This window comes from Phacochoerus africanus, chromosome 5 (assembly GCF_016906955.1).
Source record: "Phacochoerus africanus isolate WHEZ1 chromosome 5, ROS_Pafr_v1, whole genome shotgun sequence".
NCBI lineage: Eukaryota > Metazoa > Chordata > Mammalia > Artiodactyla > Suidae > Phacochoerus > Phacochoerus africanus.
In genome coordinates this window covers 101003242-101127301 of record NC_062548.1, presented here as the reverse complement: position 1 = coordinate 101127301, position 124060 = coordinate 101003242, and the positions used below count along the sequence as shown (strand labels likewise).

General features: G+C 38.3%; 1 protein-coding gene across 1 annotated transcript; it reads right to left on the bottom strand.

The window, feature by feature from the left end:
• Nucleotides 1-8108: 8108 nt before the first annotated feature.
• On the bottom strand, nucleotides 8109-121851 carry LRPPRC (leucine rich pentatricopeptide repeat containing). Its single transcript, XM_047782166.1, has 38 exons — nucleotides 121662-121851; nucleotides 108219-108418; nucleotides 106330-106452; nucleotides 100511-100632; nucleotides 100349-100407; nucleotides 99613-99699; nucleotides 98653-98779; nucleotides 98150-98294; nucleotides 97691-97836; nucleotides 97329-97434; nucleotides 97142-97249; nucleotides 88997-89115; nucleotides 87118-87211; nucleotides 82586-82652; nucleotides 70255-70282; nucleotides 67899-67956; nucleotides 66710-66816; nucleotides 66410-66487; nucleotides 66024-66068; nucleotides 65555-65668; nucleotides 64415-64545; nucleotides 63607-63692; nucleotides 61984-62191; nucleotides 53391-53515; nucleotides 52763-52869; nucleotides 42584-42652; nucleotides 41561-41651; nucleotides 34704-34846; nucleotides 34467-34572; nucleotides 31423-31549; nucleotides 26094-26182; nucleotides 21874-22078; nucleotides 19673-19812; nucleotides 19423-19538; nucleotides 16905-16979; nucleotides 14794-14878; nucleotides 12175-12317; nucleotides 8109-10353 (listed from the first exon to the last, which is right to left on the bottom strand). The coding sequence occupies exons 1-38, from the start codon at nucleotides 121808-121810 to the stop codon at nucleotides 10297-10299; spliced, it is 4185 nt and encodes a 1394-aa protein (XP_047638122.1). The 5' UTR covers nucleotides 121811-121851; the 3' UTR covers nucleotides 8109-10296.
• Nucleotides 121852-124060: the final 2209 nt, after the last annotated feature.

The following is a 124060-nucleotide window of genomic DNA, read 5'->3' as shown; positions in this document are numbered from 1 at the left end:
CCAGGCCTCTTACAGTTGCAACTCACTGGCCCTGCCTGGATCTAAGGACCAGCCCAGAACCTTTCACAGCGGCCACTTATGGGACAGAGCAGGCCTAGGTCACACACTGCATGCTTGAGCCTTGAGGACCAGCTGACCCAAAACGGATGCACAGAAAGCAGGGAGGGAATTATCCCCAAAGGAAAACCTCTGGAACCAAAAGAGGAGGGAAGGTAGAAGTTTAGGCAGCAAACAGTGACCGATCAGCATGAGTTTCCTAGTCCCCTGCTGCCTCCAGTGTGGTCCCTGAGCTGGCAGCAGGGGCCTCCCCTGGGAGCTGCTTAGACTGGCCGAACTCAAGGCCACAGCCAGACCCACTGAATCAGAATCTGTATTTTAAAAAGACCCTCAGATGATGTGTCTGCACAGTCAGGCTCGAAGAGCAGTGCTTAGTGCACTGCCTTTGTACAACACAACCATCAAACTCGGGATATTCTCGTCATTACAGTGTAACACTGCACATGCCCCTGTCTCATCACCACCATCCAAAGGGCAGACTCCACTCAAGACTCCCTTACTGTTCTGACAATGTCCTTCCTGGCAAAATGATGCAGATCAGGATCAAATGTTGCATCTAGCGGTCAATTCTTTTTGGTCACTTCAGTTTAGAACAATCCTCAGCTTTTCCCTGACTCCCATGACCCTGACACAGGAAGATTTTGCAGAATATCTCTAGATTTGGTTTGTCTGACAGAGTCTCATGATTGAATTCAGGTTGTGAGCCTTTGGCAGAAATATCACAGAGGAGATGGGTCTCTCTCTTTTTTTTTTTTTTTTTTTTGTCTTTTTAGGGCTATGCCCATGGCATATGGAAGTTCCCAGGCTAAGGGTTGAATTGGAGCTACAGCTGCTGGCCTACACCACAGCCACAGCAACGTGGGATCCGAGCAGCGTCTATGACCTACACAGCAGCTCACGGTACGAGGCCAGGATCAAACCCCTTGTCCTCATGCATCGGGTTCATTACCACTGAGCCACAACAGGAACTCCCGGGATGGGCCCTTCTTGATGCATCCCATCAGTGGCTCATGATTTCAATTTGTCCCCAACTGAGATTGACTTTGATCCCTTGATCAAAGGGGTGCCTACCAGGCTTCTTCTCCACAGTCAAGTCAATGATTTTCCCTCCTTTTGCAATTAATAAAGCATTTGTAGTCAGGTGTTTTGAAGCTGTGTAAATGGCCTCTTTCTCATCAGACTTTCCATGTGTTCACTTTAAAATCTATATATCAGGAGTTCCCATCGTGGCGCAGTGGTTAACGAATCCGACTAGGAACCATGAGGTTGTGGGTTCGGTCCCTGCCCTTGCTCGGTGGGTTAACGATCCGGCGTTGCCGTGAGCTGTGGTGTAGGTTGCAGATGCGGCTCGGATCCCGCGTTGCTGTGGCTCTGACCTAGGCCAGTGGCTACATGTCCGATTCGACCCCTAGCCTGGGAACCTCCATATGCCGTGGGAGTGGCCCAAAGAAAGCAAAAAGACAAAAAAATAGTAATAATAATAAAATAAAATAAAATCTATATATCAGTATAGACTTGTGGTTTCCTATGTTGTCCCACGGGTTATAATCTTTTACTATCGTTATTCATTTTGATGTGCAAATTGTCCCTGACTTGGCCATGGGAGCTCATTCAAGCTGGCTTCTGTCTCCTTTTGACATATCCCCATCATTCTCTGAATACTTTTACGACAAAGTGTTTCAGGCTCATCTTGTGCTCTCCTACCCCCTAGTCATGGAAGCAGACACGTCTCTAAAGAACCTTTGTTCCTTTCAGTGGAAATGGTATTTAGAAGCCAAGATCTGAGTGGTAAGTATGCTCATTGCTATTGAGGCATTCCTGCTCCCAGGCCCTCTCGGAGGACAAAGCTAGGGAGTATATATGTGTGTATATATGTTCATATGTGTATATATGCATGTACACATATGCACACACAGACACGTCTGTCCAATTAAATATATATTAAATATATATTAAATATATGTATTTCCCCACACTGATACACCCAATTCCCATCTACCACCACAGAGCTGACTCTAATTTTCTCCCTTTTCATAATTATAACTCCCTCCTCCAATGGTAAGAAACCTGGCTTCCATTAACCCTGATATTTTCACTCATGTGGTTAATCCCCTGTAGATAACCAATCTCCCATCTACACTGCATGCCTTCTCCTATGCGGACACCCCGCTAGAGCTCTAACTCCCCAATCAAGCCATCCCCAAGTTTGTGGAGATGCCCTCCTCACTCTACTCTGCCCACCACGGCTCCCTAACCCCTACTCAGGCCCTTATCCCACCCTCAGAGTGGACACCTAATGGCTTCAGGCCTGAAGGGAGAAGGAAGAAGACTGGGTTTTTTCTTTAGCTCCCCAGGGAGTCCAGTGTACAGAGAGGGCTGATGGCCACTGAGGTACCTCATGTGACCTCATGAGTGTTAGGACCATTCAGTCTACAAAGGGCTCTACTAACTCAGCGGGCTGTGCTGTGCAGGGCTGTGGGGCCGCGGAACAAAGGGCAAAGTGCCAAGGCGGAAGAGATGCAGAAACTCCAGCAGCACCATTTCTCTTTTTTTTTTTTCCTAGAGCAGTGGTTCTCCACCCCGGAGCTTTAACAAATGCCAATGCGGACCTGCCCCCAGAGATTGATTCTACTTGTCTGTTTTTAAAAAAGCTCATAAGGGGAGTTCCTGTCGTGGCTCAGTGGTTAACGCACCTGACGAGTATCCATGAGGATGTGGATTCGATCCCTGGCCTTGCTCAGCGGGTTAAGGATCTGCTGTTGCCCTGAGCTGGGGTGCAGGTCACAGACGTGGCTCAGATCCTGCATTGCTGTGGCTGTAGCGTAGGCTGGCGGCTTCAACTCCGATTGGGCCCTTGGCCTGGGAAAAATGTGCTCCTCAGGGCCTGTGAGGCCAGGGAGGAGAACCAGAGTCTGAGAGGCCTGGCGCACACAGTTCAAGGAGCTCCCTCTGTATTAAGAGGTAGAGGTCTGCCTCTGTGTCATTACCAGGAGCAGGGGCTGCAAAGAGAATACAGACATAACATACTTGTACATAAATCACAGCAATATTTTCTCAGTTTAGTCTCCCGAGGCCAAAAGAAATAAACCCAAAAATAAATAGGACCTAATCAAACTTAAAAGCTTTTGCACAAAAAAGGAAAGACAACTTAAGGAATGTGAGAAAATATTTGTGAATAATACAACTGACAAGGGATTAATCTCCAAAACATACAAACAACTCATACAACTTCATATCCAAAAAACAAACAGTACAGTCCAAAAATGGGCAGAAGATCTGAACAGAACTTCTCCAAAGAAGACGACAGATGGCCAACAAGCGCATAAAAATATGCTCAGGATTGCTAATTATTAGAGAAACGCAAATCAAAAATACGAGGTGCCACCTCACATTGGTCACAGTCGCCTCTTCAAAAAGTCTGCAGAACTTCCCTAGTGGCTTAGCAGGTTAAGAATTTGGTGTGGTCACTGCAGTGATTCAGGTCGCAGTTGTGGCATGGGTTTAATCCCTGGCTCTGGGAATTTCTGTATGCTGCAAGTGAGGCCAAAAACAAACAAACAAACAACCCAATAAAAATGAACAAATAGAAAGTCTACAAATAACCAGTGCTCCAGAGGGTGTGGAGAAATGAGAATTCCCTACATTGTTGGTGGGAAGGTAAACTGGTGCAGCCACTATGGAAAACAGTATGGAGTTTCCTTCAGAAGCTAAAAATAGAGGAGTTCCCATCATGGCGCAGCAGAAACAAATTCGACTAGGAATCATGAGGTTGCGGGTTCGATCCCTGGCCTCGCTCAGTGGGTTAAGGACCCAGCGTTGCCGTGAGCTGTGGTGTAGGTCGCAGACGAGGCTCGGATCTGGCGTTGCTGTGGCTGTGGCGTAGGTTGGCAGCTATAGCTCCGATTAGACCCCGAGCCAGGGAACCTCCATATGATGCAGGCGCAGCCCTAAAAGGACAAAAAAGACAAAAAAAAAAAGGCTAAAAATAGAGTTGCCATATGAACCAGCAATCCCACTTCTGGGCATATTTTGGGAAAGGTAAGAACTCTTAATTCGAAAAGAGAAAAAATTCTTAGTTCGAAAAGATACATGCACGCCAGTGCTCATGGGAGCACAATTTATAATAGCCAAGACATGTAAACAATCCAAGTACCCATCAGCAGATGATTGATTTATGAAGACATGGTGCCCATATATAAATGGAATATTACCCAGCCATAAAAAGAATGCAATATGGCCATTTGCAGCAACATAGATAGACCTAGAGAATATCACAGTAAGTCAAATAAGTCAGACAGAGAAGTATTATATGATATCACTTACATGAGGAATCTAAAAAAATGATACAAATGAACTTATTTACAAAATAGAAACAGACTCACAAACAGAAAAGAAACTACAGTTACCAAAGGGGAAAGGGAGGGGGTGAGGTATAAATTAGGGGTATGAGGTTAACAGATACAAACTATTATACATTAAATAGATAAGCAACAAAGATTTACTGTATAGCTTATGGAATTATATGCAATATTTTGTAATACCCTGTAATGGAAAATGGCCTGAAAAAAATACATATGTAATTGAATCACTTTTGCTGTACATCTGAAAATAAAACAATATTTTAAATCAATTATATTTCAGAGTTCCCATTGTGGCTCAGTGGTAACAAACCTGAAGAACCTGACTAGTATCCGTGAGGATGCAGGTTCAATCCCTGGCCTCGCTCAGTAGGTTAGGGATCTGGTATTGCCATGAGCTGTGGTGTAGGTCAAAGATGGGGCTGTGTCTACAGCTCTGATTTGATCCCTAGCCTGGGAACATTCCATTTGCCACGGTTGCAGCCCTTAAAAACAAAAGTAAATAAATAAACAAACTATACTTCAATTGAAAAGAAAAAAGAAAAAGCAGGGATTGTGAACATTTCCTATTAAAGATCAGAGAGTAAATATTTTAGTCTTTGCAGGCTGTATAGTCTCTGTTGCAACTACTCAAGTCGGCTGTTACAGTGCAAAAATGCCACAGACAACTCTAAAGTATGGATGGTATGGCGGTGTTTCAATGAAACATTATTTACAAAAACAGGAGGCGTGCTGGATTTGGCCAGAGGCTGTAGTTTGCAGACTCCTGATCAAAAGGTAAAAGTTTTGAAATTTGCATTTTTAAGCCATCCAATTTCCAGTTATGCTATTGAGGGGATAATTTTAATTAAGCAGAAAATAATTACCTATATTGACTCGAATATTTCCTGATGTGATTTTAAAACTGCTTTCGTTCCTATGAAGATTATTTAAGACACAGTCATGCCCTCAGTCAAGCTGATCTCCCTGGTCAGGCTCACAGTAGATCTTGCCTTTGCTTTTTTCTTTTCTTCCACTTTCTTCTTATTTTGATCCCAGATTAAACAGCTAGCAGCAGTGATATTTAAATCTACACCAAATCCAAGTGTTAACTGCGGACCTGGGGCTAGGAAGTTCTACCGAGACGCAAATTAGTCAGTGGGCAGAGTTCAGCACAGCTGCCCTCAGCCACCCTTCAGGCCCAGTCAGGGGTCTGGGGGCACCAAGCAGGCTCCAAAGAAGGGGCAAGGGACCGGGATGCTAGGATGTGGGAATGAAGAAGCATCTTGCTGGCTGATCTGTGTTTATTTGGAGAATACATCCAATGCTCAGACCTGAAAGAAAGACAGCTTACTTGCAAATAGGTCTAAACCAGGGAATTTAAATCTCAAGTTGTCCATCATTTGTTTTTGATAAAATGATTGGTTCTTCTAAAAGTGGCCAGGGGACAGAGCAATAGCCTGTCGCGATCACATGGTCCACCTCAGCAGCTTGGGCAGGCCGGGAGGCAGGCAGATGGAGCACAGCGTGTCTTCTGGTGGCAGCCCAGGAACAGCCTGTCACGTGGCGTTAGCTGCTAATAATTAAAGCAATATTTTAAGCAGAGGGGGATTTTTAAACACACACCGACTCAAAAGCTGGTTAACACTTCTCAGCTTTCCACGTAAAAGTGCTCAGAGTTATCATTTGTGTGAGGGTCTGGGTCTTTTTGTAAAACTGGAGGTGTTCCTTGTTTCCCCAGACTATCAAAAACCTCTCAGCCCCATGTTAAAAATGAAGCTCTTTTTTATTTTAGGTTTTTTTTTTTTTTTTTGGCTGCACTCACAACATGTGGAAGTCCCTGGGCTAGGGGTCAAACTGACTATGCTGGATCCTTTACCTGCTGTGCCACAAGGCAACTCCTGAAGCTCTCTGCTGTTGACTCCACTCTCGCACTATGCTTGTGCGCAGCTTCAGGACACCTGATTCCTCACACATTGGACAGCCCTCCTCCTGCCGGCAGCAAATTGGGAAATGCTTCCATGTGGGCAACCCCCAATATCCTAGCTCTGAGCTAGAAGCGGCGTCTGTTTCCTATGATGATGACAATGTGTGCATGAGAGGGGAAGAAGCCCCCTGATGCACACGACCCATACAATCTCATGAACATGCCTTAGAAAGGGAGACGGTGATGTGCCCACTGACTCAATGATGTTACTGGGCATTCAGCAGTGCCAGGCCATTCTACCTGGTGGGTGTGCAGAGCACCGGGAGAGCTCAAGTTCTTGGGGGAGGAAATGACAAAAACAAGTAAATAATCGAATCTCAGCAAGTGCGCACCAGAGGGCAGGGCTGGTAAGATCTACTCTCAAATGAACTCTCTAAGCATGGACTTCGAGAGCCAACCGCTGTCCAAGCAAATGTGAAGTTGGTTAAATGTTTTTGCTCTACCTGGACCCGAGGATGTGTTTCTTCACGAAAAAGAAAGAAAAGTGCCTATTTTGAATTTGCTAATGCAGCCGTTTTATTTGCACCAAGGCTGCATAATGCGGGCTTTGTAGTCTGTGGGCCTGAAAGCAGGATACATTTCTAATGGAAACACTCACATGCATGATTGTACAACAGCAAAGCGATAAATTACCATGATTTCGTACCCCCTGCAGCTATTAGTTCGACTATACTTTGGGAATGTTGCTTTCACTTATAGAAGCTCTACAAATATTGGTTTGTCAGAAAGACAAATATTAAACGAAAATTGTGCTCAAAGACACGAGAAGTGTGCAGCGCTTACTCACTGCAGACTGGAGAAATAAATTGTACTGGGAAGAACGATTTGCAATATAAAGCTAGCTTAATAATGTATTGGAACTAGACAACTCTGTGATTATGCCAAGCACTGGGTATTTCATTAAATGGAAGAAAATAACTTTACAGTGAAAGCTGTCCAGAGCCTGAGAGCACCTGTATTAAGATAAAAGTTTTTTGTGTTTAATATTCTTACAGTTTAGAGATTCCAATTTGACTATTAACTGGATTTTTAACTGAGTTTAAACTGGATTGCATCTGTTTTTTGGTATTCTCATAAAAGTACATGACGGTCAGACTTCTGGCCATGTGATACACTGCTGTGATTCTGGGCAGATTAACTTCTCTAAGTGTACACTTTCTCCCCATGAGTACCCAGCAAAAGGGGTGCCTGACCATGGGAGAACCCACAGAACCGACCACCGACCACTTGGGAGTGTGCTAGGCTGGGGACAGAGAACAGACTCTCAGGAAGCTCACCGCCTGTGGGACACATGCTGGCCTTCAAGTGGCTGTGGAAGGCCTGAGAGCGAAGAGTTAGTAGACCACCTGCGAGAGGAGAGGGGGGACCGGCCCCAGTGAGCACTCACCATCAAGCAGCAGGAGCGGGAAGGCAGGAGGGGGGCTGAGTGCTGAAGACAGGCCTGGTGGGGTGGATCCCCAGTCATCTCTGCTGCTGCAAAATGCTGCACCTGACACTTAAGCCAGATCAAAGCAAGTGTTGCTTATCATACATTCAACTCGAATTCTTGCCAACACTGTACCTCAGAGATCCCAAATTCAATTACCGGCTTGTCCTTAAGAGAGATAAGCAGTGACTTTGTTAGTTCTCCACACACAAACTGTACACCACTTACCAAGGATATTCTGGCCACAAGAGAGGCCCCCAATTCTTAAGTCAAAGACTTTAAAAACAGAGAAGCCCACATCTTTCTGGAAAAGGATTTATTCAAAGCATTTCACATTAAAATTACATTAGGTTCAAATACACAAACATACAATTACATATAAAACACTATACTTTCCCAAAGTTTATAATGACAGTTACTTTTTAGAATCAGCTATTTGCTTATAATTTGAGCCTAGAAGGTATCACTGAGTGCTATTATCGTGTTAACTCTATATTTCTATTTATATCAACTTCGCTATTATTTAGAAAATGTTCATTAGGCCACCTAGAACATACAATGACTATTTTAAATATCTGTGTTCAAATGGGGAAGCCAAGAGTGCTACAGATATGACTTGATAGTTATTTAATGCAGGTCATATATTCAATGGTCCAGCCTGCTATTCAGAATGCTAGAATTATCTTATAGAGCACTAAGCATTAGAGAAAGCTCATCAAAGGATCTGTATCTGTTTCTTCTATATGAGACTCACATTTTACTAGAGTCCAAAAACAAGGCTGGCTTGTAATCACGTCATGCAATTGAGATTGTACTTTTTTTTTTTTTTTTTTGAGAGTTAAATTTTATTTGGGGTGAAATTAGGACTTAAGCCCAGGAGACAGCATCTCAGGTAACCCCAAGAAACAGCTTTCGAGATTGTACTTTTCTTAAAGATGACCAGGAAGTTCAAATTATACCCCAAGGCTGCACCTCATCTTAGAGACCTGTTGCAACGATGGTCAATAAAATTTAGCTCAACTACCATATGGTTGATATAACTACAAAATACAAGGCCTGCTTCAGCGGAATCATCAGTGGAGTGAGGCTCATGGCAAACATGTGGTATCAAAACTACAGCCTGTGCAGGTCTGCGACTGAGAAGTGGGCAAACCTGTATGAGGTCCTCTAGGCTGGTCCTCTAGGCATTGGCCAAACCTGATGCCTTAGGTCTAACGTTACAAAACAGCGATGAAGAAAAGCATGGCTAATGCCACGATGACATCTATTTCTTGGTTTCCCTCCATGAGTCCTCCCACTCATGCCATCTGCAGGCTCAAGATGCAGGATGGCAGGTCCCATAAGACACAGGTTAGCAGCATAAACATGGTGAGGATGGCTAACTCCCTGCCAAGGCAAGGTCTCCCTTCATGTAAATGGCGGGGACCAAAACAGTAGCTCATCACCAATTTCAAATGAACAAGGACACACACCAAAATGTGGCAAACGCTCAAATAAAGCATTTTCAACTTATAAAGTAATTAATAATATAACCCCCAAATAGGTCAACATTACATATTAAGGTGGTAAACTGTCTTGACTACCCATCTTCAATTCTTTTAGTAACTACTTACAGTGTAGATATTAAGAGGCATATAGGCCAATTTAGAATAACTTTGATAAAACTGAATGAACACCAAGATTTCACACCTTCATGTGCTTATTCACATACTGACTGGATGTGAGAATGAGGTAACAAGCCCAGTGGAGGATGTGGAGGATGCAGCTTGTGCTGATGAAGACCTGAAACCAGGATGAAGGAAATGCATTGCTTCGCTTCACGATCAAATTCATGACTCAGATGCAGCTCTGGAGACTTCCGTGAACAGAGGTTCGTGGGAGCCGACGTGGTGGAAAAAGGTCCAGAGGGAGGGCCCTGATCAAGGACAAGTCTCTTTGCATCTCAGCTTCTCACTGGGAAATGACGGTCTGGACTGATGATGACTCGTGGGATGCCTTCTGGCACCAACATTTTCACAAAATTAGGAAAGTACAAAGGGCTTTAAACAAGTAAAGGATTGTAATTTCATCTATTTTAAGCATCAGATAGCTCACTGGGCATCATTTTGTCTGGCTCTAAAAATTTTTAGATGAACTACGTGGACAAGCAAGCCTTAACTAAAGGAACAACCTTTTTATGAAAATAATACATGAAATAGAGCAAGGGATCTAAAAAGTCACTGGGAAAAGAATCCTGAAAACTATGGCTTCGTCCACCAGAAGCCTCCAAGAATGCCATAGTTTTACACCGTAGATAAAACTCCAAAGAGTCTGGTCTACTTAGTAATTGTCAATAAGATGTTGAACATACCATATATTATGAATAAATAAAAGTACATAAACAAAGTAACTTTTCATTTGTTTATTATGTCCTCTCAAATACGTTTAAAAAATAACATTTTAGACACAGAATCACAAATACACACAAAACAAAGCAGTGCTGGCTTGTTTCACAAAGGGTTTTCCTTTGACTCCTTTAGCTGCTTTGCATAAAATTCAAAGCTTTCCTGTAGAAGAGAAAAAAAAGGAAGGGAAGTCACAGATAAAAGTTACCAGCAACAGGTGCTGGCACAAACCCCAACAATCATAAAGTGCTGCAAGCTAGCAGCACAGACTGCGGGCCCAGCTTTAGCACTCCCCTCTGTTTCAAGATATCACCAGTTCAAGAACCCCCAGTTCAGACCTAAAGGACCAGCAGCCTCTGCTGTGTGTGCATGGGCGTGTGCATGGAGGTATTTATACCTGGGTAAGGAAGGCTGAAGGGTTTGAAATAAAACCTGTTTTAGTGACTCAGTTCAATGAAACAATAAAAAGTTATTTCACACACATGACTTCTCTTATTAAACCAAGAAAAGTGAATCGAAATTTCCTATGCAACCTACTGAATGGGAAAAAATATCTGCAAATCATATAGCTGATAAAAGGTTAAGAGTCCTAACACAAGCAACAGAGAAACCCAACAGACATGTTTCCAAAGACCTGTCCGTTGACCAACAGGTACGTGAAAAGGTGCTGCCCATCACTAATAAGTAGGGCAATGCAAATCAAAAACGCCATGAGCCATGACCTCACACTTGTCAGAATGGCTATTTTCAAAAAGACCGGAAGTAACAAATGTTGGCGAAGCTATGGAGAAAAGGGAGCCCTGGTGCACTGTTGGTGGGAATGCAAATGGTGCAGCCACTATGGAAAACAGGATGGAAGTTCCTCAAAAATTAAAACTACCATATGATCAAGCAATTCCACTTTGGGCATTTATCTACAGAAAAAGAAAACATGAATTCAAAAAGGCACGTGCTCTCCCTTACAATAGCTAAGACAGGCAAACAACCTAAATGTCCATCAATGGAAGAATGGGTAAAGAAAATGTCACAGATGCACACATATACACAGAGGAATATTATTCAGCCATGAAGATAACGAAATCTTGCCATTTGCAATATGGATGGACCTGGAAGTATTATGCTAAGTGAAGTAAGTCAGGGAGAAAAAGATAAACACTGTCTGGTCTCACTTATTTCTGAAATCTGAAAAATACAAAGAAAGAGAACTGAGCGCATGGATATAGAGAAGAGATTAGTGGCTGCCTAAGGCCGGTGATGGGGAGAGCAGTGAGCGGGGAGGGAGATGGTAAAGCGGTTCAAAAGGCACAAATTTCCAGGGAAAACGGGTAAGTACTGAGGATACAAAGTATACAGCACGGTGACTACAGTTAATAATACTGTGCTGCATATTTGAAAGCAGCTAGGATAGCAGATCTTGAAAGTGGTCATCACAAGAAAAAAAAAAAAATCTTGTGACTATGGTGACAGATGTTAACTGAACTCACTATGGTGATCATTCAGCAATATACACAAACATCGAATTACTGTTATATACCTGAAACCAATACAAAGTTATGTCAATTATACTTCAATTAAAAAAAATCCTAGATGAAGAAATAAAACCCAACTTACTTAAAATGGAAACGAACAAGTAATTAACAGTGACATAATATGCTTGGCTCTTGAAGTACAGGCCATTAAATCCTATTTCAAGTTGAAATGGAGAGAGAACTGCCCCAAGGACATTTGATAAACTCACACCTATAGTTGAAGGTCGGAGACTGACCTTGTATTTTAAACCTCAGCCCCAGAAGGCTACGTTCTCCCTCAGCCAAACCCATGGCATGACTGTTCGGTTCCTAAAGCCTCCCCAGAGGATCCTTCACAGAGATTTAATCCTCATGTAATTAAGATTTCAACTTACTTTTTTTTTTACACATCATTATGAAGCATACACAAATCTGTAGAGGTATTTTTTTCCCCTCTTAATTAAGAAATACTCACAGGGGGTTCAGTGAAAGGGACAGACTCTCCAGCATTCTTCAGCAAAACTGCATAACGCTTTAGAAACAGATCATTCAATTTTGTATCCTTTGCAGTCAAATTTTCATACAGCTCTTTAGCAGACGTGATATCTTTGTCTAAGACTGGAGAAAAAGATATTAATCATGGATAAGCCAACCTATCTGCTTTTTTCCCAAAACACTTAGAAGTCACTGGATCCCTTTATCCCAAAGCAATCAAATACTTAACTACCTTCAGCAAAAAGCCACATTCAGAATCTACTACAAGCTCCTGCCTTCCTTCCCCATACCTCTCATTCAGCATGATCCACCATGAGAGAGAAAGAAAATGACAAAAACAGCTATTTAAAAAAACCCATGCTGGGAGTTCCCGTCAGGGCTCAGCAGTAAAAAACACCACCAGCGTCCATGAGGACATGGGTTTGAACCCTGGCCTTGCTCAGGCATTGCCATGAGCTGTGGGGTAGGTCGCAGATGTGGCCTGGGTCTGGTGTGGCTGTGGTGCAGGCTGGCCGCTGCAGCTCTGAATCGACCCCTAGCCGGGGAACGTCCATATGCCGTCAGTGCGGCCCTGGGAAAAAAAAAAAAGGCCCGTGCTAGTTAAAGTGAGCACAAACTGAAGTCTTCTTCAATACAGAGTAAGCACTTGACCTTTTACTTAAAACCACTCTTTGAAAACAAACTAATTCAGGGACTGCTGTGGTGATGAGCATGTAAAATAAATTACATGAAGTCTGTATCTATCTCAATATCAAGGTCAGCAGCTAAATAACACCAAAAGACTTTCAATACATTCTCCTATCCTAAAACAAGCACACGAGGAATATAGTTAGCTATTAAGACCAACAATTTTTATATACATTATCAATATACATTAAAAAAATCTATATACATCCATATAACATCAAGTGACACCAATACGTCACTTCATTGGATGCTGAAGTAACCCAGAAGCTAAGTTTAGCTGGCTCTCTACTTGCGGTTGTTCTGTAAAAATTTTAAGTTCACTGATGAGTTAATAAAAAAGTTCTGTTAAGAATTACTGCTGGTGATTCAACTCTTTAATTTTGTATTCGATTATTAACATCTAAGCACCTAACAGGAGTTCCCGTCATGGCTCAGTGGTTAATGAATCCATGAGGATGCAGGTTCAATCCCTGGCCTTGCTCAGTGGGTTAAGGATCTGGCATTGCCGTGAGCTGTGGTGTAGACCGGCAGCTACAGCTCCGATTTGACCCCTAGCCTGGGAACCTCATATGCTGCAGGTACGGCCCTAAAAACAACAACAACAAAGTACCTAACATTACCTCTACCCTCCCAGCACCAAAGTGAGCCTCCAGGATGATGTGGGAAGTTCAGGGATCAAGCCAAGAATCAATCTCTCAAAGGGGAACAAGGGTGGATGACTCAATACCTCTCACTGGAGTTGAACAGATCTTCACAGTTTGGGTGAAGTCAATTTCCTCTGTGTAAATCCTTCATTCCCATCCCATCCTTCTCCTACTACTGTGAGCTCAAGCTCTGCCATCTTCTGGGAAGCTGCTCTGAAAATTCTTCTATCTTCCCTTTCACTACTTCCTGCTCTTCTCCCTCCCAATTCTCAAGGGGAATAACACAAGCTCGTTTTACGCTGTTGCACACGACTTCATCTTATTTAGTTATTACTTAGTATCTGCCAACTCCCCACATGAAACTTTGAGAAAGTTTATGATTACAGCACTATTCTGAAACACATGACGTTTTGCTCATAAGGGTGAAGAAAATGGAGACCCAATTTGCTGATTCGGATTGCTGAATCTGATGTTCTGCCAACAATAAAAACAATGAAGCAACTTTTCATGTACCCCTTGCCTCAGATGAGCAAATCAGATTGCGAGGTGACCCATCTGATTTTGAATGCTAATGTTTACCTTGAATACTGAGGAAACATTAGACTGGTTCGCTTTCATTCGTGATTGCCTGACAATTGGAGCAAACTGCTTAAAAGACTAGAATTTCAGCTGTGACTTAAGATTAAAAACTTGGATTAGAAAGTGTCTAATTTCTTTCTTTCTTTCTTTCTTTTTTGTGTGTATGTTTTTAGGGCCGCACCTGCAACATACGGAGGTTCCCAGACTAGGGGTTGAATCAGAGCTGTGGCTACCGGCCTACACCACAGCCACAGCAATGTGGGATCCAAGCTACGTCTGTGACCTACATCACAGCTCATGGCAACGGTGGATCCTTAACCCACTGAGCAAGGCCAGGGATTGAACCCACAACCTCATGGTTCCCAGTCAGATTCGTTTCTGCTGCACCACGACGGGAACTCCAGAGAGTATCTAATTTCAAAAGGAGCAGGCAGGCAGGCAGGCAGGCAGGCAGGCAAAGAGGGCACTGAAGGAGCAAGAAGGCGAATCAAGTGGTAGTCTCAAACGTGTACCCCTTCACACTGGACTTCAGGTGGCAGGCCCTTGGAGAGAAGGGATTGGTTCCCAATAACACACCCCAAATGGACTTTCAAGTCTTCGGAATCATACTCAACTAATCTGGGCCCCTATGAAGATGCTCAGTGACACATCATAACTGAATAATTGCAATTATCTATTAAACTTATTACCATAGCTTTTCATGATGGAAGTATAAGCTTCTTCCTTGTCAATTAATTCAGGAATCAGTTCCAACAAAGACTTCATAGTTGACGCCTAGGATATTAAATATAGCTAACATTATCGCAATGCAAAAGAACAGTGAAATAAAACATGATATATGGACATTTAATCAAAAAACCTTGACAATAACGATAACGGAACTGCCTATTCAATTTAATGGACTATTTTCCCTTCCGTATCCAAGAGGTTCTGAATCCATGGATTCAACCAACCATGGGTTGAAAATATTCAGGGGAGAAAAAAAATGCCAGAAAGTGAATTTTCTGCACACCAGTAAGAAATATTTACACAGCATTTACTTTGTATTAGGTGTTATAAGTAATCTGGTGATGATTTACAGTGTACGGGAGATGTGTGGCAGGTTACATGCAAATACTACAGCGTTTCATATCAGAGACTTGAGCATATGCAGATTCTGGTGTCACTGGAGGTTCTGGAACCAATCCCCTATGGATACCGAGGGGTGACTATACTTGATGTTAATTCAATAATTTACAGCCAAAACAAACCAGCATTTCTCAAAAGTTAATGAGATTCTATTTATAGTTTTATGAATATTTTTCTAAAGTATTATAAAGATTGCTTCTTTTGTCAAGTGGTAACCATCCTAAGATATGTGCTCTCAAAGGGTAGAAGACACAGTTGTATCTTTGGACGACAAGATTTTTAGACGAAATGTGAAAAATTCAATCATTCTGAAGTCTTCCCTCCCTGGTATATAATCAGAGCATTTCTAGAATATCTCTTAAATTTACTTCCTTGCTTTCAGGGGTATCCAGACGGTTCTAATCTGACATCCTGTATTGCATACAGAACCACTACTTCCTAATGAATAACCACTGAATACTTCCAAACAGACTTCAATGCTGCTGGGTAAATCAAAGATTTACACACATTATAAAATCAAGGATTTTCCATACATTTATGCCCTATTTGCATCTCACAAAGAGAAGCAAAATCTAGCTCGATTATTCTGTCAAATAGCAAGACAATGGAACTGGAATTTTCAAAAATCCTAACTCATCTTTTAGCATGTTTATTCTCAGTCCACCCATACCTGAATAAATACTTCCAGCCATTTAAAGTGTCCTGGGAGGACTGTTCTACGCTCTTATAATACTGTACCTTTCCTGTTTCAACCTCTGAGCAAGGCAGTGGGTACACAGCAAAGCCCCATAGGTGATTTAAGATTTCTTACACTTTTAAATCACAAATTTTAAAAATTATCTCTTTGAAAGGAAAAGGAGCAACTAATATTTAAATACATGAGTCAGAGATTAAAAAGTGCAATTAGGTAAATTTTTTGTCAGAGTATGTGTATGTGTGTGGGAAGCATGTGAGAATTAAGGAAAACCAGACTTCCCAGAGTTGGAAATAACCTAAATGTTTCACATGAAACAAACATTACAACTGGCGCTCAGTTTAAAACTTCATAATCTGCCCAAATAAACTAAGAACACGGTTTCTGGTGCCCACTCACAAGGTAAAGTCAAATCTAAAAATAATTTCTTTGAAATACGCTTTTATCATTTCTTTTTAAACCTCAAAAATAGGACTTGATTCTGTTTCACACATGCACATGTACCTGTTAGTGTAAATAAGGTAACTGTACAAACTGAGAATGCGAATCTGTGGTACAGGCCAGTTTTAAAGCTAACCGTCTACCTGATGGTTTCTGCTGAGCGACCTGACAGGCGATGCTCAGCAGTGGGTGTCTCCCTCAGCGGGGCTCCCACGCTGGCGGACAGACCCCAGCAACGGGATTCTTATCTGAACGTTTCTAAGGGCCCTTTCTTTCTTGGGGCTCACTGCACAACTACGGGAATGGAAAAGTCACTGCATAACTTGTTTTGCACCTCCAGTACAACCAAGGAGCCAGGACTGACTCGGCGTCAACATCTAAAAACATAAATGAGCATAGACCAGCAAGTGTTCACTCTGTAGTATTTTTAGAAAAGGTCCTGAACCAATAAGCTCTTGGATGATTGCTCAAAACCTTTATACAAGACTAGCTTATGCATTATTGACTTGCTAGCCGGTAAAGGGTAAAGTACTGTACCTTTCCCGATCTCTGAGAATTCCTAATACAGAACACCAAGAAAATTGGGATTTGTTCAGCAATTGCTCCACATCTCTAAAAATTGAAACATTATTCGGTAAGCGAAGTTTTTTGATAAACAAGCAGACCAAGGTGAATATTTCCAATTAAGAAAGTTCACAATAAGACAGTAATGTATCATTACCCACAGGAAGGTCTAAAGTCAACCAATTTTTTTAAGGCAAGAAAAAAGAAAACAAGTGCCAGCTATGCCAAGCTTTTGTGAATGCTGTCCTTGGCACTCCAAGTATAAAGTTTATTTAAAATGAAAAGGGAAAAATTAAACTAATGCTTCAACAACCACAGAATAAGGTTTAGGACTGCAAAGAAAGAGGGAAAAAAGAAACACTATTCCTCTCCAATTATACTGCCAAGCATTCACAAGTGAGCTAGGGATCATAAGGTTAATTATACATTTAATAAGGTGTCAGGGAGATAACTGCTCGTTTCTTTATAAAAATTAAAATGTACAAAGCAAGTTCTCTTTAAAGTATAATTACCTACACTTATGCATACAAAAGGACTGATTTCAATCTCTCTATTTTATAAAAGGCTTTCATTGCAATAGACAGCCAGTGCTTGAGAAAGAGACAAAAGTTAAACTTAAAAAAAAAGTTTCTATGACAGACCAGATAAATCAAGTGTCTATCCCATCTTAGATGCTATAGTAAAATCAAATATGGCAAGACAATATTTTAGTTTACACTCATCACAGATGTCATTCTCTTAAGTTGCTAAAAGCACATTGCTCTTTCAAAGCTTTAAAACATTGTCAATACTAAAATGGCTGGTATAAAAAGAACTTTTGGGGACACACAGAACATTTACACTATAAACTGATGCTTTCGACATCTGTGAATAAAATGTATTCTTCACTACAGCAAGAATAATCTTTTACTGTTTGACAAGCAGGTAAAGAATGGGTAAAGGGTTTATCATCGGAAACCTCAGTCTATTGCAGGGATGAACACAAAAAGACAGTGCTGCTGCAGCAACACTTGGCTGTCATCAAGCGCCCTAGACAGGCTGCCGTGAGTAAACGTGGCTCTGAAGGCGGCCGTGATGTCCCCACCCTTGACTGCTGTCAGTCCTGCTTTCTAAGAGCCTAAGAGCCGGTCACAGCTCCGAACAAGGTGGTAGAAGAAATACCATGTGTGACTTTCCAAAGAACTATCACAATAATGTGTTAAATATGAATGAATGCTATCACACGTATACTTATATACGTGTCTACCTGAGTAGGTACGCTCAGGTATGTGCACACACAGATAAAGCACTAGGATTTATTCAAGACAGAATTTTTAACACTAAAGGCAACAAGATAAAAACAAACAAAAAAACAAAAACATGCCTGAAATTTCTATCATAAATTGCCTTTTCTGGTTTAAAAAAATTTTAAATAGGAGAAAAAAGGCAACTAAACTAAACTAAACCAGAAAATAGTCAATTAACTGGAATTTCTCTTTCCCTGAGAACAAAAGCAAAAAAGCCTTCGAGGCAGTGCCAATTCACTCTTTACAAAACCGTTAACACGGAGAAATTTCTCGAGTTCCTTTTAAAAAGGGTTTGGACCCTATTGCCCAACAAGATGAACTTGACGGATCAAAGGTAGAGCTCCAGCAACTGGGTACGGTCTCACCTTCCCTATCTGCTACTTAAGACGTGTCACAGCTCGTAAAAACGGAAGTGAATATAATACTATTTACTATCAGAAATTGGTCCCAGGCCTCAATTTGACACAGGGAGTCTACACAAACACAGCCGTTGGCGGGATCACGGTGACTGTTTGACTGCCACCTGCTGGGAAGGGGCTCCCCGGCGGTGCCTGTTTGTGTACATTACCAGTGGCAGCTCCGATCACCCACCGTTCCGGCGGCACTTGGCGCGGCTTTATATTTAGCGCTGTTAAAATGGCATGAATGCAGTTGTCTCCTTCCCTGAAGATTGCTAATTTAACTGAGAGTGCGGGCCACAGAGACCTGCATTTGTCATTTAATGTGTCTGTGACACACAAGTGAATAGAGAGCATATTCAACTCTTAATAAACCTTGAATAAGGCACTGAGAATGTTTGAGTATTCAAGTGAGAAGCTGTACTTGAAAAGCAAACATTTCCTACTTTTTGTTTGCAAACTCTGTTGCCATGGTGATGCACAGTATTTAGAGAAATTAAAGTAGGAAATCAAAGGAGTTGTTTCGCATTACCTATCTGCACTGAAACATTTGTCTTTAAATCATTTGGCAAAACATGTCTTCCCCCACCCCCACTTAAATCTAAAGACATTTCTAGTCTGATCTGGCATCTTTAAAACTGGCACCCTTAACTTTATAATCCAGTCCTTGTCATGTAACCTTGACTCAGAATGAATTTAAATACGCTGGCAGCACCACACTTGTACTACACACCTGAGCCCAGAAATTTCTCAACTGACTTCTCATAAGCCACAAGTCCCACTGCTCCGTGCGTGATGGGCCATTACCTGCAGGAGAGCTCTGGCGTCATCCACCTTGCCTGAATCCACAAGTTGAAGGAAAAGATCGGTGACAGGTTTGTAAACTGCAAACTGATTGGCCAATCTCTCTGCCATGATGCTTACTGAAAAATGAGAGGTCAGAAAAATCTTTTATTTAAACAGCAGCATAACTAGCTTAACCACCAAAGAAAGTCAGTTCAGACTCACTAGAGAGAAAAAGTACTTCTGTATTCTTTGCCTAGAACAGCTCACTTACTCTTTTCGAGTGCTGGTTCCAACTGCTCCTCTATGACTTTTCGAAATAAGTATGCCAAGCCAAAGTACTGCGGTTCCATGGTTGGATTCTCTGAAGTAAGCATATTTTCAATGTTTTCTACTGCAACATCTATGTCATTGCTGTAGAGGAAAGTAAAATAAATTATAAGGAAATATTTGCTTTTGTGTTAATTCTGCAGGTAGTTTCAGCATGAGTACCCTGGGATTCAGGTGTGCATGCACTTTAGAGAAAAAGGAAATATATTTACAACTAACTGGATAAAAAACACTATGCAAGTTGAATCAATCATATTCAGGTGGCAAAAGCAATCACTAGGGGTTTTATGTTATAATAACTAAAGTAGCTGCTTATTTTAAAACACTGCTCTAGAGACAAGATCAAACAATTATATATAGAAGAATTAAAGGTAATAACAAAAATATTATATATCAAAGATTTGATTTTGAAGCTGTTCGGATATAAAACGAAAACTTCTTCAAATGCTATAACCCTGGCATTATAATCTACTAGTCACTACTGTATGAAGTAATGATAACATCTTAGGATTTTTAAAAATGCTGATGATGTCTTCTAAAGGTCTATTTTCATGTCTCTCAACCCAGTCATAACTATTTTTGTCAGGTAATATACAACATTTAGAAAATATTCAGTTTATACTAAAATTCTCAGAAACTAAGTATCTTCACACGTCATATTAAAAAATTAATTACATGGTCTTATTTAAGTTATAAAAAATTATGTTCACAATTACCTTTTTGGTTAACGTACTCTTTAACTGATACTTTACGGTAATGAAATGGCTCTCCAAATCTGAATAATCAATTTTATGTTGGAATTATTACCAAACCCAAGAATTCTCTAAAAATGAACACTCCATTAAAATAAACTTTTTATGGGTTTTAGAGAATTATTTAATAGTGAATAAAAACATACTCTCTACATCATATAAAACTGTTTATATGGGAACATTTAAAAATTCATCCAGGGAGTTCCTGTTGTGACTCAGCAGTAAGGAACCCGACTAGTATCTGTGAGGATGTGGGTTCAGTCCCTGGCTCCGCTCAGTACGTTAAGGATCTGGCACTGCTGTGAGCTGTGATGTAGGTCACGGACGCAGCTCAGATCTGGCATTGCTGTGGCTTTGGTGTAGGCCAGCAGCTACAGCTCCAATTTGACCCCTAGCCTGAGAACTTCCATGTGCCACGGGTGCAGCTCTAAAAAGAAAAGAAGAAAAAAAAAAAAATCCAGATTTTTCTTGGATGATTTTTTTGGATCTTCTAACTTAAAATCACACTTTCTTTTTAAAGGGAAAACAAAGTTCTATTTGGGAAAATAGTTTTACAAGGGGCAAAACCAAAATTCTTCTCTGCCCAAAGGGACAAAAAACTCTGAAGAAAACCAATATGATATTTTAATATAACGACCTCTCAGAGGTATGTAAGATGAACTACTAAAGAACATTTTCCCCCCTAAAAGCACAGAGAATGTCAATTCCATAATTACCTCCATGAATCTTTAACTGTGCTAGTGAGGTTAATAAAAACCATGTTCTGATTTACTTCTACAGAGTGATTCTCAACAAGTAATCCAGAAATGGTGCGAAGGGAATCATCTCTAAGTACTTCCCTTTGTCCTCATGGGTGCCACAGGGCTGGAAGGGTAGGAGGGTGGGGAGGATGGAAATGTTTTTTTGTTTGTTTGTTTTTTGTCTTTTTGCCTTTTCTAGGGCCGCTCCCGTGGCATATGGAGGTTCCCAGGCCAGGGGTCTAATCAGAGCTGTAGCCACCGGCCTACACCAGAGCTACAGCAACGCCAGATCCAAGCCACGTCTGCAACCTACACCACAGCTCACGGCAACGCCGGATCCTTAACCCACTGAGCGAGGCCAGGGATTGAACCCACAACCTCATGGTTCCTAGTCAGATTCGTTAACCACTGAGCCACGATGGGGACTCCTGGAAATGCTTATTTTTAACAAGCTTGGTTCACAATGTTCTGGTAGAGTGTCACCTTCAACCATTGCTGACATTAAAATGGAACTCATTTCTCACTTTTGTGACCAAGTGTTATGACAAGAAAAGGTACCAACCGTGGAGCAAGTCTTATAATGTTCCTCATTATTTAGCCAATGGTTTCCCCAGTGTTTAGCCAATGGAGGAAAAGAAAGTCCCAATACTCACTTCTTTATTTGGGCCAAAGCAATGTTATTGATGAAAACCATACGGGAGAGTCCAATTGAATCTTCGAGTCCATTTACCAACTTCTGAATGGCTCGAATGCTTTCTGTATCACCCTTCATGGCATAAGCCTGAATAAGGCGAGTCACTGCTATCCTAGAAGGTATCTGCTCCAGATCCAAGGCTGTTTTTAGCGTTGTCAGAGCATCTACAATAGAAGAACAGGCGATAGAGTTTTTGTTATATGAACCATACTGACTTTAATGCATTATGAAAACTAGCTTTTAAATATGAGCACCAAATGGCTCTATACAAAAAGCTATGAATAATGTATTCTCTATTACAGCAAATATTAATACTTTATGAGAAACCTAAAAAATATAATGATTTATTTGACTCTTAAGATATCAGAGACCAGAGACATTCTTCAAGTCACAGGGCAAATGCAAATGGTACTGACAGGATGTGGGTTCCATTCAGGGATAACAGTGACTAATTTCATAGATATTGACAAGCTCAGAGAAACATAAGAAAGAATTTTATAAATTAAAGACTTTCAAAAAAATGCGTAACTTTTATTCATATTCAGACTATTCCAAATTTTCTTACATTCAAAAGATTCATGATTATCAAAATCTTCTAAAATCCCAAAGATTCTTTCTTGAAAACAAATGTCTCTTCCTAATTAAAAAAGGACTGATCATATATAAGAGCAGCCAAATGGGAATATTCAACTTACACACCAACACATTTATTTTACATGATTAAATACCTAGTAGATATTTTCTTGCATCTATTTTTCAGAGAAAATAAAGCTCATCAGATTCCCATGAAGAATCTCCACAGGAGTTTTGTTTTTAAGTATCATACTTACAAGTACTTGATTATGGATAAATATGGAATACCCTTCTGATTTACTGCCTTAGGTGCCAGTGTAGCAAAAGTATATTAAATAAAGTGATGGATTAGAGGAAAAATGTAATACTTAGCATAACAATCACTGCTACTGCTACCGCTACCAAAGAAAACTTCATGGCTTTATAGCAATTAAAGCCATGTAATCTACATAAAACGAAGACTCTGAGAGCAGCTTTCCAAAAAAGAACAGTCTGTCTTTTTTTTTTTTTTTTAAGGGCCGCATGTGTAGCATATAGAAGTTCCCAGGCTAGGGCCAGATCTGAGCCATGTCTGCGACCTATACCACAGCTCTCAGCAATGCCAGGTCCTTTAACCCACTGAGTGAGGCCAGGGATTGAACCCGCATCCTGATGGGTACTAGCCGGGGTTTTAATCTGCTGAGCCACAGTGGAAACTCCCAAGAACTTCTATCTTTAACAGAAGAATGGGAAAAGGGTAATAATTAAATACTCCATTAAAAGTAATACAGTAAAAGACATAATGAATTTCACATTTATTACTGAATAAACAATTTATAATTACTCCAGGTCTACATTCTAAACCAGTGATTCTTAAAAGGGGGAAAAGGAAAACAGGTAGTTTAAAAGGCAGATTTGATAAAATTTTTAAAAATACACATGAACGTACAGGACACAAAAATGTTATTTATACTACTTTAATAACTTCAATTAACAATAGAAAGTAAGCTTGATAAAATCTTCACTGGTGGACATACATTTCAGAATATTCTTACCAGCTAGGAAGGATCTTCCCACCAGTGGCTCAAATAATAACAAAATAAGATAATGACGGTGAGGACAGTAACTAGCATTTATTGAGCTTTTGCTACATTTGTTGGGAACTTACTAAAGGCCAGTATTAAGTAGCTACACTCACAACTTACCCTTCTGAGAAGCACCTATTTCACAGGTGAGAAACTGGGGCACAGATAGTTTAAATAATTTCCCCAAGGTTGTACTGTTAGACAAGAATCTAACCACCCTGGAGCCTGCATCTACAGGTGCATGTGTGCATGCAAGACTGGAGGATCTAGGAGAAGAGGTCATTTTATGTCTATCCAAAGGGACCTGGAACCAAGACCATATTCCCATATAGGACTTGCCTTCTGGACGTTTGATGATTCTGGGACGCAGACCCTTCCCCCTGCGTCCTTTTCACAATGTCACCTAATTTACTAATAATGTTGATTATGTCCCAAAGGTGTAATGTATCAGCTATTAATACTCCAGAACAGCATTAGCTTATAAAATTAGACTAAGGTTGGAGTTCCTGTCATGACGCAGTGGAAACGAATCCAACTAGGAACCATGAGGTTGCAGGTTTGATCCCTGGCCTCGCTGAGTGGGTTGAGGATCCAGCGTTGCCATGAGCTGTGGAGTAGGTTGCAGACACGGCTCGGATCCTGTGTGGCTGTGGCTGTGGTATAGGCCAGTGGCTACAGCTCCGATTAGACCCCTAGCCTGAGAACCTCTATATGCTGCGGGTGAGGCCCTAGAAAAGACAAAAAAAAAAAATTAGACTAAGGTTGAATTGACTTAAAAAATATATATATATTGGACCGGTTTTATTTTTCTTCCTGCTTTAGATGGGCTCAAAAAATGGAAACCTGAAAAAGAGAAGGGAATCTTAAAAACTGGGAGCTCTAATCAGCCATGGAGCAAAATAAGGAAATGGGGACAGTATCACCACCACTCCCATCCTCACCAGGGACCACTTTAACAGCAGGTTCATCTGTGGTGAGGCATGGGAGCTGGCATGCGGGAAGTGGTTGTGGGGGATAGTGGGTTCATGGCTTCTGCTCTCAGCCAACCTCCAGCTGAACTGAATAGATGAGAATAGAGTGAAATGAAATTGTAAAGTTTCTTGCTGTTTTTTGCAGGGTACCTAACATACAAATAAAAGGCAGTGGTCAGGTTAAACATTGTTCAGATTCAGCTCAAAAATTAACCCCTTGAAATGATAAAGGTGTTTTACTCTGAACTCCCTGTCTACAGAAACATAAGCTATTTACAAAAATGAGCTCATTTATATGGGAAGCAAGTTTAATTTTTCAGTGTTTTAAAACTGTTTATCATGTCGACATTAAATATCAACTAGTCAAAAAGCTTCTTTTATCAAAAAATAAAATGAAAGTTTTTAAAGTTTTAACAACCAGCTCTCCACACTCAATTATGACTTAAGGCTGTCTAGACACGCTGGCCCTGCCTGTGGAATACTGAAGAGGAAACTTTGCAAAGGAAGAAACCATCACTTAAGCAGATTCAGTCCTAACCAGTTAGGAACATCTAAAGACCAATACCTCTAGGCATTACAGGCAACATTACGGCTGCACAATTAGACAGACAGCAACTTTCAGGGATGTGAAATTATTTTATAAACATGCAAGTGAGGAATAACACCAGTACTGGCAGACGGGAAGAAACTAGGCAACATATTTAACAGCTGTTTTCGATTTTCCTTAAAAAGGCGCTAAGTGGGTTCTGTTGTATCGGCAAAACCGTGGTGCCATAATGCAAATGTAAAATTACACGTGAAAAGATGTTTACCTAAATTTAAGGGATTCATCATTTTCCCCCTTGGGAGTTCATTCATAAGACCTCCTGATCCAAATCCACCCCTCTGGAAACCCACAAGCGGCCTCTACCAAACAAACGGATCCCACCCTAAGCCTCTCGAAAGTCATCTCCACATCTTTCTGGTATTATAGAAATTAAAAAAAAAACCCTCAAAACGCCAAACTCCAAACAAACGCTGTGTCTTACTGCTGTTGGTATTATGAACTATTAAAAAAGTATTAGATTAAGTTTTAAAAATCAATATTATAATCATTTGGTGCACAATCCCACACATTTAACACTCAATTTAACTCATTTGGTATCTCACACACAACCAACACAATATGCAAGAAACAACTGCTGGGAATTGTTTCAGATGCTCTAAAGTATGTTAATTTCCAAAGCGAAATGACTTGTGCTGTGAATTTTAACGCACTTGAAAGCCTGTACTTTCTCTCGTTCTGGAACACAAATTTTGCATGTCTGAAGAGCTGTGATTCATCTTAAGAAAACCCATCTTGTGTTAAATGGAATGGAAACTGGACTAAGTGGTCAAATGACAAGTACATTCATATTCAAGCTGTATTATAAATGCATGTACAGTAATTTACGTCTCTCAGCTACCACAAAAGGCTCTTGATAAGCAGGTAATTTGCTAAATGGACTCCTTTATCCAAGTATTCGAAGGGCGTTACAAGAAAAATCTGCAGAGGCATTAATGTGACGTAAAGGTCAAGCATTGTGACATACCTTTCAAATAATCCCGCCTAACTTGCGTTATGATGAGGAGGCTGTTGGCAGCATCGTTCAGTGTGAAGCCCTTGATGTGGGTCTCAGCGCTAAAAGAAGCAGACATTTAGAAAGGAATTACTGACATGCTTCTGATACGATAATAAATGGTTGAGCACCAAGGTGAAATTATAAAAACTACTGTTCGTATGTTAAAAATATTGCTGCAAAATATCGACCTGGAGACAGCTTTTGTGTTATCCTGTCAATGGTTATAGAAGGATAATTTTTTTTTGCATTCTGACAGATGACAAAGTTGGAAATGAGCAACAAAAGAAACAAAGTACAAGATTTTTTTTAAACAATCGGTTCAGATTCTTGAATGCTGACATATTAGATGACTAAAATAACTGCATGCCCTGCATTGTTCTGCTGTATCCTAAGCTGGATACTTTTTCCTCTTTTTTTCTACATCCACCATAATTATAAAATGTAAAACTATTCTTTCAGCAACAAAAATGAACATTTATTTTCAGCACTTTCTATTTTAAATATAAACTAAAGCATATTACTAACACCATATCATTTGGTTGATTAATTTTCACATTTCTGTCATCTAGATACATACAGGTTTTAAAGGTGAACATACTGCAGAACTAAAACCATTGTTAATTAAAATTTAAATTTCACATGATCTTGTCCCAGCCTTAAATGTGAAATCCCCTAACTTTTTAAAACTCAAGAGCAATAACTCTCTTTATTTATGACTATAAGCCTACATGATCGATTTTTAAAGAAAGAAAAAGAAAGAAAAAAAAAAGAGAAACCCTAGCTGGAGATGATTTCTGTTTGCTATACTGTTTACATCTCCTGTGATGAAATTTCAGCATCCTTAATGCCCCTAGGGTTCATCTCCCGATTAGGAAATCTCGCAGGTCAAAAGAGGCAAAAGCAATTGCTGCCATTTGCCTTATCAAGCTCAGTCATGACCTTGCTGCCAACAACCTTGGCCCGCCGACATGAACATCTAAGCTGAACAGATTGCGAGAAAAGCAGGGTCATTGCTAAATTATTCTCGTCAATCCCAAGAAAATCCTCCAAAGACACCGGGATGTGCCCATCCTCTCAGTCACTTTCAGCCTCTGAGGTTCCCCCCTGCAGTCCCCAGGCGCAGGATTTTTCTTATCCCCCGAACGATCCTCTTAATCCACCAAAGCACCCACTGCTCAGTTTGACTTTTTTCCTTTGTCCCATCTGTCAAAGCTCTTAAGTCAACAACTTGTGCGTGAGACTATAAACTGCAGAAAATAAAGGATTTACTTTCTCAATCTTTAGCACGATTAAATAAACAGGAGACACTATTATAATTAAAGCTCATTTCTATGCCAATATTATTACATGTATTACACTATATTTAATTGAAAATACTACCTGAAATTCATTAAAACCATGAGGTAACAAAACTTCTGACATCACACACCTCATGCCAAACATTTTGAAAACTCTCAAAACACAGAACATTTTTCTTTCAATAATCTCTACCTATCTCAAGAAGGGGCCTATCCAACACAACTTGGAAAATGGACAAAAAGGAAAAATTAACAATTCTCCCCAGCTCTATCGTATACTGAACACATATATGCTTTACATGTGCAGAAACTGACTAATTATAATTAAAATATATTCCAAACTGGTAAAGGGAGAAAACCTACAAAAAGTACTGGTGATTTTGCACCAGATTCACTCCTAAAATAGTACAGCCAGAGAAGTTGACTTCTGACTCATAATTTTGATTTTTCGTTTTGGAAAAAAAATCTAGTCCAGAAATGTCAAATCAAACTTCCTGGGATGATGAGAATATTCTTTACTCACGCTGTACAATAGCATAGCCACAAGCTGCATGTGGCTGTCTGGCTACGGTGATGGAGGAGTGGAAACCTTAAATTTTAATAACTTAAATTTAAGCAGGCACTTAATGGTCAGTGGCCACTGGATTGAACAATACAGAATTCTAGACATTTTCTTTTCATTTTTAGAGCTGCCAAAATAAAAGGAAAAATTACAGAGAGAAAGGACTATCAATCTTTTATCTTACGACCAACTGCAAAAATTAATCTGTCTTAACCAAAGAAGATAGTATTACAGGAAAAGTTTCATATTAGAGATTTCAGAGCAACAATGATTGGTCTGTGGATTGTACTTACATAACACACACACAGGACATTAGTCGGTGATTCTAACTTATCTCAACAAAAACTGGCCAATCCAGTAAAAACCATCAGTGATTGATTTCACATTATTTTTAGACAGAGTGAAATAAGAAGCTAGCAGGAACAAGAGAAAATGAAGTGCCATAATCAAAAGATAAAGCAGAGCTATTGCCACATGAGTCTCAAATTTCCTAAGAATACAGTTCAGTGTTATCAGTCAAGTGAATCTGCAACATATTAGACACAGCAAAGGCACAGCCAAAACAAAGACTGCATTGGTTCATAGGAAAACCACTGCTTTTCAGGCTGAACAAGTGGCATCATGTAGGTAAGCGTAACAGACTACTATTTATGGACTGAGAGTGATAGTGCCAGAATAACACCGGGGGTAGTGCAGGGGTCATTTGAGCACATCATATTACCATAAAGATGCCTCTTTTAGAAAAGCAACAATTTTTTTTCACTCTGATTACTGATGCAGAGCCAGAAGGGGAAGAGATGGCCTATTGTAATGTTGGCAACGAACCAGGAAACAAATCCAAAGAAGTTTCGTGACATTTCTCCAGCAACACAGTTAATTAGTTGGAGGAGAACTGGAACTCTAACGTCCACTTCTGAATTCCCAGTCCAGAGCTCTCCTCAAAAGTAACCCAAGATGTGATTCTTTATAGTTAGATATAACATTTTATTGGCTCAAGGAAAAAGATTTGCACAGATCCCCAAATTAGGTGCCTCCAGGCACTCTAAAGCTTTGATTTCAGGATTCTCTTTGGATTCAAACTATATGGGAAAGGCAGCTACAAAACCCTACAGGAAGGATAACACAGAAAAGCTAAAAGTGCCCTCAAGAGTATAGGAAATCTTCATGAAGATCTAACTGGGGAGGGAAGGAAAGAAGACAAGCCTACATTTTACAGGTTGTGGACATAAATGCAAAGAGAAGGACCGTGCTTATAACCATTTTCTAGGCCAGCAGCTTTCACATTTGTTTGATCAAGATTCTCAGTCAGATAGAGTAAGAAATGACATTTTATGCTATATACCAGTACACGGATATACACCTGCATAAATAACTGAAAGAAAACGTTCACAAAATATCTTTAGTACATGGATTGCTTTGATGCTATTCTACTTCATTTAAAAAGATGTTGATTCTGCCCCACTAAGTGGAGTCCGTGATCCACTAAACTGGTTACAACTGCAGTTTGAAAAACTACTCTAGATCAGGAGAGTTCCATAAGGGGTATGGATACTGTGAGAGTGCTCTAGGGTGAGGCAAGATGTTTAAGCTTCTATTTTTAAACTTTATCTGCTGAAAAATTTTTATTTTTGGAGTATGTTTTGTAATACTCATTTTTGTGCTACATTAGTATGATGTATGTGATCGAAATCTTTAAGATGTGATTCTTGAATCACGTGGGATATTTAGTAAAATGCAGATTCCTGGGCCCCACTGGCGATCAGGGGACTCAGAACCTTTGAGGAGAGCGGCGGGGGAAACTGTTATGCTACCCAAAGACTGGCTCATCATTCTAGAAGCAGCCCAATTAAAATGAAAGAATTATTACCTGTACCTTGGGGAAGTATTCCAGAAGTCTCTGTGACCAACCTCAGGATTAAAAGCCTTCTGAAAAAGTTTTCCTTCTTTGCTTCAATCTCCTCACTTAATCATCCCCAATTCTTAATACAAAATGTTCCCCTCCTTTTTTTTTTGCCTCCCCTTCCTCCCAAATCACTGTTGTTTCAAAAAAATCTTTGATTATTGTGAACAGTGTTTAGATAAAAATTTTTTGAGAACACTAACTTTAGGAAAAAACCTGTCTTCTGGAGACAGACAATATAATTAGCAACTGAGTAAATACACAAATGAGACACAATACATTAAAAACCTGAACTTAAAAAGTCTTAGTGTGACTCTCCTATATCAAGACATATAAATGATTCAAGTCCACAGATGTATATGGTATATGTATCCATATATATGTAGCATTATATATATATATAAATCAATATATATACACTGTACATATATAGATATATTTCCATAGACAAGTATAGTCATACACAACATTTTTCAAAATGTACTGAAATATAAACAGTAAGCACGGCCCTACGGTGCATAACTTTAACACTAGTAGTACCACCAGGTTTTCCATTCCAAGAATGGCAAACATCCACTTTCTATTTGGGATTCTAATATTCCAAAAGTGCTGTGACTTAAATTCTGAAGGCCAAAAATTATCCAAGGATTTTATTTCAAAACTTACAGTATACTAGGAAAAGGTTGATCTTTGCCACTGAAAATAAAGCTGCTGGCTCATCAAGAGGACGAGTCTACATTCCAAAGCAGGTAGCCCTGATCTACTCCTTTCTAAGCCTTTTCTGATTAATTACTTAACTTTGGATGGTAACTCATTGGGGATAAGACAACAGTTAGCTGACAAAACACCAGGAATGAAAATTTTATTCTTGTTCTGATTAACAAAGTATTTTACTCGAGGGAGCTGGCCAGAGAGACAAAACCACTATCAACTCTAATACCATCACCACTAAACAGATTACAAAACAAGAAGGGGAAAGAGAAAAGGTATTTATATGTTGAGAACCATATATCTTCTCTACTTTACTCTTTCTTCTTCAATACCTAGAAGAAATCATTAATGTAAGATTTATTGTCACCTATTCATCATACAGAAGAAAAAGTGAGGCTCAGAGATAGGAGGGAATTTTCCCAAGATCTTTCAAGTAAGGTTCAAACTCTTGCCTAAGTTCAAAGCCCTCGATGCCTTCATATATCAGGCTGCTCCCATCATAAAAGGTGCACAGATCTAGCTGCTGAACAAGAAACAGAATATGATAAAAACAAAAACACTTGTCGGTATATGAATAGCATACATGAGTTACAAGGCTATTACAAAATGTAAGTAAAATATACTATACTATGCAGCTCCAGTAAAGCTTGTATTTTTGTAGGTTAAAAACCTCCATAAAATCAGAAAACCATTTTGCATAATTTTTGTGAGTAGCTGAAGATAATTAAGCAACTGCTACTACAATGTATCATTAGAAAGTGCGAGGTTTTTATTTTTATAGTTGATTTTTTGAAAAGTGTGAGGTTAAAAAAATAGACTAATACTTACAAATCTTTCACTTGCATTGCTTCTACAGAATTATCCTTACTCAACAGAAAGTGTATCAGAGTGTTGTAAGTTTCGTCGTCAAATACAATGTTTTGCTTTTTTGCTTTCAGGAAAATATTAAATGCGTCTATGAAGGAAAAAAACAACAACAACAAAAAATGAGACTCCATTATTCTGAAATGGCAAGAGGGAGAGGAAAACAAGCCCTAAAACAAAGCCCCAAACATTTCTGCTCCTTTTCATCCTCATCCACTGTGCTCTCCAGAGACACACACCCTGACCAAGCAGATGTTATCACTCTTCTGATCTTTAAAAAATGAAGTGACAGTTTTGGAAACTACTACTTAATCCAAATGGATGGTACCTGAAAGGGCTTCCTTTTAAAATTATTTCTTATACTAGCTCTCTAAGTCAATAAGTTATTTTCGTGCCAATAAAAACGAAAAACAGCTCTTCTGAATTTGTTTGTCAAAAGATGGTCCCAGTTTCAAAACAGATTGCGAAATGTGTGTTAAAGTCCAAATAAAGCAGGGGTATAATTTAGATTGAGGGGAGCAAAAGATTCATTTTGAAGCAATCTTTAATCTATAAGTGGGTGGTTACTATGGTTAACATTTCAACACAATAGCATTAAAGTGAATATAGCCTATAATTCTAAAATTAGGAGATCAAATTATTTGGCTACGACAGGACTTATACAAAAACATACAATTTTCAAATATACAGATATCTAACAAGTAAACTAAGCAACATTTGTTTGACTGATTAACAGTTTTATTTCACTTGTTCACAATAACTGTCAGGGAATGAAAAGATGTTACCAAAAGAGAAGGAACTACACTTTTCAGTCACTTACTTTTCTGAAATAAAATTGCCTGGCTATAAACATCCAACTGAAACTGCAATCCACACTCTGGTGTGTATAAACAAATCACAATAAAGATAGGGCATAACTGAACCATCACGTAAGAACTTCTATGGCTATAAAGCTCCAAGTAAGGAAATACAGAACACATAGCTAGCAGTGAACATGATATTAATGCTCCGAAGAACATTCTGAGCTACTTTAGAGGTTTCCGAACAAGAAGAAATCCTGCCTGTGTTTAGAAGTTAAGGGAGTTTGAATTAGCCCCTCCTTTAAACTGAAGTGACAAATATAAAAAACTGAGTTATCTTTTCAAGCTTAATTCACAGAAAACAAAGAGAAAAAAGGTATGACATTAATATTTGCTTCTTAACTAAGAACAGACAGAATCTATCATTCAGTACAAAATGTACATATTTTTCTTTTAAGGGAGCTTAGAGAAAATGTTAATACAAGCGTTCAATTTTCAAAGTATTTGTATGTTGCCAAGCATTCAAATCCTGAGATTTATATAAAAGTAGCTAAACTCCCTGAAGAATTAGCAGAATGAAACCAACTAGACAAAGGTAAATTGTATATTAAAACTGAAACAGGGGTATATCTTTACATTTATAATACATACTGCATTATATTTAGTTAGTATTTACTTAACTAAATGTTTTTACTTAAAAACAACAATTAAAAAAAGGCAATATGTGACGTTTTGGAATCCTTAAACATAAACTATATACTAACCTTGTATTCATTTCAGTGACATCAAAATTCCATTAGAGTATTTAAACAGTATTGGTAATAGTGAACTTTGTATTTAGGTTTAACAGATACATAATAAAAGACTCACGGATGAATATGAAACAAAGGAAAATGACTCAGAAAGAATAAAAAGTTAACTCTGCAGGATTGAGAAAGGTAAGAGCTTAGCTTAATTCTTACTTCTGACACTTAAAGTCAGTGTCACAAAATTTTTAGTTAAGTCAAGAAATTAAATTGATGGCTTTTTACGGAAGAGAGCTCAAACTGTCAATATTAAAATGGAAAAAAAATGTGCTGCATAATAGTTAAATTATAAGGCATACTTGAAAATCCACATAAAAATTGGAGGAATTTAAGATAACAGTAGCATTCTATGGAGAAAAACTAACAAGAGTAAGGAAATAAAAGTAATACTTGTTTAGGAGAGTACGACAAGGTCTAAACAAAAAGATCTAGAATGCATTAGGCCAGCTTGTATCAAAGGGTTCAAGACAGTCATAGATATTTAAAAGTGGTCATAATAGAGGTAGAGAAAGGTGAAAGTTTACCACTAGAAAAAAGGAAGAAGAACAAGAAACAGGGTTACGTCCTGCCTTCGACCTGAGATACTGCTTGACCACTTTAACACACACTAGTATGATGGTGCCCTTACCACTTTTCGCTTTCAAATAAAAATCAAATGCAACAAATTATTTGCTAAAATCATTCATGATTATGCTATTTTCACAGTATGATTTCTGACAACATGCATGTTATTTTAGTTTTTATTATGATAAATTTCAAATGTACAGAAATATATTTTAAAAATAGTACAATGAATCTCTCCATATACCCATCACCTACATTTCATCATTAACATTCTGCTAGATTCCTTTTGTCTCTGCTCTTTATGGCTTAGTAAGTATTTTATTTTTATGTTTATTGTCTTTTTTGGCATATAGAAGTTCCTGGGCCAGGGACTGAATCTGAGCCGCAGTTGGGACCTATGCCACAGCTGCAGCAGTGCTGGATCCGTAACCCACTGCACCAGACCAGGGATCGAACCCACATTGCCACAGAGACAACACTGGATCCTTAACCCACTGTGCCACAGTGGGAACTCCCTTAATAAATATTTTAAAATAAACTACAGAAATCTTAATTTTTTTTTTTCATTCTCAAAACTTCATTGCAGATCTCAAAATTTAAGGGCATTTTTCTGAATATCATAATACTGTTATCATAGCTAACAAAAATGAGAGTAATTCCTGAATTACCTACTCAGTGGATCTGTAATTTTCCTAATTGCCCCAAAATGTCTTTGTTAACTGAAAGAATGAAAAGAAATAATATATACAATTTAAGTTCCATCTTTATCCTAAATCGCTTGCAATTTGTTAAGACCCAGTGTTACTACTAGAAAGAATCCCCCAATGTACATGTTTACCTCTGTTTTTCCTCTTGCGGCAGGCCTTCAATAGCTCTTTCTGGAGGCTACCTTGTTCAGGCGAGGCAGATGAAATCTGGGAATGCTGTTCATCCTCGTACCACAACTTAAAAACAAAATTCAATTAAACAACAACTGGTAAATACAGTGTCTTTTCAGTGTAAAGCTGGGCTAACCTATAAGTGAAAATAATACTGACGACAAATTCAGTAATGCTTACATTTAAAAACTAATTACCTCAGGTACATCAAATGGAACCTCTTGATTATTGTTTCTGAGGATTTCTGCCAATAACCTTAATGTCTTCCCACGAGGAATAATATTTTCTTCTTGCATTTTATTCCACACAGCATCAGCTCTTTGCCAGTCACCATTTACTTCTGTAAAAATAAGCAGAAATTCATGAATATACTAAACAGAATTCATGAAAATATTTAGAACTTCTATTTGATGCTGAAGGAAGTATTCTAAATATTGCCTCCAGGGAAAGGAACAGGGTGATTGTGGACCAAAGGTAAGAAGATTTCTTTCTGAATATCTTTTTGTACCTTTTGAATTTTAAACCACAGAAATTCCTTACCTATTAAAAAACAACAGCAAAGCAAAAAAACCCTACACTTAATTAAAAACTTTGAAAATCATGTAGATCAAAGGTTTGTCTTTTTAAAGTAATTGAGAAATTACCCACTGCTAAAATCAAAATCAGAAACAGTTACCAATTCAACCATGCCCATTAGGCTTTGGAAAAATTATGGGATATATGTATACACAGTACAGTACACAGCTGAGGGTCTAAAATGATTCCAAGTGTGCAAAAGTACGATATTCACCAACAGTGACACATCAGGAGTTCCTTTTGTGGAACAGCAGGTTAAGAACCCAACACAGGAGTCCTGCGTGGCTCTGCAGAAATGAATCTGACTAGCATCATGAGGATGGAGGTTCGATCCCCGGCCTTGCTCAGTGGGTTAAGGATCTGGCATTGCCATGAACTGTGGTTTAGGTCGCAGGCACGGCTCAGATCCCACGTCACATTGCTGTGGCTGTGGTGTAGGCTGGTGGCTACAGCTCTGATTTGACCCTAGCCTGGGAAATTCCACATGCCATGGATGCGGCCCTAAAAAGAACAAGAAATAAATAAATAAATAAATAAAAATCCCCAAAACAAAAACAAACCAAAAAATACTAAAACAAATGGAATTTTTCTAGATTTCCCTTTCACCCTAAAATTGAAAAGCTAAACTTTCGGTAACTAATGACTCCTGGGAGTAAAACTCAAAGAACAAAAAAACACATTCACACTCCATTGGACACCTACAATAAAGAAAAAAAGTAGAAAAATTCCCAAACTTGCCAAACTTTCATATAGGATACTACAAGGTATCCCAAACAGTAGGGATTAACCTAAAGTTGAGAGTAATTTTATACACACTTTGATAATACAATCAGACAACACAAAAGTCTCACTAAATTTACAATTTTTTTTTTCTTTCTTTCCCTTTTTTTTTTTTTTTTTTTTTTGCCATTTCTAGGGCCGCTCCCGCAGCATATGGAGGTTCCCAGGCCAGGGGTCTAATCCGAGCTGTAGCTGCTGGCCTACACCAGAGCCATAGTAACGCGGGATCTGAACCGCGTCTGCGACCTACACCACAGCTCACGGCAACGCCGGATCCTTAACCCACTGAACAAGGCCAGGATCGAATCTGCAACTTCATGGTTCTTAGTTGGATTCGTTAACCACTGCACCACGACAGGAACTCCTACAATCAATTTTTAAAACAAGATGCTCATAAGCTAATTATTTTCTCCCTTCGTTAAAATATTCTATATAATGTCAAATTCAAGAGTAATTTTTCAAGTATGTTAATGTATAAAACTTTATACATAAAGTTTATCAATACACTTTATTTGATTAAGTAAATTAAAAACAAAAACTCAAGCCCCAGTATCTGTAATTCTATAGAAGGGGAAAGGTGAACCACGTCCGCTCCCTGCCAAAGGGTACTAAGCACTGACTTCGGAAGACACAGGGGAGTTTTCTAAGAGCTGGGAATAGCACTGCCAGGGCACTTTTTAAAGAGATTAATTTTAAGGTGACATAACTATTCCCAACAGTGACGAGATAGATGAGGTACAACTCTGCCTTCAACTCTGGGAAGGTAATTAAAAAAAAACAAAAAAAAACACTAACTGTATGAAAAGCTTCTACTTTGGGAGGACAAGCTACTACAGAAATGTACCTATTCAAACAGACTAGTAGCTTATAATAAACAGGAAAATATTTGAAAATACAGATGAGAAGTAGACAGTGTCTATAGCATGAAACAACTGAAATATATACACACTTCTGTTTTTGAGGAAAAAAAAATTTGGAAATGTACCTGGATCACAGAACACATAACAAAAACTTAAAGCAATCAAACCAGTCAGTGCCAAAATCTGCAGCTGTGTGCAAAATCTCACAAAGGCACAGAAAGACCATGCCTTTCTTTCATAATATCCCTCTGGGGCCTAAAATTCCTTCAACCAAGACAACAACAATCATACCTATTATCTGGAAGAATCAAACAGCCATAAACATGTGCTGTGACCATGGAACAGGCACTGTCTCAATAATTCCCTCACTTTCCTGGAACTCATGGTTCCCTCTTTAAAGAACAAGAGCTCTGACTACTAAATGATCTCTGAGAACTCTTAAGCTATGAAACCAAACATTTTCGACACTTTTAGTGAATTTTATATGAACAGACTTAGTTGTGCGGCTACATTTATGGCTATCTGACCAGCGTCTAACAACAGCTGCACTTCACACAGAGTCTCTATGTATTAAACGAAGAGATGAAGATTTCTCGAGCTCAGGGTTTCAATTATAAAGCTAGTAAGTTTTTACATATTATAGATCACACAGCACAATTTCCACCTTCTCCAGGTGTCAATCACCTGATTATGGTCTCTAAATATCATTCCCCTCTGAAATAAGGGCTCCAGGTTTGGCATAGGAATTAGGCCACATAAGCCTGTTTTGCCGAAGATAAGGATCTATCAGACTAACAGCAGTATCAACTGACATAGGAGCTGATGCGAAAGGGTTCCCAGTGGCCAAAGACAGGATAACTTCAGCATCAAAAAGAATAATGACTGCAACAAACTGAAATGCAAATACACACAAAAAAATCATCAACCCATAAACTTAAAAAAGTCAATGATCAACTTAGGAGGTTCCAGGGATACCAGCACTTAAAATTGGTTACTGAAAGGGGGAAAACCCAAGGTTTTATTTTTTCCTGTGATTTCTTTCATCTTAACTAAATACATATAAATATATATATATAAAAATATACGGACACAAATGTAGAGGGAGCACACTGAAAGGAAGGCCAGCTTGAAGTGTGAACATGACATTCCCACATATTGCTCTGTATACTACTGTATTGCTTCAATCTTCAGTAATTTAGAATATATTCATGTTTTATTTGTGTAATAATAGAGGAGGGAAAAGACTACTATGTGGAAAGAAATATCAATGGCTGTAAGTACTTGAAGAAAATGGCACATAAATAACTTCTATGGATAAATGCTCAGGTTATTAAATGTTGGGGTTTTAAAAATAGATTCAAGGAATTTTTACTGCAAAATTATAAATTAAAGCAGGAGTTCCCGTCATGGCTCAGTGTTTGATGAAACTGACTAGTATCCATGAGGAAGCGGGTTTGATCCCTGGCCTTGCTCAGGGAGTTAAGGATCTGGCATTGCCATGAGCTGTGGTGTAGGCTGCAGATGTGCTGGGATCCTGAGCTGTGACTGTGGTGCAGGCCAGCAGCTACAGCGCCCATTCGACCCTTAGCCTGGGAACCCCCATATGCCAAGGGTGTGGCCCTAAAAAAAGCAAAAAAAAAAAATTAAAGCAGACTTTATTATTTCTACATAGAGTAATTTATGTATACAAATAATAAACTATATTTTGTATATGTAAAGAAACTGAAGTGTTTCAAATGTAAGAAAATGTCTGGTAAGAAGGTGAAACTTTTGTCATTTAGAAATAATACACATATTCCTTGTGCAGGTGAGGGAGTTGTTCCATTCATGTAATGTTTATTGTAGGTCTTAATGAGACTATCACAAAGAAAGGTCAACATGTATTAACCAAAGTTTACATTATGGCCAGTTCTTGTAACAGATCACCTATGAACATCACATTATATAGAATAAGTAGAAAATGAAAGCAGGTTTAGTATAGCTAGTATTTGAAGGTGTGTATACACAGACACAGACACACAGACACACAGACACACACACACACACATATACAATTTGTCTTTTTAGGGCCGTACCCACAGGATAGAGAGGTTCCCAGGCTAGAGGTCAAAATGGAGCTGCACCTGCGACCTACACCACAGCTCCTGGCAACGCCAGATCCTTAACACACTGAGCAAGGCCAGGGATCGAACCTCTGTCCCCATGGATGCTAGTCAGATTTGCTTTCGCTGAGCCACAACGGCAACTCCCTGAAGGTGTATATTTTCTATTCCTTAATCTAGATTATAGTTACATGGATGCTGGCTGTCACAAAATATCAAGCAATGTGTCTTTGTCTTGAGCATGTCTCTGTAGTATGTTGAGAGGTACTGTTTTCAAATATACAAACTTTTTCCTTCAACAAATACTCTAAAACAATCAAACAGACCCCTTCCAAGGGCTAAAATTATACCATGAAAAAGAGCTCCTAAAAACTCCAGTAGGTCTAACAAATTGCTTTTTCAGAAATCCACAATTCAAAAACATGGATTTTTCAAAGTGGTGTAGGACCACATCTCATGTATCATTCCATAACATATATTCCTTTTCAAATAAATTGAGTCCACAGTGCTTTAAAAAGTAACATATTTAGGTATTGGTCCAAGTCAGAGGGCAAAATGGAGAGGGGGCTACAGAAGAATAGAGTTTGCTTTTTCTTCAGAAAGGGAAGGATGAGAGTTATCACAATGGCATTATCAATCTGCAGTACTACGGAGGGTGGGAAGTACACCAGTTGGGTGAAAAAGTATACTTCCCTGTAATGATTGCTCTGCCTTCCATTCCAATGGGAGGCGCTGCCCTCAGGTGACTTCAGCCTCAGAGGTTCCTCAGACCTCTGGCTCAAATACAGAGCAAGCAATTCAAGGGAGGTGTCCACAGAACAGGGAGAGGGGGTTAAAGAAAAGAGTAAGTTTATTTATAAGAGTTCCTGCTTATTCCTAAAGGAAATTTTAAGATGATCTTTAAAAATGGGTTTTTTCTTTTCTTTCCTCAAAAAATACAACAGTGGAAGGTCATGGGCAGAGGAAAAAGAAATTTCTAAGGCTGGCTGCCTCTCACCCTTCCCTGGACTGTTTATTACTGTACCTCATGCTTCCTTACAGGTGTTTTTTCACCGCAAGGTATTGTTACCCTTGGTTACAGGTCTAACTCTTTCCAAAGGGTACGATCTTTCTATCTGCAGAACTTACTCAATGGCTAGCACTGCAAGGCTTCAAAGATATTTCTGAATGAAAGTTTATATAGTCTTTTATAGGAGTGATGTTAAATGCCGAGACCAGTTTACATACATAAGCTCAGTATTTTTTATCAGTTTGTATAAAATTCGAATTTAAGCATGAAACAGTTCTTTGAAAGTAAGAAAAAAACAGGGGAAGGGGGAGAATTAGCAATCAAACACAGACTAAAATCCCCTAATGAAGGACTAAATGCCTAAAACCTAAGCTTTACGATTCTATACATTCGATAACAACCTCATTACTGTGTGCCAGAATTTGATCATCATGCAAGCGAAAGTTTTAAGAATTACATTGTGAAGTGTGTGTCAGTGCAACCAACAAGTGAAATATAAATTTTACAGCAAATCTTACTTACATATACCATCAAGATATAAGATAAAACTTCCAATGAAAATAAATACGAGTTCAAAAAAGACAAATGGGAGTTCCCATCATGGCACAGTGGAAATGCATCCAACTACAAACCATGAGGTTGCGGGTTCAATCCCTGGCCTTGTTCAGTGGGTTAAGGATCCAGCGTTGCCGTGGAGCTGTGGTGTAGGTTGCAGACTGGCTCGAATCTGGTGTTGCTGTGGCTCTGGCGTAGGCCGGTGGCTACAGCTCCAATTTGACCCCTAGCCTGGGAACCTCCATATGCCGCAGGTGCAGCCCTTAAAAAAAAAAAAAAAAAAAAAAAGATGAATGAATTTATTCATTGCTATCTATGTTTGAAGAAAAATTTTCCATTGAGAAAAAGAGAACAATAAATCTCGATCAAATACCTATGAAGCAAAAAAAAAAAAAAAGAAAGAAAGCTTACTGCCTATTCTAAGTGTTGTTCCTCTCTACCCTAATACCCTAAAAAGAGACTGCACAGTTCCAAGGGGGGAAAACTGGCATAAGCATACTACAGCACTGTGATAACAGAGACCAAAAGTTTCAGAAATGTCAATCCAAAATCCTTTTTAACCCTTAATACAAATACAAATTCATCCTAGGGAAACAATTCGGGGTGTGAAGATGAAGGTACAAAGATGACTAACGCAGAATTATTTCAAAATATGGAAAACTGAAACCTATACACCTCTAGCAGGAGGAAACTGAGTGAACTCCGGCACATCTGTTCAACACTGGTATTTGTGGGTGATAAAAGCATTGATATTTGTGGGTGATAAAATGAAGAAAAACATTTAGGACATTTTCCTGCAATAGGATTCAACACATCGATGACTATTTATAGATGGACTGATATATCTACTAAAGAATTTAAATTAAAAGAAGAGAAAGAATGGTTTCTCCTCAAAAAGTCCTATGTAGTTCTGCGGTTCTGAGGAAGATTTTTCTCACCTTCTCATTATTATAGTAAGAATGTCAGAAATTAGGAAGACTGCAGGGTGTCTACTGATACAATGTAACATTTTGTGATAAAATTCAATCTGGTTTCTACATAAGCCTCTGTTGAAAACTCCACATTTCACAGCCCCTGGAACTTCCTCAAAAGCCCATATTCCTTTCCAGCCACTGCCTTCCACTGAAGAAATGCCTCAAAATGAAGACAGGAAGAATGGTCAGATTACTTACTATATAGTTTTAGTAGATTGTAGTACAGCTGGTCTCTATCACATTCAAACAGCTTCTGTGTCAGCTCCACTAATTTTTCTAGAGTTTCAACCTTAAAAATAAGATTAACAGATGGAGCTAAATTGTGCAAAGAGTACATTTTATAGTTGACAAATCACAGCTGAATAATTAACTTTACCCAAAGGGCAGATTAACTTCACTTTAAAAGTCAAAGGACTGATTTTCAGGACTCTTTGGAGTCAAGAACACACAAAGAATAACTATTAAATTGAGGGACTCTCCACAAAGGAGAATTTTGGAGAATTCAATTAGGATGGCGGTCTTAGAGAGAATATCTACATTTGTTAATATGAATATTCCTCTGGAAGTTCCCATCATGGCTCAGCAGGAACGAACCCAACTAGTATCCATGAGGATAGGGGTTTGATACTTGGCCTCAATCAGTAGGTTGGGGATCTAGCCTTACCATGAGCTGCAGTGTGGGTTGCAGACGTGGCTCGGATCCTAAGTTGCTGTGGTATATAGGCCAGCAGCTGCAGCTATGATTTGACCCCTAGCCTGGAAACTTCCAATGCTACAGGTGCACTAAAAAGCAAAAAAAAAAAAAAAAAAAAAAAAATTCCTCCATCTAAGTATACTCTTCTCTTCTTCCCCTATGGGTTCTTCTTGGCAGAACGTAAACACATCTGCATTGAAGGAGAGGCAAAGCAGAAATTCCACTGGGTTCCCATCAAGCAACTCACCTGGTCACTGAGGACTGAAGCAGATTTAAATTGCTAAGGCAACATTAGCCTACTCAAACCAACAAGCAGAATGAAGCAAGCTAAAATCTTCAGGGCCCAAGTTAAAATTTTCAGGGATTCCACTGGACCTCAGGATCCAGAATTAATCTATTGCTTGTTTAGAAAACAACCAAGATAACCAATGTTGTGTCTCCTGAAATCCCCTGGTGCTCATGTGACATGTAGGACACTTGCTTTCTACTCACAGTTAGGTGTTTGAGATCAGAAATTAAGCACAAACCTGGTTGCTTGCAATACATCTATCACAAAACCACTGAAGTCTTGTAGGTCGAGCCCTAATGCCTGGAGTCTGTAAAATAAAATAATCACAGAGCACACAAGGTAAGGCTCTAGTCAAATGCTAATTTTCCCTCAAAGACAAATAGTTTTCCTTCTAATGAATCTGCTGCCTCCTTTCCAAATATATATATAACAAATATAACTTAATTTCACAGTTATCAAAGACCTTTAGGATTAGAACAATTTATACTTGACCTATATCTAAAAGATTTGGGTTATTTCAAAATGCTACACAGTAGGTCAATTTTCATTCCACAAATCTTTAATTATTAAAAATGGCTAAGCTTTCTGTAGTTCCAAAAGAAACCCTGAGGAATTCCCGTGGTGGCTCAGTGGGTTATGACCCCGACTCGTATCCATGATGATGTGGGTTCAATCCCTGCATCGCTCAGCGGGTTACAGATCCAGCACTGCCGCAAACTGTGGTGTAGGCCCTTGGCTGTAACTCTGATTCAACCCTTAGCCCAGGAACTTCCGTATGCCACAGGTACGACCCAAAAAGACAAAAAAAAAAGGAAAAGAAAAAGGAAAAAAACAAAAAAAACAAAAAAAAGGGAGTTCCAGTTGTGGCTCAGCAGGTTACGAACCCGACTGGTATACATGAGGATATGAGTTCCATCCCTGGCCTTGCTCATGGGATCTGGCGTTCCCATGAGCTGTGGTATAGGATTCAACTCGGATCACACGTTGTAATGGCTGCAGCGTAGGCCAGCAGCTGCAGCACCAATTCAACCTCTAGCCTGGGAACATCTACACGCCATGAATGCAGCCCTAAAAAGCAAAAAGCAAAAAGAAAAAGAAATCTTGAAATGAAAAACTTTTAATGTTACAAAGACTTATTAACAATTGTAACTGTCACAACAATAAACTAATGCCTTTTTAAAGAAACACGCTTTGTAAAATTTAGTGAAAAAAGTATTTCAATTACCATACATGCTTGTCCAGTATCTAAAACTAAATGTTTAAAGAGCTAAGTACTAAAAACAAGCTAAGAACTTAAGTCTTTTTGTGATTTCAGTGATTGAGCTGTGTGTTATATCCTCAATTCAGAATTACTAAGGTTTAGTCAATACCTCTGGTTTCAAAACAATTATTTTACAATTTTGGATACTGGAATAAAAGACAAACCATTTCACACATAATTTCACACATAAAGTGACATAAGGATCTGTCACTCTACCAATAGTATTTTCATCATCTGTAAGAGGGCTTCCCTATTAAACACTACATTTCAATCACAGCATTATGATAAGAAAATGACATACTGGCTGCTCCGGTAAATCCAGAGGATTTACCTTTACTGCTTCATGGACTATATCAGGCACCCCTCAAACCTGATCTCTTATTTACAAGTCTTCATTACTTTTATTTCTGAAAAATAATACTGTACAATGCAAAATTAAAAACTGATGCAGGAATTAAAATCGCAGAGCTTCGGTAGAATGACAGAAAAACTGGTGCAGAAGAAGTTGGATAAGCCTTCTCATTCTTAATGTGCAATAGCCACATTTTGGGATACAGGAAATAAATGCTGAATTAAATGAACTGTTGACATATATTAATATTGACATTTGCACCCCATTTCTACTCAAGGATTTTCTCACATTATCTGTTTTGTTTCACACGCATTATGCTAAAAATGAATCCAACATCAAATGTATACAAAAAGCCCTTGAAAAAATACTAGATAATCCTCTTTAGAACATGGCAAAATGCAAGGGCTACATTCACTTACAACTTTCAATATTATTGCTGATCCAAATGTCAATGATCTAAATAGCACAACTTTTATGGCAAATTCTTCCTTTTTGTGGCTGATTAATCTGCCTGTCACTAGCATGACAACTGACTTATATGGCAGATATTCTTATATTTCATTTTGAAATTGAGAACTATTTTCACCTATAAATCTCAATCATCAAAAGAACATCTAGGTCAGATTAACTAAATCTCCTAGGCTTCCGTAATAGTCTACATTTCTGGCTTATCTCTTAACATCTTATTGAATTTTAAACAATGCAAGTTGAAAGCAAAAATAGAAAATGTAATAAAAACAGGGAGAAGAGAATTCTAATTGCGATGCTAAATATAACTTATCCAAAACCAGTTAAATGCTTAATTAAAACAATGAACTCAACTCTAATTTTCCTGTTTTTGCTACATCTAATCTATTTAATGGACACTGAGAATAAAGTAATTATTGTAATTTTAAAAACTGGCATGTTTGTTTCCACCTGGGTTGCTATGCTTCAAAACACACCTTGTGCAGTTCCAGTTCAGTACTATGTTCATTTGTATAAGACAAAAGTACTCTGAGATTCAAAGAATAACTTTCATTACTTTGACTTCATTATATTACTCTGATGTAAATTTGCTGTTATGATAACAGGCTTCTATGTATACCAGCAAAAAGAGATATCAAGTGATGATTACCTTTACACGAAAAGAGATGAGGATTCTTCTACTTCAAACTCTATCTCAAGGCAAATTCCTTTAAATTCAATTCAAAGAGTGATTTTTACCTGATCTAAGTTTTCTTACCATTATTGCTAGAAATGGAAAACAAACAAACAACTCTTCTGGCTTCATGTCCTCTAGATGAAGTAGTAGAAGGCAACTCAAGTACACGAGAAGGACAGGACGAACGAAAACAAGAACCCAGCTATTTACTCCCACGGCCAGGACAGCAAGGAGGAAAGGGGGTATCAAGGAAACTATTAAATCTGGATTTGCCCTTTTATCTGAAATCTTCAGAGACAGACTAAAAGACTGTCTAGTAAGGAGGAAAATATGGCTGAGCCAGTCAAATTAATAGCTGTAAACTAAACATGATCCAGGTGTTACAGAAAATACTAAGTGAACTGATTTGTGCGGGAGGGGTTACGGATTGGCCTGAGCATTGACATCTCTTGAAATGTGGAGAATAAGGGGGGTGGGTGGAGAAGCTAATGTAAAATCCCTTTAGAAGATCCATCCTGGCTTATTAAGGAGGGCAAGTTGGGATTAAACTCTGGATTTGATCTAGTGAAGAAAAGAAGTTGGGAGATGGCTATAATCCAAACTTTTGGTCCTACAGGCAAAGTCAAAAAGAGAAGGTTGGTTTGTTTCGTTTTGTTTTTTCTTTTTTCTCAGGGCCGCACCTGCGGCATATGGAGGTTCCCAGACTAAGGGGTCTAATTGACTCTGCAGCCGCTAGCCTACACCTCGGCCATCCGAGCCGCCTCTGCAACCTACACCACAGCTCACGGCAACGCCAGATCCTTAACCCACTGAGTGAGGTGAGGGATCAAACCCGCAACGTCATGGTTCCTAGTGGGATTCATTTCCGCTGTGCCACAATGGGAACTCCTGTTTTTTCTTTTTTGGCTGCCCTGGACATATGGAATTCCCAAGCCAGGGATCAGATCGGAGCTGCAGTTGCTACCTATGCCATAGCAACAATGCTGGATCCTTTAACCCGCTATGCCAGGCCAGGGATTGAACCTGAATCCAGGTGCTGCAGAGACGCTGCCAATCCTGTTGTGTCACAGCGGGAACTCTGAGAAAGGTTTTATCCCCTAAAAAGACAGCAAATGTATTCAGTATGATGGATGGGTAACAGCTGAAAGGAATTTTGGAGAAAGGGAAATTTGTTTGGGGAGTTCAGATAATAAGCTTCAAGCGATCATGGAGTAGTATTGAAATATATGTGTATTAAGTCAACACATCCTACACCTTCAACTTATCTCAATTTTTTAAAAAAGATAGATGACATAGGTTAAAATGGTTAAGGGAACCAACACAAAATGTGAAATCAGGACCTGATTTCAAATTCCATGAGTAATACTAAATAAGCTTCACACTCACACCCTGAAGTGTCACTGCCCTAATTACTTCTCAGAGTTGTTAAGTGAGACTCACATAAAGATGTACATGAAAGTCATCTGAGAAGTATAAAAATGTTACCAAGATTGGTTATACTGCTCAGCTTGTAATCTAGGTTTGTTTGAACCTCAAGGACAAAGTCACAAAAAGAATTGCTAATTTAAATTTAAAGCAGACTCTTACTCATCTTTGTGTTTGTATCCTGAGAACTAGGCAGTGCCTAGCACATGACAAGCAATCAGTAAGTGATTACTGAACTGCTCAAAGGGTTAAGAATAAAATTAAATAATATAACTTCTTTATAAAAATCTTTAATATGCTTATTTAACACTTTGTCATTATTTAACTTTTCATACTTGTTTGTATCCTCTCTCCCTGCACTTAATGTCCAATCTTAAAAAATGAATTGCCTAAACAGTGTTAATTAATTTTTGCCACAGCATACAGCTGCTTGAGTGGGAATCTCAGTTCCCAGACCAAGGACTGAACCCAGGCCTGCAGTGGTGAAAGTGCCGAGTCCTAACCACTAGACCACCAAGGAACTCCTCTTGTTAATTTGACCTGCGACACATCCTTCCAGGGAGGTGAATGAAGTACCTTAAAAGATATGGGACTAAAAGAATGAAGTCTTTAAAAAAAAACAAAAACGAAAACAAAGAAACACCACTCTATTTTATCAATTTCTAGCAAAAGAAGTACAAGACTAGAACTCATGAGGCCTGGCTTTTAATCCAAATCTTTGCCACCAGGGACCATAAAGGAGGTATCAGCTATAAACACAAAATAATTTGTCTTTAGGTATCACAAGTCTTAAAAATGGTGATAATATTTGATCTACCTCTGAGAAATGATCCTAAGTAAATAATCTCTGAAAATCAAACATGCCTGGTGGTGAAGATGTGAATTATGATGGTTACTTACAAAAGTGAAAATTTATCTCAAAGGAGGAACACACGCGCTTTAACTCACTCATACGATGGAATGATGTATTCATTAAAAATGCTTTGGAGTTCCCGTCGTGGCTCAGTGGTTAATGAATCCAACTAGGAACGATGAGGTTTCGGGTTCGATCCCTGGTCTCGCTCAGTGGGTTGAGGATCCGGCACTGCCATGGTCTATGGTGTAGGTCACAGACGCAGCTCGGATCCCGCATTGCTGTGGCTCTGGCGTAGGCCGGTGGCTGCAACTCCGATTCAACCCCTAGCCTGGGAACCTCCATATGCCGTGGGTAAGGCCCTAGAAAAGATAAAAAAAACAGACAGAAAAATATAAATAAATAAAAATAAAAATGCTTAGAAGAGGTCTTATTGATATGCACGGAAATGCAGAGACAGTGATGTTGGGGGTAAAGAAAGTAGTAAATAAGCGCTAAGACTCAATTTATTTCAAATACATAAAAGAAACATGCATTGAATAAAGGACAGAAAAACCACAAAGATGACTAGATGAGTAATGGGATTAATAGTGAGTCTTTATACTTGATGTATTTTAAACAATAACATGTGTTTGAGTCTATGCACAGGGGAAAAAATTCAGACTGATCTTCATCACTGGTAAGAATACAGTAGACAAAATATATTCGACCTGGTGTTATTCTGTAAGTCCGTAAAAGTAATTTCTCAACATTTCATTCCAGAATGTGCCATAAGAACACTGAAAGGAACTAGGGATAGTTAGCCTGCAGAAGATGAGACTGCAGAAGAGACAAAAGGATTTGACTTCAACACTGGGAAGAATGTCATATAGAAAGCAGAGATTACAACCAACATTAACTGTTTAGAATAGTGGTCCACACACTCTAGATTGGGCCGTAGTACTGTCATATGAGTCCTAGGAGAAAGAACAATGATAAAGAATGGAAGTACTTTCCTGCCCTGGGCTCCTGCACAGGCAGTTCCCTATGTGAAATGCCTCTACTTCTACATTTTATGTGGCTGCTCCCAATTTAACCTTTAGTTCTCATCCCAAACATCACTTCCTCAGAAAGATCTAGTCTGAAATAGATCCTTTCAGTAACACTTTCTGTTACAGCAATTATTGCATTTTACAGACTCATCTTTTTAAGGTCCACCCGCAGGACTAGACTATATAAGATGTGACCCACAATAATTTATAGAAAAGGGAGGGAGGGAAGGAGGGAGGAAGGGAGAACATTGGTCACACTGAGAAGACACTCAAATGTTATCAACCACCTTAGTTAAAGGGCTTCATTCAGGAAGTTTCAGGTGAAAAAACCTGCCAGTGCCAGCATATGAGGGTTCATGATGGGAGATGCTGTATCAGACCTAAAGCAGAGCTTAGTTCATCTCAAATCAGAGCTGATGATTTCATGCCTCTGTTAACTCACCCTACACTTCGCTAATCAAGGTCACTATTCTTCAATGGTTAGGTATCATCTGAGATGAGGGAGTAAAGTGTCTTAAAAATCCCCACAACCACTATCCTATTTCAGATCCTATTAATCTCATGGTCCCAAACCCCCTTTCATCTATTGTACTTGATCTTGAACTCCCAGCCCCCAAACTGTGAGAAATAAAATTCCATGTTCACTCCACTCCATTAAAAAAAAAAAAGGCTGTACAATTTAAACTTACACAATGTAAATGTTGCCTATATCTCAATGAAGCTAGAGGAAAAAAGAGAATTGTTTATAGAGATTTCCCTTTTCTACTTCTTTGCTCCACCTCTAATACTTCTAATACACCATCAAACTGCCAAACGTAAAGAGTACTACCATACCTAACAATCCATAGTCCAAACCCCATTTTCTCAATAAAGTCTTGCCTAATTTCCCACACTGGGTATAATTTCCTCTTAGAACTACATATACATATATTTTTCGGGCCTCACCCTTGGCATGTGAAGGTTCCCAGGCAAGGGGTAGAATTGATGCTGTTATGTAGCCGCCAGCCTATGCTCATCTGCAACCTATATACATACCACAGCTCAGGGCAATGCCAGATCCTTAACCCACTAATTGAGGCCAGGGATCAAACCTGCATCCTCATGGATACTAGTCAGATTTGTTTCTGCTGAGCCACAATTGGAACTCCTTTCTCAGAAGTATTTATATTTTTCTTATAGCAGTTAGCATTTCTCAGTCTTAAATATAGATGTTATCTTCCCATATTAATCTCACATTCAAGGAGCTTCTTCACATTAGCTTCTTGAAGGTTGATCTCAGTCTGATTCACTTTTTTGCTCTTACTCTTCTTTTAGAAGAAAATAACACTTTTTCTGAGTATGTATAGAATAAGAATATACAAATTGAGTTCCCACTGTGGCTCGACGGTAACGAACCCAACTAGGATCCATGAGCCCTGGAGTTCGATCGCCGGCCTTGATCCGGCTTTGCCACAAGCTGTGGTGTAGGTCACAGATGAGGCTTGGATCCTGCGTTGCTGTGACTGTCGTGTAGGCCACCGGCTATACATCTGATTCGACCCCTAGCCTGGGAACATCCATATGCTGCCAGGTACAGCCTTAAAAAACAAAAAGAATACATATGCTCATTACTGAAGAATACAGAGAAGCGTACAGCAGAGTATCAGCTATAATTCTACCCTCTTGCAATAACCCATATGTAGAAATAAAACATAACTATGTTAAAAGTCAGAGTTCCCGTCGTGGCTCAGTGGAAACGAATCTGACTAGCATCCATTAGGACTCAGGTTTGATCCCTGGCATTGCTCAGTGGGTTAAGGATCCAGTGTTACTATGAGCTGTGGTGTAGGTTGCAGATGCAGCTCGGATCCCATGTTGCTGAGGCTGTGGCATAAGCCAGCAGCTGCAGCTGATTTGACTCATAGCCTGGGAACCTCCATATGCCACTGGATCGGCCCTAAAAAGACAAAAAAACTCAAAAAAACAAACTATGTTAAAAGTGAGTTGGTAAACATATATCATGTGTTATATGTAATACCTCCATATGCAAGAAAAACAAAAAACAAAAAACACTGCACTTTGGGGAATAATAAAAATGTTGCTCAGTATTTACAATAATCCTTCTTATGCTGATACAGTCCTAGCTTATTTTCACTACGTTTAATATTTTCAATAATTCTTAGAAAACCACAAGAGAGAACTCCAGGTCTTGAATTTTGACAAAAAAAAAAAAAAATCAAGTTCCCACTTTAATTCAACTCCAACTAACCATTAAGAAAAACCCCCAAAACAAACAAAAAAAACCTGAAAATGTGCTTCCATATATTGCACACTTCGCTATCCTACCCTAAGGTGCTGTAGGAATTCTGTAATCCTTTAAGCAATTCTGTATACATCCACTATAAAAATTCTGTCCTCAGTAGACAGCCATTCCTAAATGATGACTCTCGCTGATGCTGTGCACGAGCACAGCTTTAAAGTAATTAGGAAGCGGTCTTGGCTTGCCTATCCACGTGACAAGCAATGTGCCGCCCCCTAAGCATCACATTCTGAATTATGTGAGGTAAAGGAGACAATGCAATCTACCTTTAAGGGGCAAAGAGAATTAATATTATTGATTACTACCCTAATCCAGGAAATACTCAAGCTGCTTTACATACATTATGTGATTGAATCTTGAAGAACAATACAATATTCCCTTTTACAGATGAGGAAGCTTAGAAAGGTTTAGTAACTTGTCCATTATCACACTAGCAAGTAAATGACAAAAGGAGAACGAACTCACACTTAGGCCTTTGGCTCTTCCTATTACGTCTTGCTTATTACACAGAGAGGCACATGATTTCCTGCTGTAGAACCTCTAATCACTATTATCCAAATACCCGAGCTTCATTTCTGCTCTGATTAGTGCCTTACTAACACTGATAATATGCACACAGAGCAGAGGAACTCAACAGGCAGGCAGCTACCCTCATTTTCATTTTGTGCGTGTGTGTGTTTTTAGGGCCACACCCGCGGCATGTGGAGGTTCCCAAGCTGGGGGTTGAATTGGAGCTTTAGCTGCTGGCCTATACCACAGCCACAGTGATGCCAGATCTGAGCCACATCTGTGACCTACAGCACAGCTCATGGCAACACGGGATCCTTAACCCACTGAGTGAAGCCAGGAATTGAACTTGCATCCTCAGATACTAGTCAGGTTAGTTAACCCCTGAGCCATGACGGGAACTCCTCTCCTCATTTTCAGATACATACACCATGCACTTTCAATGAGAGAACACATACCATTTCTAGAAAACAAATGAACCACTTTAGCTACAGAAGTACCTGTTCAAGATAGCAATACCCCACTTCCCTCTGACAGGACAATGTAAAGACAGAAGAATGTTCTGAATTAATTTTATAGTCCTTTTCAGACTTTTCTTTGAAAAACATCAAGAGAAATCAATAATTGGGCGGGGGTGCCTACATTTTCAAATCCATAATAAACAGTTATCACCATACAAACACAAAAACCAGGAGGCCAAACATCACCTTTATGTCTTGTCCACCACAGGCACTTTTGGAAAAAGACATGGAGGAATAGTAAAGCATATCTGAGAGAAACATGATGTATTTACAAATTTATTTTACTCCCATTAAACAGTATTTCTTAAGGCAATGGGGTCTATCTTATGTGAAATGATTTTCTTTAGAGGACAGAGAATTGTTTAAAAGTGAAATTAATCACAATTTGGACAGACTTTATAGTTGCCCTTTGACTTATCAATTTCAGTAACCAAAATTTCAATCAAGCCTAGATAAAATATACTAATCCTAAATAGCCCAGGTTTGTCACCTACCATTTCCCATAAGCTGCTTACCATAGTGAAAAAAAAAAAAAAGAAGAAGAAGAAGAAGAAATTTTAAATTAAATGCCAAACAGTTGCAGACAGCACTTGTTTGGCTGATTAACTTGTAGACAAGCATTACAAATAAATCTGAGCATGGTCTGCAGCAAATTAAATTCCACTGCTTTTAAGAACAAAGAATTCCTTGGCAAAGAGGATTAGCAACTTTACACCCAGGAATGCCAGTTTAATTTAATTGTTCCACAATCCAAGATTTAATATGCAAATATCATTTTGATATATAACAGTGAATTTAACAAAGTGAAGAAACAAATTCAATATACAACTAGGCTGCCTTTTCCGAACTGTAATTATATACAATAAAGAAACTGGCCAAATACCCCCCCTTGCCCCCCATTATTGGGACTGAATTATATTAACATGAATCAGAACAAGTGTAATTAAAGGTTAAAATTTTTAAACATATTCTAATTAAGAGTCTACACAGCTGTACCAATAGAATACTGGAGTTAAAATCATACCTCGATGATCTTCTTGGCCTCTTTGTAATTTCCTGTTTGTAGGAAGGCAAAGAAGAGATCATAGAGCATCGTCATTTCACCTTGTTCTTGGCTCACAAAGTCCATTGCTAGAGAGGAAAGAGGAAAACGTGTTAGAAGAAAAAATATAGAGAAGCACAGTGTCCCCTGAAGAGTCCTGGACAAACTTTAAAAACAAATATTTAGAATAAATTCAAGGTTATGGCCCTATCAACCAATTTTCTGTCACGTTCCATATCTAACTAACAGTACACATTTAAGACATAAAGTAGCTGCAAACTGGCCTGAGGGAGAACTGGGGAGGGTAAGGGTGAAAATCCTCACAAAGGCAGACCACTAAGAAGGGGGGCAAAAAATAACAGTGAGGCAGCTTTTCAAAATGAACAGCTGTTAAGATCAGGGACAATTACAATATTAAAAATCTACCTGATATTTTTCTTCTCAACAAACTATAACACAATTTCTCTGGATGTGCTTGCCGTCCTATTAAATTTTCTCTTCACCAAAAAATAAAAATCATTTAAAAAAACCACCACAACCACAAAAAATGTTCTCTTCACGGTAACTCATTTGAAGACCACCAACACTAAGATATTAGAAGGTGACTAACCTTTCTGAATTAGTTCAGTCTCGCCTTTCTCTATCAGTCTACATAACACATCATGAATCCGTGGCAGTACTTTATACTTTTCATAGCAGTCAATGGTGACTTCAAGAGCAGTAGGTAAGTCATCCCTTGGAAACATCAAAATATTGACAAATGAGTAAGATAAATCTAATGTACTTTAAAGAGATATACAATAACCAGTCAAAATGTATACAACTGAGCTTTGTTTAAGGTAGAAAACCACGACATGGGGGGGGGGGAACACAAAAAAAACACAAGAGATAATCCTTATATAAAAACCAATGCTCAGAGTGTACAGACGTCATTAGTGGTTTCCTGTTTTCCCGGCTTCATCTTTCATTATTTTGCTTGCTAAATGGCACATTCTAAAAAGTCCACAAGACAAAGGCATTCTCTCCATTAATAGTTGCTCTAAGAATGTGTTATTTCTAAACACAAAGACTACCGTCAAATATTTTTTTCAGCCACTTATGTGTTTATGGTCTTCTATAATTCCAGTTTTGGGCAACTTTATTAAATGTCCATCAATAATCATCAAGGAATTTTCAAGCACTTTCACCTTTCTCCTCATATTTTTCATACCACTGCCTCTCCAGATAAGGAGTAAATAACTTCAGGATTCATATATACAGAAACTGATTATTGCTAAACCTAGGATATTCTCAGGGTCAGTGAATTCTAGAACTCTTTAGAAGTTTTTCATTAGAGGGTAAGCTTTTAAAAATCATTTCCAATTATAAAGTCAAAACTTCTCTTATGTGGTTAATGAAAAAGATCTTTATATTAAGTCAGTCTGTTAAATAAATGTGGAAATAAATATATTCTTGTGGGTCCCCAAAAGCTCCTTTTTCCTTTGGAAAAGGACAGTGTGAGAAAATATACTGTAGAAAAGTTGTAGAGATTACATAATCCAATTCTACTTGCCACCTTTCTTGATTTTGAAATACAAGAGGAAATTAAGGCCTCTAGAGACTGACTGATAAGCCTAACGCTACGAGGTAAACAGAGGAATGCACTGTCATCGGGTCCCTGGACTCCCCCTTTCAGCTGAATACATCTAATTATACATTATGCCCTATTAAAAGTACTGTTGTTTGTTTAACCTAATATGGTGGTGCAATTTGGAATAAGAAATTAAAGATATTTGAAAAGAAAGTATAAGATGTATTTTAAAAAGAAGCATGGTTATAGAGGCAGGGACCAAAGTATAACTAGTGACAACAGTGACAATCTTTGTAAAGAAAACACATTTCTCTCACATGTGCAACAGTTTTCAAAAGGAAGAAAACCTTCTAAAATTTTCCACCTAAGCCCTAACATTTTGGTTCATTATACAAATGTTATGTTGCCCTAGATTGAATTACTATTTTATCTAGATTAAGATTTTAAACTGTACTAAAAAGTAAAATACCATGAAGAAGCGTTAATTTTACTGCAATAATACTGACACGGTGAAAATGAGCTTATCCTGATGGAACACTACCTTATCCCCTTACTAAGCCCTGTTTACAGTGCATCTTCTGGCACCCCACAGAGTCATTTGAATTTTTGTCATTTGGGGTGAAGACTAAATTACAGGTTAATTTCAAAACTGAAAGTAGATGTTGCAGGCTAGATTACTGTCATACTAGAGAAATGCTGCAGTAGCTACCACATATGATATAAAGCTTTATATAATCAGTATTTTCCCTTGCTTCAGATACAAGTTCGGTGATTACCTTTCCACAAATTCCATTTAATGGAAAACTACCGAAATATTTTTAAGAGAAAAACTAATACATGCTGATTTTTAAAAAACAGTATGATTTGCTTTTTTGAGATCAATTCCCAAACTAGAACGGTACTATCTCAATTGTATTTCCCCTACATTAGGTCAAAGCTATCAATAAATGAATGAATAATTGTTCTGTCAATCAAAGAGACATGTTAATAGTCTTTGGTCTCCAAATATATGCTTCCGAAGACTATACATGCTCAGAACAACAACAGAAAAGACAAGAATAGCAAAATGGAAATAATTCATATATTTGTTAGTAATTTTAAGTAACAATGTTACTGCTACCAGGTTGCCAGCAAAATGAATGAGAAATCTATAATGAAACATTTTATACAAAGTGTACTGATGATAGAAATGAATGAAAGACTAGTCATTTCTTTTCAATCCCTATCATCTACATTCTTTTAGTTGGTCGGATCATGTCACTTTAAAAAGACATAAAATGTACATGCCTAATATAGTTTGATGTCATCATTAACCTTTCCTATTAAAGCTTGAAAATTTTGGAGTTTCCGTTGCGGTGCAGTGGAAACAAATCGACTAGGAACCATGAGGTTTCAGGTTCAATCCCTGGGCTCACTCAGTGGGTTAAGGATCTGGTGTTGCTGTGAGCTGTGGTGTAGGTTGCAGACGAAGCTCAAATCCCACGTTGCTGTGGCTGTGGTATAGGCCAGCAGCTGTAGCTCAGATTCGACCCCTAGCCTGGGAACCTCCATATGCTCCAGGTGCAGCCCTAAAAAAAAAGCAAAAAAAAACCCACCACCAGCACCACCACCAGCAAAAAAGCTTGAAATTTTGGGGTGATGGAAATGAAAAATATGAGGAAGTATCTAAAATTCACATTGCTATGAACAGAGTTGTATACTTGGAGGGCTTTTTAATTTCAATCCCAATGGACAAGTACTGAATGTAGCTCAGTTTACAGCAACGTAACACACTTCTACAAGTGCTGATGAGATGCAGATTATCACAATAATTGAACTCAAGGCCCTTTGGGTTCCCTCTAACGTGAGGTTCTATGAACTTGGTTCACCAACTCAAAACTAGGTTCATCAACTCAAATGTTCACACCAGCAGAGAAAACCATCAGATGAAAACACCACTTTTATTAGGCAGGATGAAATCAGTATGTGTAGCAACATATCATATGGAAAAAGGTGGAAACTGCTTTATACCCAAAATGTGGGAGAAGACTATCAGTGAGATTCTAGTTTCTATGACCTAAAATGATTCTGTGATACGTGCATAATTTCCAAAGCTCTATATACAAACAGGTAATAAACTTTTAAAGTCCATTTAGTCACTGCTTTCACAAACCTCAAATAATGTTAAATAAAAATCAACTCTGTAACATACTACTACTTCCACGAAAAATATCTACTGTGGTATTTTCAATGACTAGACACCAAAAATATTTCAATGATAGAATTTTTGTAAATAAAACTATACCTACTAATTAAAAGTAAGCAATCATTTAAAAATATTTTTGATTGATGTGAATTAACTCAAGCATATGCATTCCCAAAATTCTGTGCGCCTATGAAATAAAAGCAGAAAAGAGAAAGGGAAAATTCCATAATTCTAAATTTTAAGAACACACACATATATAAAAGGCTGAGTCCTATAAGTAATTTGAACACTTAAAACAGTTTGAATCAACTTGAATGGATTCACCTGGCCTACATTAAAATCCATTCTGGAATTTCTCTTTTACTGTTTAAGGGAACTTGACCACATGTAAAACTACTATAATCTGTAATTTTGCATCATCATATGGGAGAACACCCAAAAGGCAAGCTTGAAACTCACATGGCAAATGTGATGTTAACTCTTGTTTTAATCCTTATTATGAAAGGGAAAGTGTGCTTTATAATGTCACTGACAGAAAAACAAACCCTGGACATAACATTTACATGAGGCTGATCATAAAAATAACTACTTAAAGGTACCAGGAAACAAAGCTCTCCTAACTCAAATTCCTTCATACATAACTGTAAAAATCACAAGAGTTTCATACGACTGGCTGTTAGGACAAGAACAACCAGTTACAGGTATTTACCTATCAGTAGCTTTAAACATAGTCTCCTTAACTTATAGTAAATAACTTCCAATTAGGTATACTTAGTTTAATCAATACTTTATTTTATTTTATTTATTTTTGTCTTTCTGCCTTTTCTAGAGTCGTACCCGTGGCTAGGGGTCTAATTGGAGCTGTAGCCGCCGGCCTACACCACAGCCACAGCAAAGCAGGATCCAAGCCACATCTGCAACCTACACCACAGCTCATGGCAATGCCTGATCCTTAACCCACTGAGCGAGGCCAGGGATAGAACCACAACCTCATGGTTCCTAGTCGGATTCATTAACCACTGAACCACAACGGGAGCTCCAGAGTTTAATCAAAATTTTAAATGACAAATATTGATTTTCAATTGGAAAAGGTGCTTCAACATTATGCATAAAGTGTTAGTGAAGTGGCAATTTACCTAAAGAGCTTACTGACTAAAAAGCTCCCAAAATCTGAAATCATGAGAGAAAGAAAACCGAGGCCTTAGGGGAGAAAAAAGTTTAAAACAAGGGTGGGCGGAATGCAAAACACCTCAACACTCTAAAAACTAACTGTTCTATAAACCGTAAGCAGATGTGGAAAGAAATCAATTTAGGAGAAACCACAGATTTCACAAAAATTATTCTGAGAGAACCAGCCCTTGAATTTTTTTTTTTTTCTGTTCATCATCTATAAATGAGGAATCTTCAAGGAGACTGGTGTTGCAATTACAACTAATCCTCCCCAAAAAATTAACTGTGTTGAAGGCTTTGTAATTTCCCTAGGTACAATTTAGCTGTCACTTACTTTAAAATTTACTCAAACATGCGTTCGGAACAGCACTAACTTCACATGTCAAGTGCTTTCCAGCCAATTGAGTCTAAACTGGAAGTCGGTGTTAAACAACTGAATGATTAGACAAGATAGCTCATTTCCCTGCTCTTTTGTTCAGAATAAAATGCCACATTTACATTATCAGGCTCAACAGGATTTTCTGACAGAGGGAGAAAAAAACCCTACTGCACACTGTCCGTACTAAGCACATGAAGCCTGTCATTTACCAATCATCCTTCAAAAAGCAATAGCCATGAATGTAACTTAATTACGACCCAATGATCCTTGACGAAAAATCATCTTATCACTGTCCTGTCCCCCTAGGGCAAATGAACCACTTTTGTCCTTTGGCACTGATGATGCTAAATTCTTAATTGCAATAATGGAGTAAAAGAGCCAAACCTCCTTAATTTCCTTTCAGCACATAAAGAGTTTTACCCTAGAAGGAAAGCATTCCCATAAATAATAAAAGTATCCAGTACAAATGAAGATGCCAAAATTGAAGGGGAGTGTATATAACAGGATATAACAGAGGAACCAGCATTGTAAAAAGTGTACTGCCCACTGCTGTAATACACTGAAGTGTTACAGTGAGTTTTAAAACATATTGGTATAGGTTCACCTTAACAGAAACTGTGACCTTTATGAAAAACTCAAGATTAACTTAGCAAGAGTTCTAGGAGGATTATATATACAAAGTCCATGATTCACTTAAATGAAATGCATGTGGGCATATACAGATTATAGCACAAATCAGCACAGAAAAACCCTTAATGGAAAGCAGAAATTAAAGCTTCTTTGATCATTTGCACCAAATAATCCAGTTAAACAGCTTCAGATACTTTTCATATGCAATGAAACCAAAATGGATCAGCTATAAAACAAGTGAATCTGAAACTGCATCATACAATTTTTTATGCTTTTAAAACTAATGACCCAGATTTCATTAGTTTTTTCCTTTACCACAGCAAAAAGACTACTCATAAGTTCTTTTAACCTATTTTGAAGAATTTCTTTTTTTTCTTAATATGGAGGATCCAGGTCATCTTTCAGAATCAGGCATGATTTCAATTAAAAAAATTATTTTTAAGTGGGCAAAAATGTTTAACATTTGTTTGAATGACATGTAGACATGTGGCTTATCGAACAATCCCAATGTAAATGAAACACATAAAATTTTTGCATATTTCTTTTGCAATTCTACACACCTCTCTTCTGCTCAGTGGAAGTATTTTGGTAACACAAATCAAATTAGTTTAACGACTTGTCAAAATGTTGCAAACCTGTTGTTCCTGTTATTCTGGATTTCCTTTAGCAAATGAATAGAAAGAAAATGTATATATTTTTCTTCACCGTAAAACTTTTAATACAATATCCACAAACCATTAAGATTATTCAATTTCCCCTGTGTTTTATTCAATGCTAAAAAAAGTCAGTCCAAAATTAAGATCCATTGAATCTTAAAGATCATCTCTCAAGGAATACAACCACATATACATTTGCCCCAGAATTACAATATGTACGTGACAGCCTCTTCAGTCTTTGCAATGACTTTCCAAAAGGATGTCTGTCTTTGAAAAAATGAAGATTTTATACAATGTTCTGAAATGGTTTCTCCTAATTTTAGCTTAAGTTTGAATAAAAGGCTCACTCCCAGATGAGCTCATACCTTCTGAGGCCAATTACAAGATATTACTGAAGATTAAACATATTTAATCAAATCAAATACATTCAGACTTTTTGGCAGGCCAGTGTAGTTAACCCTAGTACTGCACCTGTCATGATGCTGAGTAAATCAGCTAGCTTCCATCAGGTTGGGGAAAGCACAATCAAAAGGAAGTTTCAAAGTTTCCCTCCAACTTAGCCCCGACTACTACTGTTTTCTCCAAACATGAAATTCCCTTTATCTCCTTTTTATTATTCTCCTGACTCTAAAAGAGTCAACAAAACCTTTTTATTACAATAGAGGAAACTGAAAAATCTTGTCATGGAAACCGCCTATGCAAGGCAAAGACGGCAAAAAACAAAAACAAACCCAGGCAAATAAAAAGAGGTAATAATTTCTCTTTGTACCTGAAAGCAGTTTAAAAAAAAAAAAAACCATTAAAGATACTAATTTAGATTTCTCTAGCCCAAAAAACAGGGACAGTCAAATTTTAGAGAGACACACAAATCTCTGTACTGCCCCACAGAAGGAAAGCACAGAAACACTCCAGGTTAACATCTGCATCCCATGCTCTTTCCATTTCCCTTGGGGGGAAGCTCTGCTTGGTTCATGAGCCCCACCTGCAGACCTCTTTCAGAAAACTTTTCTATCTCCTCTGTCTTCAAAGTATTTCTAAGATACTTTTCTACCAAAGCCCTCGTTTTCATTGTTAATTATTTCATTTTTGCCCAGTGGTGGAGGAGGGCCTAATTCTTCTGGGCACTGGGCCCATTTCTTTCAAATCCCTACGCAGAGCTCCACATGCAATTTGCAGAGATGGGTCTTTTAAACAATCAAAAAAATTCTAGGAGGAAGCATATTAATTATAGGATTTCTATATAAAGTTGGCTGTGAACATGAGAATTCAATAACACAGTAATTGTTTGAATCACTATTTCTTTAAAAAGATGTAATGCTGAGATTGTGGAGGTTAAGATTTAGCCAATCATCTCGCCTGGTAAACTGTTTTTTTGATTGGATGGTAAAGAATTATTTCATAAAACGTGTGTGTATTTATGTGTGCGTATGTATGTATATATTCACATATTTCCCAACATAGTTAAGAGAGATGGTTTTTATTCTATATTTTAAATTTAATACTAAATCACTCACTATATTCAATTAATTACACCCTCTAATAAAGAAAGAAAAACTACTAGAAATTTGGGAAGAATGAGAACTGTTATGATCTACCTTTAATTTCTCTCCTGGCATTAAGAGGGCAACATCCAAATTAAAATCAGAAAATCCAGATCACAAAATAAGGAGATTAAAAACTGCATTAAGCCATTGAAAAGATGACAAAGAGGTAAAATCTAAGAAATTTTTAAAAATAGAAAAGAAAAACAGGAGGTCCCTGGTGGCTCAGTGGGTCAACAATCCAGTGCTGTCACTGCCATGGCATGGGTTCAACCCCTGGCCCAGGAACTTCCACATGCTGCAGGCATAGCCAAAAAATAAATAAATAAAATAGAAGAGAAAAATAAATGCTAAAGAAAAAGATAAGAAAGAGTATTTCATCATGAAACTAAAATGTTTCACTTACTACAAGAGAATAGGCTGACTTTAAATTTGGCATCAAGAGAATAATAAATTTAAATTAACAATAAATAATAAATTTGGCACCAAGAGAACAGGTTGACCTTAAATTTGGTACCAAGACGAGGGCTCCAAATGTTAAAATTTTTAAACTCAGTAAATCTTACCCTGTCAACAAAATTCATCTTCTTCCCATAAGAGACATCTTCTACAATATTTAACAGAAGCCAGAATAACTACTATATGGGTATATTCAATGAAGGTACTACATGGTGAACAGGAGCACTGAAGAAACGCTGCCACATTATTACCTGAATAACCTTCAGGAAGCATAATCAAAAGCCCCAGAGAATCCTTTTTTCTTATATTTATTAATAATTAACACTTATAAGGCTTAAAACTGGGAAAAACTAGATTTGACTTCATATAACATCATCACTTGCCCTACCAAAAAAAAAAAAATCACCATTCCATTAAGAAGTAATCCACTGGACCACAGGGCTGCTGGTAATTTTAAAGGCCACCTACTCTGTAGATGTCCTCTTATTCTGTGGCAAGTAACAACCTCCAACGCTTACACAGCACCACAGAGCATTTACAAAGTATAATCCCCAAGATATTATATTCATTGTTTTAATGTCAATATTTAAAATGTAAAATTCAATTAACTTACTTTTCCAGATACAGGGTGACCAATGGGGAACTTAAGCTGGAGGATGGTTTCGCTAACCCCAGAGTCACGATGGCTTCGTGCAACTGTTTTACTGTTTCAGTTTCACCTCTTAAAGCAGCGCCATTTAGGATGTGGAAAAAGGACAAGACTGTTGCATCTTTGATAAGAACATCCTTCTCTTTCATCTCCTTTAGAATGTTAATAGCATCTACAATGAAGTAGCACAAAAGACCCTTAGGTAATTTCATGTAGGGAAAACAAACTGCTATTAAAAGAGCATTTCAAGCCCAGCAGGAATGTAAATTCTAGTGTATAATGCCGATTTCAAGTTAATTACTACTTGCATTTCTAAACGAGACTACAATTATAAATCCACAATAGCATGGTTTTATCATTTCCCTGCAACTTTGACTACAAATTATAGATAGGGACTGTGTGCCCACTCTGCACCACATAACCCTGTACGGTCTGCCCTATAGCTGTAAGATCCTCCTAAATGGATGCTTTTATCGTTCAGAGCTAACATCTGCTAAATCACACCATTGTTTCTTCAGCAGATGGCTTGTCAGGAGGCCAGATAATAAAGATGTGTTTACACTGTATATACAGCCAGACTAATGGTCTGATACCGATAGGGCCTGTTTGCTATGTCGATACTAATTAGCCAAGCAGAGCCAATGAAAGCTTTCCAAAAGACCGCATGTTAATACATTAGATTCATTAATCTTCATTAGGAAGGCAGAAACAAACATTTTAGGATATGAAATAAGTGCATTTTTATAATGTTGTTCTTAATTATGGCACAGACAAAATGTTTTGACCGCTTCACAGAAAGTGATTTTTTAAAAGCAGGCTAATCTTTATAAAGAATTTTCTGTGTTAGGTTTCCTAGGAAAAAAATTTAATGTTCACATCAAATATTTTCTCCATACATTTTTCACTACAAAGCTTAAAAAAAAACTTCTCTATGAATAAAAAGAAGAGAGGGAGGCTTAAAAAAAAGTTTCAAAATAAAGCCCAAGGAGAAAGTTAAGAAACAAGTGAATGGAAAGAATATATTATCAAGTGTAATTCATTATATTAGGCTTAGCATAATCTCAACAATGAGAAAATGAGAGCAGACAACATTGATGATATCATCAGTTAGGGCTTTCCCTACAAACTTCTAAGTAAAACCTTATTAAAGTATACATTTTATTAATGTTATTATAAGTTAAGACAAAGATTCCTGCAAAATTCATATTCTTAATAAAGGTTGTTTATAGGTTTTATGTTCAGCCTTCCAATATACTTAAACAAAAACAAAGCCATTAGTGCAGGCGTATAAGCAAATTGTGCCACAAGTCATGATCTTCAAACTCAATCCAAACAGCAATGCTAATAAAAACTAGCTGCAGAAATGCAAAAAGCACTGAGCTGTGCAAATGTAAATGACAAGCCTGCCAATCCATTAAAACTAATGGCCTACACTGTCCATGCAGCTCTGGCTGGATTCACATGCAAATTTGTATGCAAAGTGTTCAAGCACTTTGCAGGATATGATATACCATTAATATCAACTCACATGTTATTCCAGTGGCAAGATACTAGCACCAGATATTTCCTTTATGTGCTGCCACTTACCTTGGAGCTTGCCATGTTTCCCCAATACTTTTACAAGTCCTAAATACTTGCCGGTGTCAAGGACAGCAGATGAATCTAAACGGTCACTAAAAATTAAAGCCACATTTATATTATGTTAGAAACTGGTTAATTGTAAAAAGGACTGCAATATCCATTTGATCACTTTAAAAAACTCATCAGACAGTCTGAATTGTTATTAATATCAGCCTCCACATTTTAGTTAAGGTTGATTTTTGAAACCATATTCAAATTCACATGTAATTATATATTCAAAGTGACAAAAGAAGTAAAAATCTAATACTACATATCCACTTCATCTTTCCATCTGCAAGTGATGCTAAAAAAGGAACTTCTTGGCTTCGTGCACTTAAGGTGATTCTAACTCTGTTATAAATACTGAAATATCCAAAAAGATACATTTTTATTTGGTAAATCTATCAGCATGGGAACCAAAGATACCTGAGAAATGGAGAGAATTTTGTTTACACTACAGTACAGAAAAGAGAATGTTTAACAAGCCTTATAAAACAGTTACCAGCACCACTGTTGTGATATGCAGTTGTAGAATCAATGGGAAAAAAAAAGTGGCTTTAAAAAAAACAGGATGTCTTATACTTAAAACAAAGGCTTCTTGCAGAAAACAAGCCATAATTAATCAGAGTCATATAGTATGAAATTTCAACAATGCTGACAAAAAAGAATTTTTTAAATTTACATTACATGAGAGTAGTATTCAATCTACATGATCCATCAAAGACTGTATATCAGCATAAATGCTGATGATTTGTTTCAGTGCCAGGGTACTCACAATTCTCGTTTCAGGTTCAGTGCATCTTCTGCATTATCATGTCGACAGCACAAATTTATTAAAGCTGCATAGCCACCGACAACCATATCTGATTCATATTTTGCTTTCAATTCAAGAGCCTTTTCCATGTTCTAAAATTAAGGATGGAAGTGGAAAAAAAAAAACCCAAGAAATTAATAAAAAAGTAAAATTTCTACCTTTCATATTCAGAGTGCAAAAAAAAAAGGTTAATGGTACTTTTAAAATAAATGGACTCATGTTAGTAACTTCACTTTGCTCTCTGGTATTTTTATTTGCCTTTTAAAAAGCAGGAAAAGACATATATGTAGGGTTTAAAAGACTTGTTATCTGCAATGCAAAACAGGCCATTATGCCAAATTTGATGTTTTAGATTTAGATTGTATTTTAAAAAGGATTTCCAGATTAAGTATGTACCAAGTCAGCCCTTACTCACAGTCCAATTTCCATGCACAGAAATATATATCCTTGCAAAGTTTCTCACAGTTTAATATCCAAGTAATGTGAAGAAAAATTTCAGAATTTAACAGTACCACGTTATAACCTTAAAGTCAGCTGTATTTTTTTTTTCCCTAAAAACACAGGCATACACCCAAATGACAGAGAACTAGAAACTGAAAAAGTCTAGTGATACACCACAAATTGCAGGCACACACTGAACACAAAGTACAGCTGGACGCCTGCTGAAAAAAGGCAAGAGACCCTTTATCTCAGAAAGAGCTTTTTTCCAGCAGGAAAATGGAATTTCAATCCCTGCATTAACAACCTGGTAATATTTGACTTGCAAATGACTACTGAATGTATCAGTTGCTTGACAATCTAGATATAAGAGACCGGAGCCATGGCTTGAAAGGACATTTGGCATGTATGATAAACCTATCACGGCTGTTACTATCATTCACTTTGCAGATTATCGTAAACAAACTAGAGCAACCCGAAAACATGCCATTCAAGGTGTAGCTGAAATTAGTTAACCTTTCATTTAATTGCTTTCTTCAAAGACATGATGTATAATAATCAATTATAAAAATCATAAATATTATATTTCGCTTTGCCTACTTTTATCTATAAAGAATTTTTTTTACCTTAACAGCATATTTGAATTATTTAAACAAATGTTACCTCTTCGGAACAAAGGATTAATATGAGGTGCTTTAGGACATCTCCTATGGGTTGATTTTCAGATTTTAGTTTTTCAAGTTTAGACTCCAAATCAGATGATGTAAGTTGCGCAGTCTACAGAAATGGGGAAAAAAAAAAAAAGGAAAGAAATTTACCACAAAGAAAATGTATGCTTTGTCACTCTTCCCTTTAAAACTGGCCTTTCCTAAATATCATGATGCTATCAAGGATATTAACCTGGAGATCTGTGGATGGACTCCAGGAGTTTATAAATCTCCTGAGATTATATGCAAATTTCTTATATATGTTGATTTTTGTGACATGGGAATTAGCTTTTACCAACTTCTTAGAGATATAGTGATGATGACAAAACTGTTAGGAACTATTAGTTTTATAAGGACACAGTCTAGAATACTCATTAAATGCAGTTATTACAGCATACAGAATAGACTCAAAAAAACCTACTTACTTTTCGAGGATCTGTCTTCTCTCTTTCAACCAACTTATTAACATCCTAAAATTGGGATTTAAATTAGAATTAGAAAACATGTGGACAATATATTAGCAAATGTCAAAAGCAAATTCTGGAAGTCTCATCTTATTTTACTGCAATTTTTCCATCCTCCCAAAATTTTCCAGAAATTGTGTTCATACTTTATAACCATTATAATAAATACTTTAAACATATTCTTCAATATATAAACAGCATTTACCAACCATCAAGGAAAAGCCTTGTTTTAAAGGTTGTCATTTTAATAAACTTTTGGCCAAAAGCAACATACTTAAATAAAATTTTAACATACTTTTATATATAAATTTAGCATTTTAAAATGTTGATTCCTATTTCACACACACCTTAATCAATTCAGGAACATGGTAGCTATCCAGCAGATTACGAATCCCTTTGTAGATATTTTCAGGAATTTTTACATTCTGTGCAAAGGGAAGGGAGGAGAAAAACAAAAACAAAAACCCAGAGTTTTAGACAACCAAACTGAAATTTGTCTAACAGAAATTATCTCAGACATAATTTAAGTCTCCAACTCATGTATGTCATTGAGAAGTGGTCTGGTTGTACTTAAAAGCAGCAATTTCAAATCTAATAGATACATGTCAGGCAGGACAGGCATTATATAGCAAAAAATGAAATGGTACCATCTCCTTCAGCTGATGGAAGTATTGTCTCAAACGCTCCTCCTTGGCCTGTACCTCTGAGTCACTCATGCTGTCAATCAAGTTATAAAGAAAATAGCCAACAGCTTCTGCGGAAAAAAACAAGAGAAAGCATTCCACTAAAATTACTGAGACTGTCATGTTATCAAGATTAATTTATAAGAAATCATTTTGGTGTGAGATGTCACCCTGATGAGAGGCTCTGAAATGGCAACAATGATCACTGAGGCATAGAGATTATGTGGTTTGGGAGCACATATCTAACTGGTGAGTGAAAGGAATATTAATTATTTTCAGACCGAGTGACAGCTTTTCAGTACTGAATCTTACTTCAATCTATTTTTTTCCACCACTCAGTGACAGAAGTGGTCCTGCCCAAGGCCTTACCCCTTTCCTGTCCAAATCACAAATAGAGAGAATAAATAAATGCCTTGTACACACACACTTCTATACTAATTTTTTTTGGTGGGTAACATTTAGGCAAACACATAAAATCGGTGAGGATTGTTAAATGTTGAGTATAGGAAGTTAAATAATTTTAATAAGCAGATACAGTAATCCTGTGGAGAGCTGCCTATTAGCCAATGAAAAGCCAAGATTAACAAAGATGTTTTGTAACAACAGTAATTTTCCTATGCATTCAAGCATAAAATGTATAGGGCCCTGTGTTAATACCTAGGATAGAAAAATCTGAACTTTCAAGAAGGGTATCTTCTTACAGAAAACCACATATTCTAGGCTTTATTATATGAAAACAGAAAATCATTAAATGTCAAAAATAACATATTTTGGGTAATAAATTAGATTTAAGTGGAAAAATCCATAAGGCCTCTTTAGGACTTTACATGTTTAAATTACAGCTGCAGAACATTAAAATCACACAAACACTAAAGAGTACTGATTTTTAAGCCTATTTGGTAAGTGCTACAAGAAGTATTTCCTCAATATCTGAAAAGAAAAACCCTCCCAACCCCATCTTTAAAAAATTAAGATAAAACCAAACACCTCCTAGATCTCAAAAATGTTGTTATCAATATAAAGATTTATAACCAAACGTCTTCAAATTTCACTTTCAAAAAGAAACTGTTTACTGCTGTAATCCTTCTAGCCCATCATTACACAGAAGAATGGATTTGTGGATAAGTTACAATCATCGAAATTGAAACGCTACCCGTTGGTCCTGGAGGCTCCTGGCAATAACGTCCATCCTTGTACAACAGTTCTGTTATCTGGTAAGACAGAAAATGCGTACATTGCAGCAAGAGAAGCAAACAAGAACAAATACAATCTGAAATTGAATTCTTGAAATAATAAAGCCTCTCCCCAGTAAGGTATTATTCTATATCACAGTAATTCAACACCACCCCCACCTGCCAAGGCGATTGTTTTGTTTTTAAATAATAGGTTTGTCTTTTAATAGCAAAAACAAAACAAACCCATGTTGAAGGAAAACTGCAATGTTTCATGAAATGTCACCAAGAAAGCCTCTAAAGTGATTTGTTTATATATTGTTTTATTTTTTGGGTTTACATATTGTCTGAAATAAATTGTTATAATAGGAAATCGCTTATTGGGATTTTCAACCAATGTCACTTGTCCATGTATTTTGTTTTCAGCTTTATTGTAATTAGACCAGTTTCCTCCTTTTAAAGGAGGTATCACAGAAATAATAAAATATCCTGGACCACTAAATAACTTTTATAAATGTTTTTCAACATTTTTTCCAATTATTTTAATGGCATTAAAACAAAAGGGAGTCAAAAGTTCTAAGGGTGTGTTCTCATTGATTCTTATCAATTAAATATACAAACACTAAAAAAGGCTTACCCTGCGACATCACAAAATTTCAATTAAAAAATCAAAATACATATTATATGGTGCAAATGATTACAAAACCTACAGTACTGACATGCAACTTTTTTTTTTTTTTTTTAGGGCCACACTCACAGCTAGGGGTTCCTAAGCTAAGGGTTGCATCAGAGCTACATATGCTGGCCTACACCACAGCCATTCAGGATCTGAACCACGTCTGTGACCTACACCACAGCTCACAACAACGCCGGAACCTTAACCCACTGAATGAGGCCGGGGACTGAACCTGCATCCTCAAGGGTACTAGTCAGATTTGTTTCCACTGTGCCACAACGGGAACTCCTAACATGTAACTTTTAAACACACTATTTGACTATATATCCACATGCTGAAAAGAATAAGAAAGGAAATGCCAGTTTTTCTGAAGTGAGTTAGGAATTCCAAATTACTTTACGTGTATACTACAAGTTAATTTATTTGTTCTTTAAATAGTGCCTGGTACATATTAAAAGTATTACAACTCAAACTATAGTTACTCCTTCAACTATTCATTTTCTAATATGGACAATCAAGCAAAACTGACCACACCCCACTTTACTCCACTGTGAAATCATGCTGCAGTTAGTAGCAAATCAAAGAATAGTTAAGGTAGAAACTGCTTAAAAGCAAAGCAAAACAACCCTCACCTACAACATTGTTTTTTAATCAACATAGATGGGTAGAAAAAAAACAATAAATCCTACTAGAAGTTGTGGCCACACCTTAGATAAAGGACAGTCATATTCAATACTAAGTTTTGAACAAAGACATTTAGTAAATTGAAGAAAAATCCTTCTAGTCAAAAATTTACTTCTAACTATAAATCTCAACCGTTTAATATAACTAACTATATAGTCTGCATGGAAGTATTATACTAAAAAACAGAACTGAATGAAAATAAGATGTATTAAATATTTAAATTGTGAATTCCAATAAATAATTTGCACTCTGATTTTACTAAACTACAAGTATTCTTGTAATTCAGCATAAGGATCGTGGTATTTCCTGCATAAAAACAGTTAACTTTAAAAAAGATAGTTTAAAAATTGATCTGTATATTATTTAGATATAGAAGATACATTTATAGATATACTTACACAAACATATATATATATATATATATATACACACACACACACACACATGTATTTTAAAATAATTATTAAATCTGTATGGTCAAATGTCACTGCAATAACGTTAACAGTTGTTTTTTGGAAAAGTTGAAAACCTTATGAGGAATTTAGAATTTAGTCAGGGCTCACTTTAATAATAAATTTCACACTCCAGGAAGGCAGTCCTATTTTATTTTTATTTTTTGTCTTTTTAGGGCTGTACCTGTGGCATATGGAGGTTCCCAGGCTAGGGATCTAATCGGAGCTGTAGCTGCTGGCCTACGCCACAGCAACGCCAGATCTGAGCAGTGTCTGTGACCTACACTACAGCTCATGGCAATGCCAGATCCTTAACCCACTGAGCGAGGCCAGGGATTGAACCTGCACCCTCACGGATTCCTTTCTGCTGAGCCACGACGGGAACTCCGGAAAGCAGTTTTAAAACTATCAACCTCAGGTTCAAAATTCATTATCTCATAATGATACATTATAAATGTATGAAGCTATTATAACTTTTGCTTTTTATACATCAACCTCATGATATGCAGTATTAGGAATACTTACCTTGCTCCAAAGATTTATATCCATAGACCTGCAGGGGGCAGCAAAGGATTAAAAATAAACCCAGGGATTTAAAAAATATTTTTAAGTTAAAACACACCAGCAATTATTATACGCAATGCATACAGGTCAAAGCCTTAAAAAAATGTTTTCAAATCAAGGGGAATTTTTAGGGCAAGGTAATCTTAAAAAATCGACTCTCACTTTGAACCCTCAAAATAAAGATTAGTTTGGGTAAGAATCATTAAGAACCATCCTTAAATCTTGGGGTCCCAGTATGATAGAGCAGGATATGTGTATGGTCTCAAAGGGTCTGGCCAAGACTGCTTTTTACTTGTAATGGTGAATACAGTAGCCATATAACAAGAGAAATCGAACACCTCCACTGAGTGATCATAATTAATATCATTAATGAGATGCTGATGTATAGTTTATGATCTAATTCCCTGAGGAGAGACACCATTCCTGCGGTATTCCAGCCAGGGATGTAACAAGAAGCTAATCAAGGAGAACCATCATAAGGAACATTCTCTACCCTGCCTGTATTCTCTAAGACTATTAATGTCATACATAACAAAGGCTGAGAAACTGTGTCAGATTAGAGAAAATTAGAAAAGACAAATAACATCCATCCCTGAACTGGATTCTGAACAAGAAGGAGGAAAATACCAAAAGAAAAAAAGAGAGAGAACATAATTGATAAAACTGGTATATAATCTGTATTAGACAAATATATTCCAACAATGTTAATTTTTTTTTAATTTGTCAACTGTGCTATGGTTATGTAAGGGAATATCCTTGTTCTATAATTATATACTGACATATTTAAGGGTAAAAGGTCATGACATATGCAACTTAAGCCCAAATAGTTCCAAAAAATTAAACGTTTTTATACATATGCATGTATAACTAGGTGGAGAATGCATAATGATAACATGGCAAAATGCTGAAAGTTATAAGCAGAGTATAAAAGAGTTCTCTGTACTACTCTTGGTAATTTTCTATAAATTTGAAATTACTTCTTTTTTTTTTTTTTTTTTTGCCTTTTCTAGGGCCGCACCCATGGCATATGGAGGTTCCCAGGATAGGGGTTGAATCGGAGCTACAGCCGCCGGCCTACACCACAGTCATAGCAATGTGGGATCTGAGCCACGTCTGCAACCTACACCACAGCTCACGGCAACGCCAGATCCTTAACCCACTGAGCAAGGCCAGGGATCAAACCTGCAACCTCATCGTTCCTAGTCAGATTCGTTAACCATTGAGCCACGACGGGAACTCCAATTTGAAATTATTTCTAAGAAAGCAAAAAGAATGGCTCACCCAAATTTTGCCTGTATAAATGAAAAATCACAAAACTGGGTCACCAATGAAATAGTCTTACACTATTTCTTTGTAAACTTAATGTCCATAAGCTTTGTATACTTATTCAAACACAGAATCTACTTTAAGAAGACTAGTTACATGTTCTCATGATAATTTTACAATACAAATATAATTTATAAAATATTTATAATTATGTATAATATATTACATCTACATTGTAAAATAAAAAATGAACAGACCTTTTTAAACCAGTACTCACAAAAATTCACAGCCCTCTTTATTTTATTTATTTATCTTTTTTGGTCTTTTTGCCATTTCTTGGACCGCTCCTACGGCATATGGAGGTTCCCAGGCTAGGGGTCGAATCGGAGCTGTAGCCACCAGCCTACGCCAGAGCCACAGCAACGCGGGATCCGAGCCGCGTCTGCAACCTACACCACAGCTCGCGGCAACGCCAGATCCTTAACCCACTGAGCAAGGGCAGGGATCTAACCTGCAACCTCATGATTCCTAATCGGATTCGTTAACCACTGCGCCACGACGGGAACTCCCTCACAGGCCTCTTTAAATTTGGGGTTGGACAATTTGGGGTGGACTGTTTTGGTATAATGAGTTAATTAATAAGGCACCTTTTTTTCTGATAACAAACTATTTACAAAGAGCAAATAAATGAATGCTTACAAGGATATCCACAAAACCTTTCTGGATTATTTCCTGTGCTTATACGTCATCTTCACAACTGTTGAAACAAAGGTATGATGCATGCTATCTTTCTTAAAGAGAGAAGAGTCCTATCCAAGAATGTCCAATGGTCAGTGGTAAAGGGCTTCAGCCTCTTCTGGATACTGAGGATTCAGATTAAAATGTCTACTTAAGTATTATTTAAGCTCATTCCTATTGTCAATGATCCAGTCAGTCAATCTTTGATTTTGGGTTTCTTTATGTACAAGCCCAAGTGAGCAGCAATGATATTAAGCCCAGACATCAAAGATACATGTCTGGGAGTTCCCGTCGTGGCGCAGTGGTTAACGAATGCGACTAGGAACCATGAGGTTGCGGGTTCGGTCCCTGCCCTTGCTCAGTGGGTTAACGATCCGGCGTTGCCGTGAGCTGTGGTGTAGGTTGCAGACGCGGCTCGGATCCCGCGTTGCTGTGGCTCTGGCGTAGGCTGGCGGCTACAGCTCCGATTCGACCCCTAGCCTGGGAACCTCCATATGCTGCAGAAGCAGCCCAAAGAAATAGCAAAAAGACAAAATAAATAAATAAATATCTATTTGCAATCAGCAAGGAGCCAGGTATGCTTCTTGCTATAAGGATGTGGTTTCACTGGCTCAGAATTTTCACTCCATCAAAAAAAAAAAAAAAAAGATACATGTCAGTTTCTCTAACTGGTGCTAGGACACTCTGGTTGATAGGGAGGTTCTATTTTATGTATCTGCCAACTCTCCTTAATCATCTCTCTTTTCCCCTTCCTCCCCACTTTTTAAAAATTTAAGTATCTGGGGTAGCTGCTGTGGTGTAGTGGGTTAAGAATCTGAGTGCAGTGGTTCTGGTTGTTGTAGAGGCATGGGTTTGATACCCCGTCCAGCACAGTGGGTTAAAAGGCATGGCATAGGTCACAGCCACAGCCTGGATTCAATCCCTAGCCTGGGAACTCTAAATGCCATGAGTGCGGCCATAAAAAAAAAATTACAGTTGGTTTACAATGTTTTGTTAATTTCTACCATACAGCAAAGCAGTTCAGTTACACACATATGCATATCCATTCCCATATCTTCATGTCACTTATTTTTACTTAAAAACATTCAAAAGGAACTACTGACACATACAACAACTTGGATGGATTTCAGGGGCAGCACGTGGAGTAAAAAAAAAAAAAAAAAGGCCAATCTCAAAATATGATACCTCTATGAACCCATTTACATAAAACTATAAAAGTTGAGAACAAGTTAGTGGTTATCATGGGTTAGGGATGGTGGATGGGAGAGGGAAAGAAGATAAGAGATAGTAGGGGGCGGGGCTGTGGTGAAGGCACAGTTCTGCCTTCACTGCGGTGATAGGTACACAAATCTATACATGTGAACTAAATGTCAGAATTATACACACACACTGTACATATGTAAAATTCCTTTTTTAAAATTTTTATTTATTTTTTTAGGGCCGCACCTGAGGCATATGGAAGTTCGCAGGCTAGAGGTCCAATCGGAGCCGTAGTCACCGGCCTAAGGTGTCTTTGACCTACACCACGGCTCATAGCAATGCTGGATCCTTAATCCTCTGAGTGAGGCCAGGGGTTGAACCCATGTCCTCATGGATATTAGTTGGGTTCATTACCACTGAACCACAGTGGGAACACCAAAATTCCTGTTTTTGATAATGTACTATAGTTACATAAGATCTTACCACTGGGGGAAAATGGGTACTGAATATATAGGCCCTATGTGTCCTACCTTTATAACTTCCTGTGACTCCATAATTATTTTAAAACAAAAAATAAAAACTTGACCCATGCCCCTCTAGAATCTTTAACTTAGGTTAAAAGCATCCCTCCTACTAATGCACAGTAAGGAAAGCTTTAAAAAAGGATGAAATCTTATCTATAAGTGGGGGAAAAAATGTTTATGAAGCCTTGTGCTTAGTATTGTCTTTCTTTTGAGTTGAGAAAAATTCTTTGAGCAATCAGTTAGCAGAAGACATGATAAGCTGACCTAAAAAGTATATCTCTTGGCTGTAACAGAAAACAATCTCTCAATTAGTACAAGGAAGTTTTCACCTCATCCATCCACCATCTACAACAAGGTTCCCCAGACTTCTTGACATTTCCGTATGTAAAAAAAAATTTTTTTGCCCAATAGTAAGTGAAAGAAGACTAAGCATTCAAAATATGAGGATAAAATGCTGTGCAGTGAAGGTAAGATATGGTAAAATTCTATATTGATTTTTAAAAATCAGGCATCCTTTTTGGTTAGGCTAGAATCAGCCTTAATTCCAAGGAACTTGAGCCCATAGACAGATGCCTACCACACCTAAGGAACTGGAGCCTGGAAGGTGGAAGTGGGGGTGGGGGAACGATAGAGAAATGAATGTTGGAGGAAGTGAGAAGCCCATGCCTAAAAGCGCACAATATTGAGAGGCAAGATTTGTAGTGGTTTGTCAGCTTTTCTGTACCATGGACCCCTTTGGGAATTTGGTGAATTCTTCTCAATTACTGTTAATTTTGTCAGGTGTGATGATAATATTACAGTGGTTATGCTGTTTTATTTAAAACAAGTTCTGAGGTGTACACTGAAGTATTTATAGATAGAATGACAAGAGGTCTATGATTTTAAACAGTCCAGGAAAAAAAGGGGGAGTGGGGTGGGGAAAGAAGAGATGAAACGAAACTGCTAAAGCTGGTGGGGGGTTACTTGAGAGTTCTACTTTCATAAAAGACTGAAAACTCCCTAATGAATAAACACATACCATCCCCTGGTCTAAATTTTACATCTCTATTCCAACACTCGACATTAATAAACTGGGCTTTCTTTTTTAGAAAAGCTACTTTAATCATTTCTTTCATCAAACATCAACTTAATATAGAATAAAAAATATTCTTAAAATAGTAAATTGTGATCAAACCTGGCATGAAGTACCTAGGGAAGGCATAGAGGCAAATTTTAAAATTGCACATATACCTAAAACAACTGAACATGACAAAAAGCCCTACCTTGAATGTGAAGCTTCAGACAGATGGCACAGATCTAGGAAAAAACAACTAAGCAAACACACAAACTCTACACAGAATTTTTTAAAACTAAGCTCATGTGAACACTGAAAGTATTCTTGCTATTACCACTAATCCCAATTCAAAATTCAACTAACACTTTTTGGTCCCCTTTGACTAAGTTTTGAGAGTTGTTTTGTTGATCATTCCCTTCCAGTTTTCCAGTCATCTACTCAATCTCTCAGAAATTCTCCTTCCTTAACCGGTCCTTAAAGGCAAACCTCTGTACTACGTTCCAAGTGCATTATAGTCTTTTATTTTTAAAACAATCCTGCATGTAGGTATTTAAATTCCTCATTTCACGGAAGAAGAAACAGACTCAAGTGAAGTACAGAAGTTTCTTCACCAGAAGTTCCACAGGCACCTCAAAGGATCTCACAAATCGCTGATCACCTCTTCCTGCTGTCCTATTTCCCCACTTACCCACACCCACAACCTTTTCTCCCCATTTCGAATATCCACTATCAGTTTGTATTCATTGCGTCAATCTTTCATTGGCTCAAAGCCATCATTCAAGGTCTAAACCTCCTAACTTAGAAAAACATCATTCATGAAGAGCCCCACGCTACCATACTGGCTTTATCTCTTGCCATTATTTTGTGTTCATGCCACTCTTTGATCAGGTCCCCAAATGCACTGTCCTCTCAGCCTCAATGCTCTCACCTAGAATGCCCTTCCTTCCCCTGGGGAAATTCTTACTCATCCTTTAATGCTCAGCTTTACACATCTTGTTCTGACCCATCCCTCTTGGCAGAAAGAGATGGTATCTTTTTATAATTAAAGTATAGTTGATTTACAATGTTGTATTAGTTTCACCTGTTACAGCAAAGTGATTGAGATATATTTTTTTCATATTCTTTTCATTATGATTTATTACACAATACTTAATACAGTTCTCTGTGCTATATAGTAGGAACTCACTGTTTATCTATTTTATATATAGTAGTTTGCATTTACTAATTGCAAACTCCTAATTTACCCCTCCCCCACCCCCTTTCTCCTTTGGTAACCATAAGTTTGTTTTCCACACCTGTGAGTCTGTTTATATTTTATAAATAAGTTCACTCGTGTCATATTTTAGATACCACACATAAGTGATATATAGTATCTCTCTTTCTGACTTACTTCACTTAGTATGATAATCTCTAGTGTATCCATATTGCTGCAAATGGCATTATTTCATTCTGTTTTTTCTTTTTTGTGTTTTAGGCCCCACCCACAGCATATGGAAATTCCCTGGATAGGGGTTGAATTGGAGCTGCAGCTGCCAGCCTACACCACAGCCACAGCAACACCAGATCCAAGTTGCTTCAATGGTACAGACTCCTACTTTTTTTAAGTTCAAACTGTCGCCACTGAGTCAGAAAATCCCTCCTTATATCACAGACCTCTTTAACTGTGGACTACAAAGACTTAACGCTTCCAAGCCAATCCTGAAACATTTTTCCTTTTCTTTTTTTTTCCTGTAGCCACACCTGCAGCATATGGAAGTTTCCAAGCCAGCGACTGGGCCCAAGTCACAGCTGCACAGTCTGATCCTTTAACCTACTGCTATAGGCCAGGGGTCAAAGCTGCAGCCTCTGCATTGACCAGAGCCACTGCAGTCAGATTCTTAACCCACCGCACCACAGCAGAACTCCACATTTTTCTTTCTTTTTTTTTTTTTTTGTCTTTTTAGGGCTGCACTCATGGCATGTGGAAGTTCCTAGGCTGGGGGTCCAGTGGGAGCTATAGCTGCCGGCCTATACCACAGCACAGCAACACCAGGTCCGAGCCTCGTCTGCAACCTACAGCTCAGGGCAACGCCAGATCCTTAACCACTGAGTGAAACTAGGGATTAAACCCGTATCTTCATGGATGCTAGTCAGATTTGCTACCACTGAGCCACAACTGGAACGCCCTACATTTTTCTTTTTGATATATTGTATTGTCTTTAGTGACATTTTGTCTGTTAGAAGTGACTCAGTATTTCTGGTGGTGAAGTTTTCAATAATATATAAAATGTACACTGCCTTCTTCCTGACTTGAACTTTGTTCAGCCAGTGCTATTGTTAAGAGGAAAGATAGTCTTCCTCATATTAAACATCTTGCTCTGGGTTTGACAGGAGAATTCACTAACTTCAGAAGTAAACGTCCTTTAAAAATACTTCTAAAATAGCTTTATTTAAAAAGAAAAAAAAAGTTTAAAGGTAACGATTCCCTCATAATCTTGAATAATCTCACCCTAACTAAGCAGCAATGAACTGACTTTGCCTCTGTATGTTTTTTATTATTTTTATTTTTTTATCTTTTTTTTGTCTTTTCTAGGGCCACACCTGCGGCATATGGAGGTTCCCAGGCTAGGGGTCTAATAGGAGCTTCAGCCGCCGGCCTATGCCACAGCCACAGCAACAGCAACAGCAGATCCAAGGCGCATCTGCCACCTACACCACAGCTCATGGCAACGCGGATCTTTAACCCACTGAGCAAGGCCAGGGATCGAACCCACAACCTCATGGTTGCTAGTTGGATTTGTTAACCACTGCACCACGTCGGGAACTCCTGCCTCTGTATGTTAACAGACTAATTATTAAATTGCGAAACTTTCGGAAGGCATTATACTTGACTAGTTTTCAGTAATCATCTGCTGAGCTTACCAACTTACAGAAATATTAGCTTGACACTTTATTTGAAGAAAATAGTGTTGGTCTTTCAAAAATATTGTGGAAAGCATTAAAAAATTAACCTGGGCCCAAAGAACACATGGGAGGAACGACTGCTTCTTGGACCATGGATTTAACACTATCAGGCAAGTAATACAAAAGGGAGATAACTATTTCAAAAATTGCATTCCAACATCCAAGATTCTCTTAGGATTAGCCAAAGTGACTATGACATCTCATTTAATGTTATATTTACATTTATCATAACTATGACTAATTCTTTTTTGTGAGTGACTTTGAGTGACTCTCTTAGATGCTCGTCTTCACAGGAGCTGTAAGACTCTACCGGCAACACCAATCTGTTCCGTTTTCTGCTAGTCCCTCAGCCCGTTCTAAAGTTGCCGGACGAGTACAACAGGACCCTGAGAAGCATGTGATAGGTGACCGTTTCAAAAGCTGTACTGAATGTACTGACGAAGGGATTTTAAAATACATGTACTATTTGATTCAGTGTCAAATGAAAGAACAGAAGGCTATGTTAATGCCAAGATAATGGATTGTGACAACGTTCTGAATGTTTGGAGAGTAGGAGGAAAAGAAATTACCACTAGTCACGAATGCTTCAAATTATGCATATTTTTATGATTCATGCCAAATTACCACAACCTGAAATTTTCTGTATCTACAGCAAGAAAACTTCATCAATATAATCTAGTTTTAGGACCCACAGATCTAAAATACTTCCCTGGAAAGGACTAATTCAAACTTATTTTTCTAGGGTAGACTCTCAGAGCAGAGACCCTGACAAAGAGAGAGCCCTGGAAGTCTGCAGACAGTGACAAGCACATGCGAGTGAGGAAACAATCTGAAGCTCAGGAAACTATGTGAGAACTTTGCAGAAGCTCCAAAAAAGACAATTCCCAGTACTCACACAGCGACTGGAACAGTTCACATTCCCAATAATCTCCAAATACATGAGATTTGGATTTGCAGATCGAGTACTCAGGAGGATGTTCCCTTCATACTAGGGCTCAACTAATTTAGTGAGAATAATCCTAGACTAAAAGCTGCTCTAGTCCCACCTCACAAAGCAGCAAAACAAGCACTAAGAGAACTGTACCAGGTAACTTAACTCAAGACCATTGAAGAACAAAGCTAAAAAATATGTAGAGGAATTTTTTTTTTTTTTAAATCCACATCCAGGGGTTCACGCTGTGGTGCAGCGGGTTAAGGATCCAGTGTTGTCTCTGCTGTGGCTCAGGTCACTACCAAGGTGTGGAGTTTGATGGCCTGACATGGTAGGTTAAGGATCTGGTGTTGCTGCAGCTTTGGTGTAGGTGCCAGCTACAGCTCAGATTTGATCCCTGGTTTGGGAACTTCCATTTGCTGCGGTTGTAGCCAAAAAAAGAGACTACATCCACTAGCACAAAAATCTACATCTGACATCCAATCAGAAATTACAAACAAGTACAAGTGTTTGATGCATAATGAGAAAAAAAATTAATAGATTTAGCAGGCAAAGGCATAAAAGTGTCTACCACTGATATCTCCATATAGAGAAGAAGGAAGAAGCATGAGCATGTTAAGGAGATATGGAAGATATTTTTTAAAAAATCTGAATTTCTAGAAATGAAAAATACAATGTCTAAGATTCAAATACATCCTAGATGTATCTCTGCCTCAGCCAGGCCTCCAAACTGCACAAATTAGTCTTCTTTCTTCCGAATAAAAGACAATTCCCTTTACCTTATTTAAAATATTTTATTATCTGGAGTTCCTGCTGTGGTGCAGTGGGTTAAGAATCTGACTGCAGTGGCCTGGGTTGCTACAGAGGCATAGGTTTGTTCCGTGGCCCAGTGTAGTGGGTTAAAGGATTCGGTGTTGCCACAGCTGCAGCCATAAAGTTTGAAAAATAAATCAATTAAAAAATAAAATAGAAATAAATAAAATAAAATAGAATACTTTACAATCTATCCTAACCAATATATACTTGCTGAATTAAAGGGAATGCTCAAAAACAAAGGCAAAAACACAGCATACAGGACCTCAGTTATTAATTCAACATTGCTGATCGGGTGCCGAGTATTAACATCTACATGCTGAAGATAGAACAATAAACCAAATACACAGGGAGCTTATGTTCTAATAATCAAAACAGGAGTTCCTATTGTGGCTCAGCGGTTAACAAACCCAACTAGGATCCATGGGGATTCGGGTTAGATCCCTGGCCTCACTCAGTGAGTTAAGGATCCAGAATTGCCCTGAGCTATAGTGTAGACTCAGCTCTGATCTGGCATTGCTGTGGCTGTGGTGTAGGCCCACAGCTACAGCTCCAATTGGCTCCCTAGCCTGGGAACCTCCGCATGGGGCGGGTGTGGCCCTAAAAAAAAAAAAAAAAAAAAAAAAAAACAGCTACCACAAAATCTGTCACAAAATAAGAGCATAAAAAGATATGCATGCCTTTATTTAGGACCTTTTTTTTTTTCCAAATTGTATTTAACTTCCCAGCCCACAATAAACTAGAAACAGCAAATTATTTAAGTGTATGCAGGTTACTTAAGGTAAGTATACTGAAAGTTGTCAAGAGGGACAATAAAAGAATCTTATAGCAAAGATGACACAAAATTATAAAGTAGAAACAGAAAACACAGCAACCAGACACATTTACTGGAAGAGTAAGCATCTCTGCATACTTTAATCATTAAGCCACCAAAAGTTTAATGACTGATCTAGGAACATAAAATTTGTTTTTTTCATCATATTAGATCAATTATAGTCCAAGTACTTTGCTTACAATGTCTAGGATTTGTGAAACACAGCAACTGCCATTCAAACTGACTAAAAATATAACATTAGTAAAGCCAAAAAAGGAAATGCCTACGACCTGGAAATTTATATGAAAAACTTGTTTTCAAGTTTTTTTTATGAAGGACAGTTACAGGAAAAGTCACTATATTTCACTTCATAATGCACTATAGATTCTTTTTAAAAATCTCACTCTACCAACATTCTATCTACTTGATTACGTATTCCGTATTTTTCAAATTTTATTTTTAAAAGCACAGACCTTGGTTGTTGTTGTTTTTTTCTAACCTCACACAAAACAGAAAAGTATTTAAATGCATGGCGGTATATGAAAGGAGTGGATCTGCACTGGCTAAAGAAAGGGCAGCAGCAAGAATCCCACCCTACCTGTTCTATTTCTTCTTGCCCACAATGGAGGTTCTGGAGATGCTGACAGAAAACCCCAGTGCTCCCACCGATACTCTAAAAATTACTGGGATCGATATTAGAAGTCATGATCATTAGAAACACAGAAAGAAAGACAAAATAAGCAACTCTTACTTTTGCTCCCACCACTGTTAACAACTGATTCAACAATTACCAACTCCTCCTATAACCAGAGAGTGGAAGGTGCTGGCAAACAGGGTAGATAGACTGTCTCAAAGTTAACACCCCAAATGTACCTTACTAATTACAAAGATGAGGTTCCTTTGCAAGGGAGAGGTGTGGGGGCCACCACTGTAAGCAAATGATTAAAATCAACTTATGGCACCAATACTAGACACCTGACATTATACCCTTTTAGAAGGGCCAATCTATGAACTCTATTTGCTAAAAAATATTCAATCTGAGTCTGGTCATGAGGAAAAAGTGAGATAAACACAAAATATGAGAGGGACATTCTACAGAGAAAGAGACCCAGAACCCACCACCACCACCCACAAAAAAGTAGGGAATTGTTCTTGATTAAGAGAATAGAGACAGCCATCAAATATCATACATGAACTTAACTAAGTCCTCAAAAAGAAAAATAGCTATAGAAGAAAATTTTAGAACAGCTGGGATGATCTTAACCCAGAGCCTATCAGATGATGTCATAGCACTGTTAATTTTTTAGGAATGATATTGGTATTGTGATTATACAGATGATGACCTTATTCTTAAAAGACATATACTGAAGGATCCAGCATCATGATATCTGCAATTTCAAGGAGTTCAGGGAAAAAATGAGAAAAAAGTACGCATGCGCGCGCGCGCGTGCACACACACACACACACAAACACATCAGTAGAGAAAAAGGAAATGAGAGAGAGATAGCAAGGCAATATGGTAAAGTATCAACAACTGGTGAATCTATATAAAGGGTATGTGGGTATTTACTATTTTTCAACTCATCTTTATATGTTTATTTTTTCAAAATAACAAAATTGAAAGGAAAGGTCATTCACATTCCCCGAGCACACAGAGGAGAAGAGTAGTATTTCACTGAATAACGGTCTTGTAATTAAATGCTCAAAGTATAAATCAAATACACATGCAAAATTGTTTCTAACTCCAACCCACCATTTTCAAACAGTGCTTCCTTTTCTGAAACAAGACTTTTACCAAATAAATATTTTTTTCTTGGAGTAGATGATATAAAAGGCATTTTAAACCAGTTCAACTACTTAGTTGGAAGAATAAAACAGATAAGGTTATTTCAGGTAACTAGTATTCTGGAAGATAAAAATATCTGTTTTTTGCCTCACATGGTAGGTCAAAAAGAAGAAAGCAGTCCAAATTCAGGCAAAGAACATATTAGATAAGGTGATCATCTTACCTTCTAAAGCCCAGAATGAGGCTGCCTCTCAATGATGTAAATGAAAGAGGCAATGTATTTGATTCCACTGCAAAAGAAAATGACCATCGTAAGACCCCAGACCAAAACCAAAAGCTTATATCATCAACTCATTTGGAAACACATTTATACCAATACCTTTCAAATTTCATTTTGGAAATACTTTAAAAATGGAAAAGTTTTCATACAAAGTTAATTAGCAATTGCAACAAAATATATTGGCAATATAAGCTATCCTTTAAAAATATCTTGGCATTCCCGCCGTGGCACAGTGGTTAACGAATCCGACTAGGAACCATGAGGTTGCGGGCTCAATCCCTGGCCTTGCTCGGTGGGTTAAGGATCTGGCGTTGCTGTGAGCTGTGGTGTAGGCTGCAGACATGGCTTGGATCCCTCATTGCTGTGGCTCTGGCGTAGGCTGACAGCTACAGCTCCGATTAGACCCCTGGCCTGGGAACCTCCATCTGCTGCAGGAAGCGGCCCTAGAAAAGGCAAAAAGACAGAAAAAATAAATAAATAAATAAATAAATAAATAAATAAATAAATAAATAAAATAAAAATATCTTCCTTTATTTTTATATATATCTATACAACTAATGACTTCATAAATATTATTTTATAAAAACAGCAATAACTAATGTACCAGCATACTCAAAGTCAGCCTGGTACACATACCAAGGTGTACATTAATGGACAACATGGCACTATGAAGGGAAGGTTTTTAACTACCCTTTAAAGACAGAAAATAGGGGAAAAGTTCTTTTCTGAGAGTGATGTTGGGTTCTACTGAACCATGCGCTTTCTCATTCTATTTTCCACTATGATCCATGACCTGCTTTCATGTAAGAGTGACAATAACTTCTTTACCTCTGTTATGTAGTTGATTTATACTGATCTTTCACTTTTCCGATAATCATTTGCTCTACTATTTATTCTGGCATTTAACAGGGTACAACCATGTATGTTTCAATGCTGACACTGTGTAAGCCTGACTGGCCTTAGTATAACATGAATCACATAACCCTTGCCTTTACCAGAATGGGACAGAATCATGGTAGGCATCTCCCGAATTTTTTTTCCCCCGTTACTACTTTTTTTTTTTTGCTTTTTTGGGCCATACCCTCGGCATATGGAAATTCCCAGGCTAGCGGGTAAACTGGAGCTTCAGCTGCCAGCCACAGCCACAGCAACACCAGATCCAAGCCACATCTGTGACCTACACCATAGCTCATGGCAACAAGGGGTCCCTAACCACTGAGTGAGGCCATAGATCGAACCCACGTCCTCATGGATACTAGTCGGATTGTTACCGCTGAGCCACAATAGAATCTCCAACTGTCACTATTCTTTAATTTTCAGTATGTATGTAAAGTGGCTACTGAATGAGCCAAGAGGGGTGGAATCAGATATGAACTCATAGTGGAGTCAAAGCCAGATCCGAGCTACGTCTGCGACCTACACCACAGCTCATGGCAACACCGGATCCTTAATCCACTGAGCAAGGCCAGGAATCGAACCCACAACCTCGGGTTCCTAATCAGATTCGTTTCCACTGCGCCACGATGGGAACTCCACTACAGGAATTTTAAAGTGAACACTCCCCAAGCTTTTTGGTAACCTTTAGTTTTGCTTGATCAAATTAACTTCCATGCCTCCACACTCAAATGGAAAAATGTTTCTTACTACTCACAAACTCAGTCAAGATGAACCATCTAACAAGTGTGGTGACTACAGTTAATAATACTATACATCCTATGAGAAAGGTCCTAAGAGAGTAGATCTTAGAAGTCCTCTCACAAGAAAAAGAATCTTCTGTTACCATGTATGGGACAGATGATAACTAGAGTTACTGTAGTGATCACTTGGTAATATACACAGAAATATAGAATCATTATGTTGCATACCTCAAACTAATGTAATATTCTACGTCAATTATACTTCAGTTAAAAAAAAAAAAGACAGGCCATTTTATACTCTTCTCTACTACCTGCCATTCCTTGCAGTAACTAAAAGTGCCTATCCAGAAGCAGCCTACAGCAAATATGAGCAATTATAGAACCAACCGCTCTTCAAAGACCTATAATTCAAAGGGGGAGGGAGAGCACTGATGGGATTGGGCTGAAATCTTTATAGTCTTTAAGTTCATGGCATTTTTCTTTTGCACATTTAATAAACAATCTCCTAGAAACTTATTTCTAAACTATGCAAATTAGTATTTTACAGAATATTATCAAATTCTTATTCATTAAAAAGATGACCAGAAACATCTCAGCAAGCTGCAAGTCTGCTGACAAAAAGCATCTAGTTTCCTTAGCAACAAACAAGTCTGAAAAAAAAATCAAGAGGCTGACAATGCAGTGGAATGCATGGTATGATAAAAGGAAAAGCCACCTCTCAGGTATCCACCTTATGCACCTAGATTCCCCTGCTAATGCTTCTCTGTTTTCATCTTGTCAGTATGGAAAATCCATACATTATACAGAGTGGAAGGCAAAATCAATACACTCAGACAGCAGCCAGCATTAATACCCAACCTTACAGTCAAATAACTACACTTCTAATGGTCACCATTTTTCAGGCTGAACACTTTGTGCATCCCTTTATAATACAATGAACTATTTTAAAGAACACAGATTCAGGTAATATATACCAGTGATCTGGTTTTTACAACGCTCCCATTTATACAATTTGAATATATGTTAATCAAAGCTTAACTTCTAATATTTTAGGGGACTAGGAGTCCTCTGGTGGGAGCAGGTTAAGGATCTCTCGTTGTTGTGGCAGCGGCAGCAGGTTCAATCCCTGGCCTTGGAACTTCTCAATGCTACAGTACTTCCAAAAAACAAACCAAAAAACACCCCCCTTAAACTAACATTTTAGGGTGAAACTGATGTTTGTTTTAAATGATACCTTTTTCACAAGATCTGAAATAGTGTCAAGTTAACGCCACTGATATGTTAAAAAATCAAAATTAAAAAATGTCCAACCAATGGAGTTCCTGCTGTAGCACAAAGGGACTGACAGCTTCTCTGGAGTGCTGGGACATAAGTTAATCCCTGGCCTGGCAAAATGGATTAAAGATCCGGTGTTAGTAAGGATAACTTGATCCCCTTGCTGTACAGTGGGAAAATTAAAAAAAAAAAAAAAAAAGATCTGGTGTTGGAGTTCCCCTCATGGCTCAGCAGAAATGAATCTGACTAGTATCCTTGAGGTCGCAGTTTTGATCCCTGGCCTTGCTCAGTGGGTTAAGGAGCCGGCGTTGCTGTGAGCTCTAGTGTAGGTCATGGACAAGGCTCAGATCCTGTGTGGCTGTAGTGCAGGCCAGCAGCTACAGCTCCGATTTGACCCCTACCCTGGAAAGCTCCATATGCTGAGGGGGGCAGCCAAGAAGGAAAAACAGAGTTTAATTGATTAACACCAAAATACAGTCTAGTGGAGTTCCCGTCGTGGCACAGTGGTTAACGAATCCGACTAGGAACCTTGAGGTTGCGGGTTCGATCCCTGCCCTTGCTCAGTGGGTCAAGGTTCTGGCGTTGCCGTGAGCTGTGGTGTAGGTCGCAGACACGGCTCGGATCCTGCGTTGCTGTGGCTCTGGCGTAGGCTGACAGCTACAGCTCCGATTCGACCCCTAGCCCGGGAACCTCCATATGCCGCAGGAGCGGCCCAAGAAATGGCAAAAAGACAAAAAAAAAAAAAAAACAACTGTGTGTGACAGAGAGAGAGAGACTGGGTCACTTTGCTTACAGCAGAAATGGACAGAACACTGGAAACCAACTACAATGGAAAAAATAAAAATCATTTAGAAATATAAAAAGGAATTGTAAAAATACATTAATTCAAAATACAGTCTAGTGAAAAAAACTGAGGCTACAGTTAGATGGAGCTCAGCTCTGGCTCAGTCACTAACTTTGGGCAAATCATTTAACCTCTCTACACCCTTCTTTATCCATCAATGGAGGAATTTTATTAACATGTGAAGAACACTGTAAAGCACTTAGCATTCACACATGTTTACTAAACATTTGCTGTGCTTTTATTAATGAGGACTGGGAGATGGCTTCATGTAACTCTGGGCTATAAAAGGCATTAGCTCAGAAAACACTTTCGAAACAAGGGGTCATGGTTTTCACAACTCCCACAAGGTGGACAGATAGATAACACTATCCCATTTTATGAAACTGAAGCAAAGAACCACACAGAGATTTGTTTGTTCCAGGTCCCATAATTAGCAGCTTAATTATAAACAGGACCCAACTTTTCTGGGTCCCCAATCCAATCTAACATCACATTATTGCCAAGGTCCTATTAACTTTTAAAATTACTTACAAATTATCTGTAAGTTTAAAGCATATATTATCAATCTGACTTGAACAAAACATATAAAAACTTCCTTGCTTTCAAGGAAATTACTTTGAATTACCTGAGATAGGCAGTGAGGGCCTGAACTACTCTGCATGCCCTTAACAGTAACTGAAATCAACCTGTCAGGTTTACCGCTAATGTTGTATACTTACAGAAGGATAAAATATAGTCTAAGTTCCCATTTACTGCTTCACTTCTCAATTCAGCTTGAGAAAATACAGTATTTTCATGTAGGCATCCATGTTCCTAGGGATAAAGCACATTTCAATGACAATATACCTTAGCTAAAAATATTCTCTTTTTTTTTGTCTTTTCTAGGGCCACTTCCTGCGGCATATGGGGGTTCCCAGGCTAGGGGTCGAATTGGAGCTGTAGCCACCGGCCTACGCCCGAGCCACAGCAACGCGGGATCTGAGCTGCGTCTGCAACCTACACCATAGCTCACGGCAACGTCAGATCGTTAACCCAGTGAGCAAGGCCAGGGATTGAACCTGCAACCTCATGGTTCCTAGTCGGATTCATTAACCACTGCGCCACGGCGGGAACTCCTACCTTAGCTAAAAATATTCTGATATGCCAACCAAATTTCTTGTTTTCTCATTGCCTATATCACCATATTGTGATAATTCTTCATTTAAAGAGGTCATACACATAAACTGAATAACTGGACTTTAGCAAAAGCTATGAGATGGCATTCTGACATCCCAAATTAAATGCTTATCTTCAGATTAATATAATCTGTTACACCTAGAGTTCCTTCCTTCTAGGAAGAGTTCACTGAGACACTACAACAATTTTCTCACAAAATAAAAATGGAACTCATCGATCTAAAGTATTTTGGGGCATACAAAGATAAAGATCAAATTTATTTTTATTTAACTCTAAATGGCTAATTACTTGTCCCAATATCACTCTTTAATAATTTTTAAGTATGAGCCAAATTTTAACCAAATATTTACTGAACCACTTTATAATAATAGCACAATATTAAAAAACTAGTCAATAACAAAAATAAATAAATTATGGTATATCCATACAATGAAACAGCATGCAAGCATAAAAAATAATTTATGGAATTAACTTACTATAATGTAAAGATGGCACATGAAAAAAAACAGGTTTGGGAGAAATGAAAACATGCAGGAAAATAACTTTTTAATACATGTTTTAACAATAAAATATGTATATGTATAGCAGTCTCAAAAACTGTTAAGTACTCAGGGTAAAAAGGGAAAGGGAAAGACACCCAAGACATAAACTCTACCTTTAAAAGGGCAGTAATTATTTAACTATTTGAAAGAAGGAAAACACTCTAACAATAATAGAAAAATAAAAGCATTATGTGAAAACCACATAGGAAACAGGTCTTCTGAACAAAATATTTCTAAGTGGAACTCTGCCATGTTGTTCCTAATTGTACAGTGTTTTATTTTGAAAATGAAAAATGCAACCTTTGCTGATTCAATGCACTATACAAATCAATTTTTCACATGCTCCTTCATTAATGCCACACCTATTCTGGACAGGAAGTATCTCTCAGGAAAACAATGTCTAGGGGTCAAATAAGGCTTATTAAAAAAAAACAAAAACAAACAGTAAATATACGAATGAGTGTATTATGAAAACTCATACAGAAAGAAAAAGTAATATTCAAAACATGAAAGTTGAAGCTGCACCGGAGAATAGGATTAAAGACTGAAATTGTTCTATTTAAATTTTTTCTTGAGTTCTCTTGTGGCTCAGCAGGTTATGGATCTGATGCTGCTACTGCTGTGACTCGGATCGCTATAGTGGGTTTGATCCCTGGCCTGGGAACTTCCACATGCTGGGGGTACAGCCAAAAACAAAACAAAACAAAATTTTGTCTGATATCAGCATATTATCTTTTTAACATACAAGAAAAATGCTACTTTAGCTTTTAAAGTTTTTTAAGTTTATTTAATGACTTTTTTTTTTTTTTGGTTACCACAAAACGCTAGGGAGGAAAAATGTTCTCTTCGGTTATGAAATTAAGACTATACTTGCACTCACCTGCAAAACAGCACGAACTGACTTTATACTATCAAAGCATGGAAACACATAATTTATGTATGTCTCCTGATCAGGAGTTACTCCTAATTCATGCATTCCTTTGAGGATTTCAACTATACCTGTAAAGTCAAATTTAGAAAAGCAAAGATGAAGACCTTGGAATAAATTAACAAAAGATCAAAAGGTTCAGTTCATTTACTTTCTGAACGAAAGCAGAAGTACTCAGCATTTTGTTTGCCTAAAAAAGAATGAACAACAGAGCTAGGAAATAAGATGATTAATGAAAAAATTACATTGCTTCTTTCTTCATTTCTCCCTATTAATTCAACAGGGAGTGCTAACAAAATATCCTAGGAATTATAACTGTAAGAAAACTGAAAACAATTAAGCAAGATGCTTAATAATTTCTGGTGCCTCAACTGAACAGAGATCATAAAACATCATTGCTATCACAGAGCAAAGATAGACCTACAAACTTGACAAGAATAAATACTGCAGAGAAAAGAAATTAGAGGAGATCTGTCAAAGACAAGAGTTTTTAAGTTCAGCACTCAGGTAAAAATTCCCTATTTGTGACTAACTTGTGATTTCATTAATACAAGAATAAAAAAATGAATAAAAACAAATGATTTCTCATTATATGGAAAACGATAAAAGACTAGTAAGTTGTTTTCTTTCTTTCCCCATTCACAAAAATATCTTTTATTAACTTCTTAAAAGGATATTTCATGTGTTCTTTCTAAAGCTATAGTTAACTTCAAATGGTACAAACTGATTTATTTGTATCAGGCCAATTCTAGAATATTGTCAAAACTAGTTAAGTGTTACCTACTTTGACAGAGAAAGCAGTTTAATAAAACAAAGGACTCATTTTCCTCTTTAAAATTTACTCCTTTAGCTTCCTCACTTTCACATTGTGAAAACTTCCTTTAAATGTCCCTGTTTTTGCTTTATATCATCTATAGAAAAATTACATGGCTATAAATGTGCTATGTAATACGCTCTAGTACAAAAACTTGATTGTACATTCTGAGTGTAAAACTACATAGGCAAATTTGACTAATTATGAATATCTGCACATTTTAGATAAAATCAGATGATAGATAAAACTATTTTAAATTTGAACAGTTCATATTTAAAGTTACCTAATATCTTCAAAATTTTAGATATTTAAATACATTTCTCAAGATGTAAAAATAAGAGAAAAAAAAGTCCCAAAAGACAAAGCATGTGTTTACACATAAATTTAAGAGAACATACATGTAGAATTGGTCCAAACAACATACACAATCCTAACAATAATCATAAGCAAAATTTAAAACTATTCCTCTAATAATCCCCTGGGAATTAGTACTAATAACCCTTAAAACCATCATAAAATGGCAAATCACACTGTGCTGGTCTTCATATGCAAATATTACCAAGCTCTTGACAGGAGGACAGAGCTAGCTGCTTTTCAATTACTAGTCACATACAGATCTAACTTCCTCCATAGCCCTTCTAACCAGTAAGGACTGTTCTCACAATCATGGTTTAAAGCAAACAGCTAAGTTTCTGCTAAGACACTCTGGCGAAGTGGCAAAACAAAAACAAGCTTTGGAGTTTAAAAGAGACCTAGCTTTCAACCCTGGTTCTAACACTTAATGGCAAGTGTAAATCTGAGCAAATAACTTCCCTTTTCTGAGCCATAATTTCTTAGCTTACACACTAGAAATGGCAATATGCACAATATCCACAAAGGAACTGTGTCTTTGACACTTTGGGTTGTTTTTTTTTTTTTGCTTTTGTTTTTGTTTTGTTTTGTTTTTGGCCACCCTGTGGCATATGGGGTTCCCAGGCCAGGGATCAGAGCCGAGCTACAGTTGTAACCTACTGTGCAGCTATGGCAAAGCCAGATCCTTTAACCCACTGTGCCAGGCCAGGGATTGAACCTATGTCCTTAGTGCTCCAGCAGGAACCTGCTCCCATTGCGCCACAGAAGGAACCACACCTTTGACACTTTAACATGTAAAGTTTGGCTTGATCCTTCTACTCAACATCCATGGATTAACCAAGGCAATGTATGTCAAGGCACTCAATGACTAGAAGTTTTCTGACCCATAAGAATCCATGACAGGAGTTCCCGTCGTGGCGCAGTGGTTAACGAATCCCACTAGGAACCATGAGGTTGCGGGTTCGGTCCCTGCCCTTGCTCAGTGGGTTAATGATCTGGCGTTGCCGTGAGCTGTGGTGTAGGTTACAGACGTGGCTCGGATCCAGCGTTGCTGTGGCTCTGGTGTAGGCCGGTGGCTACAGCTCCGATTCGACCCCTAGCCTGGGAACCTCCATATGCCGCGGGAGCGCCCAAGAAATAGCAAAAAGACAAAAAAAAAAAAAAAGAATCCATGACAATTAGGGAGTTCCTGTTGTGTCACAGTGGAAACAAATCCGACTAGGAACCATGAGGTTGCAGGTTCGATCTCTGGCCTTGCTCAGTGGGTTAAGGATCTGGCGTTGCCATGAGCTGTGGTGTAGGTCGAAGATGTGGCTCGGATCTGGCATTGCTATGGCTGTGGCGTAGGCTGGCGGCTATAGCTCTGATTAAACCCCTAGCTTGGGAACCTCCATATGCCGCAGGTATGGCCCTAAAAGGACAAAAAGACAAAAAAAAAAAAAAAAGAATCCATGGCAATTAAATGAATGGATGAAAAGTACCAAAGATTGTAAATATTACCCATAGGTATGGAAGAAATTCTGGTGATCTAGGCCTACAGAAAGATTGAGGACATCAGGAAAAAGAATTTAATAGAAAAAAATTATACTTTAATTAAAAAAAAAAGGCTCAAAAAAAAAAAAAATCCAAGCCTTACCAGCCTTACAACTTAGTTTAGATCAGTGTATCAAGCTCTATATTAACAAGGCTTTCAACTCAGTCTATGGGGAGTTGGGGGTGGAAGTACTTTTCTATTTAAATAAAGCTGGAAATGCCTTTAGAAGCCAAGTAATTTTTAGCAAGTGTTAGAGTATGTGATTTCTTCAAAGATCAAAGATACCTTGTCTCCCAATTGCTGGCAGGTGCTTGTAATACTACAAAAATACAAACACCTGCACCTTCTGCTTTCCCTAGAAGCAGAAAGATTTAGGATCATGTCCTTTTGGATACAGGAATGATTTCATAAACTCTCTATTTAACTAAAACTAAAGGAAAAAAATATGTGTGAAACCCTAAAAATACTAAATAAATGTTAATAGTAACAACAATGATGTTATTTTTTTAGCTGTCTTAAAACACTAATAATTTTAAAATTTCCTTAGATGATACAAGAAGTAAATATAGCATAAGGTAGCTATATGTGATATTCTGATGTTCGGAAATAGGCCAACAAATTGATTGCAGAGAGAAGATTCTTATTCCTATACCAACATGTCTCCCCATCCTCTTAATTCTTCATTTTTGCAGTAACACTTTTCTGAGAGAGAAGTGCATTCTCCTCATTTAGATGACCTGTGTTGGTAGCATTTTCAACTTACCTTTCTAACTGAAACTAAAGCAGGTTTAAGAAACCTCGGTTCCTATCATTGCTCAGATAAATTCTGTCACTCCCTGAAGCACTCTGAGGAAGCACACAAAGATATTCACTTCAGCTACTACAGTCAGATAGGAAGAGGGAAACACCTCTCAATAAGGAGAAAAATAAAGGATTGATCTGACATAACAAACATATCCTTCTCAAAAATACAATTCATGTTTCTTTTTAAAATTAAAATTGAAACAATCATAAGTTAACTTAGATAAACAAGGATCTCAAAAGTCTGTGAACTCAGAAAATCTAAACAAGAGTTCCTGTTGTGGCTCAGTGGGTTAAGAACCTGACTAGTATCTATGAAGATTCTGGTTCTACCCCTGGCCTCGATCAGTGGGTTAAGGATCCAGCATTGCCGCAAGCTGCAGTGTAGCTTGTAGATGTGGCTGGGATCTGGTGTTGCTGTGGCTGTAGCATAGGCCAGCTGCTGCAGCTCTAATTCAACCCCAAGCTGCAGCTCCAATCTGACCCCTAGCATGGGAACTTCCATATGCTGCTGGTGCGGCCGGTAAAAAAAAAAAAAAAAAAAAAAGAGAGAGAGAGGAAAAAAATGTTTTATAAGAATGACAATATTTTAGGGAGATCCCCTCGTGGCTCAGCAGAAACGAACCTGAATAGCATCATGAGGTCACAGGTTCGATCCCTGGCCTCGCTCAATGGGTTAAGGATCTAATCCGGAATTGCAGTAGTTGTGGCATAGGCTGGCAGCTACAGCTCTGATTTGACCCCTGGCCTGGAAATCTCCATATCCTTTGTCTACAGCCCTAAAAAGATAAAAATAAATAAATAAATAAAAGAATTAAAATAGTTTAAACTATTGAGAAAGATATATGGTTTTCTTGCACAAATTTCACCAACTAGGACTGTTACATCACGATTTGAAACTCTACCCAGAGCACTCACTATACAAGGAGGTAATTTACCTACGAGTTCCCTGGTAACCCTAGGAGTTAAGGATCCAAAGTTGTCACTGCAGTGGCTTGGGTTCAATTCCAGGCCTGGGAACTTCCACATGATGCAGGCATGGCCAAAAAAACAAAATTAATAAAAGAGTTCCCATTGCGGTGCAGCAGAAACGAATCCAACTAGTAACCATGAGGTTGAGGGTTCGATCCCTGGCCTCACTCAGTGGGTTAAGGATCCAGTGTTGCTGAGAGCTGTGGTATAGGTCGAAGACAGCTCGGATCCAGTGTTGCCATTGACTGTGGTGTGGGCCAGCGGCTACAGCTCTGATTCAACCCATAGCCTGAGAACCTCCATATGTCACAGGTGTGGCCCTAAAAATAAAAAAAAAAGAAAAAAAATTAAAATTAAAAAATAAAACAGGGAGTTTCCATTGTCAGCGGTAACAAACCCAACGAAGATGTGGATTCAATCACTGGCCTCACTCAGTGGGTTAGGGGTCCAGTATTGCCATGAGCTGTGTTGAAGGTCGCAGATTTGGCTCGGATCCCAAGTTGCCATGGCTGTGGTGTAGACCAGCATCTGCAGCTCCAATTTGACCCCTAGCTTGGGAACTTCCATATGCTTCAGGTATGGCCCTAAAAAGCCAAAGAATAAAAAATAAAATAAAATAAAAAGTGCCTTCTATTCAACCATCTCACTCAACTGCGATTTCAGCTTTCATATCAATCCTTCCTTTTTTTATATTTTATCTTTTATTTTCTTATTTTCATATTTCCTAAATACACCAAGGGACAGAGATCCTCAATCATTGTGCATTATTTCCCCTTACTTGGGCCAGTTTGCTAAAATTCTAAGAGATGACTTTTCCATTTGAGCCACAGAGAAAAATACTAGGAAGATAAGCCATGAGGAGGTCACTATGAGAATTTTTCTTAGGCGTTGGTGATGGCCAAAGTTACAGCCAGAAAAATTCTAGAATTCAATAAAATTTTGATCATCCTACTGTTGAAAACTTGGTCCATTTTAACCTGAACTCTAAATACCCTTCTTTGATTTCCTGAAGGGTTTTATTTATTCTTTATGAAACACTACTCTACATCCTTCATCTCTGCAGCCATCTTTGTCTTCAACTCCTTCTACCAGTTATATATAACTTTGCCCAGACAAAAAACAAATTCACTGCAATAATAAGAATGTTGCTTTGTTTGTTTTTCTGTCTTTTTAGGGCCGCACCCGCAGCATATAGAAGTTCCCAAGCTAGGGGCTGAATCAGAGCTGCAGCTCCCAGTCTACACCTCAGCCACAGCAACACCAGATCCAGGCCATATCTGTGACCTACACCACAGCTCACGGCAACGACGGATCCTTAACCCACTGAGCAGGGCCAGGGACTGAACCTGCACCCTCATGGATGCTCATTAGGTTCATTACCACCGAGCCACAATGGGAACTCCAAGAATGTTACTTTCTTACCTTACAATAAAGAAACTATATAGAAGACATATAGCCATTTCCCTGTTACCTGAAGAAAAGACTGTAGAATATATATTTATTTCAGCACCTCCTAAAAGGAAACTAGTTTTTAAAAACTGTAAAACACGGAGTTCCCACATCATACAGTAGGTTAAGAATCTGACTGCATAGAGTTCCCGTCGTGGCGCAGTGGTTAACGAATCCGACTAGGAACCATGAGGTTGAGGGTTCGATCCCTGGCCTTGTTCAGTGGGTTGAGGATCCAGCATTGCTGTGAGCTGTGGTGTAGGTTGCAGACGCAGCTCGGATCCCACGTTGCGTTGCTGTGGCTCTGGTGTAGACCGGTGGCTGCAGCTCCAATTAGACCCCTAGCCTGGGAACCTCCACATGCCTCAGAAGCAGCCTTAGAAAAGGAAAAAAGACAAAAAAATCAATCAATCAACATGGCACCCTTGACTCTAGGGTTCTAAGAAAAGAAGGATTCAAGACAAAATCCACTTTTCTACTAGGATGAGTTACAAAAAATCAATCAATCAATAAATGAAATGGTAATTCTAGGAAAAAAATACTAAAAAAAAAAAAAAAAAAAGAATCTGACTGCAGTGGCTCAGCTTCTGAGGAGGTGTGTGTTCAATCCCCAGTCTGGTGCAGTGGGTTACAGGATCCAGCATTGCCACAGCAGTGCCTTGGATTCGATCCCTGGCCAGGGAATTTCCATGTGTCCTGGACGCACCCATTAAAAAATACTAATAATAAAATATGAGGACAAAAATTCTAACTCTAATCCCAGACAGGTATGGAACCTATGATCAGCAACTGAATCTCTCTGGGCTCTCAGTTCCTTCATTAATACAATGTGAGCTTTCAACATGGCACCCTTGACTCTAGGGTTCTAAGAAAAGAAGGATTCAAGACAAAATCCACTTTTCTACTAGGATGAGTTACAACTTTGGGAAGAATTTATATGAACTCTTTCATGTTTACCAAGCAGTAAAAATGCAGTAACCAATTCAAGTCTAGATACCCTGGTTGAGAAAAATTTACCTCACAACCAAAAGAATGTTTCAACAGGAATCTGAAAGTATTTTACATCTGTGTAAAGATGGACAATACTAATATGCCCAAAGATTTTCATGAAGTGATATAACCTTCCTGTGGCTCAAAAATACTAGGTTAAGGGTTACCTTATAGAGCTTTCAGAACTGGAAGATATGCAAAGAGTTAATCAACTAGCATATTGTTTTCACAAAGATTTTTCTAAAAAGGATTTAGAGATTTTTATAGCCTGAAACAATTAGGGAATACTTGTTTCACTATCTCCTTTAAGCCAGAAGATGGCTATATATTTAAAATAAAATTGCAATATGAAAGTCTGCTAAAAGCACTTTTTTGTTGTTTGTGCATTCTGTTTGTCACCCAATGTCATACTAACAACTCTGCATCTCATTCTAAAGCACATTATACGGCGAGATAAAATGAAAAAGACCATTTTTTGTTTCCCCAAGGGGGAAGTACTTCTGTTAAAAGCATCTTTTTATGAGACTACTCTTTCTGAATTACCAATAATGCAAACCAAAGAATTAGATACTGTACTCTAAAATTTAATATTTGTTCAATTCTTATTCATATCCTATAGACATCCCATGTGTACAGGGAAAAGTATGCTAAATGCTTAAACGTACTTTAGAAGCTGAAAGATTGAACATTTCTGTCCTTCAATCAGTAGGCTGTCAGGTCATGAGCACTCATTTTACAATAAAAGTTTTCCTGCCCTTCCTATTATTGTAACTCAGCTCAGTTAAGAAGAAATAGACTGGTCCACAAAGAAAATGGTTTGATTATATATAACTTTATCCTTAGTAAGGCTAGATAAACTAATTCCAAACACTGTAGTATATAAAATCAAGAACTAAAGAGTTTTTTGAAAAACTTAAAAATAATGAACTATTTAAAACCACACTCACAAGTTTGATTATTAAGACCAGAGATGAGTTAAGAAATGAAATTAATGAAATTAAGATGAAAGAAATCCATTAGGTTTTTTTAAAACACCTAATACTTTACTATGACTTAATTCTACGCCCTCAGATGTTCTAACACTCAGGAATAAGCATGTTTTCCCAAATAATTCAACTAGTTTTGTGTAGAAACTGTTATACTGGATATCTGAACCATTACAAACCTATAAAAGGCAAAACCTTACCTTGAACATTTTTTTCCTTCTGATATCCAACTAACAATGGCCAAAAATAGTGAGTTCTGATAGGAAAACCGTCTTCCTTCAGAGCCTTCATTACAGCCTTTGCCAAATCTGAAAGAGATACCACTTATTACAAAGTTATCTCAACAAAACGTATTGAATGTGAGTTGTCATTAGGAGAACACAGTACCGATTTTATTGGCTAGTAAAGCACACTGGAGTGTGAACTGGAAAGGAGATCTGTGCAACCGGGCTTCCTTTAACTTCTTACAGTAGTCTTTAAGCTTCTCTGCAGGCTAGAAAAGAAAGGCATCACATCAGCTGAATCTGCAAATGTCCCACCACTTGACTTTCTGGAAATATTCTATCACTTTTGAGATAAAAAAATTTGAACTTTGCATCCTCTTTCTACCCAATAATCTTACAACACAAAAACAAAGTGTTCATAATATTTATAGGTGGTCTAATCTCATAATATGTCCTTATATTTTAAAGAATCTTATTTCACTGCCTATTATACTGTCCACAAGGTAAAAACGGACTATTGTATACCGTATTCATAGTCACACAGTGTCGTAAAAAGAAACTGCCAAAGTCACTCAAACCGTCCTCCCTTGATACAGGACATGCTAATAAAATCTGCAAGGCTGTATCTTCCAATTTTTCAGTGACTAAAAGCAAAATGAGGTTCATTGTATCTGGAAAGAAAACAAAGACACCTTCTGTTAGTGATTTGAACAGTATTTCTACACTGCTATCAATACGAAAGACAAACTTATGAACTACAAACACCAAAAGGACATACTTGCCTAAATTAATAGTGACGCACTTTCAAATCAAAACATTCCCATGTATTCATTAATTCAAGTTTTTCAGTTTATTAAGCTGACTTTAAAAGAATCTTATGTTCATCTACCACAATATCCTATTGTTAAACAATGCCCTTTCCATCATGTAAAAATAATAATTTGGATTTTTTTAGAATCATGAAAATAAAAAATTTTAAACTACCTGGAATATATCTTCTCTCATATGTAATTTTTTCCAAAATTTCTGAGACATATTGAGGATATCCAGCTTTACTGAAGCTGAAGATAATTTGCAATAAATCACGGTCCATAAGGAAATGATCAGACTTCTCCACCTTCTCCAGGGTCTACAGATAGTTCCAGAAATTAGAAGTTAGAAACAAGGTTTTTTCTGTTTTTTGGGTTTTTTTCAAAATTAAAGTTATTATGTTATTAAAGTTATTAAGTTATTAAATTACCAAGATTTTAACAAGTTAGAAATATATGCCATCTAAAGGTTTAGGACTGTTTTATAAAACAAAAAATACTCTATTTCAGCAATAACTAACATCAATACCGAAGTACTGAACTATGGAAAGAATTCTTCAATGCTGTCTGTAAGAGCTATCTTTTAAAAGAGAGACATAAACTACACTTTTCTGCTTCATGCAAAATGTAACACAAGTTCATACAAATAATTTTAAAGTACATTTATTTAAGTCATACCTGCTTAACATGGTCAATGTCACCCTTCTCGGCATAGGCATTCAATAGTGCTAAGTATGTATCTGGACCAGGCTCAATTCCGGCCTCCTTCATCACTGTGAGAATATTTTCTGCATTCTCCATATCTCTGTAAGTTAATTCAAAGATAATAAAACAGATTACTACAATACTTCCAAATGTAAAATTATCGTTTAATCTAGAATGTACTACCTATGCTTATCAAAATTCAAAATTTTTATGTACCAGTTAGAATCATGTAACATAAAAAAGGACAAATACATAGTAAACTGAAAATAGGTTTCCAAAGCAATAAAGGTCATAAACAGGTAAGCTTTCTCAAAAAAGAAGCCAAATTATTATAATCACATAGACATTAAATAACCTGCCCTCTTTTATCAAGTATGTTGTGATTCAAATTTTTTTCGTCTTTTTTTTCAGGGCCACACCTGTGGCATATGGAAGCTCCCAGGTTAGGGGTGGAATCGAAGCTGCAGCTACCTGCCTACACCACAGTTCACAGCAACACCAGATCCTTAACCCACTAGGCAAGGCCAGGAATCAAACCCACGTCCTCATGGATACTAGTTGGATTCGTTACTACTGAGCCACGATACAAACTCCATGATTCAAATTTACCTTTTCAGGAAAGAATAACACTTAGTAAATTATTCTTCAAAAATAAAAATATTTTCCAGAGCACTGGCAGACAGCTAATAAACTTTACATACAAAGTCAGTTACTTTAGATTAGGCCCAAGTTTTAAAATTGAAAATCTTCAAATAAGTTTTATGAAACAGATAAATTTAAGAATAGGTTATTTTAAGATGTGTATATTCTACCTCACATACTCAAGGTTTCTGTGGGCTTTTTTGAGATGGTAAACGTCATTAAAGAATTTTCTACAATAATTTTCTGTAATTTAAACCTCACTTGCGAACAAAACTTGAGGTTGTACATTACCCAGCTCTTGCGTGCCCGGTAACAAGGGCACTGAATACTGCCTCTGTGATGGGAAGATCCTTAGTTTTCATAAATCCAAGTATCTTGCTGCAATACAAGGGAAATAAAAATACTCCTCGGATATACACACCAAAACCAATTTTTACAACATACACACAGAAAATCCCACTCTCTAAAGTTATATCAATAGTCAAAGTACTCTTGTTAAAAATAGTAGGGAACTTTTAAAAATATGATTGTTTCATCTGTACTAATTAACCTTTAAAAGCATAAAGTTTAATAAGGCTCATTTAGTTAAAAATGAGGTTGTACATTTCAATTTATTCCTTATTTTCCAAACCCTACATCCAAAAGTATTAATAAATTTTACACAAGCAGAGAAATGTCACAGCTGATTTTATATTAATCACTGAAAGAGTGTTATCAGTTTTATAAATGAATACAGTGTAAATGGCTAAGAATGTTTACTTTTGGAAATCACAATAAAAAAAAGTAAAGCCAAGACTTAAACGTCTGCTCCAGTAAATCGAATTTTTAATTAAAATAGCAATTTTCAATTATTCTTCCCCTTTCACACAATTCCTTATTTTATCTAAGTCATATGACTGAATTTGCTAGATAAAATACTTCTGAAATAATTTTCTTACTAAGAAACCTTAAAAAAAAAAAGTGAATATATTCTAGGTTTACAAGACTTACAAATCAGTTTGCTTAAACATACATTTATAGAACATACCTGGCACCTTCAATATCTCCCTCATTACAATAAGCAGCAATCAACCTTTGGTATGTCACCTGTCAATGAAATGGGCCAGTTAATACTTTTTAATAAATTTTTTTTTCTGGGTGAAAATAAAAGGGGATATGACCAATAAACATTACAATGGTAACTTCTTACTCGATTTGGTTGAATGTTTGCTTTCTCCATTTTTGCCAAGAAGTCAGTTGGTGAAAATTTATACTCATTTTGAAGGTAGACTTTAAGCAATGCATTATAGTGACTTATATCATACACAGTACCTACAAATGAAATTTAAATCAAATTTTTAGAAGCATACTTTAAAAATCATATTCTTTATCACAACTAAAATATGTGCACTTAAATTTAACCAAAATGCATAAAATGGTCATTTCTGCATTTTACCCCATACTTAGACCCATCTATATAGAAATGCTGTCAGAACAGACCAAGCTAAATATACAAGACAGTAATTACACAATTAACGGACAATTCCAAGTAACTGCCTATTCAAGTATTAAAATAGGTTCCTTACTTATGAAGCACAGTATTCCCTTCCTGTTGGAAAATGCACACAATACCCCTATATTTAAAGTGACTGGAAGATTTTTCTATATAAAGCAGTCCTTGCCACATTATAGATACCCTGAGATGGATGGATTATGACAGCAGTCATTATATACAGGTAGGACTGTACTGACAATTTGGCTTATTTACCAACCAGGCCACTCAGCTTTTGAAGGGCTCCATTTCCACCCCGTTTCCAGTTGCTGACCACCATTTCTAGTCTGCTATTAATTACTTATAGTCCAATGCCCTTGGTTTTCTTTCTGTGTCCATCCTGCCTAAGGCCACATCAATTAAGGCTACCACTCAGCTTGACCATATCCACTCACAACATGAAGAGCCATTCATGACATCATGGTCATCAAATCATACCAGTGGTAACATGTTTTACTAAAGTTTCAGGAGTTAAATTTTATCTTTTCAACTGCCTGTGGCTACAGAGGAGTGTGGTGTAAAAGTTTTGAGATTCAAAGCAGCAGAGACCTGTCCTATTAAATTAACATTTATCTCAGCAGACTCGTAGAGTGCTTAGCTATGTTTCAGGCACTGGGTTAAGTGCTCTGCATACAGAAGCCAAATTACTCCTCACAATAGCTTTGAGGCGGGTACTATTATCATGCCCATCTTACAGATGAGGAAAATGGATTCTTCCACTTACACAAAACCAAAAATTTGAATGTAGGTGGTCTGCCTTGAGAGCCCAATCTCTTAACCATTTTAATACTTTATACAGGCCCTTAATGGGAACCCTGTGAAATTCCACCTTTACATTATAATTATGCAACAAAGTTACCATACAGTGTCTGACAACTTCCAAAAAAGGATCAATTCAAACTGAACTCTAACAATGGTTGGCTATAGCTCTAAGACTGAAGGAAATTACATCTTATAATTTCATAAAGGCACTCACTCTAATGTGTTGGAAAAGCTGAGGAAACTGCTCAAAATCCAAGTTAAGTAACATCTATTCTGGATTTTCATACAGATTTTTATCAAGATCAACGTTCAACATTACTAGAATTTATTTATTTCTGCCACAAAGGCATAGTTCTACAGATGAGAAAGATGTTTCTGTGAACTTCAGTAAAAATTGTATCCACATAATTATTACATCTAGTTAATTTCATGGGTCTTTTCTTGAAAATTAGAGACTTTTAAAAAAATACATATTGTATCTTTCAGAAAAAATTAAAAAGTCTTACAACTGACTTATTTTGTAAATTATCATCCTCTTGCATTTATCTTATATTTATTTTGTTCAAACTCAAAGGAATGTTCTCAAATATTACTACCTTGGATAAAAGCCAGGTTTCTTGCTAGGTCACAGCTCAACTCTCCATTGGTATAATCTGCATAATTTTTCTATCCTTCCAAGTATTACCTTGTGCTTATCCACAATAAAATTCATCTGCCACTTTTCTGTCATCTCACAGAGGTTGAATGTGTGTGTGTGTTTTAAGGCTGCACCTGCAGCATTGTGGAAGTTCCCAGGCTAGGGGTTGAATTGGAGCTATAGCTGCCAGCCTACACCACAGCCACAGCAATGAGGGATCCGAGCCACATCTGAGACCTACACCACAGCTCACAGCAAAGCCAGATTCTGGACTCACTGAGCAAGGCCAGGGATCAAACCTGCATCCTCATGGATACTAGTCGGATTCGTTTCCACTGCAACACAAAGGGAATTCCTCACAGAGCTTTTTTATTTGTAGTTTACATTAATTAGTGTGGCATTTTACTATTCAAGAAAAATATGGTGTCATCTCAAAACTTTAAGATGTCATATATAATTTCCCTTATCATGAGTATATCTTCTTTTTTTTTTTTTTTTGGTCTTTTTCTATGGCCACACCCGCGGCATATGGAGGTTCCCAGGCTAGGGGTCGAATTGGAGCCATAGCTGCTGGCCTATGCCACAGCCACAGTAACGTGAGAATTGAGCCGCATCTGCAACCTACACCACACCTCAAGGCAACAATGGATCCATAACCCACTGAGTGAGGCCAGGGATGGAACCCGCAACCTCATGATTCCTAGTCAGATTCGTTAACCACTGAGCCATGACAGGAACTCCACAAATATTAAATGTGGACCTGTCCTAATACCAATACTTAAAAACATATTTGCACTTTTTTATTCAGAGTAGTTTTTATCCCTACCTTTGTATCTAAATCAGACATCTAATGATCAAGGATTTTTTTTTCAAAGGCAAATAAAGTATTTTAACAGCCATTGTAAGAAACTGTATTTTTAAAAAATTACACACACACACACACACAAAAGGAGTTCCTGTCATGGCACAGTGGTTAACGAATCCAACTAGGAACCATGAGGTTGCAGGTTCGATCCCTGGCCTTGCTCAGTGGGTTAAGGATCTGGCATTGCCATGAGCTGTGGTGTGGGTCCCAGACACAGCTCGGATCCCACGTTGCTGTGGCTGTGGTGTAGGCTGGTGGCTACAGCTCCGATTAGACTCCTAGCCTGGGAACCTCCATATGCCACGGGAGCAGCCCTAGAAAAGGCAAAAAGACCAAAAAAAAAAAAAAAATTACAGTTATCATTTTCCAAAATGTGGTTATTACTTTAGGGAATTTTTTTAGTTAGATTTGACTGATTATCCCCAAGAGTGGAACTGGGTGTCTGGGGAACATAAGTTGAAACCTTTTACCGTATACTGAATCTTTTGAATTTGAAACATGTTAATATATTTACTATTTAACGAAGCAGAATTTAAATTTTTTGAAAGCTAAATTTGCTTGAACACTTTCTACAATTTCAACTAACTTTAGTACCCAATGTGTGCAAAATACTACAAGGTTCATGAGGGAGTACCCAACGTGTGCAAAAGTTCATGGGAAGTACCCAATGTGTGCAAAGGTTCATGGGAAGGTTCATGGGAAGTACCCAATGTGTGCAAAACACTAGAAGGTTCATGATGAAGATCTGGTGGATAAGATACAATCATCGGCCTCCAAGAGCAGAATACCTACTAATGAGACAGATTCACAACTCTAATGCAGGCAAATGATGAGACACTAATTGGGATTGGAGGTAAAACTCTAGAATGGAGGGATTTATTTATTTTTATTTTATTTATTTTATTTTTTTAGGCCTACACCTGCAACACATGGAAGTTCCCAGACTAGGGATTTGAATTGGAGCTACAGCTGCTGGCCTACACCATAGCTCACACCAACTCCAGATCCTTAACCCACTGAGCAAGGCAAGGGATCAAACCCACATCATGAATACTAGTAGGGTTCTTAACTGCTGAGCCACAGCTGGAACTCCCTAGAATGGAAGGATTTAAATTACAGCTTGAAAATGAGACTGATTTAAAGAGTAAGAAACAAAGAACACTCCAGAAAAGACAAAAACTTGAACAGAAAAAGTTAAGGAGACATATATTATCATGATGCGGCCAAGAAGTACACCAGAAGTAAACAATTTAGCATACGGCAACACTGCAATGAGAGTCTATCATTTCCAATGTTCCTCTAGAATCCCCTTTAGTCTGGAAACCTCAGTTCTGGTCTCAGATCTGTCAATAGCTCATTCTGCAACCTTGGACATGGTACCAAAGCTAAAAAAAAATCTCACACAGCTTTAAAAGTGCGTGAACAAGAGGCACAGTAGCAATCTACCAGGCTTCTAGCAATATTAATTCAACAAGTACTTATCAAGTGTAATATGTTCAAAGTATTATTCTATTGTCAAAGAGAAAAAGATGTCATGAATTTCACTCTTACAAAGATACACAGTATAGAGGAAAGACATGTTTGTAAACAATTATAATAGAAAGTAATACGTGTCTATCTTTCTACTGAGGTGTTAACATTATGACTACTGTGTAAAGGTTCTTTTCTATTTTAGAATACAACCTCTCTCACAAATATCTCTCCCAGTTCAACACGTTCTTAAATTGTGTGGCTTACTGACAAATAGGCATCTCTGGTTTTCTTTGCTAAGACTTCCTTAAATCAGGAATGAACACTGAATTTTATCAAATGATCTTTTAAACTATTTTATTTTTTGCATAGGTATTATGTTCATAGCCCCAAACTGAACAAGTGCAAAAAGGTATAATCAACAATATTACAATTTTAGGAGTTCCTGTTGTGGCACAGTGGTAACAAACCTGACTAGTATCCATGAGGACATGGGTTCAATCCCTGGCCCCCCTCAGTGGGTTAAGGATCCAGTGTTGCTATGAGCTATGGTGTAGGTTGCAGACATGACTGTGGTGTAGGGTGGCAGCTGCAGCTCTGATTAGACCTCTAGCCTGGGCACTTCCATATGCTGCAGGTGAGGTCCTTAAAAAAAAAAAAATCGATTTTTAAAAAGTATAGAGTAAACAATTATATCTAGTGTTTATCATCCTTTCAGAAATATTTTAACATTATATGCACATACGCATATAAACATTTTTCTTCCAAATGGTAGCATACTGTACACACTGTTCTGTACATTAATTTTTAATTATAGTTTGGAGAACGCCCTACTTTAATATATGAAGAACTCCTTTTTTTAGCAATTGCGCAGTATTCCATTTTGTGGACACTTCATAATTTATTTAACCAGTCCCTTAGTGAGGGACATTAGCGCTGTTCCAATTTCTTACTATTGCAAACAAGCTACAATGAAGAATATCCTTTTGCACATGTGAATATATCTATCTAAATTCTAACAAATGGACTAGATTATACACATGAAAATAATACATTACTGCAAATAAACTGTACTTCAAGAAATTGTTTTTAAGTATAAACACACTAAAACCTTGATATGTTGATAAATTCTAACAAATGGAACTGTGTGGTTATATAGTATGTGCATTTGTAACTTGGAGACCAAATGTCTTTCTATTTTATTCTTCTTATCTTACCCTAAAAGTAGTACTTGTTATGAAAAAATATTTTATTCTTAAGGAAGTTGCCACTGTGGCTCAGGGGTAACAAGCCTGAGTACAGGTTCAATCCCTGGCATCACTCAGTGGGTCAGGGGTCAGGGATCCAGCATTGCTGTGAGCTGTAGTGTAGGTCACAGAGGCAGCTCTGATATCGCATTGCTGTGACCATGGTGATTGCTGTGGCCGTGGCATAGGCCGGCAGCTGTAGCTCTGATTTGATCCCTAGCCTGGGAACTTCCATATGTCACGGGTAAGGCCCTAAAAAGACACACACACACAAAAAAAAAAAAAAAAAAAAAAGAAAGAAAGAAAAATTATTTTATTCTTAATGCCCCTAGATGTCACTATAACTCACCAAATACGACATATCTCACAAACACACAAAAATAAATCAAGTAAGCCCTTCTATAAAACTGAATTACAGCCTTTAGTAAAGAAATTCTTTTTTAGTAAAAGCAAAAAATCTACTTTTTATGCGCATCATATATTCAAACAATCATACCCAATTTCTGAAGTTCATCCCATATCCTGTGAGCAAATTCCGTTCTCTCTGATAGCTTTAGTTCAGGCAAGAGAGAACCACAGCTGCGCAGCAGAAGCAAGGCTTGATTACTACCTGGGCTACCTATGAAAAGAGGTTAATGGATGAGATTTAACATAGTACCAATATCACAGAGATAAATATCAAAACTTAAATAGAAATTTGTAAATATTTAAAAATCCCCTACCTCACTAAATGTTAAAAGATAACATTTTTCATGAACCAGAAAATTCCTATCCCAATTAACAAGTGTCATTTATAATGCTATTAAAAGTTTTTAAAATTGGTCCACTTTCTTAATTAAGCTAAGGTTATAAATCTATGCAATCTCTAAGACTTTATGGAATACAAAAACACAAAGAAACTAATTTATAAGGAGTTACTGCAATACATGAAGCCTAAGCTTCTCAATATTTTATGAAAATAGTGCAAAGCAATACAATTAAAACCCATGAATATCCAATTTAGGTTTATAATCTACTAGAAAATATAAACTTCTTTCTCTCTTTATCCATGGCCTTTTATCTACATGTCCCTGAAACTGACTTTAAAACAAAAACAAAAATAAACCACTCATTGCATGATTCCATTTATATAAGGTATCCAGAATAAACAAATCGACAAGGACAGAGAGTACACTCACTAGTGGCTGCTTAGGATTGGAAGGGATGAGGGTTTAAAGCTGATGTTTAGGAATGGGGAGGTTTCTTTGTGGCAGGTGATAAAAATGTTCTAAAACTGACTGTGGTGACAGCTATACAACTCAATAAATCAAAGAGAAAATGATTTAAAAAACTATCTTTAAATGCATGTAATTATAATTGATACTTCCTTGGTATCCCTCATTATTAGATTCTACAACTTTTCAATGTGACTGAAATCATGAATGAGCTTTAGGAAGATGGTGAATGCTCAAAATTACATGTGTGGCTTGCAATGTAGGCTTTTGTGTGAGTGCGTGGGACTGGGCTTTTTTGGGGAGGGGTGATTAGGGTCTACAAATTTCTATCAGGTTATCAAAGTTGCATAAGTGACTCAAATAGATTTTAATAGCTAAGTGAAAATGAAAGAGAAATAACGATTATCAGCCTTTCTGGGTAATCTGTCATATGTGATCATCTTAGGGAAGGCAGACATTATACAAGGGAAGACAAGAATAAATGTGATGGGAGTTCCCGTCGTGGCTCAGTGGTTAGCAAATCCGACTAAGAACCATGAGGTTGTGGGTTCAATCCCTGGCCTTGCTCAGTGGGTTAACGATCCGGCGTTGCCGTGAGCTGTGGTGTAGGTTGTAGACGCAGCTCGGATCCCGTGTTGCTGTGGCTCTGGCGTAGGCCGGTGGCTGCAGCTCCGATTAGACCCCTAGCCTGGGAACCTCCATATGCTGCAGGAACAGTCCTAGAAAAGGCAAAAAGACAAAAAAAAAAAAGAATAAATGTGATGGAACATGATGGAGGACAATGTGAGAAAAAGAATGTATACACGTATGACTAGGTCACTTTGCTGTACAGTAGAAATTGACAGAACACTGTAAATCAACTATAATGGGAAAAATAAAAATCATAAAATTTAAAAAAAAAGAATAACATCTTCCAAGAAAATTTACCATTGAAAGTGATTCCTTCATAAACTGTGGAGAAAGAAAATTTTTATTTGCTGATTTTGAAATAAACATGCAAAACAAAATGTTTCAGTTACTCAAAACCTTGCTCTGATGAGTTGGAAAAACACAAGATGATGATCATAACACAAAATTAAAAGTACCAAATCACGTGGTCTATAATGAGCTTACTCTCAAACCAGTACTTATTTAAGAAGTTCAACTTTTTGAACAGAAAATCTTGAAATACCTGAGTGGCAAGTGTTATCAAAGACTTTTTGTAGAAGAGTCTTAGGGATGCGACCAGTTCTTCGGACAGAATTATCTAGCCTCATTAGAGCCCAATCAAATTGACTGGCATTCCTTTTATGAGAAGAAGTGGGCTCCTCCTGAAGATAGTTCTTTTTCTCAGCAGCAATAGTATATAGCCTGACTTGGCTCAGTAGCCCTCTAGAAAATGAAACACAATGAGAAATACATTAAGTCAACTACTATTCATACAGGTAATTTCAGTGAGTAAAATTTATACAAAACTTTCGTATTAGTTACTAAACACCTAAGTCCATAGCACAAAAGCAAAAATGCTCAGAGCAGTATAAATTGGCAGGAAAGTTTTGACCCTTGCTTTACATAAAAACACATGTACATAAATTTTATGCAAAGTAGTCTCTTGAATAACTGTTTGACACTGTCTCAATCTTCCACATGGAATCATCTCAAACTAAGGCAATAATATGGTACATTTTCAGTGCTGTTTTAATCTCCTTAACCAAAACCAAGTTAATGAAGGAAAATGAAGATTATGCTACAAAGCTCCTCTCACCTCTACAAATGAGAGAGAATATCTAAAATATATCTAAAATTCTGAAGAATTCTAAAGCATTTTTCCTTTTTTTTTTTTTTGTCTTTTTGCTATTTCTTGGGCCGCTCCCGCAGCACATGGAAGTTCCCAGGCTAGGGGTCTAATCGGAGCTGCAGCCACCGGCCTACGCCAGAGCCACAGCAACACGGGATCCGAGCCGCGTCTACAACCTACACCACAGCTCACGGCAACGCGGATCGTTAACCCACTGAGCAAGGGCAGGGATCGAACCCACAACCTCATGGTTCCTAGTCGGATTCATTAACCACTATGCCATGACGGGAACTCCTCTAAAGCACTTTTCAAATGTTTTCTAGGTATAGATTATGAATTTAAAAGAAAAACAAATGTCAAATTAAAATTATGCACTTTTTAAAGGCTCATTAAGGACAAAAGAATTTCCAATCTGTCTAAATAAATCTGAAACATTTTATAGTGACAATGTTTCAGCTCTTGATTTAAATTTGTCAAAAGGCTAACTGTATACTTTCTTAATTATTTTAACAACTGCAACCATCAAAAATAAAACTAGATTCTGGTATTAAAAATCACTAATTTGGAGAAAGTCAAAAAGAAAAAAATGTTTATAGATTAAGTAAGGTCAAACTGGTACATATGCATTTACAAAAAGCAGACAACCATTAAACCATTCAATATTTTAATAATACAGGACTAACGTGCAAGCTAAATGCTCTAAAACATGAAATCAGAGACATTCCATGCTATAGAAATACAGGCTATACCTAATTTACAAATACCAAACTTAGAAATAATCCCTATGTATGAAGGAACCCCTGTCATAATTTCTGAACTGAATTTAAAACTTTTTCTGCATTCAAATCTCACACAAAATTATCTAAATCAGAGAGATTTACCTATGTAGCCCAAAATATCATAAGACTTTTCAGAAGTAGCCAGTAAATGTAACTAAATAACATACACTAAGTATATATGAACCAAGTATAATGTAAAAACACTCTACTTATTAATTCAAGAATGCCTTTAGGATGATAATCACATTTTTCAAGCATGAGCACATTTTTTTTTAACTACAGTCAAATGCCAAAATAAATACTTACATAGTAGTAAGTTTAAAAATAAAATCGTTGACTTCCTAGCCTTATGTTACTAAACTGGAAAACCTGTCACAAATTGAATGATTAAGTCCTAATCATTAAAAAGTCCTACATTAAAGCCCTACATTAAAAAGCTACAGCAGTAGTTTCACCACAAGATTATATAAAACACAGAGGCAGTAACTGACACTAGATTAGAAATTCTACCACTGCGACCTGAGACAAAAACACAACTGCTCTGGCCATCAATAATTCCACCTACGTCAATCAGTAGACTGAAAAACAATGGGAAAAAAAATCAGGATGTTAAATTAACTAAGTAAGACAGTGCCTTAGCTTTGTAAACCTAATGATCAACACTTGTAGAGAGCTGATTAAAGTGTGCTACGTGAACGGAATTAATTCAATGCTAGATTTTTACCTACAAACCACAGAAGATGCACTCCTACAAATCATTTACCCCTTATGTTCAAAAGTTTTCTCTGGTCGTTTAGCTGGCTACTGGATCTGTTGTTACTAACTATGCCCTTGTTAGTCAAGCAAACACAAAATATTATTTTAAGCCACCCAGAATAATGTGTCAGGTTCAAGTGTGCATGAAATGACATAGTCCAACGAAAGCTAATATGGAGATTTCCCATCTGTAGTGAAGTACTTTTGTCAAGTTTTTTACACAACTCAAATCTGATACACCAAAGGAGCATAAAAATAAAAACCTTTGCTTAAAGTGCAGCTTTAGAATGTAAGATCAAACAAACACAAATAAAATTCAGGCAGAAGACAGAGCTGTTAATAAACCAGCACGGCATTCTGAACATTCTAAAGCTAGTTCTTCTCACAAAGAAGTGTTTAATCCTTCACATAAGTGTGTCTGGCTTTAAGGATTGACACAAATCCTTCAAAATATGAATCTACCATAAAATAAATTGGGGAGGGGAAGGGTTACATATTTAAACCAAAGGATTCTTCACTCTTCGAAAGGATTCTCTGTGCAGTGTTTTCTACATGTCTTATTGGGCCCAGAATTTACTTTTAAATTCACCTGAACACAACCGGAAGGAAACAAGAATTCCACAGCCTGGACCAATAGGAAATGCTATGATGGGAAGGCGACAGCAGGGGGTTAAGGTGGGTCTATGCAAGGCAGGAACCTCCCCCATAGGCCTGTAGAAGCTGGAATGCACCGCCTCCAAATCTTGATGACCAAGACTGATGCAGACACATAAGGGAATTATTTTGTTGTTTCATCCAAGTGTCTTAAATGGCTCCTTTGGATTTTTGAGTTAAACTCTCAGGTTGTCCTGAGATTCCAGCACGCATTATGAACATCCAGGTTACCTGTGAATTTTCTCTGGCAAACTCTGGCACTTAAAAAGTTATTTTTCTCAGGTTTAGGGAGCTTGTTTTGTTTTTTTCTGTAATCAGTGGTATGGTTTTTGACTCTTTAAAGTGAAAAATGATTCTATAGTTGAGCGTCCACATTTCAAAAAGGTACAAGGACTTGATTATTAGATTATTATAAACAGGCTTCCATGGGACTCCCCTATTAAATCTGTAACTTACAAAAATGCTTTATTTTTTTCAAGGCATTTTCAAGTTTACAGAAAAACTGTCAGAAAGTACTGAGTTCCCATATATTATACCCTATTTCCCCTCTACCCAGTTTCCTCTGTCAACAATTTGTATCAGTGTGGAGCATTTGTTACAAGTGATGACCAATATTGATACATTCTTATTAAACTAAGGTCTCTAGTTTACAAGAGGGTTCACTCTTTGTGCCTACACATCTCACAGAACCATGCTGCCCCCAAAATGCCCTCTGCTCTACCTATTCATCCCTTCCCCCATCCTCCTGAACCCCTAGCAACCACTTTTTACTTGCCTTGTTTTGCCTTTTCCAGAATGCATATAGTTGGATCATACAGTATAGCCTTTTTCAGACTGGCTTCTTTCACCTGCCATTACACATTTAAGGTTCCTCTGTGTCTTTTCCTGGCTTGATAGCTCATTTCTTTTTAGTGCTGAATAACACACCAGTGCATGAATGTACCACAGTTTATCTGTTCACCTACTGAAGGATGTGTTGGTTACTTCCAACTTGGGGCAATTATAAATAAAGCTACTGTACACATTTGTGTGGAAGGAACTTTTCAACTAATTTGGGTAAATATCTAGGAGTGTGACTGCTGGATCATATGGTAAGCCTATGTTTACTCAGCTTTGCAAGAAACTGTCAAACTATCTTCCCAAATGACTTTACCATTTTGCATTCCGACTAGCAGTAAATGAGAGTTCCTACTGCGCCATATTCTCAACACAGGTGCCATCAGTGTTTTGGATTTTAGCCATTCCAACACGTATGCAGTGGTATCAAATTGCTGTTTTAACTTGCAATTCCCTAATGACATATGCTAGGAGCTTTGTAGGTTTTAGATAGTCTCAGTGCTATTTCTTCAAGTAAACTTTTTATTGAATTGTTACCCACTCCTTATTAATTTTGAATACACACCAAACTAATCACATACATCCTTGAAACTTTCCCTTCCCTATTCTCTTCTTCCTTTTCCACTGCTATTATCAGCCAATTTAGCATCCCTTTGGAGCTATCAAGAATTTAAAGGACACAGATACATGATAGAAGAGAAATAATCAGTAGCTAAAGTTTACTATGCAGTTAATAAATGCTAGATAATAGAAAATTATGCCTATAATTCTTGACTTCACAGATAAGAATGTAACTTGCCTAAAGTCAGAGGAAAAGCTAGTTAATGACAGGGCCAGCATTTGTACTTTGGAGAGTTTCATTCTGAAATGAGCTCAAGCAAACTAATCTGGCTGCAACAGGCAGTTACTGGAAAGTGGTAAAAATTAAACAGGGAAGGTGAGACTAGATAAGGCAAAAGTCCTACAAAAGCTGATAACAAAGGGATTTGGATTTTATGACATGCTTTTAAAATACAAAACTAATTTCCACAAAGCTCCTCTCAGCTTATTTTGTTGAGGCATTCTGTAGGCAATAGGTATCTCAAATTTATCTCATATTCTCACCAATCCCTACTTTAACGATTCCACTGAGCTTTCTTTAGCCTGTTGATATGGCTGATTGTTACCAATTTTTCAAATGTTGAGCCAGCCTTGCACACATGGAATAAACCGAACTTGGTCACAGTATATAATTCTTTTTAAACATTTAAACATACAAACACTGATTCCAATTAAATTTTAAAATGCCAAAAATTTTAAAAGATAATGCCTCCTCCTGAAATTGGTTGGTATTCCTTTTAAATTTCTCCATTGAGACTGACAACATCACCTTGACATTGTTTTCCTCAAGCTCAAAAATCTTAGAAAATTATCTTATTGCTCAAGCCCTCTCACCTTCACATCCCATCTGTTGCGCCCTCATATGCCTCTTAATGTCTAAGTTCCTTGTTCAATCCAGAATACAGGGATTTTTGCAACAAGCCCCTAGTTTCTCAGACTTCAGGTTTTCTTTTTTTCTTTTTGGTCACACCCAAGGCATGTGGCAGTTTCCAGGCCAGAGATCAAACCCATGCCACAGCAACAACCTGAAGCACTGCAGTGACAGTGCCAGATCCTTAGCCTGCTAAGCCACATAGGAACTCTGGCTTCAGGTTTTCTTCATACAACTGCCAGATCATTTATCCTCAAAACCATCTTCATGACACTACCTCTTTGAGATCCTATAATTTTTTCACTTTTATCACTACAAACAGAAGTTCTTTATCAATGTATTAAAAGATTTATTGGGAGCTCCCATCGTGGCTCAGTGGTTAAAGAATCTGACTAGGAACCATGAGGATGTGGGTTTGATCCCTGGCCTCGCTCAGTGGGTTAAGGATCTGGCGTTGCCGTGAGCTGTGGTGTAGGTTGCAGATGCAGCTGGAATCTGGTGTTGCTGTGGCTGTGCCGTAGGCTGGCAGCTACAGCTCTGACTGGACGCCTAGCCTGGGAACCTCCATATACTGCAGGTGCCGCCCTAAAAAGAAAAAAAGACAAAAAAAAAAAAGATTCATTGAGCATCTTCTATGTGTAAGGCACTGTGCCAGGATCACTCTTTCTGCTTATCTAGTGAGTAAATCTGGTCATCAACTGGTGAAACAAAAACAAAACACCAGTTGTGTTAAAGTCTGTAAAGGAAATAATCGAGGAACTGCGATCAAAGAGTAACACTGGGGTTCTACTTTGGCTAAAGTGTACAAATAAGACAACACATAAGTTTTTAACTAGGGATGAAAAGAAGCAGCCAAATGGACAGCAGAGGATGAGTATTCTAAGTAAAATAGAACAGTCAGCAGATCAAGCAGGTGGGCAACAGATAAGACAAAAGTTGGAGGGAGAAATTACGGGCTAGATTATGACGGATTCTGAAGACAAGGAGTCTGGATTTTATTCTAGGTACAGATTTTATTCCAAATACAGAACTGTATCAGAACCGTACCAAAGGTTTTTAAGCAGGGGTTATGGCATGATCGATTTCTGTTTTGAAAAGATCAGTCTAGCTGCAGGGTGAAGAAAAAATTAGGGGCAGCAAGAATTATAATGCAGATACCATTTAGGATGCTGTTGCAGCGGTCACAATGAAAGACTGATGGAAGTTTAGAGCAGGGGGCAGTGGACACGGGAAAGAAATACAATTATCACCAAGGCCCCACCTGATTTAACTGCAAATTCCAGGCAACAAATCTCACCAGTAAAATTTGCTAATTCTCATTTCATGTAATAGAGAATACTAACATAAAGGTGCCCTAGAGAAACTTAATCTTTTTTATACATCTTAATCTCTTGGGTATCATTTTCATAAACACTTGATAAGCACAATCTTAGAAACAAAACCACAAGGCTCCATGGCATGGTGGAAACACATGAGCTTAGAGATCGTGGGCTTGAGTCCTAAAGACCAGCCTGAGTTCAGGCTCTGTCATTTATAAGATGGCCAAGTTTATAAACTTTACCCACATTATCACAATCATCTCTCCTAAGCCTGTGAAATCGCAGAGATAATAGTATGCACCTCACAGAAATATCTCAAAGATTGATTGAGATAATGCAGTGTTTCCCAAAATATTGCACTTCTACTAGGAAAAGGATTTTAGCACGTAGACGAAGACTTTCCATTTCAGTAGATTTACTTTAATATTTTTAAATAACTATTACATCAAGCATTCTTGCTTAAAACAAAATAAGTTATAAAAAATGTCACCTTAAACCTAAATAAACCAATGGAAAAAATATTAAATATAAATAACATTTTACATAGAATTCAGATTTGGCAAAAAAAAAAAAAAATCTGAAGGCAGTATACAAATGCCCAATGTTTGGGCAATACTGAGAAAATACACATAAAGGATCCAGCAAAGTAAGCATAATAAATATTAACTACATATTTCTTCTTTTTAAAATGTATTAACAGGAGTTCCCATTGTGGCTCAGTGGTTAATGAATCCGACTAGGAGCCATGAGGTTGCAGGTTCAATCCCTGGCCTTGCTTGGTGGGTCAAGGATCCAGCGTTGCCGTGAGCTGTGGTGCAGGTCGCAGACGCGGCTCGGATCCCGCGTTGCTGTGGCCATGGCACAGGCTGGCAGTTGTAGCTCAGATTAGACCCCTAACCTGCAGAACTTCCATATGCTGCAGGAGTGGCCCCACCCCCAAAAAAGAGTGCTCAATACTTATTATAGAAGGCACTCAGTAACTATCCGTCGTTTTATCTTTAAAAACTTTCGTAAAGTTGTCACAGAGAACTTTCTCCCTTAATTATCTTTCCCCCAGAAATCCTCCCTGAATTTTGCAAGACCTCGATTCTCCAAAAAGTCTTGCCCAGTTAAGCTGTGCCCCAAACACTGCTTTATGCTTTATGGTTAAGTCACAGAATTTTAGACTAAAAAAGTCACTTGCAACCCTTCTACACTTGCACAACAGTCTCCTGGCTTAAAACACCAAAGCCATTCCTTTCCACCTATCCAGATGTCCCCTCCATCTCAGGCTCCTCCAGTCCAAAGGGATGTCTCTGTCTCAGCTACAACAGGAAGTGGTGAAGAGTCAGTTAACCAGGCTGGGACCTCTCATGTGATGTGGAGCAAAACACTCTGCAGCCTCTATAAAGTGAGAGTGCGACAGACTAGGTTATTCTAGAGATCCCCTCCAGAGTTCACATTATGAGATCTTATCATGTGCTTATTTACCTGTCATAGTCTCCACTTCTTAAATTTATAATGTATTATGTATACTTGCCTTTTAAAAAATGCTTTTATGTCAATAGTCCCTTCAGCACCTAAAATATAACATATTCAAAATACTTGGGAACTAAGAATCACAGTATCTGCAGCTGAATCCCAACTGGAGCTCCTGGGTAAATTACTCTACCCCTCTAAGCCTCAGTTTCCTAATCTGTAGTATCAACCCACAGAAGATGAAACGTGTGTGTGACATATAAACAGTTTGAAAATGGCAAAGATCTACACCAAAAGTACTATTATTTACCTTAATCCCCAAATCTATTTTTCCTGATTGTAACATCCTTGCTAAGCTCCTGTTCTCCTTCTCAGAAAAAGAAGCATCTTCAGTTCTGCACCATCTACTTGAGCCCCACCAACCCTACTCTGCAGTATCGATGTTGTTCCTTACTGATCCATCCATCCCTTGTCTCTTATCTCCCCTGGAGTCTATGTAAAATGTCAAGACCTAGACCTCACAAAACCTTCCGGGGGCTTCCAACCTACTTTCTAGTCAATTGTGGTAGCTTTAAGAAACTGGCTGGCCTTTGCAGTATCAATTTCCACTACACTCCACCCCCCACACCACACAGGATAAAAGATGGCCTTAAAGTTTCTCCCTGCTCTTTCTCCCCCTGGAATATTCCGACAGCTCACTAAGTGTGTCCTCTTAAACTTGAGTGATCCCCTACCACAAATGTAACTCTCTTCCCTCTGAAATGTCACAGTATTATATTCCTCTTTTGAACAGCACGAATATGACAGTTGTACATGTGCCTATCATAGGCCTCTGTAACGGATGAACAGGGAAGCAGAGGCTGAACTGCAACTCCAAAGGACCCAGAAAGACTTACAATATTTGTTTTTTGGGTTTTTTGTTTTTGCCTTTTTGCCATTACTTGGGCCGCTCCTGCGACATATGGAGGTTCCCGGGCTAGGGGTTGAATCGGAGCTGTAGCCACCGGCCTACACCAGAGCCACAGCAACACGGGATCCGAGCCGCATCTGCAACCTACACCACAGCTCACGGCAAAGTTGAATTCTTAACACAGGGAGCAAGTCCAGGGATCAAACCCGCAACCTCATGGTTCCTAGTTGGATATGTTAACCACTGAGCCACGAAGGGAACTCCAAGAAAGTTCTTTGTTTTTTTTTTTAATGAAAGGTAAACAAAGAAAAGTTTTGCTTCAACTTTAGAAGTCACAGCATTCTGTCATAGGGCATCATGTGATCTTCACTTTAAGACAATTATCAATCTAGATCCACCGCCAAACTGATACAGCTCAAAGCTTACCTTTTCTCTGAAGCCCCTAAGTACTAACAAATTTTATCACTCAATAATACTCATCCGTCCTTCTCAGACATTCCTGGAAATCAAGATCATAGTGGATCTGTAGGGATTCACTGCACAATGGGATAAGTAAGCCTTTAAACTCCTTTGCATCTCACACATATTCCTTCATCAGTCTCTAAGATCTTCACTGATTCACGAACAGACATTTGACATCTACTATGCGCCACAAAGTTAGACAACAGGGGAGGCAAAAAGGGTAAGACAAAATCCCTGCCTTCAGGAGTTCCCGTGGTGGCGCAGTGGTTAACGAATCCGACTAGGAACCATGAGGTTGCGGGTTCGGTCCCTGCCCTTGCTCAGTGGGTTAACGATCCGGCGTTGCCGTGAGCTATGGTGTAGGTTGCAGACGCGGCTCGGATGCAGCGTAGCTGTGGCTCTGGCGTAGGCCGGTGGCTACAGCTCCGATTCAACCCCTAGCCTGGGAACCTCCATATGCCGCGGGAGCGGCCCAAGAAATAGCAAAAAAAAAAAAAAAAAAAATCCCTGCCTTCAAGGAACTTAATACCAGGTCTGGAGGGCTGGTGGGTGCTTTGAGTTTTCTCAAGAAGGGAGTGATCCAATGGGAGAAGGCATCCAGAGAGATTTAACAGAGAAGAGGAGACACATAACAAGAGTGAAGGTCACAGTCAAAGGCAAAAAGATGTGCACCATGGCCCATCAAAGCCTTGCTGGCTCACAGACCAGCAGCACCTTTATCATCTGCAGGTGTGTTAAAAATGCAGATTCTCAAGCCCCTGCCTATACCTACAAAATCAGAACCCGCATTTCCACAAGAGCCCCAGGGAATCCATATGCTCATGATAGTTTCAGAAGCCCTGATGTAGAGGACTTCAAAGTAGTAGTTTGGTATGGCTAGGATAGAGGACACCATGGGAATGAACTCAAGAAGTGAGCTTGCAGGAGTTCCTGTTGTGGAGCAGCGGAAACAAATCCGTCTAGCAACCATGAGGTTGTGGGTTCCATCCCTAGCCTCACTCAGTGGGTTAAGGATCCAGCATTGCCATGAGCTGTGGTGGCAGGTTGCAGACGTGGCTCAGATCCTGCATGGCTGTGGCTGTGGCGTAGGCTGGCAGCTGTAGCTCCGATTAGCCCTCTAGTCTGGGAACCTCCATATGCCATGAGTGTGGCCCTAAAAAAAAGAAAGTGAGGCTGCAAGCCACCAGTGTCTGATTTTAAGTGGGAAAAAGATGTGATCAAATTATGGGGGAAACAATGGAATAATGTGAGGGTTGGAGAAAAAGGGGAATTATTCCAGATGAAACAGATCTAAGAGAACTTAACCATTTGTGCAATCAATACATAGGGGCAGGGTGGGGACAAGGAGGTGAGAAATCTCTAGGAAGCAAGCAGAAATTGCAACATCCACTGTAATAGGAAACACATGAGGAACAGATTTGGGGGGAAAGACAAATTCGGTTTGATATTTTCCTTTTTTTTAATTTTTAAATTGAAGTATAGTTGCATTAGTTTCTGGTGTACAGCAAAGTGATGAATCCAGTTTGAGAGGTGATGGGTTTAGAGTTCAACCAGTGGAGGTGCCCAGTAGTCTATAACCAGGAGGAGAAATATTGCCATCATCAAATAGGCAGGCATGGGCCGATGCTCTGAAAATGGAAGAGGTCACCCAAAGGGAAGGTCACAACTGCAGCTCTGATCTGACCCTGGCCTGGGAACTCCTTATGCCACAGGGTGGCCAAGAAAGAAACAATAACAATAAAAAGTAATAAATAAGACAATGATAGCTTTTCCCAGTGGCGTGACTGCAATGGGTTGGAAGAGTGAATGTTAAGTGAGGAAATGAAGAAGACAGGAGTACAGACAGGGAGGAGAGACTAGGAAGCATCTTAAGCTCAGTTTGGGGAAACGTTTTATTTTTCAGGTGAGAAAGATGTGGGCATGCTTACAGGCTGTGGATAGGAAACTGTTTAGAAAGGGTTCAGAATCCAGGAGAAAAAAGGAAACAAATACTTTATTATTGCTTACTATGAGCTGAGCATACGGTGGTGAACAAGACAAAGTTTTGCCCACATGCAACTCACTTTCTACTAAGGAAACAAAGAGCAAGCAGATAAATAATATCAGATAGGAGTTTCTCCTGTGGCTCAGCATGTTAAGGATCCAGTGTTGCTAGAGCTGTGGCTCAGATTTGATCCTTAGCTCTGGAACTTCCATATGCCACATGTGCAGCCAAAATCAAATCAAATCAATCAATCAATCAATCAGACAAGTGAGACACACCATGATAAAACTGAAATAGGGTTGTTTTTTAAATTGAGTGTTAAGGTAAGACCTTTCTGAAGAGACAGCATTTAAGATGAGTCCTGAGTGACAACAGATGAGCTTTACAAAGAGGGGAAAGGCTTGTGACCTCTATTTTACAGCAACAAACTGAGGATCAAAAAGCTTAGGTGGAGTTCCTGTGGTGGCGCAGTGGAAACAAATATGACTAGGAACCATGAGGTTTCGGGTTTGATCCCTGGCCTTGCTCAGTGGGTTAAGGTTCCAGCATTGCTATGAGCTGTGGTGTAGGTCAAAGATGCTGCTCAGATCTGGCATTGCTGTGGCTGTTGTGTAGGCCGGCAGCTACAGCTCCAATTAGACCCCTAGTCTGGGAACCTCCATATGCTGCAGGTACGGCCCTAAAAAGACAAAAAGACAAAAAACAAAAACAAAAAAGCTTAGGTAACATTATGCAGCGAGTAAATGGAGCCCAGGTCTGATGAGGACCCAGACCACTACCCTTTCTACTAGACTGGGTTCCCTTTACTGTTTTCCTCAAATGCAACCGTAGAGATGAACTTTAACATCGACCCTCCTTGGCCTAACAAACACATGAAGGACTAAAAAATATGAATAATTGGCATAACTTTCTCAAAAGAAACTCTTTGAAAGCAGAGGCATGACTTCTAAGGGTTAGCTGTTCAGGTCTAATGGGCAAATAAATCTAGGTAGGCTCCAAGTTATAAGTAGGCTATGTTCCAAAAATGTATAACTAAGTTGTTAAGAAGTCATAAAACATTTCCTCATATAACTTTATACATATAGTTGGCTTCCAGCCTGGTTCACAAAAATCCACGCAATCACAGCTATTACTGTTATTATGATAGTAATTAAGAAAGTATTAACTAGGTACCAGGTCCTATATTTTTTACAGATAATCTCATGCAATACCACCAGCACTATTACTACTCCCTTCTTAGAACCGAGGAAAGTGACGCCTGGAGATGTTAAGTAACTTATCTGATGGCATAATGCAAATGAACAGAGAAGCCTAAAGTCCTCCCCGTGGCCAATTCCAGATCCTTAACTCTTAATCTTTGTGCTGTCTCTCAAAGTATCTTTACATATAAACATGTCTTTCCAAAATCAGTTTTTCTCCACTTCTAAAACCTTGGTGCCCATCTACTCTTCTCAAGTAATCCTACTCAACACTTTTATCAAACCCCCTTATCCCCTCCCTTGCAAAGTCTACACCAAACACATCTCCTGATAACCCACAACCCAAACAAGCATTTATCCACATATTTAACCCCCACGGAGAATGTAACTTGCCTTTGCACCGCCGGTTCCCACAGAGTGCCTGAAATGTGTTCACTTATCCATTCTTTAACACTTTCAAAGCCTACTGTGTCAATTCTTAGCCCACAGCACATCGTCGTAAATACTGAGAGGTAAACTCCACCAAAAAAACGCAGTCAAGAGCCCAAACTGACCATAATTAAACGTTCACCGCTACGTTATCCCGAGCTTTTGAAATCTAAGTCCTAGCTGGTTAGAAAACACCAATAAGACTTGCACGTGGGACAACACCCCAGAGGGTCAATCACAAGGGAAAAAGTAAACCTAATCCCTGACAGCAGCCTTCAAAGCCCGCGTTTCCTAGGCCGTTGGTAACCCTAGGACAGGAAGACCGAGTCCGAGGCGGCGAGGGCAGGATCCATGCCGGAAGCAAGCCATGCCTCTAGCTGTGACCTTCTGAAGGCGACCGTCCCTGTCACCCGAAACTCCCCGGGTGGGGAGCGTGGTCCGAGGCCCGGGGACGCCTGGCCCTGAAGCGCCAAGGAGAGCGTGGAGAAAGCACAGGTGAGACCCGGCCCCCGCCCGCATCCACGACCCCGGAGGATGGCCGCACTGCCAGGAGACTGGGGTAAGCAGCCGAACACTCACCCGGCGACAGGCCCGGCGCGACCGGCGGGCAGACAGAAGGCGGCGTGCGGCCGGCCCGGGCCACCCGTGAGGAGTCGCAGGGATAGCGGGAGGCTCTTGGCCGCCCTGGCACGGAGAAGCCAGCGAGCGGGTCTCAGCAGGGCTGCCATGGCTCGGCTGTCCCTACGGCAGGAAGCACGCTCGGCGAGAAGGACAGGAGGAGCACGTGACCGCGGGGTCGCCCGGCGCGGGAGAAACCAAAAGGCGGGAGTTCCAGATAAGGGGGGAGGCACGTGTTGTTATAACTTGAAAAATGAAGATACACGTTTCTCCGAGGATTTTTAAGCCCTGTAAGATGTTGATAGAATGAGATGTCTTGGTTTATCATTTTAGAGAGCGTCTTTTTACGTTCTCTTTTCTTCATGACAGCGTGTTCAGTCCTTCCACCCCTTCACTTTTCAGTTGGTAGAGTCGGATGAGGTCGACTCCTCCCAGATTGGCGCAAAGGCTTGCGGGGGGCCAACTAGCGAGAATATCCGGGAACGCTGGAGAAGCGCGAACTGTGAAGGTCCCCGAGTGTGCGACAGTTCTTTGCGGCATGTGGGTGTTCCCGCTGAAGTTCTGCAGTTGCGGCTTGGTGCCCAAGTTGTCGCGCCTCCAGAAAGGAACGTTTTATACTCTCAAAAGTGTGGGACAGGAAAAACGTTAACGACCCTTGTACTGTGCTAGGGGCCTCCAGGGTTAAAATGTGCTGTGATGTGTATGCTTGGGGCCTGGGGACAGTGTAAAGGAGTACAGTTATCCAACCCTAAGTCAATAAGCAGTGCCTCGCTTTATGAAATGGATAGATTCGAAGGCAGGGCGTTAGTTTTAAAGCTGGAAGTGAATGCATGATATGCCCCAACTCCCGTCCCGCCCCTTCTTTCCGTAAATGCACCGGCATGGGACATAAGATAAAGGCATGTTTAAGAGTCCGGAGCCAAATCTGGGAATAAGACAGGTGGCCCCCTGCCTTATGGTGAGGGAAGTGTATCCTGTGCACACGTGGAAAGCCGAGAACAGCTTCAAGTGTAGCCAGCTCGCCGACGCCCTCTTCACTCAGCTGTAATCTTAAGAGTTTCCAGGTGGAAGTTTTTTTTCCAGAAGCCCTCTAGGGTTATTTCCTGTTTGGCTATTTATCCCACTGGACACAGAGCTCCTTGAAAACGGGACTTGTAGCCAAAGCCCCTACCCAGTCTCAAGCATCCCAAGCGCACAGTAGGCTACATTAAATAATTTCTGAATACATGTGTTTGGGAATTATCTAGCTCATTTCTCCTTTGTGGGAGAAGAAAGATGAGTTCCAAAAAAGGTTAAATGATTTACTCTGGGTTATATATACGACGAGGCGTTAGGATATAATTTATTCACCCATTCAGCAGAAACTTATCGAACACATAATTAGTGCCAGGCATTATTTGAGATGTGGATACGGCGGACAACAAAACAAAGTCTGGACTTTGATTAATCGCTCGAAAGTTTAATTTGCAAAGACAGATAAGAACTGCGATGTAAAATAAATAAGGGTGGGATTGAGGGTAGCATGTCTAGTCTCGTCAAAAGACAATGAGGACTGTATGAGAGGAAAGAGGAGAGGGAAGGTGGGCTTGGAGATCTGAAAGGCAGTTGGAGATCCCAAAGGCAGGATGTTAGAGGTGGCTGTGAGGACTTTGATTTTTACTCAAAATGAGATGTGAAACCATTGTAAAGTTTAGTGTGTTGCTGTGGTATGAATCCATTTGCATTTTTAAAGGATCACTCTGGGAGTTCCTGTTGTGGCTCAGCAGAAACGAACCCGACTGGGATCCATGAGAACGAAGGTTCGATCCCATACCCGGCTCAGTGGGTTAAGGATCCAGCATTGCCACAAGTTGTGGTGTAGGTCGCAGACTCATCTCAGATCTGGCTTTGTGTACAGCTACAATTTGGCAGCTACAGCTACGATTTGACCCCTAGCCTGGGAACTTCCATATGCCTCAGGTGTGGCCCTAAAAAAGACAATGATAATAATAATAATAAAGGATCACTCTGGCTACTGGTTTAAAAGGTAATTTTAAGGGAATAAGGGTAAGTAAAAGTAGGGAGACTAGTAAGGAGGCTCTTTCAATAAGCAGAGTAGAAATGGAGTGGCTTGGATGAGGATGATAGCAGGTAAGATAATGAGAAAGGGTCAGATTCTTACTTTATTTAAATAGTAGAACCAAGAGCATTTACTGATGGATTGTCTCTGGGGTGTAAGTAAAAAAATGACTCCAAAATGTTTGGCCTGAGCAATTAGAAAGATGGAAATAGCACTGATTAAGAAGGGAAGGGGAGAAGCAGGTTTAAAAGGTGAAACCCAAAGTGACCTTCTGGAATATTAAGCTTGGGGTGCCTGTTAG

Coding starts and splice junctions, on each gene's coding strand:
- LRPPRC (XM_047782166.1), bottom strand. CDS start 121,810: ATGGCAGCCCTGCTGAGACCCGCTCGCTGGCTTCTCCGTGCCAGGGCG. Junction 98,780..99,612: donor ACCGGGCACGCAAGAGCTGG/GTAATGTACAAC, acceptor ATTAACTTACAG/AGATATGGAGAATGCAGAAA. Junction 97,250..97,328: donor TTTACTAGCCAATAAAATCG/GTACTGTGTTCT, acceptor TATCTCTTTCAG/ATTTGGCAAAGGCTGTAATG.